The sequence below is a fragment of the Lithobates pipiens genome, unplaced genomic scaffold (genome assembly GCF_037356315.1).
Source record: "Lithobates pipiens isolate NorthernLeopardFrog02 unplaced genomic scaffold, aLitPip1_a1.2 Scaffold_28, whole genome shotgun sequence".
In the NCBI taxonomy this organism is placed as follows: domain Eukaryota; kingdom Metazoa; phylum Chordata; class Amphibia; order Anura; family Ranidae; genus Lithobates; species Lithobates pipiens.
The window spans coordinates 201,062,348-201,190,251 of NW_027507789.1; the positions used below are offsets into that span (position 1 = coordinate 201,062,348).

A 127,904-nucleotide genomic window follows, 5' to 3' on the forward strand; every position below is an offset into this window, starting at 1 on the left:
CCTGTCAGTGACAACGCTCAGGGATGAGAAGTTCCCTTTAATAAAACCATGTGATCCTCTCGGTGACCACGCTCAGGTATGACAGGTTCCCTTTAATAAAACCATGTGATCCTCTCGGTGACCACGCTCTGCGATGACAGGTCCTCGTTACACCCCAGGACAACTGAGACCCGCCCATCACACAGGCAGACTCTCCCACCTACAACATGGCCGCCGCCCCCTACACATGTCGTCACTCTGGAGCCAGCTGTGTCCTCGCGTCACTAGTTGCCGGGGCTCGCCTAGTCTGCCCGCCACGGCCAATCAGCGCATTCGACGTCACCCGCCCGGAGAGACCCGCACAGAAGAGTGCGCAGTAAAGAAACAAGAGGGGCGCCCCGCCCCCTCGGCGTGTGAATGGGCGGGCCCGGCTGCGCGGTTTATTAATGGAGGTAGTGGGCGGCGCCTCGCAGTCCGGGGGGGTTCCGCAGGTGGGAAGGTGTGTGGAGGGGCTGCCTGAGAAGACTGGAAGGATGAGCTCGGGAACGCCGTACATCGGGAGCAAGATCAGCCTGATCTCCAAGGCGCAGATCCGCTATGAGGGCATCCTCTACACCATCGACACCGAGAACTCCACTGTGGCCCTAGCCAAAGGTGCAGCCAGGGGCCCCGGGCCTGGGAGGAAGGGGGGTGCACTGCTTGTGCGTCACTGGGGAGGACACCAGCGTGTGCCCGATGGGGGAGCGGGTCTCCCTGCGGAGGGTGACGTCATTCCGGGCACGGTGCTGGAGCCCGCTAGGGGGCGGGGACAAAGCCCTGTCACCCCAGGAGAGCCCTGGAGGCCATGATGGTATGTAGGGCTATTAACCTGTGTGCTGGCACTCTGCAACCGGGGAACCACAGCTCACAGCGTGTCATGGGGCTCTGGGTGGGCAGGGAAGATGGAGGGCACCATGGTGCCTCAAGGCTTGACCCTCTTTTTATTTTTTAACAGAAGGAAAGGCTTGACCATTTTACTGACCAAGTTAAGTCTCTACTAGGTTGGGTTAGAGCCCCTTTAAGATGTTTGGTTGAAGGCCCCCCCCCCCCTTGATATGTTGGGTAGGAGATTCATTACCCCTCTGAATCTTGGGCTAGAGCCCCCTTGAGATCTTGGGACATGGTTTCTAATTGGTTTTGTGTTGCCCTGCAGCTCAAGTCTTGGGGTTGGGGACCTGTGTCAGATGTTAGGACGAAGGCCTGTTGGTGGAAGTGTTCTTAGGGGGTTTTGGGCTGGGGCCACCCAGGAGGTCCAAAGCACTCACACTTGGCATAAAGCCACCTTGGCTTGGTACAGGGCTCTTGATTGGCAGTGTTGCCCTGCAGATCTTGAGATGTTTGGTTCCCCCTCCTTCTCCTTGGGATGTTTGGTTCCCCCCTCCTCCTTGGGGTGTTGGGTTGGCTCCCCCCTCCTTCTCCTTGGGGTGTTGGGTTGGCTCCCCCCCTCCTTCTCCTTGGGGTGTTGGGTTGGCTCCCCCCCTCCTTCTCCTTGGGGTGTTGGGTTGGCTCCCCCCCTCCTTCTCCTTGGGGTGTTGGGTTGGCTCCCCCCCTCCTTCTCCTTGGGGTGTTGGGTTGGCTCCCCCCCTCCTTCTCCTTGGGGTGTTGGGTTGGCTCCCCCCCTCCTTCTCCTTGGGGTGTTGGGTTGGCTCCCCCCCTCCTTCTCCTTGGGGTGTTGGGTTGGCTCCCCCCCCTCCTTCTCCTTGGGGTGTTGGGTTGGCTCCCCCCCCCTCCTTCTCCTTGGGGTGTTGGGTTGGCTCCCCCCCCCTCCTTCTCCTTGGGGTGTTGGGTTGGCTCCCCCCCCCTCCTTCTCCTTGGGGTGTTGGGTTGGCTCCCCCCCCCTCCTTCTCCTTGGGGTGTTGGGTTGGCTCCCCCCCCCTCCTTCTCCTTGGGGTGTTGGGTTGGCTCCCCCCCCCTCCTTCTCCTTGGGGTGTTGGGTTGGCTCCCCCCCCCTCCTTCTCCTTGGGGTGTTGGGTTGGCTCCCCCCCCCTCCTTCTCCTTGGGGTGTTGGGTTGGCTCCCCCCCCCTCCTTCTCCTTGGGGTGTTGGGTTGGCTCCCCCCCCCTCCTTCTCCTTGGGGTGTTGGGTCGGCCCTCCTTCTCCTTGGGGTGTTGGGTCGGCCCTCCTTCTCCTTGGGGTGTTGGGTCGGCCCTCCTTCTCCTTGGGGTGTTGGGTCGGCCCTCCTTGTCCTTGGGGTGTTGGGTCGGCCCTCCTTGTCCTTGGGGTGTTGGGTCGGCCCTCCTTGTCCTTGGGGTGTTGGGTCGGCCCTCCTTGTCCTTGGGGTGTTGGGTCGGCCCTCCTTGTCCTTGGGGTGTTGGGTCGGCCCTCCTTGTCCTTGGGGTGTTGGGTCGGCCCTCCTTGTCCTTGGGGTGTTGGGTCGGCCCTCCTTGTCCTTGGGGTGTTGGGTCGGCCCTCCTTGTCCTTGGGGTGTTGGGTCGGCCCTCCTTGTCCTTGGGGTGTTGGGTCGGCCCTCCTTGTCCTTGGGGTGTTGGGTCGGCTCCCCCCCAGGAGATACTTACCCTTCTGAATCTTGGGATGGAGCTCCCTTGAAATCTTAGGACATGGTTTCTAATTAGTAACATGTTGCCCTGTAGATCAAGGATAGTGGGTTTGGAGACCCCTGTGATTTAGGGTGGAGGCCTGTTGGTTGAAGTCCTCTTTGGGTTTATGGGTTGGAGCCATCCAGGAGGTCCAGAACACTCAATCTTTGGCTGAAGCCATCTTGAGACCTGGGCTCTTAATTAGCATAGTGTTGCCCTATAGATCTTGAGATGTTGGAATGGATGCATGTTGTTTTAGAGGCCCCCTTTGGGATGTTGTGTTGGCACCCCCTGTAGATCCAGATCCCTGAGAATCTTGGGACAGGATTTCTAATTGGTGATGTATGCCCTACATATCTTGAGGCTGTTTAGGGTTCGAGCCCCCTCTGGGATGGGATGAGGGCTTGTTGGAGTCCTCTTTGGGGTTTTGGGTTTGGCGCCATCCAGGAGATCCATGGCGCTCAATCTTTGGACGAAGCCACTGTAAGATCTTGGGACAGGAATTGGTCAAGTGTTGCCCTGCAGATCTTGAGCTTTTGGAATGGTAGCCTGTTGGGTTGGAGCCCCCCAGGAGATTCTTATCCCTCTAAAATGTGGAACTTGGGCTGGCCCCACTTGAGAGATTGGTACATGGTTTCTAATTAGTAATGTTTTGCCCTGTAGCTCAAGGCTAGTGGGTATGGAGGCCTGTTGAAGTCCTTGTTGGGTTGGAGCCATCCAGGAGGTCCAGTACACTTAATACACTCAATCTTGAGACTGGGCTTTTAATTAGTAAAGTGTTGCCCTGCAGATCTTGAGATGTTGGAATGGATGCATGTTGGGTTAGAGGGTCCCCTTTGGAATGTTGGGTTGGAGGACCCCTTAGATCCATATCCCTGTGAATTTTGGGGCAGTGTTTCTAATTGGTAATGTGTTGCCCAACATATCTTGAGGCTGTTTAAGATTGGAGCCCCCCCCCCCCCCGGTGATATTGGTATGAAGGCCCGTTGTTTGGACTCCTCCTCTGGAGTTTTGGGTTGCAGGTCCATCCAGGAGATCCAGAGCACTCTTTGGACAAAGCGACCTTGAGATCTTGGGTCAGTGATCTTAATTGGTCAAGCGTTACCCTGCCGATCTTGATGTTGGGTTGGTACCCACCAGATCAGGGCGCCCTTGAGGTTCTGGGGGTTGGAGCCCCCCTGTGATGGGATGGAAGCCTTTTGGGTTGGCGCCCCCCCCAGGAGCACTCTGAAGCTTGATATCAAGCCCCCTTCTGAGCTTAGGAGACGGCTTTAATTGGTGATGTGTTGCCCTGCAGATCCTAAGATGTTGGGTCCTCCCAGATCCCTCTGAATCTTGCTACGCACCCCCTTGAGATTTAGGGACAGGTCTACTTAATGATGCATTGCCCTGCAGATCTTAAGCGATATGAGTCTTGTTGGGTTAGATCCTCCTTTGGGAGGTTGTGTTGGAACCCCCAAGGAAAACCTGAGCTTTCTGAATCTTTGTATAGAGCCCCCTTGAGACTTAATTGGTAATGTGTTGCCCTGCAGATCTTGAAGCTGTTGGAGGCTTAGCATCCTTTTAGCCCTCTTGTATGAATGAAACCCCCTCCCCCTTTCTAATTGCTAGTTTTGCAAAATAAGATCTAATACAGTTTTTCACTTAAACTGAACCTGCGGTCACAAGATCATCCCTCCCGATTTCCCTTCTGGTGCAGTCCTAGGTGTCCACGTCACTGCTTGCCTGATGAGGACAATTCCCATTGGCTGGCTAATGGAGGTGTCTTGTTAGTATCTGGAAGAGCTGACGTCAGAGCCATAGGCTTACAAACAATGGTCCTGCAGGAGGAAACTGCATTGGCATGTGACCTGGGAGGGAGGGGAGGAGACTCTAACCCAGGTAGAGAAAATGTAACTTTCAGAAGCATGGGTCAGAGGGGGAGGAATGGGAAATTAAAATTATTTTTGGGCGGAGCTAGGCTTTATATAGGCTTTATATGCAGTAAAGCATTCTAGTGGAAGTCTGAGAATGCGAAACCTGCTTGTGGCACATAAAATACAGGTCAGAAGATCAGCTGCACCTCAATGGATTTGGAGTGATCTTAAAAAAAAAAAAAAAAAAAATCTTAAAGGGAATGTAAAGCTTTGTTTTTTTTTTTTTTTTTTTTTACATGTCATGCGTGTCTCCACTGTGTAGTTCGTTCTGCACAGAATGGCCCTGGTCCTCCTCTTCTGGGGTCCCTCAGTGGTGCTCCCGGCTCCTCCCCACATCAAGTGTCTGTGCCTGAGAAGTGCTCTCCTAAGGTGTGCAGGCGTGCTCACGAGTCCTGCATATGTGTCCACACAGAATACAGGACTCGGCCCAGCCCCCCAAGGCCGTGTCATTGGATTTGATTGACAGCAGTGGGAGTGAATGGCTGTGCTGCTATCAATCCAATCAGTACACGAGACACCAGCTGTATGCTCATTCCTGGGCTAAGATTGATGGCGTTCAGGTAAGTAAAACTGGGGGGTTGCCGCATGAGGTTATTCATCTTAATGCATTTAAGGTGAAAAACCATGAGGGTTTCAACCCCTTTAAGCTGATCGCACTGATAAACTTTAAAGCCTGAAACCGGTCCCTAGTTGGGGCAGTGTCTGGTGCCCAAAATAGGAACCCTGATACTATGGTAGAATTTATGAAACCTCTCTTGTTGGAAAAGTTGATGATTAACTGTTGGGTAACAGCTTTCCTGCAGGATTTGAGAATGTGCAAACTCATTGTACATTTACTGACTCTGGTACTAATGCTACTTTAGAGCCGGAGTATTCAGAACCCCCGGATAAGGCAATGACCACATGGTTTGGAGCTAGAGATATTTAGTTTATGTAGATGGGGGCCCTAACCGTGTGGCTATGAGGAGCCCTTTGGGTCCTCATCTGAGGATGCATGCCTTGTGCTGCACAGTAGACTGACTTATAGACCACTCTGGAAGCTTGTCAGTTGGGTATAGGTGGGCTGCCCTTTTGATAAGCCATAAACATTCAACTAGTCCCTTGCAAGGGAACCCTGGTTATTACATGCATCCTATAAGCAGAACAAGTTGGCTTTCAGTGTGCACATTACTATACTCATAACCAATGAGGGATATGTCACTGATCTGGGTGCACGGCTGACATCTGATGACTATGTAATACTGCACAGCGCTAGACAATGAGTCTGGTGCATAGGTGTTCAAAAGCTGGTTAGTCTATAGTCACCCAGTCATCACTGTTGGTCTTGGCAAGAGCTGACTTTTTTTATATTGTGTACTTGGAGGACTAGTTTTTCCTGAACAATATTTTTGATTTATTTACAGTACGATCCTTTGGGACTGAAGACCGTCCGACTGATCGTCCAGCACCCCCTCGTGAAGAGGTTTATGAATATATCATCTTCAGGGGTAGTGACATCAAAGATATTACGGTGTGTGAGCCCCCTAAGGCCCAGCATGCCTTGCCCCAGGACCCAGCCATTGTCCAGGTATGTGGGGCAACTACACAAGGGGTTTACATGGAATGGTTTCCTGAACTGCATGCTAATTGTGTGGCTACCAGTTTTTAAGTGCTTGGAACTTGGCTGTGTTCCGTGTGCCAGAGCATGCCCATATTCCACATGAAAGCTTTGACTAAAGGAATGCTGTAACCTGCACAGGGCTCTGTAAGCTCTTCCTTGCTCCCCATGTGACATTGCATAGACCTGGTGATTTGGCAGTCAGGTTCTTAGCACTTCACTATGGGGGGAGGGAGAGTGTCCTACCATACCGTTAAGTATTAATATCTTATTACAGGATCAATGTCCTTGTAGTCATCCTTGACAAGGTTCTCCCCTGATGGTCTATTGAACACCTTGCTGTTGTAATTGGGACATGTCCCATAGTCTGGGGTTGTGTACAACAGTCCAGTCAAGGACTAGGCAGTGCTGACAACATGGCTTGGGATTTCAGTGCAGCGCAGACATTGTTGGCTCACTACGGGAAGCATAGGAAGCGTATAGTGCAGGGGTTTCAAACTCAATTTTATTGCTGTCTGCATTAGCTAGCAGTATGGTTCCCCACAAAGGGCCAGGTTTATCTAGGGTGCCCTATGTACTGAATGCAGGGTGTTGTGGCGTGTTTGTGCTGGGTGCAGGGACCTGCTATGCCCACCCCAACAACCCCTACAAAGCTTAATCACATCTCTACTCCTACCTGGCCTGGCTCTAGTACCTCCCTGTGTAAGTGGCTCTGACTTGTCTTGCAAGAAGTTCTCTGATTTTGGAGATCTCTGCCTGCTCCAGAGTACAAGCAGGGATCTGTTGGATCTAGGGCTGAAACAACTAATCAATTAATCGACAACTAATCGATTATGAAATTAATCGATTATTATTTTCATAATCGATTAATCGGCCAGTAACATAATGGGGTTAAAAAAAACTAAAATTAGCCCTTTATAGTACAAAAAGAGCAAATCGCTACTGTAAATATTACTTTCACTGTCTCATATTAAAAAATGAACCCCTTACAGTAGTAATTATTTGCTCTTTTTGTACTAATTTTCGTTTTTTTAACCCCATTATGTTACTAAACATTTCAGGCCTGAGTCACACCTCTGTGTTTTTGGTGCTATTTGCAGAAACACACTACAGTTCATTTACATTGTTTCCTATGGGACACGTTCATATCCATGATTTTTTTTCAGCTGCTTGGAAAAGACAAGTATTATTTTTTTTTTTAACACAAAACAGTGCTATTTTGCGTTTTTGGTTCAATATACTTCAATGGAGAAGCTGCAGAAAAGCATGTAATACGTTTTTGCGGCAATTTGTGTTTTTGAATCTGCCCAACAACAAATTGGCCAAAAAAATGTAAAAATACAAATCGCAGTAAAATTACTTTTTTCCCTTTTTTAAGGTTTTTAATCGATTAATCGAAACAATAATCGGCCAATTAATCGATTATGAAAATAATCATTAGTTGCAGCCCTAGTTGGATCCAGAGAAAAGCTGTCCCTTGTAAACACAGAAGTCTTCTGTTTACAAGTGACAGCAGGGAGTGGAGAGTGAATAATGGCGTTCCACCATGTTCGGCTGTGTATTAGTGTCGCGTGACTTGGTCTGGTGGGCCAAATTTCAGCCTTCGGGCTTTGTTTGACATGTGATATAGGGCATACAGTACATACTGGCACTTGGGCCTGAGTTCGTGTGAAGCTTGGACTCCTAACAGCTTCATAGTAAAAAAAAAAAAAAAAAAAAAAAAAATTCTTGTCCAATTAGATTTGGGTGGCTGATGGGTTAACTTTTTTATTTTATAAAATATAGAACTGGAGCAAGCAGCTGTTTAATCCCTCTGATGCCAGATCTAGTCCCTGTTTATGTAACTTGTCCTGGAATTCCCGACAGTAACAAGATAATTATAGGCTTCAGCAGCGAGACAAACGAAGCGCCGTCTAACAGAGTGAAGGTGGGACGTCATTGTCACCTGCAGGAGACGAGAATAGATCTCTGCCTTGTGAAATCTGCAGGGTCTGACATTGCCAAGCCATGAAGGCTGCAGGAGTCGGGTGGTCAGGCTGTGTTCTTGGGTACATTAGGAGGAGACTAAATATATAAAATTTGTCTTGGTTGACTTGGCAAGGATTTGCACTTGGCTGGAAGCTAGCTGTATGGTGATTAGGTGGTAAAAGGAGAACATGGGTGGCTATCGTACCCTATATAGGTGATAATTAGTGGGGTGATGTCCAGTTGTTGAATTTTGTTATGAAGAGTAGTTAACTTTTTTTACACCAACTACGTACCACTTTCATGGTTGAGATGGTGGGAAGCCTGCTGTGGGTTTCACTTCTTGGCTAATGTACATGGGCAGATGTATTTCCATCCACCAGCTTGTATGGTTAGTGCTTTGGCCTTGCAGTGCTGGGGTCCTTGGCTCAGTGGCCAGGGTTTTTCCTGCATGCATCTCTGCTTTCCCCTATGTTTTTCTTCCCTGCTACCTTAATTTGGCTTCTGATCAGATGACTTTTAAAGGGAGCATGAAATTCCACCTAGGGCAGGGGCTGGTGGCAGTGTTTCTTTACTGGAAGGAGCAGTCATATCGCTAAGAGAACCTGTCACCAGACCATTCATTTCAACAATCTTCCCATAAGACTGTAGTTGGTGTTGCTAAACCCACAGCAGTAAAATCAGTCTGCATATGCCGTAAAGCATGCTTGTAAGGGGTGATCCTCTATATTGTGTAAAAAGGCTGTTTGATCCGGTCTTCTCCTCTGATCATCCCTTTCTTTCACTGTCCCCAATCCACCTCCTGATAGAATTGTCTTGGGGGTTACTCTGAACATGCTTAGTTTGACGTGTTGCTTCTTTTTTTTTTTCTTGGGAGGGTGCATGTGATCAGCACAGGGCCAATCAATCAGCCCTGTCCAGAGGGTCAGGGGTCATACAGCCTCATAGGGAAGTCAGAATGAAAACTCTTCCTAAAAGCTTTAGCCACACACTGATGGAACAGTCACAAGACTGCTATATACTGCTGAGAAAAAGTATTTAGCGGTTTATATTTACTAAGGCTCCATTAAAACCAGAAAATCTATATGCTCAGGTGTGAAATTGTTTAGAAGCATATTACAAGTGTTTTACAGCTTCAGGTGTTTAGCCAATAAAAAGCACCAGGGGGAGGAGAGGAATTTTGGGAGTGTTTATTTTTTTTTTTACCAGTGTTTTTCTGCTCAAGTCAGACGTTTCTATTGGAAGTCTATTGGGCCAAAAACACTTCTAATCTGCCAAAAAGAAGCCCATGTACTTTTTTGCGCTTCAGACGTTTTGCTGCAGGTGACAACGCTCATATGTGCACGGGGGCCATTGAAATGAATGGGTTTTGCTTGTTGTGCGTTTTGGAGCTTCAGAGCTGAGTTTTAAAAGCTGAAAAACCCTCAGGTTCGAACAGGGTCTTAAATTCATTTCCATATTCTGAGTACTGTGGGATACTAGATATAGTGAATACATGGTCCTGGGTTTAGTATCGCTTTCATTTTTTGCATGTTGCCTATAAAAGCCTCCTTGTGGTGACAACTATTGGTGTACCGAAATTCCGGCTGAAACGTGTCTGCAGTCTCTGACCGTCTCCAGGGTCGCGTCTGCAGTCTCTGACCGTCTCCAGGGTCGCGTCTGCAGTCTCTGACCGTCTCCAGGGTCGCGTCTGCAGTCTCTGACCGTCTCCAGGGTCGCGTCTGCAGTCTCTGACCGTCTCCAGGGTCGCGTCTGCAGTCTCTGACCGTCTCCAGGGTCGCGTCTGCAGTCTCTGACCGTCTCCAGGGTCGCGTCTGCAGTCTCTGACCGTCTCCAGGGTCGCGTCTGCAGTCTCTGACCGTCTCCAGGGTCGCGTCTGCAGTCTCTGACCGTCTCCAGGGTCGCGTCTGCAGTCTCTGACCGTCTCCAGGGTCGCGTCTGCAGTCTCTGACCGTCTCCAGGGTCGCGTCTGCAGTCTCTGACCGTCTCCAGGGTCGCGTCTGCAGTCTCTGACCGTCTCCAGGGTCGCGTCTGCAGTCTCTGACCGTCTCCAGGGTCGCGTCTGCAGTCTCTGACCGTCTCCAGGGTCGCGTCTGCAGTCTCTGACCGTCTCCAGGGTCGCGTCTGCAGTCTCTGACCGTCTCCAGGGTCGCGTCTGCAGTCTCTGACCGTCTCCAGGGTCGCGTCTGCAGTCTCTGACCGTCTCCAGGGTCGCGTCTGCAGTCTCTGACCGTCTCCAGGGTCGCGTCTGCAGTCTCTGACCGTCTCCAGGGTCGCGTCTGCAGTCTCTGACCGTCTCCAGGGTCGCGTCTGCAGTCTCTGACCGTCTCCAGGGTCGCGTCTGCAGTCTCTGACCGTCTCCAGGGTCGCGTCTGCAGTCTCTGACCGTCTCCAGGGTCGCGTCTGCAGTCTCTGACCGTCTCCAGGGTCGCGTCTGCAGTCTCTGACCGTCTCCAGGGTCGCGTCTGCAGTCTCTGACCGTCTCCAGGGTCGCGTCTGCAGTCTCTGACCGTCTCCAGGGTCGCGTCTGCAGTCTCTGACCGTCTCCAGGGTCGCGTCTGCAGTCTCTGACCGTCTCCAGGGTCGCGTCTGCAGTCTCTGACCGTCTCCAGGGTCGCGTCTGCAGTCTCTGACCGTCTCCAGGGTCGCGTCTGCAGTCTCTGACCGTCTCCAGGGTCGCGTCTGCAGTCTCTGACCGTCTCCAGGGTCGCGTCTGCAGTCTCTGACCGTCTCCAGGGTCGCGTCTGCAGTCTCTGACCGTCTCCAGGGTCGCGTCTGCAGTCTCTGACCGTCTCCAGGGTCGCGTCTGCAGTCTCTGACCGTCTCCAGGGTCGCGTCTGCAGTCTCTGACCGTCTCCAGGGTCGCGTCTGCAGTCTCTGACCGTCTCCAGGGTCGCGTCTGCAGTCTCTGACCGTCTCCAGGGTCGCGTCTGCAGTCTCTGACCGTCTCCAGGGTCGCGTCTGCAGTCTCTGACCGTCTCCAGGGTCGCGTCTGCAGTCTCTGACCGTCTCCAGGGTCGCGTCTGCAGTCTCTGACCGTCTCCAGGGTCGCGTCTGCAGTCTCTGACCGTCTCCAGGGTCGCGTCTGCAGTCTCTGACCGTCTCCAGGGTCGCGTCTGCAGTCTCTGACCGTCTCCAGGGTCGCGTCTGCAGTCTCTGACCGTCTCCAGTATTTATATATATATATATATATATATATATATATATATATATATATAACTTTTTTTTTTTTTTTTTTTTTTACTGTCACTTTTGGTTTGCAGGCTCAGAACTCAGTCACTATAGTATTCTTCACTCCCCTCATGGCAGCTGCAGGCAATATAGGGGGGTGGAGGAGCTGGGTTAGCAAATGCAGTAATTTTAGAAGAGGGCTGTGGCAGAGGAGTGACTTGAAATAGTAATTTTTTTTTTTTCCAAGTTAAAAGGCATGTTGCAAGTGAATGCCATTTTATAAAGGACTGCAAGTAATCATTTTAAATAGATTTTTGAGCATTAACCATTTTTATTTATTTTTTTCTACTGTAGTGCTGTTGTGAGTTTTTGGGCTTTAATTGTCTTCCTTACCCTTTTCTTTAGTCATCATTGAGCTCTGCTTCAACATCGTCCTACCAGCAGTCCGTGCCTTACAGTCCGTTCCGTGGCATGCCATCGTATGGTCAGCTGGCGGCTTCCTCTCTCCTTAGCCAGCAGTATGCTGCATCCTTGGGCCTTGGTAAGTGCCTGTATTGCTGGGAGTCATTGATCTGAAATTGCCTGTCAATGTGGGCTTACAGGAGAGTAAAATATAAAAAAATAGATTTTTGGTCATAAAGTTCCATTAATGGAGTTTCCTGGAAAAATTGTCATCTCCTTCCCTGCAGGGGTACACAGGAGTCCTCGCTTCCCCATATGCCCTTTTATACATGGTGAGACCACCATCCTGCTGTTTGTGGTGTGTAGCTTCAAATGCGGCAGAGAAGGGTACTTGTTCTGTGGAAGCTGTGGCGCCTCCATAGAGGTCTGGCATGCCCCTAGAGTCAGAACCAGAGTTCTGTAATCAACAGGCAGCATTTGATTTGGTAACTGCAGAGGTGAAGCTTTGACTCGGGTTGGGTATTGGGCCTTGGCAGAGAGAATACTGCTTCTGCACACAGCATATTGGCAGGGGTCATATTGCACTCAAGCTATGGCTGCTTTAAAAACTGTGGGGGAAACGTGACCCCAGGCAACATGAAAAATGGTTGCAAATGTGGACTAAGTCTTTTAAATGGAGGGTAAACCCAATCTAGAAAGCATCCATTTAGTTAATAGGGGATCAGTTCCCTGGAACGCCTTTAAAGTGGCTGTAAAGTCATTTAACACTTGCCTATAATAAGGCTTACCTGTAGGTAAAAAGAATATCTCCTAAACCTGTACGGTTTAGGAGATATTCCCCTTGTGACGAGCTGCTGACTTCAGCTGCATATGCACTCCAGGGATTCTCTGCTGAAAGTTCGGCAGATGCTGGACCTTGACTGAAAGGAGTATTCCCACACGCAAGTGCATGAGTGACGACCTTGCAGCTCCAGCCACTCGGTGCCGGAGCAGCGATGCCCGGAAGACATGCCGAGGGAAAATGTCAGATCCGTTGGTGTGGACACTGGGAGATACCGACATCTTGTTCTAAGGTAAGTATTTCATAATGAGTTAGTATGCGGTGCATACTAGCTGATTATGCCTTTTCCCTTACAGGTGTAGAAAAGTCAGTGGGTTTACTACCACTTTAAAATAAAACCTGCAGGATATAAATTTGGAGGTTCCCTAGTTGGACCTGTTTTTGAAGGTGCAACTCTCCATAGGGTTGCACCGATACAAGTTTGAGTACCGATGCTTTTGATCAAGTAACATCCAATACTGAGTACCGATAATTTGCACAAAATATTGGCGCAAAGAATTGCATGCTATTTGAACAGGAATGCAGTGTGATTTTTCTGAATTGCATGCAATTTCCCCCACTGCTCCTGTGTAGAGAAAGGGAAAATCGCCATCTAGTTGGTAGTTTATTAAAATGTTAGAACTCAGATATCTGGCCAAATGCTAAATCTTTAAAGGTGTCCCACCAATGGCAAAGCAGCTGCTGGAGATGTTTTGGGACCCCGTGGGTATAGGGGGGGAAGTGATGTCAGCTTAGGGGTGGACCACCTCTATCTCCTCCAGTGAGCATCTTCAGTGGCTGTGATTTGCTATCATCGACGAGACACCGATAAATAGGCGAGTACTATGTACTGTGAGTTCTAACATTTTTAATTGCTCACTATATTACGCTTTTCCTTTTTTTTTTTTTTTTATATATATATACAGTCAGCAGAGCCGGGAAATCGCAACACATTCCTGTTCAAATCGCATGCAATTCTTTGCATTGAGATTTGCGCCCTTTCATTTTCTATTGGTGCATTCCTAGCTTTCATGGTGTCGCTACTTGGTGATTCCCTGACCTTGAACATGTTTTATGAAGTGTCTTGACCATTCTGTCTGCTTGTTCTGGGTCAGCTACAAAATAGATGACAGCAGTGAAAGCTGAAATTCTGTATTGATAGCAAATGGCAGCGGTGTCGCAGTGCAACCCTGCAGTAACTGAGGGGCCAAAATGATGGATTGGAAGGTCTCCAACCCTCCCATGGCCAGGGGTCTTTGACAACCCATTGCCCAGGTTATATTAAAAGCTCAGGCAAAAAGTTTAAAAGTTAGTTTTAAAAGCACAAATGTAACACATTGTGTATTATCAGTCCTTAGAAATTGTGGCTGCCTTGCCTAGTGCTAGTATAGGTTCAGCAAATACAGAAAAAATGTTAGCCTTCCCAACTACCTTAGATGAACTACAAAACTGCTCCCCCTATGTGGTGAAGGTGAGCAGAGCGGCGGGCGTGTTCTAACCTGTACCGGCGTGACAACACTGCTCCTTCATACGGTGAGTGAACATGGTCACCCTAGGACAGGAAGGTGTGCTTGATCCTGTAATCCTTACAATTTTCAGGTGTTGCTGCATTCCCTGATATGTCAGAGTACTTGGCTTGTAAGTCTGTGTAAAGTCAGATTCCGATTATTTAAAAAAAGTTGGAAATGATTGTTCTGCCAGTCTCATCTGTCTTGAATAGCTACAGTGGTTAAGGAATCTTTACGTCTGACACTTTGCTGAGTGGCTGGTCTCCAGCTGAGCACTGAGTCCTGGTGCCTCCTGTGTGGCTTTGCATGGGTCAGCAGATGGAGCCAAAGAGTACAATAGGAAGCTAGCATTCTGACACTCCTGGAAGTGTCAGATCCTGAAGACTTATTAGCCACTGTATTCAAATGGGAAAACTTGGTCACTTTAGGTATCTGAAGAATGCACAAAAAACCTACATGGAAAATGACTATTGTAAAATGCCTTCATTTTGAACCGTAATTGTCCCTGAATTTGTGTGCCCAATGCCTATTGTCATAGGTTGTATTTTTAGCTTGCTTTCACTTGTGTAAAGACCATGAAAGTGACAATGTTAAAGCCGACCTTGGTACTGTTTTTACAAGCATTTTAGCAGGCAAAGCTGAACCCCCACTAATGCTGGAAGAAGCTCCATTTTGATGAAACGAGCCATTGTTTGCCCTAAGAAAAGAGAATTGACATGGATCGGTCCCAGCATCCAGTGCCAAAGTTAATAGCCATTGCAGGAAACGTTCCTTTCACCCCCAGCTAGTCAGAACGCACCCAGAAACGTGATTGGAGCTTCTTGGCTTTTCTCGGCAGTGCAGCTCTTTAATTTCAAGTTGGATTCTTGCATATCACCCTGATATGCTAACAGCTGTCATAGTACATAGGTATTTGAGCCCAAAAGCTGTAGCCCCTTAAAGCATAAATTTTAAAGGCCTTCACTGGTAGGACATTTTAGTGCATGGTCAGCTTTAACATTAAAAAGCCTTTGCAGGGAACTTCATTCAGATGAATTGTGTTAATACATGTACATAAAACTGGCTTTGCGGCACAATGTACTGACGGCTGTTTAGTCAGAGGACAATTTGTTTTTCCTAAATGCCATCATATTTCCTGTATAAGCTTGAGAATTAAATGGACAATTCTGGCTGTCAACGTTCCTCATGTGATCTTGATACTTAAAGCCACTGCTGTTTTAATGACCTGTTGATTAATGTTTTGCCCTATCCATGCAGAGAAGCTGGTAAGTCCTTCGGCCTCAGCCGCGGAATCCAGCTCCTCCTCTTCCCCATCTCCACAGCCTGCTCTGGCGGATCCTGACATACTGGCGGAGCCTCCGCACCTCGCCTCAAAGGGTAACCTGGCCAATGTTTGTAATGCTGTGCATGCTGTTGTAATCTTCCCTGTAGCCCTTGCATGCATAGACTAGTTTGTGTATGTTGTCCAGTCGTACGTTGACATTTTTCTGTTTCCAATCAGTTGGGAAAGCTTGTGAAGTTGTCCTTGTGGACTAACCTTGTCTTTATGTAGTTTACCTTGTCTCTGTACTTCAAAGATTATTATCATTTTGCACAACTAGTCCATAGCCTTCTGCTGCACAAATGCACCACCCCAGCCACTTCGTTTTTTTTTTTTTTTGCTAGCCCTATAGTTTTTCCAACATCTGAGCCATCGGCATATGTAGTGTCAGCCACTGTCAGAGGAAAGCAGTTAAACTCCATGTGATAATGCTTGTAGTTAACTTATGGGCTTCCCAATACTCGGTGCACATTGGTGGTCATTGGAGTTGAAGGTAAGGGTTGGACAGGATGAGTCACAGCTGGCCTAAATGGGCAGGACGAGTCTTTTTAAAGAAGGCTATAGACTGTTGTAAAAAACCATGTTAGTCCACCTATCCTCAAATTCTAATCCTATGTTTGACCCACATTGTTTGCAATTACGTACAAGTCTTAAATTCATCTTCTGCTCACCGGTTGAAACAAATTTGACACTGGGAGTAGTCTAGCAGCTTCCTTTTTGTAGTGTTTTGTTAACCCACCTCCTGCTTAATCTGTGTCTAGTGCAAATATGTACAACTGTTTCGTCATTTCGTTTTGGAGCCAGATGTTTTGTCCTGGTCGTATTGAGTGGAGTTTCCAAAGGTAGAGCATGTTTGGGTACATAATTAACTAATTTCAGGGCCAGCCAAAACATTAGGTTTGCATAGTGGGTGAAGGATTAGAACCCCTATCAGGTTTACATATTGGGTTTTTACTCTCCTGAGTTTCGTTCAGGATTTCCCTTAACTTTGTCCTACAAATGGTTGACGGGAAGTCTTATCTCTTTAATCTCTTGGTGCAGAGTGCACACATCTGAGGCCAGGCCTTAGTGCAGAGCGGCTGCATATGTGCAGGCAATAGCGCCGATAGTTGTGCCAAAAGCATGGTCCCAATAGCTATCGGAAAGGTCCTGTTCACTGCTTACCATCAAGAGCTTTCCGATAATGTGACGGCCAATCGCAGTGGTCACATGACTATCGGCTCTCCCTCGCCTCCTGACATGCTAAAGCCCTTAAAGGGCCAGCAGGTGCCTGCTCTAAGGGGTTTAATAGCAGGCTGCTTTTTTAGGGGAATTCTACAACCCAGTCAGATTCTCGTTGGGTCCCAGTTTCAGATTTTCCCTTACATTGTCTGATAGGTGAAACCTCCACTCTCTCTCCCTAGTCTGCCTAGAAAACGCCCCAGAAAACTGGGCTTGTGCGTTTGAGTCCAGTATGGATAACACTGGTTTTAAATATTCTGCAGTATGTCACAATTGTTCAATAGGACGTGTTCAAAAGATTTGGTTGATTTTCCAAATGTCCGCCTGGTTCTTAGAGTTTTAGTAATTGAGGCATTCAGATGCCTGAGACCCCCACTGGGGTTGTTTTCATGCCTTAACAAATTAGGTTTACATTAGAGCTGCACGATTCCGGCCAAAATGAGAATCATGATTTTTTTCGCTTGGAATAAAAAGATCACGATTCTTTCATGATTCTTGCGATGTAAAATCTTTCACATACAGAAAAAAAGGGATAATTTTACTGGTTAAACTCATCACTTAGTCTATTCCATTGACAAATTGTAAATGTTTGGATTCTTGGCAGACTGCCTGGTTTTTCTCATTTTCTTGAGGGCTGTGGCTTCAGAAGAGCAGAGAGAATACTTTGCATAGAAAGAATTGTGAAACACTTCAATCAAGATTGTGATAACTATAATTAATTAATTGTGCAGCTCTAGTTTGCATTAAACAAAGGTACCATTTGTCAATGTGAGATTTTTTTTCAAGGCTAATGAACTTCAGCTTTATCGTTGTCACCTAAAAGATAGGGTTCCCACCACAAATCCAGTAGATGATTTAATGGTCTGGGGACTTGAATTTTGGCTTCCTAACCTCTAGAATACCCATCCTACCAGACATTAGTTGGAGATTCCAACCTAATGCATAACCACTCTACTGGAGACCTTTATTCCTAGATGCTGGCTGAGTTCTTTCAAGTCGGGTACCTTTAAATCAAACAGAATTTTTCTTATGAAGGGACCAAAGCTTTGTGAAATTTCAAAAAAATGTAAATGTAATTTTAGTATCAGTAACTTAAATCCATCTTGTGTTCTGCAGTGGAAAAACAAGGCACCAGACTTGCACACTACCTAAAAAAATATTTTTATTGAAGAAAAAAACCATGGCCACAAACTGCACATGGTATCCAAGCTCATCTATATCCAGTAACCCAGACTCTTCTCCACTGTGCTAATCTCAGCAGGTGGACAATTCCAATGGCTGACGAGGGTAGATATTGTCTTCAGAGCCAAAACATGACACTGAGCTTGATATGTGCTGCTTATGAGCGCATATTCATTAAAGCGCAAGGCTGGTGCGCTTATTTCTCCTTTCATTTTCAGTATGCCCTATGGGCTTCCTCAGTCAGGGGTCTGCAAAGTCTTAACGTAAAAATAAATGATCCTGCGCAAGGAATAAATACCAACAGAGAACAGTTTAAAGTCTTGCCTATCTTAAAGTTGTCAAAGACCCAATGCCCTCAACTGCTGGAACATTCATCTTGAGCGCAGGAGTTGGTTTGTATCTCATGTTCTGTCAACCAGTTCTTTGGGCTCTGTTCTGTCACCATGGTGTTTTTGGTTTTCCCATTCTTTGTCCATAATCTAAATTGAACAGGGACAGTAGGATGGGCCATAGTAGCCATGGCGGGTCAGGGTAATATTCCCAGATAGTGATTGGTAAAATAAAATTTTGATCTTTGTAGCTTGAGTGGCATTTGCTTTCCAGCAGATTCGGCCCTCCTGGGAAATACTTCTGGTACAGTAATTGCAAGAATTGGTGGTTTGGACTAAAAATGACGCTTAGAACTGGATTTGACCATAAATTTGTGCATAACAGTTTTTTGAAGCAAATGTATTGAAACATTAATCTATGGTTGTGTATGGTCAGCTTTATTTGACCAGTTCCTGAGATCTGCATAAGTGTCTGCAGGTTCACCTATCTCTACACCTCTACTGAAAAGCTTTGGATGCTGAAGAAATTCAGCTATAAAGGCAGTATTAGCTGTAGCATCGTTGTGATGTCTAAAGTAGCAATAGGCCTCATTGCAATTTTCATTAGCCTGCGACCTTCTAGTGTAGAATGAAGTCTGTACAAAGTATATAGCCAACCTCATGCTTGTAAAATTGTATGCTGGTCTTTGAATGGTACCACCTGTGATGGCCATTCCTTAGTGTATCTAAAGCTAAAACTTAGATTTTTGGATAGTGGGTTCAGTGGAGAAAGTCAGCATCTTTTGCCCTGGTAACCACTGTAGCCAGGACTGGAAATGAGGAAACATCCACATTTTTGAGATGCTGGAACAAAAAATTGGGAAGTCTTCTAATCTGGACACTTACTGAAGTGACGACAAAGACCATTTCCCTCCGAGGAGATTTTCCTGTTTTGGCACCAAAATTAAGCCCCCCAGTAGGACACTAAAACTTGATGGCTTTTAATACTTCCCTAGCCAGAACACTCACGTTTTTTGGCTTTAGATACTCATACGGCTCACATGGTCCTGCTAACAAGTTTGTCCTTCAGGTACTGGTTTCTTTGAGTAGCCTATCGGGAATTTTCCTGCCAGTCTAATTTTGCCATGTAGTTCAACTAACCTGTGGCTATGAGCGCATATCCCTTAGGTGGTTGCCCATGTGAATAAATGTGGTTTCAATGTGCATGAGCGCAAAGGGGACAAGGCAGGGTTAATTCTGAATACTGTGTGACCGATTGAAATTGCTAGTTTGTGGGGGGGGGGGGGGGGTACGGGGGGCTGTGTGTGCAAGTGTTAGGCTGTTTAGGCTAGACTAACATCATCTAATATTTGATGTCTTTAATCGTTCAGCTGTGCTTACAATATTCTGAAAACAGGAATTTGTGGTGATTGTGCAACCTTGTCAGTCTGGGGAGAAAAACCCTTAGCAGTTAAAGTGGTGTTGCCACCAAAAAAATAAAAGCTGCTTAAAATTCGTTAAAAAAAAAAAATGGCAAAAAAAAAATTTTTTACTCACCTCTAAATACCGGTTGCTAGGGGGTCCCTCGTAATCTGCCTTCTTCATTGCCTGGGCTGGTGACATCACTTCCCCTTGCGCCGCACATTCACCTGGGACCTGTCACGTGTCCCAGGTGACTGTACGGCGTATCACGGCGCCCTGCGCCGCTCGCGCATGCGCAGTGGGTGCCCGGGCTGTGAAGCCACAGCCGGGTGCCCACAGTATGCATGACGGCGCCGCGGGCGGAGCGGGGAGCGAGGGGGGGGGCTTCGTTCCCCCGCATCGCTGGACCCTGGGGCAGGTAAGTGTCCGATTATTAAAAGCCAGCAGCTGCAGTATTTGTAGCTGCTGACTTTTTTAATTTTTTTTTTTTAGGGGGTACCCCACTTTAACTCCAGATGACATGTACGTAGCCTCAGAAGCAAGTCTAATAAAGATTTAACACTGCTTTGACTTGCTTCTAAGGTACTTTTAAGATTATTTTGCTTCTACATAATATATATATATTTTTCTAAACTCCTATCGCCAACGAGGCTTGTGGTGCTGGGGCTCCTGATGCTGGCCTCTCCACCTCAAACCTACATGTACCATTGGATGGGGGCAACCTATCAGTGAGGCACATGCCATTTACATAAAAGTTGGTCTCAACCCAACCACCAAGATGGCATAAGCTTTAACAGGTCTTAATTTTTTATTTTTAAATATGTTACTTTTGTAGAAAAGAACTGGTCTGGCATGATGGTCCTTTGTTCAGGCACTTCCATTTATAGTTTAACTACACTGGTGCTCTTGTGTTGTCTTGTCAGATATGCTTCTGGTTAAGGCTACTTATTGCTGGGCTAACTTTGCACAAGCATTGTCTGCTTTTGTCATTGGGCAGCCTTTCCATATCAATGGTGTGCAGAAAACACTGAAGGCAAAAATTGCATTTGATAGAACAAGGGTCTAAACAAAAGGGCCAGTTTATTCAGACTTTAGGGGACCTGGACTGTGGCCAATTGGAGTGGAACTTTTCCTGGCATCAATGGCGGTAAACCACCATTTTGGTATAAAGAGGCACAGTGCCACATTAGCATCAATTGGGAGGCGTGGCGTCTCCTAAAAGTGGAAAAACGTGCCCCAAGGGCCGGAAAAAGGCACGCAAAGGGCCACAGTTTGTAGACCAGTGTGAGATGGACAATTACCCGGTGTTACCTAGTTAAAATTCTCCTTGTGCTACAGGCAACAAGTGATTACAAATTTCCTTAGGTGTCACCTGAACAAGTGTCCCCATTGGAGATTTTCTGCTCTCCTACCAGTGTTATGTTTCCGGTCCCTTCCTGTTCTGGTGACTGGTCCCTTCCTGTCCTTAGGTGTCACCTGAACAAGTGTCCCCATTGGAGATTTTCTGCTCTCCTACCAGTGTTAAGTTTCCGGTCCCTTCCTGTTCTGGTGACTGAACAGGGTAATTCGCCAATAAACCTGACATAGGTTCCAACCCCTCCATGTGCTATTCATGTGGCTTTAGATGTACTGTAAGTGGCAAATCTTTTAATGGTTTTTATTTTTATTTTTTTCCTCCCCACTGATTTCATTTAACCACTTCCATACAGGGCCTATTCTGGCATTTCTCTCCTACATGTTAACTTTTTTTTTTTTTTTGCTCAAATTATTCAGAACCCCCAAACATGTTTGTTTTAAAAGAACCTCTAGGGAATTGAAAGGCGATCGTTGCAACTTTTTACGTCGCACAGTATTTGCACAGGAATTTTTCAAATGTTTTTTTCGAAAAAGGTTTCATGAATTAAAGTAAAGTTAGCCCAATTTTTTTTTTGTATGTGAAAGATGTTACACCGAGTAAATGGATACCGAACATGTCACGCTTTAAAAATTGCGCACACTTGTGGAATGGCACCAAACTTTGGCAGTGAAAAATCTCCATAGGCGATGCTTACTTTTTTACAGGTTACCAGTTTAGCGTTACAGGAGGTCTAGTGTTAGATTTGTTGCTCTTGTTCTAACTCACGTGGTGATGCCTCACGTGTGATTTGAACACTGTTTACATATGTGGGTGTGGCGTTTGCTTCTGTGTGTGAGCATGCGGGGGCACTTTAACCACTTCTGGACTGCCACACGCCGATATACGTCTCAAGTTTGAAGAGGAATACGGTTTCTGATAAGTGGTCTCTGCAGTGGAGTCGCCGCAAGATCGCTTAACGCGGTGGGAGAGGGCCCCCCACCACTAGCCAATGCCCTCTGCCACTTACCAGAGCCATCAGCAGCGGCCAAGGCGATCGGATATTCTTGCACATGCTGGGTATGGAGATGAGTAAGCGAAGTTGGCCCCCAACCGTGTCCATACCATTGCAGGGCGGAAGCAATGTCTAATGCCCTAATGTATGGGGATGAGTGTTGGAGAGAGGTGGGAGGAATGTGTTGTTCCCCCCCCCCCCCCTTTTTTATTTATTTTTTTTAGAATGGAGAGGTTGTAATGGGAATAAGTGACACATTGTTCTTTAAAAAAAAAAAAGTGTAAAAATAACATTTCTTAAATGTCGCAAATGAAAATATGGATATTTTCAAGGATAAGTTTGTAGCCATTCCGCTAGCGGGCACAATTTTGAAGTATGACATGTCGGTATCCATTTACTCGGCGTAACATTATCTTTCACAATATAAAAAAAATTGAGTTAGTTTTACGGTTTTGTTTTTTTAAAGTGTATTTTTCCCCAAAAAAGTGCGCAAATACAGTGGGGCAGAAAGTATTGCAACTACCGCCATTTTATTCTCTAGGGTGTTAGGGAAAAAGTGTTTAAGGGTTCGAAGTAATTTTCTAGCAAGTTTTTTTAACTTCTAATCTAAACAACAAATCTCAGGCTCGGTCCTTAAAGTGGTGTTGCCACCAAAAAAAGCTTAAAATTCATAAAAATAAGAGAAAAAACATTTTTTTTTTACTCCCCTCTAAATGCCTGTTGCTAGGGGGTCCCTCGTAGTCTGCCTCCTTTAGTACCCGGGCTGGTGACATCACTTCCCCTCAGCGCCGCACAATCATCTGGGACCTGTCACATGTCCCAGATGACTGTGCGGCGTATCACGGCACGCTGTGCCGCTCGCTCATGTGCAGTGGGTGCCCGGCTGTGAAGCCACAGCTGGGTGCCCACAGTAAGAATGCAGGCGCCACGAGGGGGGGAGGGGGGGCTTCGTTCCCCTGCATCACTGGACCCTGGGACAGGTAAGTGTCTTAAGTCAGCAGCTGCAGTATTTGTAGCTGCTGACTTTTAAAAGTTTAGGGGGCACCCCACTTTAAGTGGTTACTTTTTTTTATTTTTATTCTTTTACTCTATCACTTTTATTCATTTTACAAAGAATGGAAAGATCCCTTGTAATAGGAATAGTGTGACAGGTCCTCTTTATATGGAGATGTGGGGTCTAGAAGACCCCACAACTCTCCTCCAGGCTAGAAAGACGGATCAAAAAATTAATTCTCAGCCTTTCCAGCCGAGTCCCCGCTGTTTTTACGTCCACCAGCCTGGACATGATGACATAACGTTGCACCCGGGCCTCCGAGGGTCAGATGACTGGGGGACCACCATCTGGTCACCGGAAATCTCTCAACTTCCAGCAGCGACTGATTAGTTCTCCGGCGAGCCTGAAGAAGCACCAGATGAGGGGGTGGTGACAGATGTCCCCTCCCACTGCCTGTAAGAACAATTAAGCGGCTGAACTGCCACTATGATTTTACGGTGCACGGAATCTCTGCCCAAAAAATATCTGAATGGGATATCTCCACTCGTAGTCCAGGATGTCATATGACGTCCTTGGGCTGGAAGTGCTCAAAGTAGACCCATTGACCACAACATTTTGTATAACCTGAGCCCACTGCAGATAATGGCGTGGCCCTAACTGCATGCTGTAGATGGATAGCTTCTACTCTACCTAAATGGCAAACAATTGTGTAAAACATAAAAATTGTGAGTAATTGTGGTCTATTTACTGATGGTGTGCACTGCAGATGTTTCCATTATGGACCCCTGCCTAATTGCAGCTTATTGTAATGGCTGTGGCTAGTGACCTTGAAAGCCAAGTGAGTGGGGTGCAAGTACCCCTTCCTCCTCCCCTTACTGGGAGCAGATTAAACATTGCTTTATCATAAACCTCCACTATACTCCTAACTCTGGGCACCATTATTTTATTCGTTTATATCTTTTGGTATGTTTACCTGGCTACATTTTAAAGTGTACTTCCAATGGCTTTCAGCTTGACTAGTATCAATCGCCTTTGTGAAAGGGGCCCCAAGACGTGCAGGTTGTTTGGGACTTCAGTTCTACTGTGATTTAGAAATCTGGTAAAACTGTAAAAACTAGATCCAAAGTTAGTTTTATTATGGGGGGACTTCAGAGAGCTTTAGTTTGGAGCAGGCTGTGGTTTTAAAACGGCAAGTCTTTTAGTCACCAAATGAAACAGCAGTAGGGTTTAATACCCCCCCCCCCCCTCAATTATGAGGATTTAATTTCCTGGTTGACATGTTAGTTTGCCATACCGGTCATTCTTTAAGATGTGCTGGTTAGAGTCCTTGGAAATCTGTAAGGGTTGCTTTCCTAAAACTGCAAAACCAGTTAGATGGCCATATTGGTATTTCTTTTTTTTTCTTTAATGGCAGGGTTTGTGGCGCTCGATGGGTTTGCTTTAAGACATTGCATTTAAGTGTACTTGGTGCTTCCATTTCAGTATCCTAAAGAACTACCTTTCTTGTTAGGTGGCTTCCCATCTGTCCCGGTACGGAGGAGTCCAATGGTAGAACAAGCAGTTCAGACTGGTCCAATGGAGAATCTGGCACAGAAGAAGGTGCAGCTGCCCAAAGGACCCCCTGTAAGCCAGCGAGGGAACAGACCGGGCCAGGCATTGGGCCAGGCACCACCACCACCACCACCTGCACAGATTAATGGTAATAGAAAAGGCTTTTCCACTGTTTGTAGGAGGGTGCAGTGATATATATTCCCACTGAAATGCTTTACCACATGTTGAGGTCTTTTAGCTAGTGAGAGAACATGGATACCTCTCCATTCCTCTTTTTAGACTGGATCTGAACTCAAAGCTCATGCATGCTTCAGAACGAAATGGCTTATCCTGGAGTCATGGTTGTCCCAGAGTGTAGAAACATACCTGTTCAGACTATGGTTGTGATCAGGCCCATGTGTGTTGGAACACTGTGCTGTTGTTCTGACATAGAGTCCGGCCATCTAAGTGTCTGCCCCTTACTGTGCAGGTGCAGCCCTTGCGCAGTATGGAGCAGAAGATGCACAGCGCCTGCGCCGTGAGTCGAGGTGCAAGCCCCACCATCCAAGTGGACATAGGGCTGCACATATTAGAGGGCCACGCTTCGGGCTCGGCTCTTTATTCTAACTATGTCCACTTGGATGGTGGGGCTGGAACTTGGACTTGCGGCGCAGGCACCGTTCATCTTTGGCTATTTTCGGAATGTGGTTGTCCTGTGTACTGTGCATGCGCAGTACACAGCGGTTACTATCCGATGGGGGATACTATCCGACAGGACACCGGCAGACTTTTTTCATTGAGTGACCCAGAGCACCATGGTGCCTTGTGTTAACTTTGAACCTGCCTTACTCATTTTCTGAAGCCAGCATAAGCTTGAATTGGGTCTACTGGAAAGGTTCTTAAATAACCATATTCTAGCTTAGTCAAGTCCCAGTTCATGCATATCCTTTGATCACATGCAAATTACATGACTATCTACCGTACTTTTGCAGTCAGTGGCCCGTTTCTTATCCAAGTTTTCTTCATTGAATATACTGCCACTAACACTTGCAACAAATGCCAGTTGTGTACAGCTCTCCGTTATATTTATGTTCCTTCTACCTCTTTCAGTACCAGCTCCTGCTACACAGGTACAGAATACAGTGAATGACGAGAACAGACGACCCCCCAGACGGAGATCAGGTAATTTTTTTTTTTTTAAAGGCAGTGAGGTTATGTAAAACTGGTGGGCTCACAAAGGTTCAGCTGTACTGGTGAACAGAGAAATAATAGAAGAGAACACTGAGTTAAACATTTGATCTTTAGGTTACATTTGTATGGTTATATATATATATATATATATATATATATATATATATATATATATATATATATATATATATATATATATATATATATATATATATATATATATATATATATATATATATATATATATATATATATATTTTTTTTTTAACTATTGCCATACTTGACCATACCTGTGCCAGTTGTGTAAAATCTGTTCAGAGTTTAGCGAAGTGATTTCATACATTGTTCAAGGAGAACTTCACACTAAAGGGGAAGTTGCTCTTTAGGGCCTCTTCTACATTCCTCACTTTTGAGGGGGTACCTAATCCCATTTCTGGTCAGGTTGCCTATGCCAGTGGTTCTCAGCCTCAAGTACCCCCAACGGGCCATGTTTTGGGAACTTCCCTTAGATAAAATGGCTCTTACCAATACCATGTCATTGATTTAAAGCAGCTGTGCAAAGTAAAGGGAAATATGAAAACATGGCATGTTGGGGGGACTTAGGTTGAGAAGCACTGGACTAGGCAATAACGCCTCCAATGTAGCGACTTCTTTTTTTTTTCTTTTTTTCAAACAAGGTGAAGAACTTTAAATTCTTCAAGACTTGGCATGTTATTCATAATGAAGTGTTTATGTAGCACTGCCCTAATTTAATTCAAACTTCGCTTTTATAGGTTGCGCTCCCCAAAGCAAACTTTTGCCCTGCCCATTAGCTGGAAGCATGCCCCCATAATTAGCTTGGTGAATGATTCTTATCACTTTCTGTAGTCAAAGTATGCTAAGTTTAGAGAACACTCCCCAATGTAATATAACATTCCCTATTTTATCCAGAAAAATCTTTATTCACTGTACTGTAAAGCTGACTCCAACTGAGGTCTTTATGACGTTGGGTATGCATTATAGAAGGTTGGGAGTGTTGGCCTAGGCATAAATGTGTCTCCTGAGAAATTTTACAGTCTTAAAGTGTTGCCACCAAAGAAAAAGTAAAATTCATAATTTTTTTTAAAAAATTTGAATTTTTTTTTTTTTTTTACTCCCCTCTAAATGCCTGTTGCTAGGGCGTCCCTCGTAGTCTGCCTCCTTCAGTGACTAAGCACTAACATCACTTCCCCTCAGCGCCGCACAGTCATCTGGGACCTGTCACATGTCCTAGATGACTGTGCGGCGTATCACGGCGCGAGGCACCGCTCGCGCATACAGTGGGTGCCCGGTGGTGCCCACAGTAAGAATGCCGGCACTGTGAGTGGAACTGGGGGGGGGGGGGGGCTTCATTCCCCCGCATCGCTGGACCCTGGGACATGTAAGTGTCCGATTATTAAGTCAGCATCTGCAGTATTTGTAGCTGCTGACTTTAAGTGATGTGGCCTAAAGTTGTGGGCTTAAAGGATGCATGCACCTTTTTGTACCATGTTTCACCCATATTCACAGTGTAACATGTTACAAATCAAGCGGTTCCCTGTTGTAACGAGGGATCTTCTGCCAATCGTGGGTGCAATGCTTTCCAGGTTCCAAAAAAATTGATTTTTTACACCTGCAAAAATGTGTATTATACAGTATAGTTAAAAAAAAAGTGAACTTGGCCTTTAATGTCGGTACTTTAAAGAGGAATATCGTTATGGTAGTAGCCAGCTGCCATAACCCCCAGTATCCTCTTAAGCAGGCAGTCCCCTTTCAGACAAAAGTGGTCTCTGCGGCGCATTCGCAACGAGATCCCTTTTATCTGCAGCGGGAGAAGGGTTCCTCGCGCCGCGCTCCGGTGCTCTCCACCGCTTACTGGAGCCATCGGTAGCGACGGATCCTTCTCCTGGCTTGGTATGGAGACGAGTGGGGGGAAGATGGCCCCCACCCATCTCCATATCATTGTAGGGCGGAAGCGACGTCAAAAACCCACTTCCGCCCATAGCGCTTTAAAGGGACACTTTACATTCCTTGTAATATGAATAAGTGACGCAACTTTTTTTTTTTTTTTTTTTTTAACATGCCTCATTTGCAGAATCTAACGCATACGTGAGTAGCGCCCGCATATGAAAACTGTGTTCAAACGACATGTATGAGGCATCGCCGCTATTGGTAGAGCGAGAACAATAATTGTAGCCCTAGACCCCTTCTAACTCAAAACGTGCATCCTTTAGAAGTTTTTAAACTTCGCCTATGGTGATTTTTAAGGGTAAAAGTTTGTTGCCATTCCACGAGCGGGCACTTTTGAAGTGACATGTTGTCTATCAATTTACTCGGCGTGACATGATCTTTCACAATATAAAAACAAAAATTGAGAACTTTATTGTTCAAAAAGGTATTGTTTACAAAAGTGTGCTCGTAAACTGCTGTGCAAATACAGTGTGACAAAGTATTGCAATGACCACAATTTTATTCTCTAGGGTTGGAAAAATGGTAGTTTTCTAGCAAAAGTTTTTAACTTGTAATCAAATCTGAGGCTTGGTGGTTAAGTCAGTGCTGAGGTCAGCAGTCTGCAAAGTGAATGAAGACCAGCTTCTGTGCCAGTGCAGATCTGCTATAATACTGGCCTCTTGGTTTTTTTGGAAGCTGAGCACAATGCCTAATGCAGATAGGTAAATGGTTTATTCCAACATCCTGCACACCCTCAATCATTGCAGTGGTTAATGCAGAGAAACTGAGCTAAGAGCAGTTGTAACAACCACTGTTGGGCTATTAACTCATGTCCAACAACTTGGGGTTCAGCCCAGCTAGTTTTTTAGCTTAAGTTGGCTGCTCTTAATATGGACAAATACAAAGCTGTACTAGAGCTTTAATCCTGTTCTACAATGCCTTTATATAGGTAACAGACGGACAAGGAACCGTTCTCGGGGTCAGAACCGCCCAACGACTATCAAGGAGAACACCATAAAATTTGATGGAGACTTTGATTTCGAGAGCGCCAATGCTCAATTTAATCGTGAGGAACTGGACAAAGAATTCAAAGATAAGCTCAACTTCAAAGGTAATTATCTAATCTTTTGAGCACCCTCTTTCCAGATAAGTCTATACATAACAAAACAATCTTTACAGATGACAAGCCGGAGAAGGAGGGGGACGAAAAGGGAGATTCTGGTGTGGAGACCCAAAATAGTGATGGGAACCCTGAGGAGGAATCTTTAGGGCCGAATATTTACTATGACCGGTCCAAGTCATTCTTCGATAACATTTCCTCGGAGATGAAATCCAGGTAAGGTTTAAAGTGCTGCCTTTTACCCTGGAAAACTGTTTCCCATGGCCACTTTTTAGGTTCTAGTGGAACTAAAATGGATTGGAGCACCTGAATGCCATGAGATCAGCCATTTTTGGTACATGACTTGACACTGTATATAGCCATTTTCCTTGATCTAAAGCTGAGGCTTGTACAGATACAAAGGTCTTGTGTCAACTAGCACTTGAAAATTAGGGAGTTTGTCACTGATGAATACATAACAAAAGTGGCATAACTGTGTATACAGAGCTGTGCGGGGGTAAATTGTGTATTATGTGGCAGTTATGTATGCAGGGCCTTTACTTGTGTAGTTTTTTTTGCTTGGTGTAGCAAAAGGGGACCAGTTGGAGGAGGGAGGGCATGAAGGACCAGTTGGAGGAGGGGGGGGGACATGGAGGACCAGTTGGGGGGGACCAGTTGGAGGAGGGGGGGGACATGGAGGACCAGTTGGAGGAGGGGGGGGACATGGAGGACCAGTTGGAGGAGGGGGGGGACATGGAGGACCAGTTGGTCTTTTAATGGCACACTTGCATGTGCAACTTTGTCAAGCATTTAGAAAAGTTAAACTTTAGCTTTTCAGAAAAGATGATTTATTTGCCAGTGATTTTCAATCTTTCTAGACGAACTACATGGGCAGAGGAGAAAAAACTCAACACTGAAACCTTTGGGGTCTCTGGAAGGTTCCGCCGAGGACGCAGCTACCGCGGTGGATTCAGAGGAGGTAGGGGTGGCGCAGCTCCTCGAAGAACCCAGGCAACGCAGAGGGCCGGCACTGGGAGAGTGTGAAGACCTCTGCAACCACCATGGACAGAAAAGGGGGTTCTCATGTCCCTAGACTGACCTGTCTTCCATAAGTTTTCTTCCCTGACGCATTGTAGCAGTCCTGTAACCCTGCGCCAGGCAGGCTTAAATCCTGCCATTGCTTTTCATCCATGTAACACTGTATAAGCCACAGAGCAGACTTGACACAAGAGCTTGTGCATATGAGGAATGATCAATGCTGAGACTATGGGGGATGGTATGTGGCACTTAAGTTAAGGTGAGCAATTATGTTTTGTGCCCCTAGCAAAAAGTAATCTCTTAATTTACTCTTTACAAATCACTTTTTTTGTTTTGGGAGGAATGCATTCCCCTTTGCAAGGGGGAGTTTTAATGCCCTTTGGTCTGCACTCAGAAGAGTGATATGCTCACCATTAAACACTACTTTTTTTTTTATTTTATTTTTTTTGTGGGGTACCATCCAAGCTTTTGACATGAGGAAACTAAATTGTATCAAAGCTTTAAGGGTGGCAGGCACTTAGTTTACCCCTCGTTTTTTGATTTCCAAAGCACTTAGTACTGAGGTTAGTGCAGCCAGGTAAAAGGGGTCCTGTATACAGAAATATCGCTCATTGCTCAGGATAGAAGTATGGCAGCTACCATTGTGAACTTGTTAAAGGTGCACTAGTTAGTCACTGAACCGGGGCGAGTATTTGCATATTGGGTGTACAAATGTGTGTATTGTGCAGTCAAGCAATGGAAGGACAGTGACTGCACCTTCAAAAAGTTGTCAATGGAAGCTCCCATGTTACCCAGAATTGTTCCTTACTGACTGCCATAAATTGTGGAACAGTCACATGCACAGTTCAGGCAAGTGTATTGCTAGTGCTCAATTCTGATTGGGTGATCATGGCTTACAAAACTGGCCAATACAGCTGCCAAGCTGTCATGTGACTTTATTCATATGAACCCAAAGTGTGGCTTTCCCAGCTAGAGCATGCCTAGTAAGCATTTCTCTAGAACCAAATGCCACATTAATTGCATGGGGTGGGTCTGCTTATTTTCTTTTTGTTGCATTAAACATTACCTAGTATTGTCAAGTTTCTCCGTAAATGACAATTTTTAAGTTATACGTTTCTGAAAAGTTTAAGTTAAAAAAAGTCTTTATTTTTGTAGAATCCTGGTGCTAAGAACCAGTAGCCCATGGGGATTTGATCTCAATTGTAATCTACAAATAAAAAGACTGCCATTTAAGTTGTGCTTTATTTTGTCATTTTACACAATTTTTTTGTAGGTAATGTATGGGATTGTAAAAAAAAGCAGTGGCTCAGTTGTGACATAAATAATGAACTGCAATCATTCTGTATCTAAAGCAAAAAACTTGTTTTGGATGGAATGGTGAGGGGGCAGGGCTGTCTTACCAAGTAGGCATCTCTAGGCACTGCCAAGTTGAGCATGGGACCCCATTAGGGCCAGCTCCAATGATCTAGGGCAGTGATGGTGACCCTTGACACCTCAGATGTTTTGAAACTACATTTTCTATGATGCTAAACTACACTGCAGAGTGCATGAGCATCATGGGAAATGTAGTTCCAAAACATCTCGGGTGCCAAAGTTTGCCATCACTGATCTAGAAGGGGGATGCTTACTGCAGTCTGCATACGGGGACTCGGGCTGAGCGGCCAGCAGTCTGGCGGGTGGCACTATGTTGTGTTCTGCCTGCTATCTCCAAACTCAGATGGGCTGTCACCCTGGCCTCTGATCATTACTGAATGTTGTCAGCTCCGCCTCCGCTGGGAGTAAGTGCACCGTGAACTTTTTTTTTTTTTTTTTTGTGCGCTTGGCTATGCCAACCCTGTCGCTCAATCTCGCAAAAATCCTATGAGATTGAGAGACTGAATTCAGAGTAAACAGTGCCAAGGTGCTAGAGTCCCATTGTTTTTGCACTGCCACCTTGTGATGTAGCCAATCCCTGCTGTGCTTGTGCTAGAAGCCCCCACCCCCTGATGTAAACATAGTGTGCTGCTGGAATTATGGAAGGTGTGTGTGCAGTGCAGCAGGCAGTAAAATCGAACGGAGGACACACTAGAGCAGCGATGGTGAACCTTGCCGCTCAAGATTTCCCATGATGCTCAACTATGCTGCAGCGTGGCTAAGCATCATGGGAAATGTAGCTCCCGAAACATCTGGGGTGCCAAGGTTTGCCATCACTGCATTAGAGGCTGCAATATCCAAACACCCCCCCCCCCCCCGACAACTGCATATGTCCCACGTTGGTGGAAATGGACAAATTGTTACTGATCTCTGGGTCGCACTACCTGGAGACCATAGAGGGAGGGTTGAGTGCTGCTTTCCATGTGGGGCAGGCTGGATCTCTGCATTTTTATAGGATGCCACGCATTTCAATGGTGTTAATTTTTAGACATGTACCAGTGGTCTTTGTACAGCACGACTGGTGACGCAATGGACCCATAGAAGTCCTGTTTTGGGCTAAGGGAGTGCTCTAGCCAAGAATGGAGTATAAGTGGTAAAAAAAAAACCTGAGGAAGACTTTTTTTTTTTTTTTTTTTTTTTTTTCATCCATATTTTGAAACGTGTTGGATACCCTCAACTCACGGATTACTATCCACCAATTTTACCATCTATGATGAAATCCACATAAGCAAGTAGCTAGGGAATACCACTTTAATTCTTCTACAATACACTTCATTTTAATGTATCCCAGTATACCTAATTTTTGAAAATACTTTGCTATATGCTGGAAAAAAAAATGAAACTTTATTTTTACAATTTGTCTAATGTGATGAAATATAATATAATATATCTTAATGTCTGAATTGCCTTAAAAATCCCCAAACATTAGGATACATGTTATGAAATGCATGTCACTTGCCTCTGCTGCTCTGTGTCTGAATGCAAGACTGCACACCTCTGAAAAGCAATCTGTGTTTGAGAGGTGGTGCCTCCTCACTACCTGTTGTAACCCCCTTAACTCAACCACTTTGCATATGTATTTTGAGTTAGGAGGTCTAGGGTTAGAATTATTGCTCTCGCTATACCGATTGTGGCAATACCTTGCGTGTGCTTTGAATGCCATTTTCACATGTGGGTGGGACTTGCGTATACGTTCACTTCTGCGTACGAGCACATGGGGACAGGAGTGCTTAAAAAAAAAAATAATGTATTAATTTTACACTTTAAAAAAAAAATTGATTACTTTTATTCTTATTAGAAGAAATGTAAACATCCCTTGTAATAGGAATATGACATGACCTCAATAAGTCAATAAGACCCCACATCTCACCACTAGGCTGGGAAGCCTTAAATAAAAATGATCATTGCTTCCCAGCTGAGTCGGCGCTGGTTTTTGAATGTAGAGGCCAGGCGTGACGTCATAACATCACGCTCGGCCTCCGATCATAGACTCCTGCGACCATCTGGTCCGCCGGAAATCTCTATGATCAACGGGGGCCGGTGGATCCTCTGTCCGACTCACCGATCGCTGCGGTAAGTCGGTAGAAGCACCGGAGGGTGGTACATCCCCTTTTGCCACCCGTCAGAACGATCAAGCGGTGGAACAGTTGCTATGACCATTTGTATGGTGTAGAGAATTGCCGGCTGAAAATGCCACTATCTGAATGATGTCTGTAGCCTCAGGCATCATTCAGATATACCACCGCAAAGACGAGGCCGTCATATGATGGTCTGTGGTTGAGTTATGTTAAACCTTGGCACCCCAGATGTGTTTGAACTACATTTCCCATGATGCTCCACTACACTGCAAAGTGCATGAGCATCATGGGGAAACATATTTCCCAAACATCTGGGGTGACGAGGTTCACCATCACTGCCCTAAATGCTGCATCACCCCCCAGCACAGCCACATGTACTGGTTGTGGGGAAGTTGCAGCATGCACCCTTTTTTTTTATTTGAATGGTTTGCATTTGAGCGGTAGTGCCTGCCAATTTTATGAATACTTTACATTTCTGAAAAAAAATAATCTTCATTGCTCAACAGTAGATGGAATTTTTGTTGTAGTGATACCAAGGCACTTCAACAAAAACCTTTATTCTGTAGAAAACACCATGATCAATTGTAGAGAATAGCAGTGACTGTAGCACGGCCAAAGATCATTAAAATTTTAGAAAGGTTACAACAATGAGCAATTGGTAAAGTGGGGGGGCCTGGCTTTGAATGACTTAAGCACATCTGGTTTGCACAGGACATCACTAGTCTCGCACTGATCTGGTGTGATTTTTGTTCCAGTCTCTTCCACTCTGCCTCCCTTCTCATCCGCCTCTCTTCCCTCTGCCTCCCTTCTCATCCGCCTCTCTTCCCTCTGCCTCCCTTCTCATCCGCCTCCCTTCTCATCCGCCTCTCTTCCCTCTGTCTCCCTTCTCATCCGCCTCTCTTCCCTCTGTCTCCCTTCTCATCCGCCTCTCTTCCCTCTGCCTCCCTTCTCATCCGCCTCTCTTCCCTCTGCCTCCCTTCTCATCCGCCTCTCTTCCCTCTGCCTCCCTTCTCATCCGCCTCTCTTCCCTCTGCCTCCCTTCTCATCCGCCTCTCTTCCCTCTGCCTCCCTTCTCATCCGCCTCTCTTCCCTCTGTCTCCCTTCTCATCCGCCTCTCTTCCCTCTGCCTCTCTTCCCTCTGTCTCCCTTCTCATCCGCCTCTCTTCCCTCTGCCTCCCTTCTCATCCGCCTCTCTTCCCTCTGCCTCCCTTCCCCTCCCCCTCTCCCCCCCCCGGGTCTTCTCTGCCTTCCCCTCCCCCTCTCCCCCCCCGGGTCTTCTCTGCCTTCCCCTCCCCCTCCCCCCCCGGGTCTTCTCTGCCTTCCCCTCCCCCCCCTGGGTCTGTCGGGGTATGCCCTAATTGTTGGTATCAGTGGATAACAATGCCCTAAGGGCCAGATAAAGGCAAGCAAGGTGCTGCAGTTTGCATACCACTGCTTTAGAGGAAAACTGTTGGCGAAAGAGGAGTGCTAAATTTTCTAAACTGCCTGGCTCCTGGTGTTTTGCTGTCTTTACATGAATTATGGATTTTGCAATATACCAAGTCAACGATTTAAGCGAAAGATGGTAATCTGCTGATGTTTTCAGTTGATAAAAACAAATGCCCCAACATGACTAGCATTGACAGAAAACACCCCTATTGCATTGAGCAATGGTTTTTGGTATGGGTACATTACTGCTGGGAAGGAAGGGCATAACTGGTACTTCAGCATATGGAAGGTGATGTGACCCCCCCCCAAAAAAATTCTTCACGAGCCACACGGTTGTAAGACTTAAAGTATATATGTGCTTTATCCAGTCACACTTTTCCTTTATGCCCCTTGTTTGTGAAGTAAAAAAAAATCTGAGTTTTTCATGTTGGACTGACTTATTAAAGTATGAAAAAAATAAAATTTGCAGTATTCCCCCAAATTATGGGGAAAAGAATAACAGGAGCACAGAACATTACTTGTTACCTTCTGAAATCAAATGTGTCATAATTACTGGTATATGCTTAGGTGCTAAATTCCCAATCAGTATTATAAAGCAAGTCATAGAATAGATGCCATTTTCTTTCATGCAACCCCAGGTTATTGATGGGGAAATCCCTCCTACAGCACTATTGTATCCTGCTGGGTGGGAGCCTTCAGTGATTATGATTAGCTTCTAAAGATGCTGGCAGTGATTGCAGGCAAAGAAAATCAAACAGGCTTGTTGTACTGAAGTCAGATCCATTAATCGACTTTAGTACAAACAGCCTGCCCGTAGATGGATCAAAATTTTGGAGGGGCTCTGCTGAACCAGCCGAGAGTCGATCTACCCGAGCGTTGATCCATCTATGACTAGCTTAAGCCTGCTGAGTCCTGCTGGATTACATACAAGCGCATCTCATTATTTCAGTAATTTAATTCAAAAAGTGAAACTTGTATTTTAAATAGAATTCATTACACACAGAGTGATATATTTAAAGCATTTCTTTGTTTTAATTTTGATAATTATTGCTTAAAACTAGTGGAAATCCAAGATTCAGTATCTCCGAAATCTAGAATATTAACTGCTTGTAAAATTTTCCCTGTGTGAATGGGGGAAAAAACAAAACAAACGTTCTCAGCCTAGATCTTCCCTGCAGATTGAATGTGTGACTGGGGAAAATAATGCATAATGGCCACTAGATGGCACTGGCTACTTTTAGAAAAAATTCTATATTGCTCCGTGCCATCTAGTGGCCACAATGAAATACTTTTTTCCATTGACACATTTGATCTGCACAGAATACAGGTCCATCTCATAAATTCAATTCAAAAAGTGAAACTCATATTTATATAGATGCGTTGCACAGAGTGATATATTATAAGCATTTTTTTTTTTTTTTGTTTTTTTTAACCACTTCCCACCCGGCCAATGCATATATACGGCCGGGTGGGAGCCGTCTACTCCTGATAGGCCGTTCAGGAACGTCCTTTAGAAGTAGCGGGCGCACGCGCGATCCTGATGTGCTCGTGTCACCCGGACACAGCACATCTCAGATCGGCAGGAGGGCTCTGTGATTGGCCCTCCTGATCACATGATGGCCGTGTCCAATCACGGCCGTCATGTGATGTAAACAAACAGCCGGTTGCTAGGCAATCGGCTCTCCTCTCCTCACACGGAAGTCATCGCAGAGGAGAGCAGATCGCTGCAGCCGGCTGATGATCAGTGAGTATGAGCTGTTTTTTTACAGCTTTTTACTCACTGATCATCAGTCTAGTGTCAACACACAACACACCACACAGTGTAAACACAGTCCCCACACATGTCCCCAAAACATACATGTCCCCAAATAATAACACATGTCCCCAATAATAAAAACATGTCCCCCACATATGTCCCACTAAAATCACATGTCCCAATGATTATACACTTAACGGAATTTTTTTTACCAAAAACATGTAGCAGAATACATTTTGGCTTAAATTAATGACAAAGTTTGATTTTATTGGATTTCTTTTCTAATAGAAAAAAGAAAATATTGTTTTTTTTTCCAAATTTCCGCTTTTTTTGCGCTTATATCGCAAAAAATAAAAAACGGAGTCGTGAATAAATAACACCAAAATAAAGCTCTATTTATGCGAACAAAATGATAACCATTTCATTTGGGTACAGTGTAGCATGACCGCGCAATTGTCATTGAAAGCGCTAGAGCGATGAAAGCTGAAAATTGGGCTGGGAAGGAAGGGGGTGAAAGTGCCCTGTATTGTAGTGGTTAAGATTATGGCTTACAGCTAGCGCAAACCCAAAATTGCATATTTTAGAAAAAGGATTTTCTCATGCAGAAATGTTGGCTTACTGAAAAGTATGTCCATGTACATAATAGTATGCACGCCATACTTGGTCGGGGCTCCTTTTGCATGAATTACTGCATCAATGTGGCATGGCGTGGAGGTGATCAGCCTGTGGCACTGCTGCAGTGTTATGGAAGCCCACGTTGCTTTGATAGATGCCTTCAGCTCGTCTGCATTGTTGGGTCTGGTGTCTCTCATCTTCCTCTTGACAATACCCCACAGATTCTCTATTCTCAGACGAGCTTTCTGGCCAACCAAGCACAGTATTACCATGATCAATAAAGGAGTTGTAAAGGCAGAAGGATTTTCTTCTTCATGCATTAAGATAAAAAAAAAAAAAACTTCTGTATGTAGCAGCACCCCCCCCCCCCCCCCCATATTACCTACGTGAGCCCCATCTCTCTGCATATCTCCCTCAGCTGTCCAGTACACGCCTCCTGATTGGCTGAGTCAGAGCAGCGATACCATTGGCTCCTGTGGATGTCAGTCAAAGCCAGTCAGCCAATCAGGGGAGAGGCACTTTGGGGCTCCGTGTCTGAATGGATACACGGAGCTCTGACTTGGCTTGGGTACCCCCTGTTGCAAACTGCTGGCTGAAAGGCACTCAAAGGAGGGAGGGGCTAGGAGCAGCAAAGAGGGGCCTGAGAAGAGGAGGATCCAGGCTGCTCTGTGCAAAACCAACGGCACAGAGGAGGCAAGTATAACACGTTTGTAAAGGCTTGTTTTTATTTTTTAAATAACAATCACTTTAAACCAGATATTGGTACTTTTGGCAGTGTGGGCAGGTGCCAAGCCCTGCTGGAAAATGAAATTGGCATCTCCATAAAGCTGGTCAGCAGAGGGAAGCATGAAGTGCTCTAAGAATTTCCTGGTAGAGGACTGTGCTGACTTTGGACCTGATAAAACACAATGGACCAACACCAGCAGATCACATGGATCTCCACAATGTAAAAGTTTGCATTTAATTTGGAAATCAAGGTCTCAGAGTCTGGAGGAAGAGACATCATTCAGATATCGGCATTTTCAGCCGGCGATTCCCTGCACCATAAGAACGATCATAGCGGCTGTTCCGCCGCTTAATCGTTCTTACGGGTGGCGGGACGGGGCCCCTCCCGCCGGTGCTTGTACCGACTCACCGCTTGCATCGTTGAGTCGATCACAGGATCCGCCGGCCCCCGGATGATACCATAGAGATTTCCGGCGGACCAGATCGCCCCCGGAGTCTCTATGATCGTTCAGAGGCTGGGGGCATGATGTTATGATGTCACGCCCAGCCTCTGCATTCAAATTAACGGCGCCGTTTTGGCTGGGAAGCCAGGATCGGTTTTTTGTTGTTTTTTTTTTATTTTAGGCTTCCCAGCCTAGAGGTGAGATATGGGGTCTTATTGACCCCATATCTCACTGTAAATAGGTCTGATCGTGCCATATTCCTATTACAAGGGATGTTTAGATTCCTTGTAATAGGAATAAAAGTAATCAAATTTTTTTTTTTTTAAGTGTCAAACTAAAAATCAAAAATAAAATTAACAATAAAAAAAAAATTTAAAGCGCCCCTGTTCCCGTGTGCTCAAAACGCAGAAGTGAAATGAACGCATACTTAAGTAAATATGAAAACGGTGTTCAAACCACACACGTGAGGTATCGCCGCGAGCGTTAGAGCAAGAGCAATAATTCTAGCCCTAGACCTCCTCTATAACCCAAAACATGTAACCAGTAAAAGGATTTAAAGCATCGCCTATGGGGATTTTTAAGTACCAACGTTTGGCGCCATTCCACGAATGCGTGCAATTTTGAAGTGTGACATGTTGGGTATCTATTTACTCTGCGTATCCTACTCTTTCACATTATGCAAAAAAATTGGGCTAACTTTACTGTTTTTTTTGTTTTGTTTTTTGTTTGTTTTTTAAAGCATGAAACAGTTTTTTTTTCTGAAAAAAACGTGTTTGAAAAATTGCTGCGCAAATACCGTGCAAGATAAAATATATGTATTCTCTAGGGTCTTTGCTAAAAAAAAAACATATATAATGTTTGGGGGTTCTATGTAATTTTCTAGCAAAAAAAAAAAACATTTATTTTACATGTAGGAGAGAAATGTAAGAATTGTCCTGGATGCAAAGTGTTTAATGATCGTGGTATCACTGTGATTGGCCAGCAAATTTGTGGGTTATTTTCAAGAGGAAGATGAGACACCAGACCCAATAATGCAGACGAGCTGAAGGTCGTTATAAAAGCAGCCTTGGTTTCCATAACCCCTCAGCAGTGCCACAGGCTGATCACCTCCATACCACACCCACATTGATGCAGTAAGCCAACATTTCTGTATTAAAAAATCATTTTTTTTTTTATTTATTGGTCTTATATAATATTCTAATTTTCTGAAATATAGAATTTGGGGTTTTCACTAGCTGTAAGCCATAATCATCAAAATTAAAAGAAAGAAATGCTTGAAATATATAACTTTTTGGGGTTCATTTACTAGAACTGTCCAAAATCTGGTAGCCAATCAGCTTCCATTTTTGTTGTCAAAGCTTACTCAAAGTTAGAAGCTGATTGGCTACCATGCACAGCTGCACCAGATTTTGCACACTCCAGATTTGCTAAACCAACCCCAGTTTTGTAAAGCATGTATATAAAATGAGTTTGACTTTTTGAATTGAATTACTGAAATAAATTAACTTTTTGATGATATTCTAATTTTATGAGATGCACCTGTATATAACACCTTGTGTTAAATTGGAAGTAAACCCTTCTATCGTTTTCAGTCAAGGAAGCTGCCATCTTGGCCTCTGAAAATTCTTCAACTGCCATAATGCTGCACATGTGATCAGTTATAACACCAGCCATTGGATGGTTTGAAAGTTTGGTTGAGAGCACAACCAATGTGAAAGTTAGCATTTCCGGCATGCCGGGAATGTAAGTGTTTTTTGAAACTGGGTTTACTCCCGCTTTAAGATGAGATTTCCAGTAGTTGAGTGCTGGTCATGGCTGACAACATTGCTTGATTTCAGTGCTGCAAAACAAAAAAATGGGCCAGCTGAAACGACGTTGGAGGTACACTGAATTACCAATAGGACCAACGGGGTACCTTTCTGTACCTGCTGTGTTTTTAGGGGGGAAATGTATTGCACAAGTAAATTGATATCCGTTCATCTTAATAACTCTTATTTATATAGCAACAAGTGTTTGCGTTACCACTGAAATCAGAACATACCAGTGGAAGTGATTTCTGTATCGAAGTTCTTGTACGTGGTTTAGTTAATAATCTTGTAATAAGGATAGGTACATATTCCCCAAATCAGCTGGTATATAAACATTCCTCATACAAAGTTCTTCACCACTTGTCATAAGGGGTGTTTAAACTTGGGGCTGCATCCAAATCCTTTAGTTTTAGCTGTTGGGTAAGAGTTAGAACATCTTTGCTTTCTCCTTAGGCCTCATGCACACGGACGTTTTTACAGCCGCTTTTTTGAGCTTTTTTTGCAGCTTAAAAACGGCTGTCCATGTTAGTCTATGGCTTCATGCCCACCTAGGCGTTTTTGAGCTGCAAATGGCATAGGCGTTTTTAAGCTGTAAAAAAAACCCAGGACCAGTGCGTTCCGTGGCGTGGGGCTCGAGCAGTAAAAAACGCGAATGTCGGAAAAATGCGCAAAAACGCGCAAAAACGCGGCCGCAGCGTTTTTAAACTTTTGTAAGCTCCAGATTTTTCCTGCTGCACAAAGTTGATTGGACAATGTAATTTATGCAAAAACAGGAACTGTCTATGCATAGATTACCCAAGAGTGCTTTGCACAGGCATGTGACTGTGGGTAGTTGATAGGAGAAGAAGAAGAAGAAGACATGGCAAGTTTGGTATCCCAGGCGGATCTTATTAATGCAATGCAGGCCCATCCTGAACTGTGGGATGTGTCCCATCCATTCCATGGAGACCACATACGCAAAGTTAAGTCATGGGAAGAAATTAGTGCGGCTATAACCCCCGGCTGGGAAGAAAAAAGACAAGGAGAAAGAAAGGAGATTAGTAAGTCTATTTTCCTTGAATGTACAATCTGTTTGTGTGTAGTGTAATGAAGATTGCATATTAAACCCTTTTTTCCCATGTTCTTTTAGGCAAAATTCTACAGCGCAGGTGGAAGTCACTACGTGACCGTGTCAGGAGGGACCTAACAGATGAGGAAAAGGCAGCACGCAGTGGAGCACCAGCACCTCCAAAAAGGCCCCATGTGTACCATGCTAATTTGGAATTTTTAAGGCAAAACATGCTAAACAACACCAGACCGTAAGTCTATTTTTTAATTGCAATTTTAATCGCATTGATCGCTTTAAATGACAACGGTCCCAAAAATGTGTCAAAATTGTCAGATGTGTCCGCCATAATGTTGCAGTCACGCAAAAAATCGCAGATCGCTGCCATTACTATTAAAAAATAAAATTGTTTAAAAAATGCCCCCAAAAAAATATATTTTGAAGACGCTATTACTTTTGCGCAAACCAATCAATATTGCAATTTTTTTGAACCAAAAACATGTAGAAGTATACGTATCGACCTGTACTGAGCAATTTATTTTTTGTTTTATATATTTTTGGTGGATATTCTAGCAAAAATTTAAAAATAATGCGTTTTTTTCAAAATTAGTGCTGTTTTTTTAGTAACCGCAGAGCTTATCAAATATCACAAAATGAAAGCTCTATTTGATGGCAAAAAAGGACATCAATATTGTTTGGAAGCCACGTCGCATGACCGCAAAATTGTCAGTAAAGCAACGCAGTGCAAAATCGCAAAAAATGCTCTGGTCTTTGACCAGCTAAATGATGCAGGGCTAAAGTGGTTAAGTTTACATTTTGTATTGTCTGCAGGACGACTTCAAACATCAGAACAAGGGAGGTGGCTGCAGAGGAGGAAGAACGTGAAGGTTCCAACAGTCCCTTAGTCAGCATTGGATCGGCTCATGCATTGAGTGAGGGTGGTGTTCAGTGCCCAGATGAGGTAACTGCTTATGTCTGCCTGTCTATCTCACTGTCTGTCTGTCCATGTACATGTCAATGTAAACATTTTTGTTCTTTTGCAGGAATCAGGGGCCTTGGAATTAGCGGTTTCCATAGAAGAAGCAGGAGAGCAGCGCGGTCGTGGTGTTGGTGTTCGTGGCCGTGGCCGTGGACGTCAAGCGAGGGGCGCCTTCAACTCGGAGGGAGATGACAGGGTGCTAGCACTGCTGCAGGAGGTGCGGCAGGAGAGGCGCAGCATGGATGTTTTTTTAGACAGCGGCAACTCACGCGCCTGCTTCTGCCGCTCACTATACTTCATCCTGGAGGACATTGGGGGAGACCAAGAGAGGATGTGTATGGATCGCTTATATGCCATTGCTACACAGTTCAGGCATGCCAAAATAACTGGTGGGGCAATGCCAAGCGATCCATATGCTTCTCATGATCCCCCAATGGCCCCTGGGACCTCAGCAGTGCTAGCACCCCCCTCTCAATATCATCCTCCGCCTCAACGCCAACCACCACCTATGCCATCCCAGATCCAATTCTACACCCCACACCCCTACAGTGATTTTCCACCTTCCACCTCCCATTGTCCTCCCTCATACCCTGTACCCCGCTACCAGCAGGATTTTGTGCAGCCACGCCAGCCCCAAGAATTACCCCGTTCCCAATCCCCACATGCCCGTGAGCAAGCATCCACCCCCACCTTTCAACAGTTGTGATCTAAAACCATTTTGCTAATAATCTTTGTTCTAATTAAATCTTTTTTTTGGTTGAAAATACATTAGTTAAATTTGTGTTTTCTTTGATGCACAACAGCACACCTTTGCACTCTCCTTGAAACGAAGGCAGAGTGCAAAAGACTCTTTGGCATTCTGCCAGTGGCGGCTCGTCCATAGGGGGTGCCCGGGCGCCGCCCCCCTCCAGGTAATCAGTCACAAAAAAAAAATGAAAAAATAAAAATAAAAAAATAAAAATGTATTTTTCTTCAAATGGCCCTTTAACCACTTGCTTACTGGGCACTTAAACACCCTTCCTGACCAGACCAATTTTCAGCTTTCGGTGCTCTCACACTTTGAATGACAATTACTCAGTCATGCAACACTGTACCCAAATATATAAGGAGATAATATATATAATATAAGGAGACCAGCCTTGTGTGACTGAAGATAAGACCACAGCCAGCGTATGGGGCAGAGGACCACAGCCAGCGTATGGGGCAGAGGAGGAGTCACAGCTGCCTATCACTAGCCATGGATTACTGCTCAGGACAGAGCCTCATTAACAGACATGTAAGTCCTCATCACTGATCTGTGTGTGTCCATCCATCCATCCCACTCACTCACTGACCATCCATCCATCCCGCTCACTCACTGTCCATCCATCCATCCCACTCACTCACTGTCCATCCATCCCACTCCCTGTCCATCCATCCATCCATCCATCCCACTCACTGTCCATCCATCCCACTCACTCACTGTCCATCCATCCATCCATCCCACTCACTCACTGTCCATCCATCCCACTCCCTGTCCATCCATCAATCCATCCCACTCACTGTCCATCCATCCCACTCACTCACTCACTGTCCATCCATCCATCCCACTCATCCATCCATCCCACTCACTCACTGTCCATCCATCCCACTCCCTGTCCATCCATCCATCCATCCCACTCACTGTCCATCCATCCCACTCACTCACTCACTGTCCATGCATCCCACTCACTGTCCATCCATCCCACTCACTCACTGTCCATCCATCTATCCATCCCACTCCCTGTCCATCCATCCATCCCACTCACTGTCCATCCATCCCACTCACTCACTATCCATCCATCCATCCATCCCACTCACTGTCCATCCATCCCACCCACTCACTGTCCATCCATCCATCCCACTCACTGTCCATCCATCCCACTCACTCACTGTCCGTCCATCCCACCCACTCACGGTCTATCCATCTATCTCACTCACTGTCCATCCATCCCACTCACTCAGTGTCCATCCATCCATCCCCTCCCACCCAGTATCTATCCATCCATCCCTCCCTCCAGTATCTATTTGTCTATCCATCCATCCCTCCCACCCAGTGTCTATCTATCCATCCATGTGTCCATTTATCTAATTTCTCTGTCTATTTATCAAACTATCTGTAGGCCCTATTGCGGGCGAGTGACCACGGGGGGCGCAAAGAATGCCCAAACCAGCCCCCCCCAAAAATGGAGCACCAGCCGCCACTGCATTCTGCCTTCTGACAAGTGTAAGCTAGCCCTTTTTGGGCTTAGCCTACGCTTGACACGAAGGCAGACTCTTATGGACTTGTTGAACCATCGTTGAAAAATGGACATAAACGAACTTCAATTTCAAAATTCTTTATTTACAAATCAAAAGGAAGCAAAACTAGATGTATTCAAATTTTTTCTTTACACATAATCATTCTGCCATGATACCTCTCCATCAGGGGATTCAAAAAATTCTGCAAATTGGTTTCGGATGCTCATGACACGTGCAGTTGAACGCAAGTCCATAAATTTAACCCTGTGAAGTTGGTTTGTGGGCTCCAGATCAACATTGCTCCTGTCATTGTCCCGCAGAAAATTATGCAGAACGCAACATGCTAGGACGACTTTAATGGCGTTTTCCACATCGAGTTGCATACTTGTAAGCAAAACTCGCCATTTGGCCGTGCACACCCCGAATGCACATTCTACAACACGGCGTGCACGGCTGAGCCTATAATTGAAGATCTTTTGGCGGTGGCTGAGACCATAGCCACTGTATGGCCTCATAACATTTTCTGCCAGTCCAAAAGCCTCATCTGCCACCATGACTAATGGCAAACTGGGTTCATCAGTGCAGGGTAGAGGCCTGCTTTCAGGAATATTGAGTCGTCCCTAAAAAGACGAAGGCTGACTCACGGAATATCCTGGCGTCTCCATGGCTTCCATATGCTCCCACATCAACACAAATAAATTTAAGGTGTGCATCGGACAATGCCAGGAGGACCACCGAAAAATATTTTTTGTAATTGAAATACGATGATCCAGAGTGGGGAGGTTTTTTCACCCTGATATGTTTCCCATCAAGGGCACCGATACAATTTGGGAACTGAGTTTTCTCCCAAAAAGTATCGGCAACTGATTCCCAGATGTCTTCTGTTGGCTCTGGCATTACAATGTCATGCAATTCCTCCCATATTGCCACACATGTTTCTTTTATTATTTTTGACACCGTTGTGAGGCCAAGAAGGAAGTAATGGTGTAACGTGGCATAACTCTGTCCTGTGGCAAGGAACCTAAGATAACATAAAAATTTGAGTTATTAAAGAGAAAAGCATACAAATAAGTACTAACCCTACCCTTAACCCTATCCCCTAGCCCTATCTCCTAACCATATCTCCTAACCCTATTAGACATGTGCGATTCGTTTCATACGAATCTCAAATTCATACGAATTTCCCAAAATTCGTAAGTTCGGGAGGATCCAAAATATGAATTGCCATGCGTCCGAATTTTGTACGCAATATGAAACTTTTGTTTACGAATTTCGGATCACTTGTCGTTGCATCGACGATCCCTGTGCTGTGCTGACTTCCTCCTGGGGCTGTACCTCTGCTGTGCTCATTATGAGGGGCTCCCACCATCCCTGTGCTGTGCTGACTTCCTCCTGGGGCTGTACCTCTGCTGTGCTCATTATGAGGGGCTCCCACCATCCCTGTGCTGACTTCCTCCTGGGGCTGCTTATTATGAGGGGCTCCCACCATCCCTGTGCTGACTTCCTCCTGGGGCTGCTTATTATGAGGGGCTCCCACCATCCCTGTGCTGTGCTGACTTCCTCCTGGGGCTGCTTATTATGAGGGGCTCCCACCATCCCTGTGCTGACTTCCTCCTGGGGCTGCTTATTATGAGGGGCTCCCACCATCCCTGTGCTGTGCTGACTTCCTCCTGGGGCTGTACCTCTGCTGTGCTCATTATGAGGGGCTCCCACCATCCCTGTGCTGACTTCCTCCTGGGGCTACTTATTATGAGGGGCTCCCACCATCCCTGTGCTGACTTCCTCCTGGGGCTGCTTATTATGAGGGGCTCCCACCATCCCTGTGCTGTGCTGACTTCCTCCTGGGGCTGCTTATTATGAGGGGCTCCCACCATCCCTGTGCTGACTTCCTCCTGGGGCTGCTTATTATGAGGGGCTCCCACCATCCCTGTGCTGACTTCCTCCTGGGGCTGCTTATTATGAGGGGCTCCCACCACCCCTGTGCTGACTTCCTCCTGGGGCTGCTTATTATGAGGGGCTCCCACCATCCCTGTGCTGACTTCCTCCTGGGGCTGTACCTCTGCTGTGCTCATTATGAGGGGCTCCCACCATCCCTGTGCTGACTTCCTCCTGGGGCTGCTTATTATGAGGGGCTCCCACCATCCCTGTGCTGTGCTGACTTCCTCCTGGGGCTGTACCTCTGCTGTGCTCATTATGAGGGGCTCCCACCATCCCTGTGCTGACTTCCTCCTGGGGCTGCTTATTATGAGGGGCTCCCCCCATCCCTGTGCTGTGCTGACTTCCTCCTGGGGCTGCTTATTATGAGGGGTTCCCACCATCCCTGTGCTGTGCTGACTTCCTCCTGGGGCTGTACCCCTGCTGTGTATGAAAGTGGTGTTGCGCTCCTTAAATAAATATAGCAATAAATATGTGAAGTACACAATGTACAAAATTAAAAGTGAATATTCCTACAAACTATAAACGCATGAAAAAAAGGTGCATTCAATAAAGTGCATACAAGTGCTCGGGTAGTTACATAATATATCCAAAGTGCACAGATTGCAATGATAATAGAATCTGCAACGTGATTAAAAAACACTCAATAATCTAATATCAAAGGTGCAACAAAGAAAAAATACATATATGACAATAAAATCAAAAAAATAAATAAATTATATAAAGTGTATTTCTCACAGTCCGCATTAGATCATGCACTGCAAAAAAATATATATTAATCCACTCTATGTGCAAATATCTGGTAATCCCGTGAGTGAGAAAAAAATATATATAAAAATAAAATTATAAACAGATTAATGTATTGTATAAAGTATATTCCACAGTCCGTATCGGATCATGCACTGAAAAAAGTCCACTCTGTGTGCAAATATCTGCTAATCCCGTGAGTGACTCTTTATTCCATAGGTGATAGCGTGCAAGGTGTCCACACACTGGTAGCAATGGCTACCTTACCTTACTGCTGTAAGGGAACAGCATATATCCTTTTGAGCAGGTGGTAGATGTAAACAACAATGGGTGCCCCCTTCTCTCGGTCCTCAGTCAAAGGTAGCATATACATCTGTCTGCATGTGTTCATTTCTAGAGAGGACCCCTGCTGTGCTCAGTATGTCAGTACAGCACAGGAATGGTGGAATCCCCTCATAATGAGCACAGCAGAGGTACAGCCACAGGAGGAAGTCAGCACAGCACAGGGATGGTGGGAGCCCCTCATAATATGCAGCCCCAGGAGGAGCAGGCGAAAACTGGACCAGCTAACCCCATCTCCTAACCCTATCCCCGACCCTATTCACTAACCCTAACCTATATGTGTATTCACTTACCTGAGTGTCACTAGCAGCCGTTCCTCCGGTGACACAGACCTACGCATCACAGTGTCCATCCTTATTAGCCTTGGCCTAAGCCTCTCCAACAGTTCCTCAAAGAGCAGCACTGACATCCTCGTAAAGTTAAAGAATTTTGCCGGATATGAGCGCAGTTGGTAATAAATATTGGCAAAGTATCCCGTAGACAATCGATTGGATACCATAGGATGCACCCAAAACTGACGTCTGCTTCTTCTCGCCTCCTCCTGTCTCCTTCTCCGCTGCCTCCGCAAGATAATCAGGAGGATTGCCTCATCAATTTTCTGGACAATAGGATCCATACTACTCAGGAAAATTAACTCCAAAAGACTCCGAAATGCTCTCTCCTCTCTCTCTCTCTCCTACCAAAATGGCACCGACACATGCTCTGCAACACATTTTCTTTGTTTTCTGTGGCATTGTGGGAAATTTGGAAGTGCTATAGCCATCTGGATGTGTTTATTTTTAAAAAACGCTACTTAACGCTGACGCGCAAAAACGCCAATGCAAAACGCGGTAAAAATCGAGTTTTTAATGCCGATTTTTCAAGGTGTAGGAGCTAGCTTTGCAGCCAGTTTTTTAAAACGTCTGTGTGCATGAGGACTTAGTGTGACACTTGCCCCCACTTCCTGTCATTGTGATGGTACTATCTCAGGGGTCACCAGAAAGCACTATAGGGGAAACCTTCCAACGGGGAAAAGTTGTGAGATTGCTCCTGACATTGGCGGAGTTCTGTTTAGTTGTTTCTAGAGCAAGAAATGCTGGGAAACTGCCCCAGGTCAGGTTCAAACACCAATCAAAAACCTCTCCAAAACAAATTGGCTGTCGTTACACAACCATGATAATATGGGGCTTCTCTTGTTTCCTGAAATTAAAGTGGTTGTATAGTCTTACTTTGAACTTTTACCTACAGGTAAGCCTAGAATAAGACTTACCTGTAGGTAAAAAAAAATAAAAAATTGCGCCGCTGACTACGGCGGCGCATGCGCACAGGGGATTCTCGGCTGGAAGCCTGGCAGACGCAGGACCCTGCCGGAAAGAAATCTCCCACGCACATGCGATATTGCTGCTCCAGCTACTAACAGCGCCGGAGCCGCGATATCCAGAAGACACGCCGAGGGAACATGTCAGGGGGCTCATTCTAAGGCAATTATTTTATAATGAACCAAAAATAAAGCTGCGCTAAAACTTATAAAATGAAAAAACTAAAGAAATGATATTGTGACATATTAAATCCTAGTATCACATACTAAACAGTGTATATAACCAAAAATTGTGCAAAAATTATTCAAAATTAAAACACATAGAAAGTCCAAGGGGAAGAGAAACGCAAAGAAATAAATAAATTCAGTCCATTGAAGTGACTCTTTAAAACACCTTCCAGATGTATAGCAGGTGCACCCAGAGAGAGAGTTCTATCCACCACCAAATTCAGTAAGGCTTACCAGCTGACAAGATCTCTTTTTAGGGAGATCATACAAGCTTGAAAACAAAACGATCGCTCCTGGTCTCTCCCATGGGTTCTGCTGGCGTCTCCAACTCTTATGACTCCTTGTTAGAGCGTCTCACATTCCACCATAAATTATTTGGTAAGAAAAAAAGAGAAAGGCTCCCATAGCATAATTCCGTATAAAATTTTAATCCGAACGTAATAAAACAATAACAAACCCACAGATTTCCAGCTGAGTACATGCGTGTGTATAACCACGAGCCGGCCGGCTCTCTCCTGTTTACACTGCCCGCCCTTCCTGGTCAACGGAGAATGGCAGTGACGTCAGCACGCCGCTCACCCTACGTCGTTTCGTCAAAAATGACTTCTTCCTGGGGTACCCCAGGAAAGAGCCGGCCGGCTCGTGGTTATACACACGCATGTACTCAGCTGGAAATCTGTGTTTGTTATTGTTTTATTACGTTCGGATTAAAATTTTATACGGAATTATGCTATGGCAGCCTTTCTCTTTTTTTCTTACCAAATAATTTATGGTGGAATGTGAGACGCTCTAACAAGGAGTCATAAGAGTTGGAGACGCCAGCAGAACCCATGGGAGAGACCAGGAGCGATCGTTTTTTATTTTCAAGCTTGTATGATCTCCCTAAAAAGAGATCTTGTCAGCTGGTAAGCCTTACTGAATTCGGTGGTGGATAGAACTCTCTCTCTGGGCGCACCTGCTATACATCTAAAGGGTGTTTTAAAGAGTCACTTCAATGGACTGAATTTATTTATTTCTTTGCGTTTCTCTTCCCCTTGGACTTTCTATGTGTTTTAATTTTGAATAATTTTTGCACAATTTTTGGTTATATACACTGTTTAGTATGCGATACTAGGATTTAATATGTCACAATATCATTTTAGTTTTTTCACTTTATAAGTTTTAGCGCAGCTTTATTTTAGGTTTGTGTATATTGTGGGTATCTCACATTGTGTTGCAACAAGAACTTATATTTAGTTTATTGTCAGTAATTAATTTATTATTTTTAGAGCTTGCCTCACCGGCTTAGGCCTTCGTTTGAATGACTGAGCAATTTTTTGGACAGCGCTGTTTTCCAAGGATTTTTTAAATTATTTTATAATGAGCTAGTATGCGGTGCATACTAGCTCATTATGCCTTTTGCCTTGCAGGTGTGAATAAAACAAAAACATGTCAGCGGGTTTACTACCGCTTTAAGGTCCAATCAAAACTTTAGTTTTAGATAGTGGGGAAGGATTGAAATCTAGTTTGTTCTTTTACTGGTGCTATTCAGAGCCCAGCTTTTTAATTTATCCTAGTAGATACAGTGGTTTGAAAAAAAAAAGTATTCATACCCCTTGAAAATTTTCCACATTTTGTAACGTTGCAACCAAAAACCTAAATGTAGTTGGGATTTTATGTGAAAGACCAACAAAGTGGCACATAATTGTGACGTGGAAGGAAAGTGATAAATGGTTTTCAAAGTTTTTACACATAAATATGTAAAAAGTGGGAGCGTGCATTTGGATTCGGCCCCCGAGTCAATACTTTGTAGTTCCATATTTTGCTGCAAGTCTTTTTGGGGATGTCTCTACCAGCTTTGCACATCAAGAGAGCCAAATATTTGCCCATTCTTTGCAAAATAGCGCAAGCTCTGTCAGATTGGATGGAGAGCGTCTGAACAGCAATCTAGGTCTTGCCATAGATTCTCAATTAGACTTAGAATGACCCAGTCAAACACATGAATATGCTTTGCTCTAAGTCTAAGCCATTCCATTGTAGCTCTGGCTGTATGTTTAGAGTCGTTGCCCTGCTGGAAGGTGAACCTCCACCCCAGTCTCAAGTCCCATACACACTATCAGATTTTCTGCTGACTTTTGTCTTCAGATTTACCAAAACCATATAACAGTGATGGTGAACCTCGGCACCCCAGATGTTTTGGAACATTTCCCACGCTGCTCAACTACACTGCAGAGTGCATGAGAATCATGGGAAATGTAGTTCCAAAACATCTGGGGTGCCAAGGTTCACCATCAAAGCCATATAATATGAGGTCAAACCTTAGGAGTTTCAATCTGTATGCAATCAGGCACTACATGATTTTGGTAAATATGAAGACAAAAATTTGCAGAAAATCTGTGTGTCTGGGGCTTTACGGGTTTTCTTCTAAGATTGCCCTGTATTTGGCTCCATCCATCAATTCTGACCAGCTTCCCTCTCCCTGCTGAAGAAAAGCATCCCCACAACATGATGCTGCCACCACCATGTTTCACAGTGGGGATAGTGCATTCAGGGTGATGTGAAGTGTTCGTTTTCAAAAATAACCACTTGACTGTCCAGAGAACAGAACTAGGGCACCCCCTGTCCTAGTTCTGTTCACTGGACAGAGTCAAGTGTTTATTTTGTTTGTAAATACTTTTAAAGTTATATCCTCAATTTTTACTTTACTAATAAAAATACGAATATATTTTCAAAAACATCTTGATTGTCAAGGAGTTTCTGCCTTCCAAAGTCCCATAGAGGAAATTGTTCTATTGGAGAAGGAGGTGCTGCCCACATCCCTAACGCCAATATAAAATAGATCTACAGCACAACCATAATATACATTGACAAAGATCCTAACCCAGTGATGGCGAACCTTGGCACCCCAGAGGTTTTGGAACTACATTTCCCATGATGCTCATGCACTCTGCAATGTAGTTGAGCATCATGGGAAACTTAGTTCCAAAACATCTGAGGTGCCAAGGTTTGCCATCACTGCTCTAAGGAAACCTAAAGATAAAGGAGGTTTATTTACTAAAGCTGGAGAGTGCAAAACCAGTCTCATTTCTGCAGAGAAACCAATCGGCTTCTAACCTCAGCTTGTTCAATTAAGCTTTGGCAATAAAACCTGGAAAGGGATTGGTTTCCATGCAGAAGTGAGGTGGATTTTGCACTCTCAAGCTTTAGTAAATAAACCCCAAAGTTGTTCCTCTAAATGCACCTCAACTACAAACTATATAGAATATGTTAAACTTGAATGTTTGTGGGCATGATCTATTGCACATGTGTTAGTGGAGAAAAGTGGAGGTCCTCCTCTTCATCTGGGAAGGAAAATCCTATGTTAGAACATTTTGATACCATTTTTAACTGAATTCATTTTAATCCCCTACAATACCATAGGCCAGGGATGCACAGCCCTTTGAAGAGTGGAGGCCACTTAAGTGATTTGGTAACTGGTCACGGGGCCACAATATAATGTAAACAAGCCCTTATGGTCCTGAGCCCCCTTTCACATGGGACAGAATCTGCTTGCTCCGCAGGTTATCTGTCCGCTGATCTCCCGTGGAGCGATCAGGCTCTGCATATGTGGATCGAACATGGACACAGCCCGCTCTGCTCTATGGGCCCTTCAATTCGCCCAGACAGAGGAGGGACGAATTTACTCCCCCCACAGTGGCTTGGATTGGGGGTAGGTGGGTGTAAATGGACACAAATCCGTTTATATCCGTCACTCTAGAGCAGTGATGGCGAACCTTGGCACCCCAGATGTTTTGGAACTACATTTCCCATGATGCTCATGCACTCTGCAGTGTAGTTAAGCATCATGGGAAATGTAGTTCCAAAACATCTGGGGTGCCAAGGTTCGCCATCACTGCTCTAGAGTGACGGATATAAACGGATTTGTGTCCATTTACACCCACCTACCCCCAATCCAAGCCACTGTGGGGGGAGTAAATTCGTCCCTCCTCTGTCTGGGCGGATTGAAGGGCCCATAGAGCAGAGCGGGCCGTGTCCATGTTCGATCCACATATGCAGAGCCTGATTGCTCCACGGGAGATCAGCGGACAGATAACCTGCGGAGGGTCAAAACAGGTCCACCTAATAAAATGCTTTCACTCTGATGCACTGCAGTTTACCTGCACAGTGGGTGTAGAGCTGTGCTTTGCCATAGACTTCGATTATATCTTGCAAGCGAGGATATAATAGAAGTCTACAGCTCAGTGCAGGCAAGCTGCAGGTGCCCTGTGTTGCACCTGAGGATGAGTGTAAAAGCAGCCCAATAAGTATTCGAAAACCTATGCCTATTGCTTTACATAACTATGCCAAGTGCTAAAACGGTTATTTTCATAAACCAACCTTTTATTATCCCTTGCTACAGCCATCGCTGGCTGTTGGATTCCTGTCCGAGGCGGAGTGATACTAAATGCACTTTGCCTGGGACAGGAGCCGGTGTTCTGTCGATATGTGCCTGCCGTCAAAGTGCCCACGCAGTCGCAGAATGGTAAGGTACTCCAGCTGATTTGTCGATCAGGTGGAGTGATAAAGCAAGCGCCTACGATGTGCGCATGCGCTTTTTTTTTTTTGACAGAGATACCATTTCTCTGCCACAATTTAATGCTATACAAACAGCGGAGGGGCACCGTATTTGCCATTTTGTGCCTCGCTGTTACGCAGTGGGTTTACAGTGAGGTACAATCTGCCATCTACGGTGTCCCTCCACTCTTTGCATAGCTTTCAATTGTGCCCGTGAAATGGAATCTCCCGTCGGAAAAACCCTCCTGCGATATGCACTACGGTGACGTCACGCCAGCCGATTTGCAAATTAGCTGGAGTGCCCTTCCGTCCTGCGCATGTGAGGGCACAAATCAATAGCACACCAACGCTATAGAGGAAGCAGCTTATGCGGCTCACGCTTCCTCCACTGGCTCCATCCATGACAGTGATGCTCTGGGATAGTGGGTCGGCATCTAGCAATCTGGGCTTGCCGACCCACCATCCCAGAGCAGGTGGTTGCAGGTCACCGGTTGGGCACCCCCACCATAGGCCGCTATACTATTGAAAACTTAGAGGTTTTCTGCATCCAAAAATCTGGAAACAAGTGCTGAGGTTTTAAAAAAGAAATTTCATTACAAGGCCGATACTTAAAGCAGATTGAATAGAACAGTGTTAAATTAAGTGGTCTTCTTTTGTTTTTTCTTTTCATTTTCTTCCTTCTCTTTTTCAATCTCTGCCACATACCGCTCAATCTCATCTGGGCTTAGGATCTGTAAGAAAATAGGTTTTGGTGAAAATGGGGGATCGGGAGAATGAATCCAGAGAATACAGCTGTGGGCAAAAGTTTTGAGAATGCCACAAATATTCAATTTTCACAAAGTCTTCAGCGTTTTTAGAGTTTTTTGTCAGATGCTACTATGGTATACTGAAGTATAATTACAAGTATTTCATAAGTGTCAAAGGCTTGTATTAAAAATGATATGAAGTTTATGCAAAGAGTCAATATTTGCAGTGCTGAGCCCCCTTTTTTTCCCTCAAGACCTCTGCAATTCTTCCTGGCATGGCAATCAACTTCTAGGCCTGATGGTAGCACCTTTTCTTCTCTGAAAAAGGTTTTTTCCGGATGCCCAGTTGTAAACCTCCCTGTAACATTTGTACCTATAGATAAGCCTTATTCTAGGCTTGCCTATAGGTACTGTAAATATCTCCAAAACATCCGCCGTTTAGGAGATATTCACCGTTTACTAGGGGTGCAACGGATCAAAAAACTCACGGATTGGATCGTTCCTCGGATAAGGGTCACGGATCGGATCATTTTTCGGATCAGCAAATAATAATTTAATTTGCAAAAACCTGTGAAAATTCCACCACCATATAGTCTCCACTGTAATATCCACAATCTCCCCCACTGTAATATTGGCCGAGTATGGCTGGGCGCGGCTGAGCATAGCCGAGTATGGCTGGGCGCGGCTGAGCATAGCCGAGTATGGCTGGGCGCGGCTGAGCATAGCCGAGTATGGCTGGGTGCGGCTGAGCATAGCCGAGTACGGCTGGGCGCGGCTGAGTACGGCTGGGCGCGGCTGAGTACGGCTGGGCGCGGCTGAGTACGGCTGGGCGCGGCTGAGTACGGCTGGGCGCGGCTGAGTACGGCTGGGCGCGGCTGAGTATGGCTGGGTACTGCTAGAGTATTGGCAGGGTACTGCAGAGTATTGCAGAGTATTGGCAGGGTACTGCAGAGTATTGGCAGGGTACTGCAGAGTATTGGCAGGGTACTGCAGAGTATTGGCAGGGTACTGCAGAGTATTGGCAGGGTACTGCAGAGTATTGGCAGGGTACTGCAGAGTATTGGCAGGGTACTGCAGAGTATTGGCAGGGTACTGCAGAGTATTGGCAGGGTACTGCAGAGTATTGGCAGGGTACTGCAGAGTACTGCAGGGTATGGAGGGATGGCTGCTTCTATCTCAGGATCTCTCTCCTCCACTGTACAGGTTAGTACAGAGAGGGGAGAGAGGAACCGGCGTCATGACATGACGCCGGTTTGTTTACAAGTGATCACTCCGTCGGAGTGATCAGTGTAAACAGCCTGGGTGTAGAAAGATGGCCGCCGCCTTTCCTAAGCCCGAGACCGCGCAGCGCTCCGCAGATCGCGGCATGTGCCGATCCGAGCGGGGTGACCCGTTCGGATCATGGATTGGCGACGATCCGTTGCACCCCTACCGCGCCGATGAGGTCATCTGTGCATGTGCTCTGAAGGAACGGCCACCCGTGCCATTCCTTCAGGAGCGTGTGTTGTGACCGGTGGCTCCGGCCAGTCACACAGCGGCCCTGGAAGGAACATGGCCGAAGGATGCGGCCTGCAGTGAAGATGGCACGGGCATCATTTGCAGGTGTCACATGCCTTTACTTTGCTGAGAAGAAAGGTTTACTTTCTTTTTAAATCTGAGTCAGCAGACTTTGTGAAAATTTATACTTGTGTCATTCTCAAAACTTTTGGCTGTATATCAAAGTAAAGTCTTATGGTCTCCAATTAAATAGTAATATTAGAGCTGCTGATTCTCTGAGGCTGTTTGCCTAAGATCCTGCGATGGGGAGAAGCATCTGATACACCCTGTGACTTGAAAACACAACTTGCCTGGCTGTTATGCTGACAAACATACTTTGCCTAAGCAGAACAAGTAGGCAGAGATAGGAAGAGGTCTGCAAAATTTGTTAGTAAATTAGAATACTGAAAAAAATATTAGCAAGCAGCTAGCACCTTGGTGCAACCCCATCTAGTTTTTAACTGCAAACGATAATCTATGCTCAACTCTTCAGTGACCCTTGTCTCCTACCTTCCCCTCTGTTCTCCATTCTCTTCAGTTTTCAACATTTCTTAAACTACAGGATGCCTGTCCCCCCTATAGAACTCAGCAGTCATGTAGGGGGTCAGAAGAAGGAATGCCCAAAAAGAGTTGAACGTTAAAGCGTTTGTTACCCCAACACTTCATATTCCTGATATGTGGCTGCTGTACCATGTACTTGTACGAGAGTCTCCAGTTCTCTTTGTATTGCTTCCCTTATGGGAAATCCCTGGGGTTCCTACCAGTTCCACCGTTTTCTTATTAAAAAACTGATCACACTAAGCAGGAGAGCACAGCTGGTCAGTGCTCTAGCTATGCTGGGAACTCTGTGTACTCTCCTCCAATGATCAGACTTGTCCTGACACACCCCCTCTGCACAGCCCTTCACTCAGTATACTGCTGCTTCTCCTCCCCCCAGCTCTTATGCAGCTCAGAACAGAGGGAATGTGACTACTAAAAAAAAAAAAAAAAAAAAAAAGGAAGAAGAAGAAGGGTATAATGTTTTGCCTTTCATTTCTTTTTACCTAGTAACAGACATTATCCCCAAGTATAGCATTATCTTTTCTAATCCCATCCTCCCCCCTTCCCATCCACCATGAATAAGATCTCCACTCCTCCCTACTAACGTTAACCTATCTCCTCAGACCTTCCGCATAACTCCATGTTTTTTTAAACTCTCCATGACTCCCATTTTTCTTTCAACCCCATACTCTTTTCTTCTATTTCGCATCTCAGACATTCCATCTTATATACTCCTTCGACTTCATCTATCCACTCCCATATTTGTGGGTTTTCAATTTCACCCCACTTTTTCGGTATAAGCCTCTTAGCCGCATTTAGCAGGTGTGGCATCAATGACTTCCTATACTGTTCTACTCCTTGTTCAGTTCCATGTCATAAAAGCACCCATGGATCTATCATATCTTCTCCAGTAATTTCTGTTATTAACTTTAGGATCTCTCACCAATACTTTTTGATTTTGGGGCAATTCGACCATATGTGTGCTGCTGTACAGAGTTCCTTACATCCTCTCCAACACTCTGGGGTTTTACCAGATTGAATTTTACTCATTTTATCTGGGGTGGCATACAATCTACTTAAACATTTGTAATTCATTTCCGCAGTCTTCACATCTACTGCTGAATTATGGGTTAATTTAAATATTTTTGCAATAATACTCTTATCTCCTGGTGCTCCCAATTCCCCTTCCCACTTCATAATATATGGCGGGATCTCCAATTCGTCCGCCTTCAGTACTAGTTTATATAACTTTGATATTGTGCCTTTTGTATCTTTGGCTATCATCACCCGTTCCAACTGGGTCAAATCTCCACTTGATCTTATTGGTTGTGGGAGATTTTTAACAAACTGGCTCAATTGGAGGTATCGCCATTCATTTATTGCCAATAGTTCCCTATTACATTTTAGCTCTTGTAGTGTCACGAAATTCCCCTCATTTGCCTTTCATTTCTATTTTAGGCTGGGTTCACACTGCAGCGGTTTATGAGAACGGATGTGATTCGCACCGCACTGCAGTGCAAATCACATCCGATCTCTGTGCGATGCGAGTTCAGCCATACAGATAGTATGGCTGAATTCGCATCGCACACGGCCCAAACTCGCACAGGACCCTTTTTTTTGGTCCGCAGCAGAAACGGATCGCATGGGTGTTCGCACCATGCGATCCGATTCCTGTCCGAGTTTGCAGATCGCACTGCAATATGCAAACTGATCTGGGGGTGTCATTAACGTTTCACTGACACTCCCAGCAGTCCGCATAGGGCAGTGTGAACTGCCGCCGGGAGGTATGCGATGCGGGAACCCGCAGCGGATTCGTGGCGTTCCCGCATCGCTGCAATGTGAACCCAGCCTTAAACTGAATGGGATGTTTTACAAGATGATCTTTCACAATCACTTTAAAAAGAGACTAACGGGCCTGAGCACTGGAACAGAGAGGAGGTAGGGAAGACATCGTAGGGGTGATCATACTATCTTTTCTACTGAAGGAAATTTTTGGCAGCACAGGATATTCACTTTAAGGCTAGGTTCACACCATAGCGATGCGGGAACGCCGCAAAGCCGCGGCGTTTTCCCGCATCGCATGCCTCCCGCCGGCAGTTCACACTGCCCTATGCGGACTGCTGGGAGTGTCAATGAAATCTTAATGACACCCCCAGACCAGTCCGCATATCGCAGTGCGATCTGCAAACTCGGACAGGAATCGGATCGCATGGTGTGAACACCCATGCGATCCGATTCTGCTGCGGACCAAAAAAAGGGTCCTGTGCGAGTTTGCGGCAGGTGCGATGCGAATTCAGCCATACTATCTGTATGGCTGAACTCGCATCGCACAGACAGATCGGATGTGATTTGCACTGCAGTGCGGTGCGAATCACATCCGGATCTCTCACCCGCAGCGGTGTGAACCCAGCCTAAGCTAGAAGACCAGCAAAAGCAGCTTCAATGTTTATCTATAGAGGTCCACCTTAAAGTGATACTGCAGGATTTTATTTTTATTAACTAACATACATAACATGTCATACTAAAATGGAACAGTTTCCTCAAGGGATTTTTTGGTAGAAAAATTACATAGAATTTAATTAAAAATCTTGTGTGTCAAAAAATGGGATTCAAATTCAGAGATTGGACAACAGGGTTGCACCGATTCCAGTATCTGTGGCGATACTAGACGTATCGTTACTCGTGAAAATGTACCGATACCTTCTGGCTCAGTTGTCAGCGTAATTTTCCCACTGACAACCAAAATGTAGACAAAAGAATGCAGCCATTATCAGTTGTTAAGGAGCGGGGCCGCCACATCCTTAACAACTAATGGCTAAGGAGTCAGCAAGGTTCCCGTTGACAGATGAATGTAAAACACAACCAGGGGCAGCTGCCACTAGCCATTAATGTGTGTGGAGGAGCTGAATCTGTGGAGTCTGCCATGCATGGAGGGAGGAACAGCCTGGAAGTACCACCGCAGGTGAGTGTGGGTATGCAGGACTGCTTCCTTCCTCAGCCTTTTCACTGCTCAGAACTCCAGGTGAAGATCTGACTGGGACCTGGGAGGTAGGTGAGCGGCTGGCCATGCCTTCTCTCTCGGCGCAAGCTCTCCTCCCCCTCAATCATCTCTCCTTTTAGCTAGAGCCTGGAGTCCATACACATGAGACGTCATTACTCCCTGTGCTGCCTGCTGGGAGAGGAGCCGCTGCTGACTGCTTAATGAAAGACTCAACTTTTAACTCTATGCTACCCTAAGAGCCGATAGATGATTGATGGTGGAGACCCCCTTCCTGCTTCTCCTCATCTTGCTCTTCCTAAATGCCAAAAATAGGTATTGGTAATTGGTATCGGGGAGTACTTTAATGTTAGTAACTTGTGTCGCTAATACAGCACTACATATTTATCAATTATCGGTTGCCTACTTACTGAGATTTTTGAACAAATCGCAGGTGCTTCGCCTCCCTTCTCCCTTTTAAGGTCCAAAAGAGTGTCTCTTTGCAAGCCCTTTGGAAATGGGGTCCGCCCCAGAGGAGGTGGAGGAAATACACTGAGACTTCGGGATCACCAAATTCAATCTTTTTTAATAACTCTGGTTTTAGGATATATTTTCACTTTTCCATCTTCTGAATGGTAAATATATACCACTAATTATATAGAGAGACATGCTTTGTATAAAATTAAACATTCAATGTTTCTCTAAATAAGAAATGTTCTCGTTGCATCTTTCCAGAATAAAAATCCCACTGAAGAAGACTGACTGTAGGGGTTGAAACACGTTGGAGTATTCATGTGGAAAGCCATGTTGTAGTGTATTGTAAACAACTGCGTCCATGGTGCAATTTTTGCCTGGATTAATGGTCAATTTTCCTGTTCCTATGTCACTAACTATAGCTCATATTTTAAACTCATTGTGAATTTTGATCCATTTTTTGATACAATAAAAGATTTTAATTAATTTTTTTCCTCTACATATATATTTTGCTGCCAAAAAAATCCTTGGGGAAACTGTTCAATTGTCATTCTTTTGGGGTGTGCAGCCCTGTTCACTCTCATATACGTGTTCTTCCACATAACTGTCATACTTACCTGCTCTGTATAATGGTTTTGCACAGAGCAGTCCTAAACCTCTTCTCGGGTTCCTTGCTGGCACTCTGGGCTCCTGCCCCTGTTAAACTCCCCCATAACAAGCCATTTGCTATTGGGCACTTGTGCAGCCTTGCTCGGTTATGTCCATTGTCACCCAGAGTGCAGCTCAGCCTCGCTACTTCCTCATTGCCTGTGATAGACAGCAACAGGAGCCAATGGCTCCTACTGCTGTGTCTGAGCCGAAAAGAAGGGAGAGTGCAGGGAGCAGCTGCTCTTGTGCACATCGTTGGATCAAGATCAGGCTCAGGTAAGTATAAGGGGTGGGGGTGGAGCTGCACACAGGTTTTTTTACCTTCATGCATAGAATGCAGAATATTGAAGAAAGAAGATAAAAAGCAACAGCCTTCAGAACCAGTTTAAAATTTGAACAAAAAGCTCAGACCTGTATGTTTGTTTCAAGTGCTAGAAGCTAGAAGACTCAACACTTGTCATAATTCACAAAATCACACAGCGTACCTTTAGTGGCTGGTCTCGCCTCATAACCGCTAGTTCAATGTTTTTACCTCCAGACTGAACAACCTGGGGGAGAAAAAAAAAAGTTATTTACAAAGAAAATTACTAATCACGATGTCTCCATACAACAACCATATCAGCCAAAAGGTATTATTTTGTAGGGGAAGCACATATAGGAAGGTTCAGCCTATAGAACAATATCTGCTCAATGCTACTGCAGAACTTTTTGTTGATTTCTCTTCTAAGGACTAAAAGGGCAGAAAGTTATCGGCATATGGCTAAAGATGAGATTATATATATATATATATATATATATATATATATATATATATATATATATATATATATAAAATCATCCGTTTTGGCGGATCGGTTGAGATCTGATGAAAAAGGAAACGCTGTCCGTTTTCGTCCAATCTCTCCATTAGGAATCGGCGATGCTCTGACAGGCCCCCCCCCCACTCAGTGAGCAGAGACGGACCGCCGGCTCAGCGAGGATAAATGAAAATAAAATAAAAGAGATCTCCTGCTGAGCTGGCGGACTCCGCTGAGTAGATCCTTCCTGTGTGAATGAGGCCTAAAAAAAGACAAAAACTGCTTTAGAATACCAATTAAGCCATTCATAGACATCAGATCGAGTTATTTAACTGCTTGCTATCCGCCCCATAGCAGTTTTACTGCTATAAGGCAACAGTTGCATGCTGGATCACATATTATATACACACGCGTGATTCTTGACTTCTGCCTGCAGGGGCGCAATAAATCACAGCAGAAGCCAATTTGCTGGTACCGGGCACTCGATAGCCTCCAGTACCTGACGATCATCAGCAATGCACAGAGAACTGAGATATGTCTATGTAAACCAGGCATATCTCAGATCTGACAAGGGGGAAGAAATGGATTCAGGGCCTAAACCCATTATTTCCCTTAGTAAAAGCAGCACACAGTTTAAATGATTGTAAAGTCTTGATTTTTTTTTTCTATAAAAACAACAAACATGTTATACTTACCTGCTCTGTTGCAGCAGATTTGCACAGAGCAGCCCAGATCCTCCTCTTATTGGGTCCCTCTTCTGTGCTTCTGGCCCCTCCCTCCTGTTGAGTGCCCCCACAGCAAGCAACTTGCTATGGGGGCACACAAGCCGAGTCACAGATCCGTGCCTCTAGTCAGACAAAGAGCCGCAGCCTAGTCCCACCCAGTCTTTCCCGATTGGCTAACTTTGAATGACAGCAGTGGGAGTCAATGGTGCTGCTGCTGTGTCTTCACCATCTGGAACTCTCCTTCCTGATTGGCTGAGGCACTCGTGGATATCGCTGGATCAAGATGGGACTCAGGTAAGTATTGGGGGGCTGCTGCACACAGAAGGCTTTTTATCTTGCATTCTGACTTTACAACCACTTTAAAACACACAAACACTGGCTAGGCAAACAGTTAACCCCTTGAACGCCCTAAATGCTAACTACTTCCCACCCATTGACATTAGTACAGTGACCGCATATATTTTCAGGACTAATCACTAATAGTGTCACTGCTTCCAGGCAGTGTAAGCTAGTGTCACAATGTCCACCATAATATATAAGTCGCTGGTCGCCGCCATTACGAGTATAAAAATAAAATAACAAATAATTCCATAAATATATCCCATAGTTTTCAGAAGCTATAACATTTGCATACACCAATTATATACACTTACCACAAATACGTAGCAGAATACATATTGGCCTAAATTGTTTATTGGATATGTTTTATAACAGAAAGGAAAATGTATTTTCTTTTTTCAAAATTGGTAGATTTTTTGTTTATAGAGCAAAAAAAAAAAAAAAAAATTGCAGAGGTGATCAAATACCACCAAAAGAAAGTTCTATTTGTGGAAAAAATTACATACATTTTATTTGGGTACAGTGTCCCACAAACACATGTCAGTTAAAGTAACGCAGTGCTGTATCGCCTGGTCATAAATGCGGGTAAATCTTCTGGAGGTCAAGTGGCTAATGATTGATATTGGTTCACTCAGACATCATTCACAGAACAAAAACTTCTTAGAAAGCATCGGCAGAAAAATCAAATATGTAGATGTGAAATCTTTCTAAAAATTTTCCATCGATCTTTTACTGCATTTCTTTCAAAATATCAAAAAGATTGTACCCATCATCAATTAGTGCCAAAAGGAAGCAACGATCGTATCAATGTGCTGCAACAGAGGTCCCACCACTTATTTACATCAGGGGTGGGTCCCATCAGGCATTGTAAGATTTGACTGTTACAAGAATGATTCTGAAAAGCAGGGACATGATGGGAGAATTGACAGTTACTCCCAGAGGTAGAGGTATGATGGGACTTGTAGTTTCACAACAGCTGGGGGCTGTAGTTGCCCATCCCTGTTTTACAGGGACAGTTTTCTTTGACGGAAGCAAACCTGCACTTTTGGACTATGTTTAAATTGTTTGTGGTGTTGGATAACATTTTGCCCTCAGCGGAAAGCAGGGGAAAGCATCCACGGCCAACTATCCTGGGCAATCACCCCACTCACCAGTGCGTTGTTACAGGGATGCTTGGCAAGGCTCATATTTGCATTTCTGTTATACTACAAGTAAAGCCCAATAAAAAATAAAAAGGACTGGCCAATAATATAGAACTGGAAATAAGTAGGAGGCTGGATTTTGTACTCACTTCCAGAAGTGCCTTAATGACCAGTTTAATGGTCAGGTCGTCTGTCTCGATCGCCTCTTCCGTGTAGTGCTTCTCCAGGAACTCCCGCACAGACTTGGCCCCTCTGCCGATAGCATTGGCCTGTAAGATGACAGCAGATTAGTCTTTATTGAACCTGCACAGGGCACTGAATGCCAAGAGATTGACGATAGACTTACTTTCCAAGCATGGTAAGTGCCAGAAGGATCTGTCTGGTAGAGACGAGGGGTGCCGTCGAAATCAAAGCCAACAATGAGAGCAGATATACCAAAAGGCCGGCGACCATTGCTCTGAGTGTAGCGCTGGCGAGATACAAAGTTATGGTTATAACATACCATTGTGCAAACCAACTCAGCTGATGAGTTTGCAGCAGTGAAGCACTGGAATACGGTTTAGTACACACAAACATTTTACAGAAGAAGCAGATTGCTGTAACCGTAAGCTTGTTCGAATAAAATTCTCCTGGATTGACACATCCTGACATCCTATAAAAAAATTATTGGGAGATCCTTTGCTGGATTCTATCGCAAAGAAGGCAGCGATATATATGACATATACTATATATCAGGAAATTTAAGGACAACTATATTGAACAATTTATGTAGACTGCTGTAGCTGAAAATGCCATCTGCATTCCTATGCAGCCAGTTCTCTATCTATCCCATACACAGCAGGTGCATACGGTCCTCTCTTTCACTGAGAAGCAAAGCCTCATCCAATCCACTTAGATCTCTGTACCTGTTTTAGACTGGCAATGTATCGTGTGATGTACTCCACAGTCACTGGGTCTTCTACTGTCAGTCTGTGGCTCTGACACTCTACCCGTGCCCGATTTATCACTATTCTGGCGTCGGCTGTGAGACCTGCAAAAGAAAGGAAGTTTGGTTGGTTGCTAGAAGAGACTGAAATTATCTAAACCCAAAGAGAAAAAAAATAAATAAATTTAATATGTTGCAGCTTATCAATTCAGCTCACTCAGCTGTCAAGAGAAAGCATCTGGGCAGTCTGCCAAGTCTTTGAAATGAAACATTGTAACTAACTTCCTTCTTAGATCAAAGGGGATTGTCTGTGTGTGTAAAGAAATAATCCAGGCAGACTGCCAAATCTTTAACTTGAAACATTGTAACTAAGCTTTCTTCTTAGATAAAAAGGGATAGAACTGTGTAAATAATCAGGGCAGACTGACAAATTTTCAGAAATGTGTAAATGCAGGAAGTTTAACCACTTAAAAAGTCTAAATCTTTTCCTGACACTTCTTTCTCAAGTTAAAATTCATATTTTTGCTAGAAAATTACTTTGAACCCAAACAGTAAAGTGAGCCCATTTTTTTTTGTTTTAAAGTGAAAGATGATGTTACACCGCAAGAATCGTGATCCATCTTCTAAGCAAAAAAATTGCGATTCTCATTTTAGCCAGAATCGTGGCTGCATTGGATTTCTTTTCACCTGTCAGTAACACATTCTTGTCCTAGGGTGATAACTAGGGTTGCACCGATTAGAGGTCGACCGATATATCGGCCGATATTTGCCGTTTTTTAAATAAATAATCGGCATCGGCCGATTTGTGCTGATAAAAAGCCGATTTAGAACTACAGCGGGACTTTGAAATGACTTCTGTATAGAATGGTCTAAGTTGTCATAGCAACACTTTCCTCCACTCTGGGCAGGCTGCCAAGAAAAGAACAGAAAGATACAATGTTTACACTTGAATGAATGAATGAAGTCATCTCTGTGTGTAGAAGTTCTCAGTTTAACCATTTAAAGACTAAATCTTTTCTGACACTTGTTGCTTACAAGTAAAAAATCCTGTATTTTCTGCCAGAAAATCACTTAGACCCCCCAAAAATTATATATATTTTTTTAGCAGAGATCCTAGGGAATAAAATAGCGGTTGTTGCAATATTTTATGTCACACGGCATTTGCACAGAGGTCTTTCAAATGCATTTTTTGGGGAAAAAAATACACCATTTAAAAAATAAAAATAAAATAAAAACAGTAAAGTTAGCCCATTTTTTTTTTTTTTGTCCAAAAGTTTTGACTACCTGTTTTTATTTTATATATATATATATATATATTATATATTTTTTTTTATCTAAATCATACATACAAATAAACTGATTGGAGGTTTGTTTTGTTTAATAAATGTTTAAGTGTAAGAAATTTTCTGTATCACGTATGAAGGCCGCTTTCACACTGGAGCGGGCAGGCGTTGATGGTAAAACGCAAGTTTTAGCGGCTCTTTACCATCATTTTAGCGGTGCTATTTGGCTGCTAGTGGGGCACATATAACCCAGCTAGCGGCCAAGGAAGAGGTTAAATGCGCCCATGAAGCACCGCTGCCAAAACGCATTGCATGCGCTTCGGCAGTGGTGCCCATTCATATCAATGGGCAGGAGTGGTGGATGAGCGGTATACACCACTCCAAACGTGCTGCTTGCAGGACTTTTTTTTAAGATCCTGCCAGAGCATCGCCTCAGTGTGAAAGCACTCTGTCTTTCACACAGACTGCAGGGGAGCCATTTTACAGGCACTTTACAGGCGCTATTTTTAGCCCAAAAGCGCCTTAAAACGCCCCAGTGGGAAAGGTGTGTTAGATCAAGGGGGATTAAAAATAAATAAAATAAAATCGGCCTAACATATCGGCCCAAAAAAAATCGGCATCATATATCGGCTATCGGCCGCCATGATTTCTAAATATCGGCATCGGCCAGAGAAAAACCCATATCGGTCGACCTCTAGCACCGATCCCACTTTTTTAAGACGGAGTACAAAGTAATGATACTTCTCCCCCCCACAAGTACTCGCCGATACCGATATTACCGATACTTACTTTTTTTTTTTTTACGTCATGCGACAGTGGACTGTGTCAGTAGTTTTTTTTCCCCCTCTATTTTTTTGAATTTTTTTACAAAATTATTATTTTTTACAATTTATATTTGTATGTTATTCTTTACAATGCTTTCTTTTTTGGAGGGAGGGAGGAGTGGACAGTTTCAGTGTTTTTTTTATTTTTTCACAACTTTACCTTTTAAATAATTTTTTATTTTATTATTATTTTTTATATCAGCCCTGTTGGGGGGCGGGGGGGGGGCTTTGGTGAGATATCAGGGGTCTTAAACAGACCCGACATCTCCCCTTTGAGACAGGGGATGGGACTGGGGACAGAGATTACCCAGTCCCTTTCTCAGCAGCACTGGAGATGAATGGACAGGAGACAGAGGCTCCTCTCCATTTATAAACTGAGACATTGTAAACACAGTTTACCCTGCTCAGATATAGACAGTCAGTGATCACTGACTCTGTGCATTCAAAAAAGGAAGGAGTGGGTAAATTACAGATTTACCCGCTCCTTCCTCTGCTCTCCATCCTGACAGATCTGGGACAGGGGGGACCAAAGGAGCACACATAGGAGGACAGGGGAAGGCTGTCAGCTGCTTTATTGAAATATATACAGGGACATTGATGCTTGTAACTCCCTCCACCGACACACCAATAATGCCTGACTGACCTTAAAGTGGAAGTAAACCCATGGATTTAAACAGTTAAAAAAAAGGCATGCCGGGAATGCTAACTGCACATTGGCTATGCTTTCAGCCCAACTATCAAACCATCCAATGGCTGGTGTCATAACGAATCAGATGTGCAGCACCATAGCAGTTAAAGATTAAAACAGAGGCAAAGATGGCAGCTTCCTTGGCCGAAAACGATAGGGGAGTTTACTTCCACTTTAAGTCTAAACATTGTAACAATTTGTCAATGGAATAGACTTTGGCCCCTTTCACACATGCGGACTGTATGTCCGTATTTCATCCATCCGTTTGCGGATGAAATACGGACATACTTGCATTCCTATGGGATAGCGGATGTCTGCGGTTGAACATCCGCTGACACCTGATATCGTCCGTCTCCGCTATGGTTCGATTCTGCAGACGGAGGAAAATCCTATTTTTCTATCTGTCTGCAGAGCGGATCGGATGAAAACGGACAGACTGTCCGTGTTCATCCAATCCCCTATAGAGAGGAGACCTGACAGGGCGGTCCCTGCACAGTGTGCTGGGACTGCCCTGTCATCCGCCGGCTCAGCGGGGATAAACGGAGCGATCTCCTCTGAGCAAGCGGATCATCACCGGGCGGAGCATTACGGATCCGTCCCGTGTGAAAGGGGCCTTGGTCACCCTAGAACAGGAAGTGTTGTAGGCCTACAGAACATCGCCCCCTTTCCATCTCTATAACAAAGAGCGGAGGTGTCTTGAAACTAATGGGGAACAGCACTGTAACCACAGAACAGTGATGGCAAACTTTAGCACCCCAGATGTTTTGGAACTACAATTCCCATGATGCTCACCTACACTGCAGAGTGCATAAAAATCATGGGAAATGTAGTTCCAAAACATCTGGGGTGCCAAGGTTTGCCATCACCACCGCCCTAGAACAGGAAGTGAAGCACTACAGAACTTCTCCCTCTTTCCATCTTTAGAGCAAAGTTCTGTAACTAATTGGGAGCAGCATTGTCATCCCCAGGACAGGAAGCGTTGTAGACCTACAGAACATCTCTCCCTTTCCATCTCCATAACAAACAAGGGGGTGTCCTGTAATTAATGGGGAGCAGCATTGTTACCCTAGAACAGGAAGTGTAATAGGACTACAGAATACCTCTCCCTTTCCATCTCTAACAATGGGGGGAGGTGTTGTGTAACAGAGAGCAGCACTGTCACCTCAGATTAGGAAGTGTTGTAGGCCTACAAAACATCTCCCTCTCTCTATGGGTGCAACGGATCAAAAAAAACTCACGTATCAGATCGTTCCCTCAGATCAATTATTATTTGCTGATCCGAAAAATGATCCGAATTTGCAAAAACCTGTGAAAATTCCACCACCATATAGTCCCCACCGTAATATCCACAATCTCCCCCACTGTAATATTGGCTGAGTATTGCAGAGTATGGCAGGGTATCGCAGAGTATTGGCTGGGTATGGAGGGATGGCTGTCAGAGAGCAGCGCTGTGGGCACTACAGATCCAGCCCACAGCGCTGCTTCCATCCGATCTCACCCCTCCACTGTACAGATCGGTACAGAGAGGGGAGACAGGAACCGGCGTCATGATGCCGGTTTGTTTACAAGTGATCGCTCCGTCATTTGATGGAGAAATCACATTGTAAATGGCCTGGGTGTAGAAAGATGGCCGCAGCTTCGGGGGTAGGCCGAAGCCACGGCCTTTCCTAAGGCCGAAACCGCAGAGTGGTCCGCGGATCGTGGCGTGTGCCGATCCGAGCGGGGTGACCCGTTGGATCATGGATCAGTGACGATACGTTGCACCCCTACCTCTCTCCATCACATAGGGTGGAGGAACATTGCAAACTGGTAAGATTGCAGCAGAGAGCATAGGGAGCCATCGACTCACAATATTTCTGGCAGGGTTGACAGGTATTTTTTTGTCTTCTTCTAACATATGGCAATTCAATAATTTAACAGGTAGTAAATAAGAGGAACTTGCGGTTTTAATTATCATTTCAAAATAATTGTAATAAACCTTAACTAATAAACAGAGCAGGTAAGGAAAAAAAAAAACTGCACAGCATGGTATAAAACCATCTCATGGTTATACGTTACTTCTTGGTAGCAAGGATCTAATAGATTTGCTTTTTTTAACCAATCAGTAACCTTCTTTCAATGTCAAAACTGAGCTAAATAAGCTTATTGTTTACCATTTTGCAGTTTTACTTCAAACACGCACCTCCCTCTCTCGGCAATCAGTTACACCATCTAAGCAATTGTTATATTTCATGCTCATACCAGCGAAGGCCATGAAGACGTTCTCATCCAGAGCGCAGATTTTCCGCACCGTCCTCTCATCCTGAAGTTTGGCCACAGATTTCTTCTCCACTCCGAGTACCACAATTTCCTTTCCTCGTACCCCGACCTGCAACACAGAACACATTATCAGACCCCAGTGCTAATAAAACTTCTGCTGTGTGCACAAACTGCAGTACAGGCCTTGTCCCGAAAGTTGTGATGTCCTAGACCAGTGATGGCGAACCTTGGCACCCCAGATGTTTTGGAACTACATTTCCCATGATGCTCCAGTACACTGCAGAGTGCCAGAGCATCATGGGAAATGTAGTTCCAAAACATCTGGGGTGCCAAGGTTCGCCATCACTGTCCTAGACGAAGTAGGTTGCGATGTCATCCGCCCACCTCCCCACCTCAGCCATTCAGGGGAAGACTTGCAATCATTGATAAAAATACAAGGCTTCCTGGTAATAGTTGAGCAGTGCTCAACCCAACTTCTGTTCCAGCCCCAGACGGGAAGTCCCTTTATCACTGCCGGAACACATCACTGTATATGGTATACAGCAGGTGCTACATGCATTATTCATTACTCACAGCAGCTGCAGCAATTAGTAAAAGCAAATAGTTAGGGCCAGCTTGGCCCAAACAAAACTATTTAAAGTGAAAGGAAAGGTGGAGTTGGGCTTTACATCTCGAGCCCCTGATCTTCTAGATCAGTGATGGCGAACCTTGGCACCCCAAAAGTTTTGGAACTACATTTCCCATGATGCCCATGCAGTGTAGATAAGCATCATGGGAAATGTAGCTCCAAAACATCTGGGGTGCCAAGGTTCACCATCCCTGTCCTAGGGCCTCTTTGCAGCCACTTCCTGTCCAGTGCTGGCTACATGACATTTCCCAGAAGGGGTTTCCTGGTGATATTTTGAAAAAGCCAATGGCAGCCTATATCTGAAACCCACGTGACAGGGTGCCAACTCGGGAGACCAATTATAATCGAGGGTAGAGTATTTTCTATACAAAACCTGGACCACTGGGTATTCTTTCAATAAAATATGCAAATTTAAAAGAGTAAAAATGACTTCTGAAAAGACAGTAACATGTTGAAGCTTCTATGTGATATTAGTGATGAAGGACAGTTCATGGAGAGAAACAGTTGTCCATAGAGGAGGAAGCAATACATCTACGCACTGCTGACTTCCTGCTCCCATGGAATGACACAGCAAAAAGAAGGTTTGATAACAAGCTATTATTTATAGTGGGGCTGGGTTAGATCATCTGTCTGATTTTTATTGCCCCCTTGTTAATTGATGGGAAGTAGGAAGAACGCCCCCCACACTGGTGGGAAGTAGGAAGAACGCCCCTCCACCACTGATGGGAAGTAGGAAGAACGCCCCCCACCACTGATGGGAAGTAGGAAGAACGCCCCCCACCACTGATGGGAAGTAGGACGAACGCCCCCCACCACTGATGGGAAGTAGGACGAACGCCCCCCCCCCCCCCACTGGTAGGAAGTAGGACGAACGCCCCCCCCCCCCCCCCCACACACACACTGGTGGGAAGTAGGACAAACGCCCCCCCCCCCCACACTGGTGGGAAGTAGGACGAACGCCCTACTAAGGGCAACAGTTGCCCACAGCAACGAAATGCCTAGTTCACCGAGATCTGATTGACTGCTACAGGCAGCAGTTTTCTCTCAGGGTACATTGCCATTTTCTGAGATCCGGTGGGTTGTTAAGGACAACAGTTTCACTTCTCACCCATCAGGCCCAAAAACCTGGAGGTGTTGCCCATAACAACCAGAAGCCCTGTATCCTGAGATCTGATTTGCCAAGAGATCTGGTGCTGTTACCCATAGCAACCAGCTGCCCTTGTTTCCTAGGATCTGATTGGCTGCCAGGGGGGCAACAATTCCACTTCTCACCCAAGAGACCTGAAGCTGTTACCCATAGAAACCACATGCTCTGTATTTGAGGTCTAAATGGTTATTAGGGTCAACAGGTTCAGAGCTGTTGCCTACAGCAACAAGATGCCCTGTTTTCTGAGATCTGATGGGTTGCTAGGGCCAACAGTTTCACTTCTCACCCACCAGGCCCAAAAACCTGGAGGTAGCGCCCATAACAAACCAGAAGCCCTGTATCCTGAGATCTGATGGGTTACCAATGGCAAATGTTTCACTCTTTAGGCCAAGAGACCTGGTGCTGTTACCCATAGCAACCTTAAGCGTTGTTTCCTAGGATGTGATTGGGTGCTAAGAGCAAAGGTTTCTCTTCTCGTCGATCAGACTAAGAGACCTGAAGCTGTTACCCATAGAAACCACATCTAAATGGTTGCTGAGAGCAACGGGCCTGGAGCTGTTGCCTATAGCAACCAGGTGACCTCTACCATGAGAGCTCAGGCCTGGTTGGCTGCCAATGGTCCGATATGTGTTCCCTTGTCCCCGGGAGGCCCCCATCCTCCCCAGGCGGGACACATGTCCCTCCACAGAGCACACAGAGCCGTCCTCACCGCCGTGGAGCCTTTCTTCACGGCCTCCTGAGCGTATTCCACCTGGAAGAGATGTCCATCCGGGGAAAAGACGGTGATAGCTCGGTCGTAGCTCATTCTCACAGCGCGGTCAGACTGATCACCAAACCGAAAGCTGCTCCTGAAAACAGCTCACTCATCCGCCTCCTATCCACTAAGCCGATTTACGCCTCCAGAGCAGCGTAGAGCCCTTGCCTTACCCACCGCTCTACGCTACGCAAATTGCGTAACCAAACCCCGCCCACGGGAACCTGCGCTACCCGGCGCTTACAGACAGGAAACCCGGCTCGTGGAGCGTACCAAAAGTAAGTAGGGGAGGACGGAAATCTTCACGTCGCCACTCCGCCAGTTTTATCACCTTTCCTCCAGACATGTATTATTATTACATCGTTTAAATTATTTATTTGTATAAATGGACCGCAATCTGGCCGGTGCAGCCCGTCTGGTGGGAAACGGATCATACCATTTGGCACCGTCTCCCCCCCTGTCTGCTGCGTAGAATAAGAATCCTCTGGCTAGTAATAAGGGTGCAGATATTAGGAATATCTGGAATAATTTATTCTGCTCAGACACACGCCGGGCCAGAGGGGGGCAACCATGTCTGTGGCCTTTGCATCAGCCAGACCCAGAGGAAAAGGAGAAGTCACCCAGCAAACTATACAGAAGGTACAAGATCTGTGATGGTGGAGGGGGTGATGGCACCAGCTTTATTCTAGGGGGAGGAGGGGATATGCAATACCCATGTGCCATGCATATTATACAGGAGACATAGCCATGTCATCTGCATGATGGATGCCTGACACACACAACCATTCATGGACACTTCACAATGGAAACATTTTTCATTCATTGATCATCATTTATAGCTAATTATATATGTATGTATGATCATTGCTATCTATTCATGTATGTATAATCATTGCTATCTATATGATCATTGCTATCTATTCATATATATATATATTTATAATCATTGATATCTAATTATATATGTATGTATAATCATTGCTATCTCTATTCATATATATAAATATATATATATATATATAGATATATACATATCTATATATATGATCATTGATTTCTATTATATATGTATGATCATTGATATCTATTCATATATATATATATATATATAAAATCATTGCACTATGTATTTCCTGGTCATTGGACTTTATATATATGTATTATTGGGAGATGAAATATATATACGTTTGCTCATTGAGCTATGTACTGTATATATATGATCATTGAACTATATACTGTATATGCATGATCACTGAGCTATATACTGTATATGTGATCATTGATCTATATACTGTACATATGATCGCTGAGCTATATATATATATATATATGTATATGCACAATCATTGAGATGTTTACTGTATATATGATCGTTGAACTATATACTGTCTATGCACAATCATTGATCTATATACTGTATATATGACCGTTGAACTGTATATATGAGCTATCCTTGAGCTATATGATGTATATATGTATATATATATATGTGTGTGTGTGTGTGTGTGTGTGTGTGTGATCATTGAACTATATACGTTATATGTATTATCATTGAGCTATATACTGTATATATGATCATTGATATATATATATGTGTATGTGTGTATGTATATGCCTGATCATTGAAGCCTGCATGGGTGCCCCAGTGAATGCAAATCATTTAAACGTCCTCTCTCAGATGTCATCTGCCTCCATGACAGTTGCAGCTATAGACAACACTTGAGTGTCTTCTTCATCCTTATCTGTGGATTAGGGGAGGAGGGTTCATGAATGACACTTAATATGTCAGCACTGACTATCGCCGTTGCATTTCCTCCCACCTCGTTCTCAGATGAGAGAAGCCGGAGTAGGGATCAGCGAGGGTGTACATTGTGAATGCTGCACAATTGTGGCGGATTTCTTTCTCCTTGAGATAAATCTTGATGGATTGTGTTGGTTTCATGCTGTTGCTTGTTCAGTGTCAGTGGGGCTGATTACAAGCAGAACAGTGGCGAATGGGACTGAGGTTCTGTCTGCAGCCAGTTGCTTGGGGGACACGTGTGGCTTTCAGTGCCTTTTAATGTGGCTCATGCAGCCTTGCAGGAAATGCTAATTTTCGCTTGGTGACCCACATGTCATATTTCTGCTAGTCATGATACAGAGGTTACTCATTCTTCCTATTTATCTTGATGGTATCTTTGTTGTTTTTTTCATACTGGGTAGGACCTGTGATGGATCAAAGTTTGCATGAGTTGGGGATCTTTGCTTAATGCTGAATTCCAGAGGCAAAAACTTCATAAATAGACACAAAGAGGTTGATTTACTAAAACTGGAGAGTTCAAAATCCTGGTCCAGCTGTGCACGGTAGCCAATCAGCTTCTAAAATCGGCTTGTCCAATTAGGCTTTGACAAAAAAAAATCCTGGAATATGATTGGTTCCAATGCTCATTTTGCACTTTCCAGTTTAAGTAAATCAACTCCAAAGGATAGAAATCTAGTCTGTGCGCACGTAATACATATGCAAACCCAGATATTACCTTGGAAAAGTAGAGGTGATCTCAACACTGCACTGTACATAGCCTGTGCAGAGAGCAGAGCTGTGGGAGGGGCCAAGCAGCTCCACCCACTACAGGCTGCCTGCAGGGGGCGGAGACAAGACCAGTTACCCTGTACAAGGAGAGGGAGCAGCAGTGACCGGTCTTTATTACAAGAAGCTCCCCCAAAGAAGCAAAGTGTAAAATTTTTGCATGCTGGATTCCTGCACAGGTCTGGAAGAAATATACAAAGCACACCAAGATTCTACACAGGGTTTTTGTATTTAGACAATATTTGCTTTGATTTTAGTTAATCTTTAAAGGAGATGTGTTCTAATGAAAATACAGGGCAGCCATTGACGAACTGGCTATAAAGATACTTAAATTCCTGGCTTCAGTACTGCCCTTCTATTGCTTCTAATCTGAAAACGTATTCCTGCTCAGTGACTCAGAAAGTACTGAAGCCATTGGATCAACATAACAGCCAGGGAGCAGGCATTCCAAAAAGGGGGAGGCCAACCAGGGCAGCCATCATACTTCACTTTCATTTATTTTTTATTTTTTTTAAAGTGGACCTTACATGAATATGCAAGGTCCGTTTACCCTGAATGCTGCCCCCCCTTGTAATAAAGCTCAGCCAATGAAAAAAAAGACATTGGGAGAAATAAGTAAAAATGACTTCCACTATGTACAGTGAGGGGGAAAAAAAGTATTTGATCCCCTGCTGCTTTTTGTACATTTGCTCACCGACAAAGAAATGAAATGATCAGTCTATAATTTTAATGGTAGGTTTATTTTAACAATGAGAGACAGAATAACAACAAAAATATCCAGAAAAAAACACATTTCAAAAAAGTTATAAATTGATTTTCATTTTAATAAGCGGAATAAGTATTTCATCCCCTATCAATCAGCAAGATTTCTGGCTTCCAGGTGTCTTCTATACAGGTAATGAGCTGAGATTAGGGGCACTCTCTTAAAGGGAGTGCTCCTAATCTCAGTTTGTTACCTGTATAAAAGACACCTGTCCACAGAAGCGATCAATCCGATTCCAATCTCTCCACCATGGCCAAGACCAAAGATCTGTCCGAGGATGTCAGGGGTAAGATTATAGACCCACACAAGGCTGGAATGGGCTACAAGATCATCTCCAAGCAGCTCGGTGAGAGGGTGACAAGAGTTGGTGCGATAATTCGCAAATGAAAGAAGCACAAAATAACTGTCATTCTCCATCGGTCTGGGGGGCTCAATGCAAGATCTCACCTTGTGGAATTTCAATGATCATGAGAACGGTGAGGAATCAGCCCAGAACTACACGGGAGAATCTTGTCAATGATCTCAAGGTAGCTGGGACGAAGAAAACAATTGGTAAGACACTACGTTGTGAAGGACTGAAATCCTGCAGGGCCCGCAAGGTCCCCCTGCTCAAGAAAGCACATGTACTGGTTCATCTGAAGTTTTCTAATGAACATCTGAATGATTCAGAGGAGAACTGGGTGAAAGTGTTGTGGTCAGATGAGACAAAAATCAACCTCTATGGCATCAACTCAACTCGCCGTGTTTGGAGGAGGAGGAATGTTGCCTATGACCCCAGGAACACCATCCCCACCGTCAAACATGGAGGTGGAAACATTATGCTTTTAGGGGTGTTTTTCTACTAAGGGGACAGGGCAACTTCACCGCATCAAAGGGACGATGGACGGGGCTATGTACCATCAAATCTTGGGTGAGAACCTCCTTCCCTCAGCCAGGACAATGAAAATAGGTAATGGATGGGTATTCCAGCATGACAATGACCCAAAACACACGGCCAAGGCAACAAAGAAGTGGCTCAAGAAGAAGCACATTAAGGTCCAGGAGTGGCCTAGCCAATCTCCAGACCTTAATCCCATAGAAAATCTGTGGAGGGAACTGAAGGTTCGAGTTAACAAACGTCAGCCTCAAAACATTAAAGAGAGGATCTGCAAAGAGGAGTGGGACACAATCCCTCCTGACATGTGTGCAAACCTGGCGGCCAACAACAAGGAATATCTGACCTCTGTGATTGCCAACAAAGGTTTTGCCACCAAGTCATGTTTTGCAAAGGGGTCAAATACTTATTTCACTCATTAAAATGCAAATCAATTTATACATTATTTTTTTTTAAATGCGTTTTTTCTGGATATTTTTGTTATTTTGTCTCTCACTGTTAAAATAAACCTACCATTATAATTATAGACTGATCGTTTGTCAGTGGGCAAATGTACGAAATCAGCAGGGGATCAAATACTTTTTTCCCTCACTGTATGGACACTGTTTTCTGCAACCAACTTCAGATTATAGAGGAACTTTATCACTGAACCCCCAAACCGGGATATGGCAGATTGAGATGGATTAGCATACTCCTCCTCTCCGTGAATCCAGGGATCTCCCACTATGATCTTCTAAGAGCCATCACCATGCGCCGCCATCTTCTTTGTGACATCATCAGGAGCTCGGCTGTCTCTTCCAAGTCCGAGCAGCCAGCCTCCTGATGACGCTTACTGCGCATGCGCAGTGGGTCCTGCACATCTCCAAAGCCTCCTGAGAGACGTGGGTATCCAAAGAGACTTCGGACGGGAGAGTCATTCTGTCCAAGGCCAAAGATGAGCTGTTCTCCACTAAAAAAGCTGAAAGAGGGGGAGGAGAGGAACTTTTTGAATTAAGTAAAAAAAAATAAAGTTGAACTTAAAGTAATTGTAAAAAAAACCATTCAGTTTAAAATAGAAATGGACGGCAAAACATTTTTGTATAGATACAAAAGAAAAAAAATTGTAAATACTCCCCCCCTTTTTAATAATGATCACATGTCTTCTCTTCTCAGCTGCATACTACACTGGGTTCGCCGGCATGACTAGAGAACTGACCACGCTGTGCTCTTCTTGCTTAGTGTGGTCAGTTTTTAATAGGAAAGCAATTGGACTGGCAGGAACACCAGGGATTGCACACAGAGGAAGCAATAAAATAAGAACAGGATACTTTCTCCGACAAGTACACGGTACAGCAGAGACATATCAGGAATATGAAGTGTTGGGGTAACAAACACTTAAAAGTCTCTCTCCCTTTGCCCCCCCCCCCCTGGCGCCGCCATTATTGCACGGGGCAGATGTGCTGAGGGTCTCTGTCCGGCTTTCAGGTCAGAGAAGAGTCCTGCGTGACATCTGCACAAGACAGCAAAGTTTAGGACTTTCACATGCACAGTGAGAACCCATGCATGTGCAGATTTCCAGGTGAACCTGTGCATCTACAGGGCTCACACGGGACCCAGAACATGTGTGGGGGGGGGGGGGGACCTTTCCAAGGACACCTTTCTGGCCTAGGTGAGAAATTAAGAAGTGCAAATAACTGTAAAAAATAAATAAATAAAATACTATTGATATCCATTTGTAAGAGAAGGAGGGGGGAGGAAGCAGGACACCATCACATATATTTAAGTGCTTTAAGTTTACTTTAAAGTGGTTGTAAACCTCAGACATGAAATATGAACAAAGCATATCCCTCTATAGTGTGTACTTGTCTCAATCCAGAGCACAAAGTGTCATTTTTGTTTGCTGCCTTGTTCTTCTGCTATCAGCATGCATCACTTTTTTTCCTGACACCAAGCGAAAAAAGGTGACAAGCACACAGAGCCTGTGATTGACCGCATCAGATCTGTTCCTGTGTTTTGTGTGAAGGGTATGTCCCTTTCCTCCAATCGGCTCTCAGCGTTCACCTCGCTGAGCTCTCCAGTGTGTAATTTCAGCTCTCATCCCATTTTTTTTTATGACAGCTCAGACAAGCTTTATAAATTCTGTATTTTCGTTTCAATCTTTTTTTATTCGTTTTTTTTATTTTATTTTTTATGTTATGATGCAACAAAAGAAATTGCATAATGACACTGTCATCAAAATCCATTGACAAGAAAGTAGTAACAATAACAGATTTAAAGGATAGGAAGTTTAGGCAAAGACTGCCTTGAACAGTCCATTATTGGAAATTGGGAACATCACCAATGTAGGTAACTGTAAAGAGTCCCATATAACAATACAGTATAAATTCTGTATTTTGAACAGATGTAGAGAAGATTTGTGCAGATAAACAGGTACAACTCAACTGAGGCTACTCCCTTCACCAGGTATATGTAAGGATTTACAATCACTTTAAAGTGATATTGAAGGCAATTTAAAAAAAAAAAAACATGTCATACTTACCCACTCTGTGTAATGGTTTTGCACAGAGCATCCGTGATCCTCCTCTTCTCCGGTCCCCAGTTGGCACTCCTGGCCCCTCCCTCCTGCCGAGTGCCCCCCAACTGCGGGTCCATTTACACACACAGCCGCGGCTTGGCCCCGTCCCCTCTCTCTCCTCACTGGCTGTGATTTTCTCAGCCAATGAGGAAGAAGAGTCCCGGAGAGCCAAGCCTCTCATGCCCATCGCTGGATAGAGATGGGGCTCAGGTAAGTATTAGGGTTATTTTTTTTACTTCATGCATAGAATTTTTTTTATGTTGTAACAATATTAGCGTTTTATCATGTGAAAATTTTCAGTAAAAAATACAATTAAGTTTTTTTTTTAGTGCACACAAACCCAATATATTACACAATTTTATGGTAAGATATAAAAGGAGAGGTTGCGCCGGGTAAACAGATACCCAACATGTCAAGCCAAATAAATGATGCATGCCCATGAAACGGCAACAAACTTTGGTACCCCAAATTTTCCAAAATCATTGGCGTAAAAAAGGTCATCAGTCTGCCACAGTTCTGATGGGCAGACTGGGTACTTGTTGCACTGGACGTTATATGCCCTGTACACACGGTCGGAAATTCCAACGGATAAGGTCCGATCGGATTATGTTGTCGGAAATTCTGATCAAGTGTGGGCTCTATCGGACTTTTTCCGTCGGAAATCCCGACAGAAAAAGTTTGAGAGCAGGATCTAAAATTTTCCGACAGCAGAATCCGATCAGACTTTTTCCGATCGTTTGTAGAGAATTCCGACGGACAAATTGCCATGCATGCTCAGTTTTAAATTTATGAGACCAAAGCTATTGTCTACTAGCCTCTACGTAGTCCCGTCGGACGAAACGAACCTCACCTCGTTCCGAACGATCAGATTTTCCGACAGCTTTGTCCGAACGTGTGTATGCAACACAAGTTTCGGACAAAATCCATTGGAAAAAATCAGACGGATTTTGTGGTCGGAATGTCCAACCGTGCGTATGGGGCATTACTCTGCATTCCTGTAAGTGAAATTTTTAGCTTCCATTTTTGGGTAACGCTTGAGCTGCTCCCTTGATTGGCTGATGATCGAGTCAAACTGGTCGCCCGGTGCCTAGCCCAAGACTCTTCTTACCAATATCTGTGAATTGTTATATCAACACTCCTCCGGACAGAGGCCCTGGCTGGGTTATAGCCGCAGGCTCATAAGAGCTTGTGGTCGGAATATCCGACCGTGTGTACAGGGCATTAAAAGCGCCAGTAGCTTTTCAGTGAGTCTTTAAAAGTTTTTTAATGTTTTTGCAATAGCGCTTTATTAGCGGTTTTTATTTATTTTTATTTTTTTATTTTTTTCAATGGGTTAAAAAACATTGGTGAACCACGTTTTTGCGCATTTATCGTCGTCTGGCGTTTTTTTTTGTGGTCAGAAAAATGACTCCAGAACACGCTTTTATGGCGTTCAGAAAACCAGCCCATAAACTCCACTGCTGATAAATGTTCATAAAAGTCCATGTGCTGCATGGACACATAGGATAACATAGAGTGGAGTTTAGGGGCTGTAAAATAAAAAAAACGCCCAAACTCCAAAAAACTTCTGTTTATGAGCTCCAGTGTGCACGGAGCCTTAAGACCCAGCTACTTTTTTTTTATTTTTTATTTTTTTTAATTCCAGGTATGAATATTTTTTTTTACAAAGGCCCCAATGGTCCAGCTTTGAGCAAGGTAAGTATTATGTTCCATATCTGCGGGATCACTACTTTGATTTCCAAGCTGGACCAAGGTAAATGCAAAAATGTCCATACCTGGAATTCAACTTTAAAGAAAATATCCCCCCCAAAAAATTCACAAAATAACATCTTTCTTTTGTTTTTGTTTTCTTGAACAGATGTTGGATGAGAACCACCACCTGATACAATGTATAATGGATTATCAAAGCAAGGGCAAGACTGCAGAGTGCACACAGTGAGTATCTGGGCAGCCATAGTAGGCATGCATCATGGCAATGAACTACATGAAACACACCTCCCAACTTTTTTATATGGGAATGAGGGACACCTATCAGCAAAAGTATGCAGGCATAGGACACACCCCGGGCCACACCCCCTTAAAGCAGAATTGTACAAAAAAGATTGGTTGAACCCACAAGTGCTTTTTTTTTACCACTACTATTGCTTTATATTGGGTCTTGCAATAAATTGCTTTCAATGAATGTATACTTTATGTTTATGTTTTGCATTTGACTAGATATCAGCAGATCCTGCACAGAAATCTGGTCTATCTCGCCACTATAGCAGACTCCAATCAGAACATGCAATCTCTGCTTCCTGCGGTGAGTAGAGAAGTCCACACGTACCTCTGCCTTCTTCCACCTATAGATAAGGAATTAGTGCCTTAAGGACCTCTATCATGAAAATATTGTATTCTGATTTTTGCACTTCATTTACCCATGTATTAATAGAATCCAGGGCCGCCGATAGGGGGGTACAGCCAGTCTTCCTGTACTGGGCCCAGGCCCCATCAGTTTAACAGGGAGGCCTGGGAACCTGAGCTGGAGGGCGAGCTGTACTACCTTTATCACTGGAACCAGTCCTCCTGTGGCTCCCCCTGTCAGCTTTCTTTACTCTCTCTCCCACCATGCCGCACTGCAGGGGGATAGTTTCCAGTATCTCCCCCCCCCCCCCCCCATCTCCCACCACTCTGATTCCGTCCCCTTTCCCTCTGCTGCTCTGGCCCTCCCACAGCACTCCCATCTTCTCCTCCTCTCCCTCCTGCCAGCTGCAACTTTTGCAGTTCCCAGAGGTGGATTGTTTCAGGATGGAGAGCAGGAGGGTATAAATATGTAGTATGAACACAGCGAGTGAATGAACACAGTACCGATCACTCCTGTGTTCATTATAACTTTTTTCATAATTTCTTTTTGTATATTGACATAGGGATGGAGGTGTATTTTTTCAATGTGTTTCATTTGAAGTGTTACTAAACCCTGTAATATGAAAATAGTTCATCTGCCCCCTGCAGCCCCCACAGCTTCTAAATCTTCTTTTTACATAAAAATATTGCCACTATATACCTTTTTGGCTGATCTGTATAGTACGGGCAGTGATAAACTGCACAGTTTCTCCAGTGCTGAGAGTTCAGATAGGAAGACATTTCCACTACAGCCTGAATACAAGCCCACATGTGTGATGTCAATGACCTGGCTATCTCTGAGAACAAGTAAATGTTCTCTCCAGCATAAAAGACACAACTGAGCATGTGCAGGTCGGCTACTCTGCCTGTGATTGCTGGCCTTCCCCAGAGTGCAGGAGGGGGAGGATCTGTGCATACTGGATAAAATAGCTTTTTACACATTGCAGAGGATTAACCCCTTCCACAGTGAGTATAACAAGCATGCTATGCTGTATATACAGAATGATTTTACTGTTGTGGGTTTAGTAACACTTTAAAGTCCCACTTCCCCTTCCCCCTCGTCTCCTTTAACTTATATACATGAAGCATAGTAAACTGTGTTTACTGTGCTTCAGTTTGTGAATGAACAGGAAGCCTCAGAGCACTTTCTATTTTTTCATCTGCGGTGCAAAGAAAGGGTCTCAGGAATATACAAGGACTAAGGAATATAGAGGGACTAAATACAGAGACTAAGGAATACAGAGGGACTAAGGAATATACAAGGAATAAGAAATATACAAAGACTAAGGGCCGGTTCACACGTGGTCTGTAAGGGCCGGTTCACACTGCAGGCGAGGTGAGGCGACTCCGACTTGCCTCGCCGCGACCTGCCGCGACCTCAGCGGCAACTTGCAGATGACTTCTGTATAGAAGTCAATGCAAGTCGCCCCCAGGTCGCCCAGAAGTAGTACAGGAACCTTTTTTCTGAGTCGGAGCGACTCGAGTCGCTCCTCTCAGAACGGTTCCATTGTACAGAACGGGGGCGACTTGCGAGAGCGCGGCGAGGCGAGTCGTGTCGCCTCGCATCACCCGCAGTGTGAACCGGCTCTAAGGAATATACAAAGACTAAGGAATATAGAGGGACTAAGGAATATAGAGGGACTAAGGAATATTCAGAGACTAAGGAATATTCAGAGACTAAGGAATATTCAAGGACTAAGGAATATTCAAGGACTAAGGAATATTCAAGGACTAAGGAATATTCAAGGACTAAGGAATATTCAAGGACTAAGGAATATACAAGGACTAAGGAATATACTGTATGTCCTCGTTCCCCTTTTCTGTCGCAAAAGAGAGACATATGGGGTATTTCCCCAGAGATCCCTTCCCCCAAACTGGGCAGTTAAAAAAATAGAAATAACCCCACACCACCACACCAAAACTGCATGCATTGCATGCAGTTGCGGAGCGCTTGCACAACAGCGCCATTCACTTGAATGGGTTAAATTAGACAGGGGGTAAAATTCCTTCACCGGATGAGAAGCAAAGCATCTCGTCCACTGCATGTGTACACTCACTAGATGCTGCCTCTGCATGCAAATGGGTTAGCGGTTGGGGGGTTAATAAAAGCGCAGGTCAACTGTGGGACTTTACCGACCTCTTTAGGGACACAGCGGCTGTATGAACACAGCTACAGGTCCTAATTTGGCAGGTGTGGGTGGGTGGCCCTAAATGCACGCTGTCTGTGTTTGGGGTCGTACACCTGCACCCACACATCTGTCAAATCACAACCTGTGGCTGTGTTCATACAGCTGCTGTGTCCGCATAACGTAACATAGGCTGCCTGCACACAGCCTCATAAACAAACCGCTGATTCACACTAGAGCTGCACAATTAATCGTTAAAAAATCGTGATCTCGATTCACCCCCTCTGAGATCTCTCCTGCAGTGGTTGCCGATTCTTTCATATAAACAAATGGAGAAACTATCTGCTCACTCAACTGTCAAAAGAAAACATTGGTGCAGTCTGCCAAGTTTTTTTAATTTGCAACATTGTAACTAAGCTTCCTTCTTAGATCAAAGGGATAGAACGTCTGTGTAAATAAATAATCTGGGCAGGTGTAAATGCAGAAAGTTTAACCACTTAGGCCCCTTTCACACGTGCGGACCGTATGTCCGTATTTCATCCATCCGTTTGCGGATGAAATACAGACATATATGCATCCCTATGGCATAGCGGGTGGCAGTGGATGAACATCTGCTGACACCCGATATCATCCGTCCCCGCTATGGTCCGATTCTGCAGACGGAGGAAAATCCTATTTTTCGGTCCGTCTGCAGAGCGGATCGGATGAACACGGGCAGACGGTCCATGTTCATCCGATCCCCCATAGAGGAGAATGGAGATCTGACGGGGCGGTCCCTGCACAGCGTGCAGGGGCCTCCCTGTCATCAACCGGCTTAGCGGGGATTAACGGAGCGATCCCCGATGAGCAAGCAGATATTCACAGGGTGGATCATCACGGATCCGTCCCACGTGAAAGGGGCCTTGAAGTCTAAATCTTAAGTTAAAATCAACATTTTTTGCTAGAAAATGATTTGGAACCCCCAAACATTATATATATATTAGCAGAGACCCTAGGGAATAAAATGGCAATTGCTGCAATATTTTATGTCTCACTGTATTTGCCCAGCGGTCTTTCAAATGCAATTGTTTGGGAAAAAATTTGCTTCAATGAATAAAAAAACAAACAAAAAAAAAACCAGTAAAGTTAGCCCAATTTTGTTTCAATGTGAAAGACGATGTTACTCCGCGAGAATCGTGAGAGAATCGTGATCTATCTTCTAAGTAAAAAATTGTGATTCTCATTTTAGCCAGAATGGGGCAGCTCTAATTCACACTATACAGGCAACAGGGCCCATGTGAAGGAGCCCCAAGGCCTCATTAGGTAGGCTGTAGGGGCTTACCTGATTTCTTATTGTGTACACACCATTATTTATATTTTCGTTTTTCTTTTTTTTTATATCATTACTTGTATTAACCAGATGCTACTAGATCAGGGATATGCAATTAGCGGACCTCCAGCTGTTGCAAAACTAAAAGTTCCATCATGCCTCTGGGTGTCACGCTTGTGGCTGTCAGTCTTGCTATGCCTCATGGGACTTGTAGTTCTGCAACAGCTGGAGGTCCGCTAATTGCATATCCCTGTACTAGATGATGATAATACAGAATACCGTTTGCGATAGTGGTCCTAATGGCCTCTACTTGCCTTCCATGTAGTGGCCATGGATGGATTAAAAAATAATTTGATTCCAGTTATACTAATTGCTTTATAGTAAATAAAGTGATTGAAATAGTTTTTCAAGAGTGATGTGTGCAAATGCTATCACCTACACAGCAACCAATCAGAATGCATCTCTCACTGAACTTTAGTAAACTGACATGTGATTGGTTGCCCTGGGTGACGCTATATTGCATGTATAATTAATCAGCTATAATAGAGGTGCACCGAATGGAAATTTTGGTGCCGAAAGCGAAAAACTGAAAATGCAGGATGCACTTGGCCAAAGATATCATCAATTGAAATGAATATGAATTGATCGTTGGCCATTAGTGGCACCTTTTAGCGCAAGAAAAGCTCAAGGAAAATGTATCCCTTTGAAATTCTATGTATGTCTTCACACTGGTCCGTTAAAAAAAAAAAAACACACCTCCTCCTAGTTCAAATGTATTGAAAACGCAGCAAGAACGCATCATTAACGCATCCGTGTTATTTTTTGATGCGCTTTTTGAGCCACATGGCCTAGGAAAAACCCCATAAGCGCAGCATAGTAAAATCTGCGTAAAATCGCCGCAAATTGGTGGTAAAATCGTGGTGCGTTTTCGGTACCGTTATCGACACCGTGCCCGAATGCCGATAACACAATTTTTGCCCGAAATTGCCAAAATGTTTCGGCGGCCGAAATTTCGGTGCATCTCTAATAATACTATATTTATTTCTTATAGGTATTTATACAGGGCTGTGAATTTACACAGACCTTTGCATATTGTACCATTACATCAGTCCCTGCCCTCAAGGAGGTTGCAATCTAATGACCCTATAATACCTTTTAATTATTTGATGAGGACTATCTCAGCTCATCATTTTGCTCCTCATTTTTATAAAAAAAATATTTATTCAGAAACATGTAAAAGCTTATGTACCTGACCAGACATTTTAGGAAAAATGAGTCTCAAAACGTATCTATAGTATCAATATATATTTATAAACCATCACCTAAATTGCATAACAGGTAGGCACCACTCTCTTCTCGAGCAAACCCATGGCTCTCTATTGTGAATGTCCTGGGTTTTGGCTTGCCTGCTTTCCCTTACCTCCCAGTAATCTTATCATTGGGACCAGCAGCCTGCCAGTCCAATAGGGAGCCAAGAAAGGGGGTGTCCACAGGAGCTGGTCTAAATTTGCATACAAAGGCATATATGACATCTGAGAAGCTAAGAGCTGACATGAAGATACCTGCTATGCAGTGCACGTAGCGGTACACTGATTAGCCATGACATTATGACCACTGATGGGTAAAGTTAATAACATTGATTATCTCATTACAATGGCATCTGAAAGCCTTGGAATCTGAAAGCCTAGGTGGGATATATTAGGTAGCAAGTGAACATGTTGTCTGTAAAGTGGATTTTTTGAAAGCTTGGGTAAGCGTAAGAATTTGAACGACTTTGGCGAGGGCCAAATTGTCATAGCTAGATGACTGGGTCAGAGCAACTCCAAAACTGAAGCTCTTGTTGGACGTTCCTGGCCTGCAGTGGTCCAGACTGACCAAAAGTAATCCAAAGAAGGAAAACCGGTGACAAGGTCATGGTCGGCCAAGGCTTACTGATGCACCTGGGGAGTGAAGGTTGGCCCATGTATTCTGATCCATATAGAAGAGTTACTTGTTGAAAAAGTTGATGCTGGTTCTGATAAAAAGGTCTCAGAACACACAGAAGATCATCGTTTGTTGTGTATGGGGCAGTGTAGACGCAGACTGTTCAGGGTGACATGCTGATCCGTGTCCACAGCCAAAAGTGCCTACGATGGGCATGTGAGCATCAGAACTGGACCACAGAGCAATGGAAGAAAGTTGCCTGGTCTGATAATGAATCATGTTTTCTTTTACAACGTGTGGGTGGCTGGGCGCGTGTGTGCCACTTACCTGGGGAAAAGACCAGGATACGCTATGGGAAGAAGGCAAGCTGGCAGAGGGAGTGTGATGCTTTGTCTAGAGGAGTCCATATTGGAAAAGGTCAGGGCTGTTTTTGGTGTCAAAAGGGTGACCCCTACACTCCAACTTAGCTTAATTGGCTTCTGTCTAAATTGGCTCTAGTATAGAAGATGTGTGGCCATTAGGTTCTTTCCTCACCGTTCTAGGGGGTTCCTCTTCGGGAGACCTCACCTAGTACTCAGCTTTAGCTGGTCACAAGGAGAAGGGTCCTCTAAGTCTTTTGACTAGGAGGACCAAAGTGCATTGTCCCTGTCAAGAGCCTTGGATCTTGGGGGTCAGGGAAGGGTTCAGTAACACACAATGCACTTTTTTGTGTGTTCACATGTTCCCTTGATGTTTTTGCTTTTTGCGCACCCATCACAATCTCAAAAAAAAAATGCGTATGTATATCCAGGTGAGATTGTAAGGTCCTTGAGGGCAGGGAGTGATGTGAATGTACAATATGTGAAGTTATACATAAAAATAAATAAATATGTTCTTACTACAAGATAGCTGTAGGCTTCACGGGGCGTACAGCGTGCACGGCCTACATAATCATTCTCCAGGGACCTGCCCATGCGGAGTATTGAGATAAATTAGAAGATGTGGCTGTACATGGTTATGTGCCAGGGTAGCATATAGCACCCTGATGTTTACTATGGATGCAGATAGTGTTCATACATCCATGCACGTGCTTTACACTACCCCAGTGCATAATCGTGTACATCTTCTAATTCATCTTAATGAACGGACGGACGTACATGGTGGTGGTGGGTCCCAAGAGAATGATTATGCAGGCTCTGTTCGCTATATGGCCATGTGCATGAAGCCTACGGCCTCGGTCACATGAGGCCTATAAATCTGTGCCCCCTGTGACGGCTATGTTTACCCACACAACCAGTTACAGTGCATCCCCATGCAGGCAGTTCCATTGCTGTCAATTGGGATGCAGCAGCTGCATGGACAGTCACTGCTCCCAACATGACTTAAATAGGTCTGTCCACACGGGGATGCATGGAACACCTGCACATCTCCATGTGGGTAAACATGGCCATCACATGGGGTACAGATGCATATGCCCCGTGTGAACAAGGCCTAACAGGAAATTAATATATGTATAGATCTTCATTACATCAATACACTCTAATGTTTTCTAAACCTTCTTTCTGTGTATAGTCCCAAGCGATAGCGCAGTAGATGGAGAATAGAGAAGCCTAGTTGTCTTTTGTGTTTGCATCCTTTGTCTCTGGCCCGGTGCTGTTTTTTTGCCTGTGAAATGACATAGCTTTATTTGCAGCCGCCAGCGCAGAACATAAACCTGGGCCCTGGAGGGATGAGCCAAACAGGCCCCAGCCAGACCCTCCACTCACAGGGCAACCTGAGCGATGCACTGGGTGCCAGCCTGCCGCCCTCCTCCCTCATGCAGAACCAGATCAGCAACGGTGAGGCCTGTCTCTGATGTGTTACAGTTGCCTAGCAACCGAGGTGCAAATGCTATGTGTATGTGAAAAACCTGTCTGTGTGGGGCCTTGTCAATAAGTCCCTTTGTGAGAAAGGAAAGGAGCAAATGCAGGATCTTCCCCCAATTTTCCAGCTTATGTAGCACCTTGACCTAGAAAAAAAAACTCTCATTGTAAACTACAAGATGGTAGAGGAGGCCTCCAGTTCCCATTTCTGTCAGATGTCAGGAAGCCTGTTTTGAGAGAAGTACCTTGGAAGGATAGCAATGGGGGCCCCTGGGTTATTTTAATGTCATATGTGTTGTAGTAGTATCTGGATTCTGGGCTGGCAGTATACTTGGTTTGTAATTTAATGTAATCTGAGACTGCAGGGCCACACCAGGATTAGGCCTCATGCACAAGGAGCATTTAGCCCATGTGCTTCAAATCCCAGCATTTTTGGGTGCCTAGGAGGCACAGGCATAGCATCCGGTCAGGGGGTGGGTACTGCCCTGCTGCTCTTGCTCAGATGAAGCATCATCATACCTGGTTCTTCGGGGCATGGTGGAGCTTGGGACCTTCTCCCAGGATGCAGTGCCCAGGCTTGAACATCCAAGATGACTATAAATGGGCCAGGCGGTGAACAATCAAGGAACTCTAATGCCGCGTACACACGATCGAATTGCCCGGCGTACTTAGTCCGGCAAACAATCCGGCGGATAGTCCGGCGGACTTTCTACCGAACGGACTTGGCCACACGGACACACAGAAAGTCCGGCGTTTGCTAGCGCGATGACGTACAGCACATATGACGGGACTAGAAAAAGGAAGTTCAATAGCCAGTAGCCAATAGCTTCCTTTTCGTACTTGCTCCTGAGCATGCATCATTCTTAGTCCTCCGGACTAGCATACTGACGAACATATTGTCCGCTGAAACCCAAGTCCGGTTGGACTGCAAAAATACTTTCTAAGTCCGCCGGACTTTACGCTGAGAAAGTCCGCTGAAGCCCACACACAATCGAATTGTCCGGTGAAATGCGTTTCGGCGGACTAAGTACGCCTGACAATTTGAACGTGTGTACGTGCCATTACACTTAGCTTACCCAGCCCACTTATACTCTCCTACTCTGCACTGCCCAGCTGCACCATTGCTCAATTGAAGCACCATCATAAGTGGTGCTTTTGGATATTGTGGAGCATGAAACCTTCTCCCAGGAGACAGTGGGGTATATTTACCCGTACTAAAACTGATGCACTCAGAATCTGATGCAGCTGTGCATGATATCCATCAGCTTCTAACTTCAGCTTGTTCAATTAAGTTTGGACAATAAAACCTGGAATCTGATTGGTTTCTATGCAGAGCTGCATCAGATTTTGCACTCTCCAGGTTTAGAAAATAACCCACCGTGTTTCGGCTTGCCAGAAAAAAACATGCATATATGGAAGGAGGTCCAGATCAAAAGATAAGAATCCAAATTCATTTCTTTATATTGTGCTAAAAGACAGCCAACACATTTCGAGGGTCAAAAGGAACTCCTCCTCCATCAGGTCTTCAGTTAAAAAGGAGAACCTTGAATGAAAACAAAAAAGGAAGAGGATGGGAGTTTATATGAGGCCATGACTGGTAAATTCATATACTTCCATCCCTGGTACATTGAAAAAAAGAGGAGGTAGTGGGACTTTATATGAAGCACACAGCTAAAATGAACAACCCAATTGTGACGAACGCTGGTGTCAGATCCCTGCCCTCCTCGCTAACTGGCGACAAAGGACCGGCCAACCTAACACCACGCTGTCGCTTACGTAACAATGCCACACTCAGCTGCACCCAGCACAAAGATTGTCCAGCTTGCGGGACCACAATCTAGGTGCAGGCAGCCTGAGAGTGATTGTCACTGGGCTAATTACACAATTAACCCTTTAACTGCCACCACCCCCGTTTAAAAGACAGAGCCGGGGGGACTCGTAATTTAAGCAATATCAATTATAAGTTTAGAATAAGCGCCTGCAACACACACTGCCACCACAGACAGGTCTGCTCAGTGCCTTACTCTACCACAGTAGCGCCCTTTTAAGAGACAGGTTCGTTTATAGTTTGCATCAAGAGCTTTAAAGACAAGGTTAACACTTTTCAACATAAGGATTTATTATGAAAAGGTCAAGGTTGGTGCGAATAAAACATTTACAGAAAAAGGATGTTCCAAAAAATAAAGACAATATACAGCCACAAAGAAATAAGGTAGAATTGGGAAGGAAGTATACTTGCAATTAATGTCCAAGAGTTGATCAGAGTTCAATCGATGAGCAAAGGTAATCGGTTCTCAAACTTGGCAGATGTTCCTGCTTGGATGGTAAAAGGAGAACTCCACATTGCCTTGGCCTCTCCTCTTTTCTGTCAAATCAAAGGGGGTGTTGACAGCGACCAGTGACCAATCGTCTGGTCATCTTGTTTAGGGGTTGGTTGCTGGGAGGTGTCTACACTCATGACCCTGTCCCAGGTACACTTTGTTATACATATTCATATCTCTGCCTCTCTATTGTTTATAGACTGCAGATATCCATTTTAGTGATCAGCATGATATTTGCTTCAAAACAAGTCCACACATGACAGGTTTCCCATTTCAGGGTTATCTAGGAGGAGTAAGGGGTCCCAGTGGCTTCCCATATGACCTGGCATAGGGGTGTTTGGACTTGAAATGTTAGAAATTATCCAAGGAAACTAAATATATCCATATTATGGCTGTGCTATGAGGGCTTTGAAAGTTATAAAAAATGTTAAAGTTTTCAACACTTTACTAATCTTTTTTCAGCCTGTGGTTGGAAGTATTTACGACGGGTATCTGTTGTTTCTCTGCCTGGAGAAAGTGACAGTTTTACGACAGGCCGGAATATCTTGCCAGGCCACTTGAGCCTTGTTTATTGTCCTATCCTGGTTGTGCTTTCTCCGCTAAGATAACCTTTCGTCCCTTTGAAGATTTTAAGAGCTTTTGGAATTCCTAAGACAAGGGAGGGGGGAGTTTTTACAGATGCAAGTTTATTCTACGGTCAGCCAAACTGTCATGGCTGCTTTCCACACAAAATGGCAACTAGTTATAATATATCCTGGCTCAGACGTGATATCGTTACACCTCCCTCCTTAGGTGGTTGCATGGGAGGGAACTACAATTTCCCTCCTGACGCAACCGACTCTTGCAGGCTCGGCTTGTCGCGACAGCCCATCAGCATTGCCATGGGTGCTGCCTTTCTTATGCTGGATGGTGAAATCGTATTGCTGAAGAATTAAGCTCCACCGAAGTAGTTTGCCATTCTCCCCAGCCACACGATTTAGCCAGCTCAAGGGATTGTGATCTGTGATCACAGTGAAGTGCCGTCCATAAAGGTACGTTTGTAACTTCTGGAGAGCCCACACGATCGCAGGACACTCCTTTTCAATCGTGGCGTATGCTACTTCCCTGGGAAGCAGCTTTCGGCTCAGGTAGAGGATGGGATGCTCCTCTCCGGCATCATCCACCTGGCTCCGGACTGCACCCAATCCATAGGCAGAGGCATCAGTCTGCACTAGGAAATGGCGGGTAAAGTCTGGAGCCTGTAGCACAGGAGCGCGGGCCAGCGCCTCCTTCAAGGCCTGAAATGCCTTCTCACATTCTGGTGTCCAAGACACCACCTTGGGCAGTTTCTTTTTGGTTAGGTCAGTCAGAGGTTTAGCCAGGCTACTATAGTTACATACAAACTTCCTATAATAGCCAGCGGTCCCCAAGAAAGACATAACCTGTTTTTTGGTTTGGGGGGTAGGCCATGCCCGGATGGCATCAACCTTCCCTGTCTCCGGGTTCAGGGTGCCCCCTCCTACCCGGTGTCCCAAGTACTGCACATCAGTTATGGCAATCTGACACTTACTGGGTTTGACGGTCAGATTGGCAGCTGTCAGTTGGTCCAGAACCTGTGACAGGTGCACCAGGTGTTCTTCCCGCACAATTTCCAGCAGCGTCTCCATTTTATCCCTGAACTTTAGGACGGAATCTACAACAGAGACCTCTGGGTCGGCAATCTTGCCCTCCCAGGTCTCACAGATTAGATTCAGGAGCTCTCTTACCCTCCGTCCGCACAGAAGTTCAAATGGCGAAAAGCCTGTGAACTCCGGAGGCACCTCTCCGTAAGCAAACAGCAGACGAGGCGGATATCGTTTCCAGTCCTTGCCCTGAGAGTGCACAAAGGTGCGCAACATTTGTTTTAAAGGGCCATTAAAGCTCTCGCACAAGCCGTTGGTTTGTGGGTGACTGGCCAAGATATGCGTCATCGGTATTTTCTGACAGAGAGCTTGCATCAAGTCAGACACAAACTGAGGGCCTTGATTGATAATGAGCTTGGCTGGGAATTCCACTCTTGTGAAGATTCCCAGCAGAGCAGCAGCGACCTTGTCCGTCCGGAGGCAGGAGAGAACCACCGCCTCTGGATAACGCGTGGCATAGTTGACAACTGTAAGGATATAACGTTTGCCTGAACTGCTAGGGATGGCCAAAGGCCCAACGATATCCACTGCCACCCTCTTAAAAGGTTCGTCACTCACAGGCAAAGGTTTTAGTGGAGCCCTGTGGACATCCCCTACCTTGCCAACTCGCTGGCAGGTGACACAGGACCGACAGTAGTCAGCTATGTCAGCAAGCATCCTGGGCCAATAAAAGTTATGTACCAACCGCCCTCGGGTCTTAGTGATCCCCAAGTGCCCTGCGAGGGGAATCTCATGGGCTACTTTTAGCAGTGGTCCCCTAAATTGACTGGGTACCACCAGCTGTCTGTCACCTATGTCAGCCTCATTCCCCTCTGCAGGCAAATTTTCTCTATACAGTTTCCCTTTGTCCCAGTAGACCTTTTGTTTGTCATTCTCTGCAGGGGGGCGATCAGCTAGACTTCTGAGCTGTGCTAGTGTTTGGTCTGTCTGCAGTGCTGTTTCAAAGGCGGGACCACAACTCTCAGCCAGCAGTCCTGTGGCAAACGAGGACGGCTGCTGAGGCTCAACAGAGGTGGAGTCCACTGGGTCAGAACAGGGAGAGGGCCCCGAGACCTCCTCCTGCTGTTCTGCGATCAGTGCCTGCACCTCGGCTGCCTTTGCAGCACTGCGAGTGACCACTAAGACTGGCAATACATCATCATCATCATCATCATCATCATCATCATCATTATCGTCATCATTATCATCATCACATTTAACCTTTATCAGTTCAGCAACATTGGAACATACATCAGGTACCTTCACTAGCAAGGGGATCTCCTCTCCTGTCTCTGAAGGAGGACCTTGCACTTCAACTCCACCCTCCCCCTCCCTCTGTCCATCCACAGGTTGCCCAGATATTACCCCAACATCTGTAAACAGTACCTTGATAGGTCCAGAAGGTTCCGTGGGAGCATCCTGGGTGCTCTTAGCAGGGGCATAGTAAGAAACAAGGGTACCTAAATCAGAACCCAACAACACAGCAGTGGGGATCTCCTCAGAGACACCCACCTCTCTCATCCCACTTCCGGCACCCCAATCCAGGAAAACATAGGCACGAGGTACATGGGAACAGGTTCCCCCAACTCCAGTCAGGGAAAGGTACTTCTCTGGGATGATGTCTGTTTCTTCTATCACCTCTGGTCTGACCAAAGTGACTTCGGCTCCAGTGTCACGAAAGCCTGTTACAGTTCGTTGGCCTACAATGACTGGCTGCAAGTTGACATTGGTTCCTGGAGGTTTTCCACCGACGAGCAGCACAGCAGAAGGGTTGCTGGCCGGATGGCCAGGGGTTGTCGTCTTCTTCTGCTCAGGGCACTGTGTCCGGAGATGTCCGCTTTTCCCACAGTTATAGCATTTGCGGTTGTCAGTCACAAAGGCTTTGGCCCCAGGAGCTGCAGGTTCCGGCCGCTGAGGAACTTGGTTGGTAGGTAGAGGAGGGGTTGCCATGTGTGATTTCCCTCCTTTCCAGCCATTTGGAGGAGCCTTGCGATGGTCAGATACCCGAGAGTGGATATAGGTATCTGCCAGTTCTGCTGCTGCTTTGGCAGAGGTTGGCTTTCGCTCCAGCACAAACTGTCTGACGTCTGTAGGACAGATGTGCAAAAGTTGATCTTCAATCATAAGATCTTCCAAGGACTCAAAAGAATCGGCTTTCAAGCCTTTAGTCCACTGCCGGAATGTGGTGCGTAAGCGACTTACCACATCCAGGTATGAGTCCCCAGGCCCCTTTTGCAAGGACCTAAAACGCTTCCGGTACACTTCCGGGGTTAGCTGAAACTTTTGGATGATTGCAGCCTTTAGGGCCTCATAATCACCGCCTTGCTCTTCTGACAGTTCAACATAAGCATCCAGGGCCTTGCCTCGTAGCCCTGGCGTCAGGTACCGGGCCCATTGTGCTGGGGGTAGATGGTACTGACGGCAAGTTTTTTCAAACGACAGTAGATACACGTCAATATCACTGTCCTTTTCCATAACTGGAAATTTGGCTGCCGGGGTCACTGGCAGAGAGTCATCCCTGTGCTCTAGGGATCCGAGGTTCTGAACCTGTCGCTGCTGCTGGAGCCTAGCCATCTCCAGTTCGTGCCGACGATCAGCCTCTCTCTCAGACCGGCGTTCCGCAGCCTCTCTCTCAGCCCTGCGTTCCTCTCTCTCAGCCTGGCGCTCGAGAAACTGCAGGTACGCCACAGGATCCGTCTCCCTGAGGTGTTGTAGTGTTTCCTGCATTTGAGGACAGTCTATTCTGGTTCCAGGCAATCTGATGCTGGCCTGCTCTGGCGATGACTTGGAGGTAACAATCCGTGGTAGTCCAGTGTCAGTCTCTGCATGCCCATCTGGTGAGGCCGCCTCTGAACCACTGGGCTCTGGAGTAGCGGAAACCCTTTCTGGTCCAGTTTCCCCCAGGTTCTGTTCTGCACGGATATCAAACTCATGTAGGGCATGTATCAAGCCATCACGGTTTTTGCCACCGACATCAATTCCTCTTTCTGTGCACTCAGCAGTCAGTTCATTTTTGCTCATCTTTTTATATGCTGATACCCCAGACATGTTGCAAGCAGAAAAGATAGAACAGAAAGCAGATATAGGAAGAAGGTGTAGAAAGGAGCTGTTGCTGTATATCTCTTTTTAAAAAAAAAGTAAACAAAAAAAATAATGTGCACCAGCTTGTCTCTAAGGACTGTTTCCACAAAGGTTACAATCCTTCAGTGCAGAGCTAATTCCTAACAATGCACTGAATGCTCTTAATGCGAAACTATCCCGCTACGCTGCCAGCCAATATGTGACGAACGCTGGTGTCAGATCCCTGCCCTCCTCGCTAACTGGCGACAAAGGACCGGCCAACCTAACACCACGCTGTCGCTTACGTAACAATGCCACACTCAGCTGCACCCAGCACAAAGATTGTCCAGCTTGCGGGACCACAATCTAGGTGCAGGCAGCCTGAGAGTGATTGTCACTGGGCTAATTACACAATTAACCCTTTAACTGCCACCACCCCCGTTTAAAAGACAGAGCCGGGGGGACTCGTAATTTAAGCAATATCAATTATAAGTTTAGAATAAGCGCCTGCAACACACACTGCCACCACAGACAGGTCTGCTCAGTGCCTTACTCTACCACAGTAGCGCCCTTTTAAGAGACAGGTTCGTTTATAGTTTGCATCAAGAGCTTTAAAGACAAGGTTAACACTTTTCAACATAAGGATTTATTATGAAAAGGTCAAGGTTGGTGCGAATAAAACATTTACAGAAAAAGGATGTTCCAAAAAATAAAGACAATATACAGCCACAAAGAAATAAGGTAGAATTGGGAAGGAAGTATACTTGCAATTAATGTCCAAGAGTTGATCAGAGTTCAATCGATGAGCAAAGGTAATCGGTTCTCAAACTTGGCAGATGTTCCTGCTTGGATGGTAAAAGGAGAACTCCACATTGCCTTGGCCTCTCCTCTTTTCTGTCAAATCAAAGGGGGTGTTGACAGCGACCAGTGACCAATCGTCTGGTCATCTTGTTTAGGGGTTGGTTGCTGGGAGGTGTCTACACTCATGACCCTGTCCCAGGTACACTTTGTTATACATATTCATATCTCTGCCTCTCTATTGTTTATAGACTGCAGATATCCATTTTAGTGATCAGCATGATATTTGCTTCAAAACAAGTCCACACATGACAGGTTTCCCATTTCAGGGTTATCTAGGAGGAGTAAGGGGTCCCAGTGGCTTCCCATATGACCTGGCATAGGGGTGTTTGGACTTGAAATGTTAGAAATTATCCAAGGAAACTAAATATATCCATATTATGGCTGTGCTATGAGGGCTTTGAAAGTTATAAAAAATGTTAAAGTTTTCAACACTTTACTAATCTTTTTTCAGCCTGTGGTTGGAAGTATTTACGACGGGTATCTGTTGTTTCTCTGCCTGGAGAAAGTGACAGTTTTACGACAGGCCGGAATATCTTGCCAGGCCACTTGAGCCTTGTTTATTGTCCTATCCTGGTTGTGCTTTCTCCGCTAAGATAACCTTTCGTCCCTTTGAAGATTTTAAGAGCTTTTGGAATTCCTAAGACAAGGGAGGGGGGAGTTTTTACAGATGCAAGTTTATTCTACGGTCAGCCAAACTGTCATGGCTGCTTTCCACACAAAATGGCAACTAGTTATAATATATCCTGGCTCAGACGTGATATCGTTACACCAATGAACATATAATAATAATTGTTTATTATATATGAGCACACATGCATATAAAACAGTAGAAAAAAAAAATGGTAAAGGCCAATTTGAATGCCTCCTATATTTACCTTTTACGAGATACGTTTAGGAGATTAAGCCACTGGGATTTCTTATCCCCGGACCGGTAAAGCGGTTATACGATGTGTTACAGCGGAAGATCGTGGAATTTAAGGTCCCCGGGACCGGGGGGCGGGGGGTGAGGAGAGGGTCTAGTGTAAGTTCACCTTACAGCCTTACAGATTTTCTGTAACGGTGAACTTGCCCTTTAAGGTCATCACAGAAGACTAGAGCTATGTAATTTTAAATGCTGTACATGCGTACAGGCTGGGAGTAAATACAGAGCTAGAGGAATGGAAGAATATTTTGGAGGTGAGCTTTGTGCAGATGTTTACACACCTAAACACATGTAAATGGAGGCACCTTATTGACCATTAAATGTGTTTGTTTTTTTATGCAGGATCTTGCTTCCAGCAAGATCCTGCAGTAATCATCCAGTAATTATCCTGGTAAAACAAACAATATAGGTTTGTATAGGAGACCTGAAAGGAGGACAATAGGAGAATATGAGCAAGACAGGTATAGGGGGAACCAAACTCCCCATACACCGAATATCCCGAGACACCACAACAGATACTCTCCTTTAAGGGAATACCCACAATACACCCCATTTAGAAACCGGAGATTTGAAAGAGATTTTTTTCCCAGGGGACAGGAACACAGACCACCAGGCCCGAGAGATACGAGACATGGACCCCAGAGAGAATGGAGACCTTTTCGATATCCAATAAGGAACCAACAGTACGGACACCCAAGAAGAAATGGTGGATGGAATCCGAGATGGACCAGAGAGGACAATACGAGGAGGAACTATGGGGGAAATGGCCATCATCGGAATCAAAGAGGGGAAGAAGCTCACTGGATACAAGACAGAAGAGCAGAAAACGCATACGAGGAAAGAGAGGAGGCCTCCAGAAAAAGAAGAAGGGAACAATAGGGGAGGGCATCTATAATTTAAGTAAGGTGGTTTTTACGGAGGAAGAACTCAGGGTGCTGGACATGGGCTTAAAGTTTGCCCCAGATAAGGGATTAGATAAATTTGAAACATATATAGACCTCCAAAGATTCGTGAGGAAACTCAACATCAAAAAATTTTTTGCAACCAAGAATCCCCACACGAAGGAAGATAATAACACATTCTACCAGCACTCGCAACTAAGAAACAACTCAACCTTCAATCCCAAAGTCCAGCAGGACGAAAACATTAAGGTTTTTAAGAAGATGGTCGAACATGACCTAAGGAACATAAAGGTGAGGAAAACCAAAGGAAAAGGAATATGGGACACTATTAAATCTATAGAAAAAAGAAAGGGAATCATCATCAGACCCGCAGACAAGGGAGGTGGTCTTGTCATTTTGGATAGACATGACTATGAGAAAGAAATGGAGAACTTGTTGAACATACCCAACACATATAAGAAGTTGAAGAAAAATCCGAAATCAGAATATGAAACTAAACTTAAGAAATATATCAAAAAAGGTAAAGATCTAGGCATTCTGAATAAAAAAGAGGCGAAATACCTAGTTCCAAAGGCGGCTAAGACCCCAGTTATTTACTACGTCCCTAAGATCCACAAAAATCAAACTCACCCACCTGGGAGACCCATAATAAGTGGAATTGATTCTTTGTTTTCCAGGCTAGGGGCATATGTGGACGGTTTCCTACAGCCCCTGGTAACAAAAGGAAGGTCATACCTAAGGGACAGCAAGCAATTACTAGAGGACTTGAATGGAATCCCTATCAGTGAAAGTGACATACTGGTGACGATAGACGTGGAATCGCTATACACAAACATAAAACAAGAGGATGGCATCAGCAGTGTGGAGTGGGCATTACAAGGACTATCGGATTTAAAACAGGAGCAAATAAAATATATCACTGAAGGCCTAAGGATGGCAATGACATCGAACTATTTCTGGTATAATGGAACTTTCTACACACAGACGAAAGGCGTGGCAATGGGGGCAAAGTACGCTCCAAGTGTGGCGAACTTGTTTTTGAACCGATGGGAGGAAGAACAAATTTATGGAGTGCATAGGCAAAATTTGAAATTTTACCGGCGATATATAGACGATATCGTATTGGTATGGGGAGGCACGGTAGAACAACTACAAGACTTTTTTGAAGAAATTAATGACAATATATACCATATCAAATTCACAGGAAAGTTTAACACCCAGACTGTAGATTATTTGGACCTCCAAATTTACAAACATGAAGGAAATCTTGGCACCCGAACCTTCTTCAAGACCACGGATCGCAATGGGTATATTCCCACAAATAGCTGCCACCATTCCAGGTGGCTAGGGAATATACCCAAAGGCCAGCTTCTACGGCTATATAGGAACTGTAGCAAAACAGATGATTTTGACGAGCAGGCGGAAATCGTCATCGAAAGGTTTAGAAAAAAAGGATATAAAGAAAAAAATCTCCGTAAATTAAAAAATGAAGTAAAACATATGGACAGGAAAAAATTAATTGAAGGCAAGAAAGTAAAACCAAAACAAAACCTCCATAACATTGCATTCCTCACAGGGTATAATAGACAACATAAAGATGTGGAACGTATTATTAAAAAACACTGGCCGATTCTACAAGCAGACAGCTCACTCCAGGCCATGTTGCCGAACAAACCACGGTTCATCTACAGGAGGGCTCCAACACTCCGAAACAAATTAGTAAAGAATGTGGTGGACCCACCAAAACAAATAAGAATCTCTGAGACCTTAAAAGGATTCTATAAATGCGGAAATTGCCTTCCATGTAGAAATAGTAAAAAAACTGAAAAAAAGAAAACGAGTTTTAAATCCACCTCTAATGGAAAAGAATATAAAATCAGGGAATTGATTACTTGTAGCAGCTCACACGTTACTTACGTCATTGAATGTCCTTGCCACAAGCAATATGTGGGAAGGACCACCAGGGAGTTAAAAGTCAGGATAAGGGAACACATTGCAAATATCAAAAAAGGCTTCCAGAAACACAGTGTTTCCAAACACTTTAGGGATTTCCATAATCGGGATCCTGGACAAATGACTTTCTACGGAATAGACAAAATAAGAGGCCACTGGAGAGGAGAAGACAAAACGATCAAAATATCCAGGAACGAAACTAAATGGATTTTTAATTTAGATACCCTCCAGCCAAGGGGAATGAACATAGAACTAGACCTCAATTGCTTCTTAACTAACTTTTAACAATTAACTGATCGCCCCAGCATTGGATAATGCTGGACGAATATTCCGCAGTCGAATGTTACCCATACACACACATATTATAGGATCCCGACAAGACCTAACCACATATATAGTAGCCTATTCTACACCTCATGGCCCAACCTTTCTTGGGTTCAGGTCGAATGTTATCCATTCAAAATACGTTAGAGATGTCTGAACTACAATAAGACCCCCTTCTTTTAAAATTATCCAAAAGTTCCCCTGAACGTAATATACAGTTACAATATCACAACCACCTATAGGACGATGCTAGTTAGATCTCCTTAGCACCTCCATATAGAGTTTTATTTTAAATTAATGTCTCCCCAAACAACTTTCCTCTGGAATAATTCCCTCTTTTATTAGTATGTACAAAAGATTTTTTAAATACATAAAAACCTTTTCATGTAATTTTTATAATTTTTATAATTTATATAATTTTTATAAATTCTCATGTGTTTTCTCTAATATTAATGTGTACCCCCCTGTTTACATATGAATTTTTTATATAAGTATTTTTTATATAAGTATTTTTTATATTTTTTGTATTTTTTATATATGCGAATTCTACATGTATTTATATGCATATATTTATTTATTTACTGTATTTTTAGTGTTATTCCCAGACAAGAAAAAACTAATTATAAACATCCGGTCAAATGGGAAATGACTAAGGAATGTCATCTAAATTGAGTGTGGCTCATAGGTAGGCTGCAGTGCTCCAAGACTAATTATGCCTATTACATCGGTTTTTCTTAAGGGCGCTAGGGGGCAAAATTGCTTTTATCCCTAGCAAAGAAAGGGCATCCCATATCCAAAATGGCGCTGTTAGTTCAGCGCAGGCGTAGTGGAGCACTACACCCTATTTAAGCAATAAGGTGCACCAATATGGCCGCTCCAGAGGACGTCGTAGTGACGAAACGCGTAGGGCGTGGCCACGTTGTGTGCACTCGTTTGAGACGAACAGAGTTTTTACTATACGCATATGCTTTTAATACAAAATGTGAGTAGATTTTAAATTTAATAAACGAACGATTTGATTAAGAACGTATTACACTATGGATATGTCTTTCCTTATACATTAACGTTGGATATTACACGGACGGAACAACGAAGCTTCACCCAGTGCACCTGCAGCAGCCAGAGAGCGACACAGTGGCTTACATTGTGAAGGTTCATCTAGCCCCACGAGGGCATTAACTCTGGTGAGAGCATTTATATACCATAGCACAGAGTGGCGCACCGGGGATGAAGTTTTCTAAGTGAAAGTCCACACTATTTGCACAAGTGAATCAAATACCCCCCATTGATTTTTCGTAATCATTACAACAATAATCCGAAGAGGCAGCACTATCAAGCCAAATATTAATTTTGGACTTATATTGGACTCAGAAGCGTCTTCATGCGATTATTGGTTGAAAACATTGTTGATCTGCACATTTAACGCCTTTATGCGGTTTTTTGGTTGAATGATTTCTGATCCTTGGTTGCTCTGATCTGTAGTTGTCTTTTTGCACAATTTTTTGCACATGTTTGCACAATCTGTTTTCAACTAATATATCATCGAATACTAATAACAATTTCACCTTTTTGCACATTTAATGAATGTTTTTAATAACCTGATACGCACAGGACAATTAACACTCATTTGTTGTTTTATTATAATGAAATGTGAATGTTGATTTCACATTATTTACACATTATCTACACATAGTTTGCTTTGGACAAAATTGCTTTAGGATATCTTTGCACGGTAGCACTAACAGTTTTTTCTTTTTCTTTTTTTCTTTTCTCTTCCCTTTTTTATATATAAAAAACAAACACTAGGGCTTGATAAGTTAATTTATTTTATCACTGATAGGGTTTAGCGCCATACCTTTTTTATTTCACATTTCATTTCCCTCTCCTCCCCAACAAGGAAGTGAGGGCTTCAGGCACAGGCAGCTCTAACCCAGCATATTTCTTTTCCTTCTTTTAATTTTACCACATATTCCTATCACAGCGGAGATTTGTTTGTCCATAGCGCGACTTTATTTATTCATTCATTAATATAGGTTTTACTTTCATGAAATTCTGATTGTTAGTGTACTTTTGCCTTCTAATTGTTTTAGGGCCCAATCATGTGTCTCTGCAGCAGTCTGGTCAAGCCACGATGCCCACAACCAGCATGAGTATGGCAGGGAGTTCGCATGGTACAGCTCCTGGATATAGCCATGCTGTGCCCAGCTCTCAGAATCTGCCGATGCAAAGCCAGGGCACCATAGCGAACTATGTGTCGAGGGCTAATATAAACTTGCCGACCAACCCAGGTAAGATGAATACTATACCTATAATCTCATTTGTTTTAGGTTTAGGCTATGCAAATGGTCACACATGTTACAATCTGACTGTACAATTTCTAGCACATATATGGTAAAGTAGGCGGGCTTTTCTGATCGGATTGAAATTGAATGGAGGATTTAGGTAGTCCTTTGTACTACACAGTTGTTGGCAAACCTAAAGGAGATTGCTCAAATGTTACAATCCGATTATAATGCATGTAACCAACTATAGACTGCCAATTGCCCTTCGTTAATTTCACTGCTTGTTCTTAACCAATCATATGGTTTATTTTCATCCTCAAACTATGATGCCAATTCTTCCTAATTACATTTTGTGTCTTTTTTTTATTGCTGTCTGTTGTCTTTGGTAGGAAGATTCATCCTCTCCTTTTTGTTCTGGACACCATTGCCACCAAGACAGAAAGTGATGGTAAATCCATGCATTTTCAGTTGGCCCAGAATCAGGAATAATGGAGAAATCTTCCAATGGGGACAGCTCTACTGTTCTATTCCCTTGGAGAGATTAATCTCACTTCCTGTTATATTTTTTGGGTTCCCAGAGATGCCAGCACGTACCTAAACTATATTACCAAACGTATTGGCACACCGGCCCTTTTCAAGCACCCATAGACAAACTTCTAAACCTTGTGGACGGCCTTCCCAGAAGAGTTGAAGCTGTTATAGCTGCAACGGGCGGGCCAACTCAATATTGAGCCCTACGAACTAAGACTGGAATGCCATAAAAGTTCATGTGCGTGTAAAGGCAGGCGTCCAAATACTTTTGGTAAAATAGTGTATCAATAGTATCAATAGGTTCAATTCACAAAGCTTTACCGCAAGGATAGGGACCTTTTCATTTTGGCCATATGACTGTCATTTTCAAATCTCGTAGCTAAAAGGGTTGTAAACCCTCAAGGTTTTTCACCTTTATGCATTAAGGTGAAAAACCTTCTGTAGTGCAGCAGCCCCTCAGAGCCCCCTTTTTACTTACCTGAATCCGATTGTTCCAGCGACGGGGATGAGCACAGTAGCTCCAGCCGCTGTCTCAGGTCCTAATTGATAGATTGATAACAGCAAGAGCCATTGGCTCCCGCTGCTGTCAATCAAATCCGGTGACATGGGAGCCAGGGACGAGGCCGAGTCCTGCTGTCTGTGTCATAGCGTCTGTGTGACGCAGCAGCAGGACTCGGGAGCGCACCCACACGAGTTCCCCCATGGAATGCGGGAACCTTTACAACCCCTTAATAACAGTCTTTTTTTTAATGTGTATGCTTAGTCTGGTGTGGTAGCTTTGTGAAATGTGTCCAGTGTCATTGAGAGCACCTAAACCCAGAAAACTCAACAATGCACTTCTGCCTCCTGCCTCACTATTGGCTCATCTATATGATGGGCAGCCTCATTGATCAATAGTGAGGTAGGAGAGCGTGAGCCACAAATAGTGAATCAACTCATGCAACTAATTCAGATTTATTTTTGTTTTAGCTGCACTTTTTGATACTATAATTCATAATTAAAGGAGAAGTGTGAGATTCTAAAAAAATAAATAAACACACAGACTCACCTCCGTGCTGCAGCCCTGGTCTGATGCTGCAACTGTCCCCCGCCAGCTCGAAGCCCAAGAGCTGAGCGATCACATGACCTCTGATCTCTCAGTTCTCGGTCTGCCCTGAGTAGAGAGTGGTGATTGTCAGTCACCGCTGTCTACTCTGCCCCTCCAACGCTCACTGGAGCATCAGGCTGGGAAGGGGGCGGGTGGAGCTGGCTCAGGCTCTTTGTGGCGCACTGAGAGGCTGAGCTAGCTGCCAGTCAGGCATTTGGGTGGATCCCAACATTATTGTCGAGATCCTTCCCGAGCCAGGAGTGACTCTGTTATTCTGGGTCACAGGAGAGCACAAGTAAGTCCACTCCTATGACCTATAAAAAAAGAAGTAAGGACAAAGCAGCTTTGGCCATACTGCTCTTTTCATTTGACCAATGTTGTCCACTGTAAAGTATGGCTTAGATCTGCTTCTGATATTTCTCATCATGTTGACAAATGGTATTTTTTGCTCCATAATATACCCACAGTTTCCATGATGCACCAGCAAGCTGCCAGCTCGCATTACACCACTGCACAAGGTGGAGGTCAGCACTACCAAGGGCAATCTTCCATCTCCATAATGAGCCAGAGTAACCAAGGAAGCAGCATGATGGGCCAGAGGCCTTTGGGACCATACAGACCATCACAGCAAGGTGAGGAGACCCAATTTGTTTGGGGTGTCAGCAAACCGCAGTAACAACTATAAATATTATCTTTTGCCAACTTTGCGATCACAATCGTTGTTTCAGGTGTTTTAAAGAGGACTCTAACCATGGAAGCTGTGCACCAAGCAGGCAATCAGAGCACAGCACCCAGAATACAGAAGGAGCGACAGACCAATTGGTAAAGGATTCTAAATCACTTTAATAGTTCAAAGATAAAAAAAACCAGCCAAAAACACTCCCCCTTCATCAGGGTTTGAGATATAATCAAAAACTTGAATGGTCATTCAAGCTTTCTTATGTCAATCTGCTTGCGAAAGGTGTTAATGAATCGGGGGAATCCGTGACCAGTGGTGCCAGTGTTATTAGCAGTAATGGTAAAGAATAAGATTTTTTTTTTTTCTTGAGACCATTCAAGACCTTGGTCTGATGAAGGGGGAGTGTTTTTGTGCCCTAATACACTTTGGCTATTTTTTTATCTGTGAACCAATCAAATGATTTTGACTCCTTTTACTAATCGGTCTGGCACTACTTCTATCTCTTCTTTACTGTGTGAAGGAAGCTGTATTGGTGGAAGCAGGGCTTTGTTTCCTCATTTCAGAGCTACCCCCCAGATGACTGGTTACCTAATGGCCAGTGGGTAATGTTCAAGAAGCAGTAGGAGAGGAGGAGGAAGCACTTATAGAATGAATGAAGCTCAAGCCATTAGGTCCTTGCACTACAGGTCGGTCCTCAGGTACAGCCTCCTCTTCAGCAAGGAGAACAGTTTGCAGCACAGAAAAGGCATTGCCAGATCTCATTAAATTAGCAGTCACAGGCTGCAGTGCCTTGGATGATCTCACAGCCAAGAAGCTCATGGAGAGTAGAACGAACCATGGATCTAAAGAGAGAATGAAGCTCAAGCAAGAAGATTCTTCCACTGTAGGTCCTCAGGTACAGCTTCTCCTTCGGCAAGGAGAACAGTGCTGCACAGAAGTGGCATCACCAAATCTTATTAGACTGGCAGTCAGAGGCAGCAGTGCCTTGGATGATCTCACGGCTTTGAAGCTAATGGAAAGGAGGAGGAAGCACCAAACTATATAATGAATGAAGCTCAAGCAAGGAGATTCTTGCACTGCATGTCTTCAGGTAGAGCTTCCCCTTCATCAAGGAAAACCGTGCAGCACAGAAGTGGCATCACTGAATCTCATTAAACTAACAGTGACAGGCTGCAGTACCTTTTTGTCAGGGGGAATTTAAGACAAAGGGTATATGTTTTTTTTAGGGTGCTGCGTAGGCACAGTTAAAACTTTTCAATGTTCCCTATAACATAGCAAATCTTAACTTTTTGAGTTCAGGTCCAATTTAAAGCACTTCTATAGGGTTTTTAATATATTGTCTGTGTATCTTTTAATTCTGCCTTGTTTTGCACAGTCCAGTAAATGGGAACCTCAGGGATAAAGGACATGGAGTAGTCCTCATTGCCTCAATGTTTCGTCTCGCATAGCTGAGACTGGTTGTATATGTGTAATGGCTGTTCTGTATACTTGCAGGCTCTGCACAGCAATACATTGGCCAGGAAGAGTATTATAGCGAGCAGTATGGACACAGCCAAAGTTCCTCTGAACCTATTAGCCAGCAATATTACACAGATGGTAAGTCTAGTATGTATATGAACATCACAGATTGTTCTGTTTCCAAATACTTCAACCTGATACAGTGATTTGTATATTCTTTTATTTGATACTTGATGGGCTTATTCTCTGTTTCAAGGACACAGTGAGTACGCTTACCAACAATCTTCCTATGGGGAGCAGAGCTACGACAGGACGTTCGATGACTCATCGCAACATTACTATGAAGGAGGTCAGGAAATTTTTTTTTTTATATCTGTAGCTTATCATCATTCTTTATAAAGTGGTAGAGAAAAAAGGAAAAGGGCAAACCCCATAGTGTAGCAAGTAGAATAAAGAATAATTTATTAAATGATAAAATTGCACTCACAAAATGAATGGTATATACTGAACGAGCCTCTGGAACATGTATGCTAGGAGAGTAGCCAGAAACCCCAGCCTTGGCCACTGGCATGGGGATGGAGCACACGGTGATGGGGAAGGAGCCACTTTCACTTCTCTACGGAAGAGCTATGGTAGGACCTGAAACCGGAAGCCACCCCATGCTACTGGTAAGCACGTGCGCAGGACAGGGACATGTTTCAAATCGATCTAGCTTCTGCCTCCACCTCAGGTTGGGGTTTCTGGCTACTCTCCTGTGTTTCTCGGATGGTCTACCTCAGTATATGCCATTCATTTTGTGAGTGCAATTTTATAATTTAATACATTTTTCTTTAATCTATATGCTACACTATGGGGTTTGCTCCTTTCCTTTTTTCTTTTATCTCTATACAGTTGTAAAGCGAGCACTCACTCAGTTTCTAAGGGCCCTTTCACACTGAATGCATTTGGCTGCATTTGGATGCATTTTGAACTGCACTCCAACTGCATAGACAGCCCAAAATCAAGGTAATCCTATGGGCAGAGTTCACATCATTGCAGCGCAGTTGAAGACAGTTGAAAAAAGTAGAGCATGCTTCATTTTTCTGCACTGCAAATGCAGGGAACACACTACATATGCACTGCACTGTGCCCCTTAAAGCCAAGCCCAAAAAAGGATAGAAAAACTCACTGCAAACACAGCGCAAAATGCACTCAAGCGCACTTCAAATGCATGTAAACATGCAGTCAAAAACGTGCAGTTATATGCAGTTTCTGGTGTGAATGGGTCTTAATGCATATTTACACTTAAAAAAAAAATTCCCCTTAAAGACTATTGGGCGGAAGTGACGTTTGACATCGCTTTCGTCATCCACTGGTATGGAGCCGAGTGCCATCTTTCCCTTACTTGACTCCATGCCTCAGAAAGGACCCCATCGTTTCCACCACTACAGATGGTTCCGGTGGAGACCACAGCACCTCTCCCGCCACCGATAAAAGTGATCTTACGGCGAATCCGCCGCAGAGACCACTTTTATCTGAAAAAGGACCGCCCGCCAGAAAATACCAGAGTTAAAGCAGCTATCTACTGCCATATTCCCGGTATTCAATGTCAAACAGCTGCCGTATAATGATGGTGGGTAGTCCGTAAGTGGTTACAATCTTCCCAATAGGGTCACAGATGGAAGTTTTAACTCTTTCCTACTATACCCAAAACAAATAAGTGCCTGGGGCTAGTCCCTTCAGTAAGCTCAAGTAGTAAACCATTTCCTGAAAGCAAAGAAGGGTATACAATAAATTAAGTTGTGAAAGTCCCGCACTCAGTAATAACTTATTTTCTGTGCAGGAGGAACCACCCAGTACAGCCAGCAGCAGAGCGGATATCAGCAGGGAGCCGGGCAGCAACAGGCATACTCCCAGCAGCAGCAGTATTCCAATCAGCAGAACTATGCGGGGCAGCAGCAGCAAGGATATGGTGAGAAGGACACCATTGTATAAAGCCGTGGCACAAAATGCTGTTTAGTATTCATAATTATGTAATGGGAAGCACAGTAACTAATTGATAAACAATGTTTCGTTACAGCACTTGGGTTTTGCGTGCATTTCCCACCAGGGACACTGTCTGCATAGAGCTTGTATGTGTTTCCAGAGTTTGCTTGGGGTTTTCACTTTTTTTTTTAAAGGTCCCTTATGCCTAGCAGAAATTCAAAATGTGGCACTTTTTTAGGGTGGGGATGTTTGGATCACGGATATAACCCTGTAAATGCCCCACTATCGCATGCATTGCACAAGGTGGTGGCGCAGCCCCATAGACTTGTATTAGTTGTGTTTGGTGGTGGCATCACCCATAAATTGTGGCACGCTGTTTAGTATTTACCATGGCCGTGGCATGTGTACATCCACGATTGGCTTGATGTTGGGTGGTCAGGGGGCGGTAAGACCCTGACTCAACTGGTTGGTTTTACCACTCCCTGCCCGCTCATGTGAGCGGCACCTTTAAACATGGAAGGTGAGAAAGGGTATTGGAATCAGCATAAATGCATCTGATCCCTAAAAGGGAGATTCTCTGGTGCTCCAGATCTGGATCACTGTAAAAGGGAGATTCTCTAGTGCTCCAGATCTAGATCACCTGCAGAGCATTTAGTCAATGTGAAGAAAAACACTTTAGCATTGGTGCTTAAAATCCAAAGCTGCTGGTAGCAAATATCTGGTTATGATACCACTTTACACTGTACCCTTTCTTTTCTTTTGCTTTCCCATTTGTTTATAGGGATCCTGAGCTTTAACATCTACTTGCATTGACAGTCCCCCCTTCTACTAAGTCCTAGGTTCACCTGACCCAATCCAGCAAGATATCGCCCACATAGCCATGGAGCCTGTCAAAATTTCCTGAGCTAAGCTCGCTAATGCGAAGTACACTCCATGCGCCTGCATTGCTGGATCAGGTACAGGTGAGAATAAGACTTATGAGAAAAAGGGAGTAAACAGTATACACTGTGCTGCACATTTTATATAAAATGCAACATATGTTCTTCTTCCCAGTTCCAGCACAAGGCTCTTCCTCACAGTATTCCACCTACCAGCAAGGCCAGAGCCAGCCATACTCCAGCTACCGGACACCCCAGACAGCATCCTCAGCCCAGCAACAGAGGCCATACGGCTACGGCGAGGTAAGACTAGAACCTATAAAAAAGAGACTGTCCTTTTGCCGCCCAAACCCACTGATACCCTCCTTCTCTGCACTGCTCCATTGCTCAACTGATGTACCATCATAAGTTGTGGAAATTGAGACCTTCTCCCAGGAGACAGTGTTTGGTCCTGACCAGCCAAGTTGAGTATATATGGGTCAGAGGGTGGGCTATCAAGAGACTTTGTCATTTTGCCTCTCCAACCCAATGGTTTTCTCCTTCTGCACACTGACCTACTGCTTCATTGCTCAGTTGAAGCACCATCATACCTGGTTCTTCTGGGCAAGGTGGAGCACGAGACCTTCTCCCAGGATGCAGTGCTCAGATTTAAGCAGCCAAGATGTGTATAAATGAGTCAACCCACTTATTCTCTCCATCGCACTGCCCTGATGCTTCATTTCTAAGTTGAAGCTCCATCATACCTGGTTGAAGACCATGGTGGAGCATGGAATCTTCTCCCCGGATGCAGTACCCAGACCAAAATAGCCAAGATTAATTTAAATTATTCAGGCGGTGGGCCATGGTGAGACTCTAACACTTTGTCTCCCAAACCCACTCTTACTCTCTTTCTCTGCACTGACCAACTGCTCCATTGCTCAACTGAAGCACCATCATAAGTTGTGGAGCATGAGACCTTCTCCCAGGAGACAATGTTATGGTCTGAGCAGCCAAAGTGTGTATAAATGGGTCAGGGGGTGGGCTATAAAGAGACTCTGTCATATTACCTCCCCAACCCACTTATTCTCTTCATCACAATGCCATTTTGCTCCATTGTTCAGTTGAAGCACCATCATCAAACAAATGATAGAGCCGGCAACTCAGAAAAAAAACTTGCAGATGCTTTATTAATTACATGACAGTGAGTTAAAACAGGGGCTGACACATTTTGGCACCATCATATCTGGTTCTTCTAGGCATGGTGAAGCATGTGGCCTTCTCCCAGGATGCAGTGCTCAGGCTTGAGCAGCCAAGACGTGTATAAATGGGTCAGGGGGTGGTCTATCAAGAGACTCTGTCATTATGCCTCCCCAACCCACTCTCCTTCATCACACTGATCTACTGCTTCATTGCTCCATTGAAGCTCCATCATACCTGGTTCTTCTAAGCATGGTGGAACATGGGACCTTCTCTTAGGATGCAGTGCCCAGGCCTGAACAGCCAAGTTGAGTATAAAAGAGTCAGACAGTGGGCCTTCAAGAAACTCTAACACTATGGGGTTGATTTACTAAAGGGAAAAAGACTGTGCACTTTGCAAAGTGGAGTTGCTCCCTTCAAGAGCAGTTACTCCAGAGTTTAGCAAATGAGCAGAAACGGTGGTGACATCCATCATCCAATCATGTGAATGAAAAACATAGTTTTTTTTTTTTTTTTCCTTGCAGGTGATTGGGTATTCTTTGCAAAGTGAATCCTTACCTCATTTACTAAGCTATGGAGCAACTGCAATTGCAAAGTGCTATTTGTCATTAGTAAATCAACCCCTTTGTCTCCCAAACCCACTTATACTCTCTTTCTCTGCTCTGCCCAACTGCTCCATTGCCCAACTGAAGCACCATCTTAAGTGGTGCTTTCAGGTATTGTGGAGAATGAGACCTTCTTCCAAGAGACAGTGTTTGGGCTTGAGAAGCCAAGATGAATATAGATGGGTCAGATGGTTGGCTGTCAAGGGACTCTAACAATTGTCCCATTCTGGGTAAGGCTGCATGTATATGAATGATTGGGCCTATCAGTATCAAATCCTGTTTTTCTTTTTGGATCTCCTGGGAGGCACAGCTACATCGGCCCGCTTTGCTGCCATCAGCCTGTCATATATTTATTACAGACTGAAATACACCCTGGCTGGACACTGTACCCGCACTCACATTTATGGCTTTCCCCGTGCTTACGACCCAGTACAGCATCCAGCCTCTGCATATTTATTGCAGCTTGTCATAGCGAGGCTGATTTGCTTTATATGTGCCTCCCATGCACCCAAAATGGTAAAATTTGACACTGAGGCCAAACCACCTGTGTCCATAAGACCCAAAGTCACAGAGTCTCTTTTATAGGCATTATATGCACATTAAGTCTCAACAACTAATCTGTATTTAATTGGTTTTTCTAGACTAGGCAGAAAAAAAAGATAATCTTTGATTGGCTGCTAATAAATATAGAATTCTGTTCTATGTTATGAAATAAATAATGTCCTTTCCTTACAGGGTCAGTATGGAAACTATCAGCAGTAAGCCAGAACTTTGGCCCTCAGGCGGTCAAGTCACGGGTCTGAGGCTAACAGGACTGCGAACAATGCCTATTAGCAACGCTTAGTGCACATACCATTTTCAAGATGGAGAAGAGTGGAATGTGGCGACTTCACCCCATGTTGGTGGATTATTCCCATTTATTAGATCCAGAATGATGTGCGATCTATCAGCATAGGCATATTTTTTTCCCAAATACAGGTGGAATATGGATGGTCGGTAGCAGGGCTTAAATGTATATTTTTGTATTACAAGGAGAACCTGTCATGTAATTTAAGTGGAATTTTAGGCAAACAGCTGAAGGCGTGTGAACTTGGTAGGTCAGAGGTAGGCAAACTTGGCACTGCAGCTGTGGTGAAACTACAAATCCCATCATGCCTCTGGGAGGCATGACCGAGTTTAGCAGTGTCTCATGGGACTTGTAGTTTCATTACAGCTAGAGTGCTGAGGTTGCCTACCCTTGCAATAAGTGACCTGTTTTACCTGCCCAAAGGTTAGTAATGTGCCTATTGGACCATGAATCTGCATTGCTTCAGTATTGATTCACAGTCCAGTAAGCAGATGTAAATCAGTAAATATTGACATCATCCTACTTGCTATGCTATGGTAGGGGTGTGAGAATTATAAAACTGGCTGAACAGAATACAAATCCTTTGACAGGTAAAATAATTCTTATATATGTATTCATTTTGTTTGCTTTCTTTTCCACTGTAAAAGCAGCAATATTACTCAGAATTTTGTTTTGCTGAATACTTAAAGTGTTACTAAACCCACAACAGTAAAATCGGTCTGTATATGCAGTAAAGCATGTGTATTATACTCACTGTGGAATCTAAGGGGTTCATCCTCTGCATTGTGTAAAAAGGCTGTTTGATCCTGTTTTCCCTAATCCTCCCCTTCTTATTTTTTTCACAATCCATCTCCTGATAGAACAGAAGCTAGGGGACAGGCTGCACATGCTCAGTTTAATGTGTATTGCTAGAGAGTTTTTTCTTTTTTTTCTTGAGAGGGTGCATGGGATCGGCACAAGGCCAATCAGCACTGTCCAGACAGAGGGGCAAGGGTCCTGCAGCCTCATAGCACAGTCAAAGTAGAATGAAAACTCCTCCTTCAAGCTTTAACCAGACACTGATAGAAGTCACAGAAGTGCTATATACTGCTGATAATAAAAGGCAATTCACAGTTTATATTTACTAAAACGATTGCATTTCCATGTTCTGTGTACTGTAGGAGACCAGATATAGTGAATGCAGGGTCCTGGGTTTAGTAACACGTTAAGCACATGGCTCTCCTCCCTCCTTGCATTAGTCAGCCATATTTACATACTGCGCACCAGGATAAAAAAAAAACCCGCACTGCGCAACGGAGGGCACAGAGAACCACAAAACTTCACTCAAGTGCTCAGTATAACGGTTATGTATTATCAAGCTGTTGGGCAAAAAAATGTGACCGGTCCTCTTTAAAATGTTGATAGGCAAGTTCAACATATGGCAATAGGTCTCTATGAAGTTGGAAAAATGAAAGGGAAACTCCGCGCAAACCAAGTATTTCTGTCTGGGTGTATGCTGGCCAGTTGCTAATTTGGTAAGGAGCATCATTTTTTTTGTAAAGCTGCAGTTTGCATCAGTTTAGTTTGCCGTCCCGTCTCCTGGAGCAAGCACGATCATTTATAAAATAAGTCACAAAAGCGTTCGCCGCTGTGTCCGGGTTGTTTGTACAGTTGGTGTTCCATGCCTAATTTAAAAAGCACTTTTTTGGAAAAGCAAAGTCTTTCTTTTCTTTTTTTTTTTCTCTGTCCAGTTGTATGTATCCTATGTAATATTGATTTAATGATTCAGATGTACAGTATGTGTGCTGATGTATTTTTGCTTTTAAGTGATTGTAGAGGGCAGATCTTATTGGACTGATTGATCCTTCAATGCCTCTGTGATTAAGAGGTGTCGGTATTTTAGTTTTTTATGTATATTTTAGTACATGTCATAAAAAAAGACGGTGCTGATTTTGCACCCCATACTTTTGGTTAAGCACTTTTGTATAGTTATTTAAATGCATCATACTGTGAGAAGGGGCCACACCCTATGAATTAAAGGGATTGTCTACTTAGTATCTTTTTATGTGTGTCTAGCTGCTACTGGCTTTATCTGTTTTCAAACCGATATGCTTTTTAATGTTGCTCTTCAGAATGACGCAGATCTCCACCTTGCATAGTACAACCTACACTATACCAAAAGTATTGGGACACCTTTACCTTTACACGCACGTTAACTTTAATGGCAATCCAGTCAGGGATTTATTTACTAAAGGCGAATCCACTTTGCACTACAGGTGCACTTGGCAGTGCAGTCGCTGTAGACCCGAGTGGGGCATGCAAGGAAAATAAAATGCAGCATTTTTGCTTGTACATGATTGGATGTACAACTCATTTCAGGTCTTCCCCTCAGATCTAAAGCGAGTGCACTTGCAGTCTGTAGGGTTCAATATTGCGTTGGCCCACCCTTTGCAGCTATAACAGCTTCAGCTCTTCTAGGAAGGCTGTCCACAAGGTTTAGGAGTGTGTCTATGGGAACATTTGACCATTTTTCCAGAAGTGCATTTGTGAGGTCAGGCACTGATGTTGGACAAAAAGGTCTGGCTCGCAGTCTCGGCTCTAATTCATCCCAAAGGTGTTCTATCGGGTTGAGGTGAGGACTTTGTGCAGGCCAGCCAAGTTCCTCCACCCCAGACTCGCTCATCCATGTCTTTATGGACCTTGCTTTGTGTACTGGTGTGCAGTCATGTTTGAACAGGAAGGGTCCATCCCCAAACTGTTCCCACAAAGTTGGGAGGATGAAATTGTCCAATATGTCTTGGTATGCTGATGCCTTAGAAGTTCCCTTCACTGGAACTAATAGGCCAAGCTCAACCCCTGAAAAGCAATCCCACGCCATAATACCCCCTCCACCAAATCATTTGGAGGGGTGGACAAATACGTTTGCCATTATAGTGTGGATGAGTGAGTTTGGGGTGGAGGAACTTGACTGTCCTGACCTAAACTTGATAGAACACCTTTGAGATGAATTAGAGCGGGGACTGTGAGCAAGGCCTTCTCTTCTTCATCATCAGTGCCTGACCTCACCAATGCACTTCTGGAAGACTGGTCAAACCAAATTCCCATAGACCAGTAATGGCAAACCTTGGCACCCCAGATGTTTTGGAACTACATTTCCCATGATGCTCAACTACACTGCAGAGTGTATGAGCATCATAGGAAATGTAGTTCCAAAACATTTGGGGTGCCAAGGTTCACCATCACTGCCATAGACACACTCCTAAACTTTGTGGACAGCCTTCCCAGAAGAGTTGAAATTGTTATAGCTGCAAAGGGTGGGCCAACTCAAGTTTAGACCCTACAGACTGGGATGCCATTAAAGTTCATGTGTGTATAAAGGCAGGCAATATCTAATGGAAAATATCTAATGTATATTACCAGTTGCTTTGGTACTATATTTGAGTACAAACATCTATTGTACATCTGAAATAATTGTTGACTTATGTTATTGTCCTTTTCAAATCAAAACTCTCCCTTCCAATGCTGGCTGATGCACAATAGGAACCAAAGGAACCTCGGGCCACAGGTTGGGCACTGGATTTCTAGACGTATTTGGTTCATTCTCTTTGCAATACAGTACTGAATAAAAGGGAAGCTCTGTGTCCTATTAAAGTACAAATATCTTCCTTCAAAGGAGAAGGCAGAATAAGGGGACGTCAGGGATGATTTTTTAAAAGGGGAGCCAAGGAAAATATGGCCCCTGCTTGTAGAAACCAAGTGGGCATTGGTTCTCCAACTCCAAACTGTAGTGAAGAAAAGCAAAACTTGTAACGGATTAGGTCATATCCACACTTTAGTAGTGGAATCTACCATGTTAGTAATATCACTACTGCCTGTAGCAAGCTGTTCTATTCTTCATTTATTTGTTCCATAATGCACTGGTAAAGAGATATTCTGATTGCCTGTTATAGGCTGCAAGGGCAGTTTTTACTTCGGACCCAAATAGAACAAGTCATCTTTTTCCTTAATTTATGTTTCGTGAGCACATGGGGCTAGTTTACACTTGCTTCGCCCTTAACACACATTAAAGTGCCTACTGCTTCAACATACATTTTTGTGTTTTTGATGCTTTTTTGAATCTTTAATGAAGCTTGGCAAATGCCCTGTGTGTGTTGATTATATATTGATACCCCGCTCCGTAGTACCCCCGGCATTGCTGATCACCCACGCAGTAGTAACCCCCAGCTCTGCTGATCCCCCACTCGGTAATAACTCCCAGCTCTGCTGATCCTCCTCTCTCTCCAGTCCCTGTTAACCTCCCATTATATTGCTCCAATACTGCGCACCACGTGTGACATCTGCTGGTTTCTCTTGCTCTGGTCCCCCAGATCTGCTGATCCCCCACCCAGTAGTAACTTCCAGCTCTGCTGATACTCCTGTTTTCTGATCCTCCTCTCTCTACAGTCCCTGTTAACCTCCCACTATATTGCTCCTATACTGCACACCACGTGTGACATTTGCTGTTTTCTCTTGCTCCGGTCCCCCAGCTCTGCTGATCCCCCACTCAGCAGAATCCCGTAGCTCTGCTGATCCTCTGGTTTGCTGATTCTCTTCTCTCTCCGATTCTTGCTCGCCTCCTGTTTTATAGTGCTCCCATGCTGCACATCACGCTTGACATCTGTTAGTTTCTCTTGCTCTGGTCCTCCAGCTCTGCTGATCCTCCACTGCTCAGTCCTCACTCCCCAGTCCCGTTCACCTTCTACTATAGCGTTCCCATGTGGCACACCACATCTGCTAGTTGCTTTGCTCCAGTCTGAATCCTGCTCGCCTTCCTGCTGGTCCACACTACACACCATATGTGACGTCTGCACCAGACACTCCCAGAATATATACATATGAACCGGAAGTGACTGCTGATTAAGTCTTTCTGGTTCGCTTGTTGTTTCCCAGTGCATCCTGGGATATCTCATACCTGAAATACCTCCGAAGCAAGGCAAAGCTAACTCTGAATAAAAGCCTCTCAAAAGCTGCAGGTGCTATTAGTAAACATTGTCATAGACTCCTATGGAGGCTGTGGAGACACTTTGTGGCACCAAGAAAGCAACATGGAGTATAATTTTTTGAAGCAAAGCAAACGCAACGTATGAACAGGACTGTAAGCTTACCATTTTATTTAGTGACGGGAGCTTTGATTGGCATTCAGAGTGCTTTAAAAAAAAAGCGTGTCCAATGCTACATTTTGAAGCAAGTGTGAACAAGCCCTTAATGTGAACCTGTGGCTACTTTAAAGTGATTGTAAAGGTTCAGTTAAAAAAAAAAATGTCATATTTACCTCCGCTGTGCAGTTGGTTTTGCACAGAGTGGCCCGGCTCCTCCTTTTCTGGGGTCCCTCAGCGGCGGTCATGGCTCCTCCTCTTCTCGAGTGTCCCGCTGGAGAAGAACTCTCCGACGGGGCACCTGTGCGGGCGCGCTCCCATGTCCTGCTGCTGCGTCTGTTGCAGACACAGACAGCAGGACTCGGCTCGGGACCCACGTCATTGGATTTGATTGACAGCAGCGGGAGCCAATGGCTGCACTGCTATCACTCTATCCAATCAGGACATGAGACACTGGAGCTGGTGTGCTCGTTCCCATCCCGAGAATTACGGGGCTCAGGTAAGTATAAGGGAACTCAGGGGCACAGTAAAGAAGGTTTTTCAACTTAATGCATAGAATACATTAAGTTGAAAAACGGCGAGGGTTTACAACCCCTTTAGGTTGAAGTAAAATATAAAGTATATTTTTTTTATTTATTTCAATCACTGATTACATATGAGAACCTAAAGTGTATGGAAACCCTAACAATTAGCTTATCTTGTTTGAGATCTAGTGAGCTTATAACGTTCTATGCTGTCTGCTCTTATGAGTATCAGTAAGCATTGTTTCCAATTTTTCGCTGTGGGCTACAGAACATCTACTTTTCTGTTATGGAGGGAAGGAGAGGGGGGTGATCTGTAGACCAAATCGGGAGCAACCAGTCTAGGGTGATAACCTGGCTTCTCCATATAGTAGTGTCAGTGTCAGTGAGTGTCAGTGAGAGTTGGCATCCTAGAACAGAAAGTGTTCCTGGCAGGATCTTCTGGTGGAATAAATATAGAGAACAGCTTTAACAGCTAGGAGTCTCATAGCAATGTCCTAGGAGTTTTCCAGTCAGGCATCAGGAGTTATGTAAATTGCAAACACCTATAGCAATTTGCATTTTGGTCAAAACTGCAGTTTTCTTTTATCTACAGTCACCCCTTATCTGCATAGGCAGCTTTTGTTAAAGGTGAACAAACCCTTTAAGAAGGCTGCTCTCTGTCAACTGGGGTGTTCCTGGGGTTACCCCAAGCAAACCAGAAAGTGTATATATATATATATATATATATATAAGGATGAGAGCACCGCAAATTGAGGATAAGTCCAGAAAAAGGTTATCAGCCATGATCGCAACAAGAGCTCAGTGTTTTGGAGCCTCACGTTTCCAGGATTTACAAATGCCCCTTCATCAGATTTAATTTGATGAAAGAAGATTTTTAAGTCTTGGAAACGCCATGCTGGCGTCTGCCAACCTTTTTTTATATGTTCCTCAGCCTGCTCCAAGGGTCACCAGGAACACGCCGGTTGACAGAGAGCAGCCTTCATAAATCGGGAAACGCATTCTCATATACACTATGTTGCCAAAAGTATTGGGATGCCTACCATTACACACACATGAATTTTAATGGCATCCCAGTCTTAGTCCATAGGTTTCAATATTGAGTTGGCCCACCCTTTGCAGCTATAACAGCTTCTTACTCTTCTCTTTTGGGAAGGCTGTCAACAAGGTTTAGGAGTGTGTCTATGGGAATCCTTGACCATTCACCCAGAAGCGCATTTGTAAGGTCAGGCACTGAGGTTGGACAATTAGTCCTGGCTTGCAGTCTCTGCTCTAATTCATCCCAAAGGAGTTTGATGGGGTTGAGGCCAGGACTTTGTACAGGTCAGTCAAGTTCCTCCATCCCAAATACACTTATCCATGTCTTTATAGACCTTGCTTTGTGCACCAGTCCAAATCATTTGGTGGATGGGGAATATGGTTTGGGGTTGTTATTTAGGGGTTGGGCTTGGCCCCTTAGTTCCAGTGAAGGGAACTCTTAAGGCGTCAGCATACCAAGACATTTTGGACAATTTTTTGCTCCCAACTTTGTGGAAACAGTTTGGGGATGGCCCCTTCCTCTTCCAACATGACTTGAGTCCTGACCTCAACCTGACAGAACACCTTTGGGATCAATTAGAGCGAAGACTGTGAGCCAGGCATTCTTGTCCACATCATTGCCTGACCTCACAAATGCGCATTCCCATAGACGCACTCCTGGGTGGGCCATCTCAATATTGAAACCTACGGACTAAGACTCGGGTGCCATTAAAGTTCATGTGCGTGTAAAGGCAGACATCCCAATACCTTTGACAACCTAATGTATGTCTGGAATGGAGTTGCACGACTTAAAGTATAGAGACCCAAAGCAAAGGCTTGCATTATTGCATACCACAATGTGCAGCAAATATTCTCTTTTGAACAGTGGTGTGTTAGAAAAAGCTAATTTCTGATCAGATATACTGTAGACCCCAGTAGAGCCAGGTCCCTCTTTACATCCTTTGAAGATTGAACCATGATGACAACCCTATGTGAGCACTTATTTTTATTTTCCAGTAACGATATATAGACAGAAGTGACCACATTGTATGTAATTATTCATGAGATTGTCTATAATTGATGCGTCATTTGTAAGTGCATTGAAGAATTGTTTCTTTTTTTTCATACTGAAGAATTTTCTGTACTGCTCTACATTTTGAACAACTGTTGCGACATTTGCATTGGAAAGTTTGCTTTTTATGAATAATATAAAAAAAAATAAAAAAAAATACCAAACGCCTGTTTGTCTCACTTCTTTTCAATAAAGGGGTATAAAAGAATGACCAATGACCTTCAATGATAGAAGGCCTTGCACCCTTGGTATTTATTTCTCTGCAGTGGCCAGGCTGAAGTTTACAAATCATTTCTAGTCATAGCATTTTCCTGATACAAACACGGCAACATACACACGGGTAACACCGCCATCTCCACTACTGTAGGACTGGCCATTTCATGGGCTCATGCCCATGGGCATACATTGTGCTGCATTCAGATCTTGTCGCTTTTTTCGGGATCCAAAAGCAGCAGTATTGCATGCTGTGGGCCCATGCACACTGCTCTGTTTTGGTTTGCAGCATTTATCAGCAAAAAACAAAAGAAGAAAACTCTGCGTCTGTGGTTTGATTTGGACCATATTTTACACTATAAATGTAGACTTTGTGCAAACGATTGCATGTGCGCCACGTAATTGGACCATATACACTGCCGCCACTGCCTTGTGAATTGACAGTTGAGATGTAGACATGAACAATGTGTAGGCATGCATTGCCAACACAACCTACACATTGTTAATGTTTACAACTCAAATTTGAATTCACTAGGCAGTGTATATGGTCCAATTATGTGGTACAACACCTCAATATGAAGAAAAGTGTGCAGGTTTTTTTTTTTAGATTTTCTTCTTCACCAAAAAATCCATTGGAACATTAGGGTGATGAGGAAAATCTGGGGTTTTATAGTGAGAGGGGTGAGGTGTTTCTCGGGTGTACAGTGTGAGGGGTAAGGTGTATTAGGGTGCACAGTGGGAAGGGTGAGGTACATTTGGTGTGTACAGTGAGAGGGATGAGGTATATTGGGGTTTACAGTGGGAAGGGTGAGGTACATTTGGTGTGTACAGTGAGAGGGATGAGGTATATAGGATTTTACAGTGAGAGGGGTGAGGTATATTGGGGTGTACAGTGAGAGGGGTGAGGTATATTGGGTTGTACAGTGAGAAGGCGGGTGAGGTAAATTTGGTGAACACAGTGAGACGGGTGGGATAAATCAGGGTGTACAGCGAGAGGGCTGAGGTATATTGGGGTGTACAGTGAGAAGGATGAGGTAAATTTGGTGTATACACTGAAAAGGGTGAGGTATATTGGTCTGTACAGTGAGAGGGGCGAGGTACATTAGAGTGTACAGTGGGAAGGGTGAGGTAAATCTGGGGTGTACAGAGAGAGCTGTAAGGTAAATCTGAGGTGTGCATTGAGGGAGCAGTGAGGTAATCTGGTGTGTACAATGAGAAGAGTGAGGTAAATTTGAAGTGCACAGTAAGGCCTCTTTCACACTTGTGTGACTTTTCCTGCGACTTTGGACATCAGAGTCGCATGACAAGTCATAACCCATGATTCCCAATCATATCTGTGACTTCAAAGTAGTACCTGTACTACTTTGGCTGAATTAAGGTCCATAGACCTCAAGTTTACACAGGCATTTCCTCAAACCATGGCCAAGTCATGTTAGTGTGAAAGGGGCCTAAAAGGGATGAGGTAAATCTGGGGTGTACAGTGAGAGGTGTGAGGTGTTTCTGAGGTATACAGTGAGAGGGGTGAGGTATATCTGCAGTGTACAAAGAGCTGAGGTAAATTTGGGGTGTACAGTGAGAGGTGTTTCTGGAGGTGTACAGTGAGAGGGGTGAGGTAAATCTGGGGTGCACAGTAAAAAGGGTGAGATAAATCTGCAGTGTACAAAGAGCTTTGAGGTAAATTTGGGTGTACAGTGAGAGGGGTGAGGTATAGCTGGGGTATGCAGTGAGAAGGGTAAAGTAAATTTGTGGTGTACAAAGAGCTTTAAGGCAAATTGCATAGCTCCCAGCTGTCCCTGATTTGGAGCAATGTCCCTCATTCCTCCTCATTTGTCCCTCATTTTGGTCTGATCTATATAGTTGTATATAAAATGCACTTTTTATCTTTCAAAAAGTGTTTTCCAGTGCTAAACCTTTCATCCAGTTTCTAAATTGCTACATTTGTACATTTTAAAAGCCAATATAAAGGAATAGTAGTGGTAAAAAAAAGCACTTGTGGATTTAATTAACCTTTTTTGGGGGGGTTATTTCTCCTTTAAGGGGGGGTGTGTCCTATGCCTACATACATTTTCTAGTAGGTGTCCCTCATTCCCATTTCAAAATGTTGGAACGTATGAAATTGGGGGTGTACAGTGAGAGGGGGGAGGTGTATTGGGGTGCACAGTGGGAAGGGTGAGGTACATTTGGTGTGTACAGTGAGAGGGATGAGGTATATTGGGGTTTACAGTGGGAAGGGTGAGGTATATAGGATTTTACAGAGAGAGGGATGAGGTATATAGGATTTTACAGTGAGAGGGGTGAGGTATATTGGGGTGTAAAGTGAGAGGGGTGAGGTATATTGGGGTGTACAGTGAGAAGGCGGGTGAGGTAAATTTGGTGAACACAGTGAGAAGGGTGGGATAAATCAGGGTGTACAGCGAGAGGGCTGAGGTATATTGGGGTGTACAGTGAGAAGGATGAGGTAAATTTGGTGTATACACTGAAAAGGGTGAGGTATATTGGTCTGTACAGTGAGAGGGGCGAGGTACATTAGAGTGTACAGTGGGAAGGATGAGGTAAATCTGGGGTGTACAGAGAGAGCTGTAAGGTAAATCTGAGGTGTGCATTGAGGGAGCAGTGAGGTAATCTGGTGTGTACAATGAGAAGAGTGAGGTAAATTTGAAGTGCACAGTAAGGCCTCTTTCACACTTGTGTGACTTTTCCTGCGACTTTGGACATCAGAGTCGCATGACAAGTCATAACCCATGATTCCCAATCATATCTGTGACTTCAAAGTAGTACCTGTACTACTTTGGCTGAATTAAGGTCCATAGACCTCAAGTTTACACAGGCATTTCCTCAAACCATGGCCAAGTCATGTTAGTGTGAAAGGGGCCTAAAAGGGATGAGGTAAATCTGGGGTGTACAGTGAGAGGTGTGAGGTGTTTCTGAGGTATACAGTGAGAGGGGTGAGGTATATCTGCAGTGTACAAAGAGCTGAGGTAAATTTGGGGTGTACAGTGAGAGGTGTTTCTGGAGGTGTACAGTGAGAGGGGATTGGTAAATCTGGGGTGTACAGTAAAAAGGGTGAGATAAATCTGCAGTGTACAAAGAGCTTTGAGGTAAATTTGGGTGTACAGTGAGAGGGGTGAGGTATAGCTGGGGTATGCAGTGAGAAGGGTAAAGTAAATTTGTGGTGTACAAAGAGCTTTAAGGCAAATTGCATAGCTCCCAGCTGTCCCTGATTTGGAGCAATGTCCCTCATTCCTCCTCATTTGTCCCTCATTTTGGTCTGATCTATATAGTTGTATATAAAATGCACTTTTTATCTTTCAAAAAGTGTTTTCCAGTGCTAAACCTTTCATCCAATTTCTAAATTGCTGCATTTGTACATTTTAAAAGCCAATATAAAGGAATAGTAGTGGTAAAAAAAAGCACTTGTGGATTTAATTAACCTTTTTTGGGGGGGTTATTTCTCCTTTAAGGGGGTGTGTGTCCTATGCCTACATACATTTTCTAGTAGGTGTCCCTCATTCCCATTTCAAAATGTTGGAAGGTATGAAATTGGGGGTGTACAGTGAGAGGGGGGAGGTGTATTGGGGTGCACAGTGGGAAGGGTGAGGTACATTTGGTGTGTACAGTGAGAGGGATGAGGTATATTGGGGTTTACAGTGGGAAGGGTGAGGTATATAGGATTTTACAGAGAGAGGGATGAGGTATATAGGATTTTACAGTGAGAGGGGTGAGGTATATTGGGGTGTAAAGTGAGAGGGGTGAGGTATATTGGGGTGTACAGTGAGAAGGCGGGTGAGGTAAATTTGGTGAACACAGTGAGAAGGGTGGGATAAATCAGGGTGTACAGCGAGAGGGCTGAGGTATATTGGGGTGTACAGTGAGAAGGATGAGGTAAATTTGGTGTATACACTGAAAAGGGTGAGGTATATTGGTCTGTACAGTGAGAGGGGCGAGGTACATTACAGTGTACAGTGGGAAGGATGAGGTAAATCTGGGGTGTACAGAGAGAGCTGTAAGGTAAATCTGAGGTGTGCATTGAGGGAGCAGTGAGGTAATCTGGTGTGTACAATGAGAAGAGTGAGGTAAAAAGTGCACAGTAAGGCCTCTTTCACCCTTGTGTGACTTTTCCTGCGACTTTGGACATCAGAGTCGCATGACAAGTCATAACCCATGATTCCCAATCATATCTGTGCGACTTCAAAGTAGTACCTGTACTACTTTGGCTGAATTAAGGTCCATAGACCTCAAGTTTACACAGGCATTTCCTCAAACCATGGCCAAGTCACGGTAGTGTGAAAGGGGCCTAAAAGGGATGAGGTAAATCTGGGGTGTACAGTGAGAGGGGTGAGGTATATCTGTGATGTACAAAGAGCTTTGAGGCAAATTTGGGGTGTACAGTGAGAGGTGTGAGGTGTTTTTCTGGGGTGTACAGTGAGAGGGGTGAGGCATATCTGCAGTGTACAAAGAGCTGAGGTAAATTTGGGGTGTACAATGAGAGGGGTGAGGTAAATAGGGTGAGAAAAATCTGCAGTGTACAAAGAGCTTTGAGGTAAATTTGGGTGTACAGTGAGAGGGGTGAGGTATATCTGGGGTATGCAGTGAGAAGGGTAAAGTAAATTTGTGGTGTACAAAGAGCTTTGAGGCAAATTGCATAGCTCCCAGCTGTCCCTGATTTGGAGCAATGTCCCTCATTACGCCTCATTTTGGTCTGATCTATATAGATGTATATAAAATGTACTTTTTATCTTTCAAAAAGTGTTTTCCAGTGCTAAACCTTTCATCCAATTTCTAAATTGCTGCATTTGTACATTTTAAAAGCCAATATAAAGGAATAGTAGTGGTAAAAAAAAGCACTTGTGGATTTAATTAACCTTTTTTGGGGGGTTATTTCTCCTTTAAGGGGGGTGTGTCCTATGCCTACATACATTTTCTAGTAGGTGTCCCTCATTCCCATTTCAAAATGTTGGAAGGTATGAAATTGGGAGTGTACAGTGAGAGGGGTGAGGTGTATTGGAGTGCACAGTGGGAAGGGTGAGGTACATTTGGTGTGTACAGTGAGAGGGATGAGGTATATAGGATTTTACAGTGAGAGGGGTGAGGTATATTGGGGTGTACAGTGAGAGGGGTGGGGTACATATGGTGTGTACAGTGAGAGGGTGAGGTATATTGGGGTGTACAGTGAGAAGGCGGGTGAGGTAAATTTGGTGAACACAGTGAGAAGGGTGGGATAAATCAGGGTGTACAGCGAGAGGGCTGAGGTATATTGGGGTGTACAGTGAAAAGGATGAGGTAAATTTGGTGTATACACTGAAAAGGGTGAGGTATATTGGTCTGTACAGTGAGAGGGGTGAGGTACATTAGAGTGTACAGTGGGAAGGGTGAGGTAAATCTGGGGTGTACAGAGAGCTGTAAGGTAAATCTGAGGTGTGCATTGAGGGAGCAGTGAGGTAATCTGGTGTGTACAATGAGAAGTGTGAGGTAAATTTGAAGTGCACAGTAAGGCCTCTTTCACACTTGTGTGACTTTTCCTGTGACTTTGGACATCAGAGTCGCAAGACAAGTCATAACCCATGATTCCCAATCATATCTGCGACTTCAAAGTAGTACCTGTACTACTTTGGCTGAATTAAGGTCCATAGACCTCAAGTTTACACAGTCATTCCCTCAAACCACGGCCAAGTCACGGTAGTGTGAAAGGGGCCTAAAAGGGATGAGGTAAATCTGGGGTGTACAGTGAGAAGGATGAGGTACATCTGTGATGTACAAAGAGCTTTGAGGCAAATTTGGGGTGTACAGTGAGAGGGGTGAGGTATATCTGCAGTGTACAAAGAGCTGAGGTAAATTTGGGGTGTACAGTGAGAGGTGTTTCTGGTGGTGTACAGTGAGAGGGGTGAGGTGTTTCTGGTGGTGTACAGTGAGAGGGGTGAGGTAAATCTGGGGTGTACAGTGAAAAGGGTGAGATAAATCTGCAGTGTACAAAGAGCTTTGAGGTAAATTTGGGTGTACAGTGAGAGGGGTGAGGTATAGCTGGGGTATGCAGTGAGAAGGGTAAAGTAAATTTGTGGTGTACAAAGAGCTTTGAGGCAAATTGCATAGCTCCCAGCTGTCCCTGATTTGGAGCAATGTCCCTCATTACTCCTCATTTGTCCCTTATTTTGGTCTGATCTATATAGTTGTATATAAAATGCACTTTTTATCTTTCAAAAAGTGTTTTCCAGTGCTAAACCTTTCATCCAATTTCTAAATTGCTGCATTTGTACATTTTAAAAGCCAATATAAAGGAATAGTAGTGGTAAAAAAAAGCACTTGTGGATTTAATTAACCTTTTTTGGGGGGTAATTTCTCCTTTAAGGGGGGTGTGTCCTATACCTACATACATTTTCTAGTAGGTGTCCCTCATTCCCATTTCAAAATGTTGGAAGGTATGAAATTGGGAGTGTACAGTGAGAGGGGTGAGGTGTTTCTGGGGTGTACAGTGATAGGGGTGAAGTGTACAGTAAAAAGGGTGAGATAAATCTGCAGTGTACAAAGAGCTTTGAGGTAAATTTGGGGTGTACAGTGAGATGGGTGTGGTAAATCTGGCGTGTACAGTGAGATGGGTGAGTTGTTTCTGGGGTGTACAGTGAGAGAGGTAAAGTAAATCTGGGGTGTACAATGAGAAGGGTGCGGTACATCTGTGGTGTACAAAGAGCTTTGAGGTCAATTTGGGGTGTACAGTGAGAGGGGTGAGGGGTTTCTGGGGTGTACAGTGAAGGGTGAGGTGTTTCTGGGGTGTACAGTGAGCGGGGTGAGGTGTTTCTGGGGTGCACAGTAAGAGGGGTAAAGTAAATCTGGGGTGTACAATGAGAAGGGTGCGGTACATCTATGGTGTACAAAGAGCTTTGAGGTCAATTTGGGGTGTACAGTGAGAGGGGTGAGGGGTTTCTGGGGTGTACAGTGAGGGGTTTCTGGGGTGTACAGTGAGAGGGGTGAAGTGTACAGTAAAAAGGGTGAGATAAATCAGCAGTGTACAAAGAGCTTTGAGGTAAACGTTGTACGGTGAGAGGGGTGAGGTATATCTGGGGAGTGCAGTAAGAAGAGTAAAGTAAATCTGTGGTGTACAATGAGAAGGGTGTGGTAAATCTGAGTGTACAAAAAGAGTTGGGAGGTAAATCTGGGGTGTACAGTGAGGGGTGTGAAGTAAATTTGGGGTGTACGGTGACACGATTGAGGTGAATCGTGTACAGCAAGAGGGGTGAGGTAAATTTGGGGTGTGATCAATCCGTGAGGTATAACTCAGGGGTGTGATTAGGGGCGTGAGGTGATGGGGGTGGCAGGCAGTAAATGGAATGAGGTAATTCTGTGAATGTATTTTAATCAATACATTCCCTTCACCTCACACAGCTGAACACTGTACAGGTCCCTTTCATAGCGGCATTTTGAGTCCAAGTCCACCTGTCCATTTTTCAGGCGGTCCTGACCGGAAGCTCATTACTATGGACAAGTGGATGTAAATGGTTCTGTGTATGTTTACGCACGCCTACCCCCGAGTCCGTCTGGGACCTAAATTTGACAGAGCAGAGGTAGCCTGATATAAAAGAACACAAATCCAATTACATCCGCCACCCACAGAGCCATCATGCATCTGCTTGTGTCCACTGTGTATGCGGACACAACCCGAATGGGCATGGATGTCAAAAAACTGACACTCTGTCCTGGTCAGGTGTGATATAGACCCCTTTCACACTGGGACACTTTGTAGCCGCTCCATCGCTACAAATAGTGCCTGCAAAGCGCCCTGAAAGAGCTGCTGCTGTGTCTCCAATGTGAAAGCCCCTAAGGCTTTTACACTGGAGCGGTGCGCTGGCAGGACGGTAAAAAAAAGCCCTGCTAGCAGCATCTTTGGAGCAGTGTATACACCGCTCCTGCCCAGCAGCGCTTTGCAGTAGATTTAACCCTTTCTCGGCCGCTAGCGGGGAGGGGTAAAAGCACCCCACTAGCGGCCGAATAGCGCAGCGAAATTGGCGGTAAAGCGCCGCTAAAAATAGAGGTGTTTTACCACCAACGCCACCCCCGCCCCAGTGTGTCTTAGGAAGAGATCCACTCGCCTCCTGACCGGAACAGAGCAGTTCTGTGTGGAAGAGTCCTGAGGCCTACTGTACACAGGTGCCTGAGCCTCTGCAACATACATTCCTGTGTATTCCTTCCACCTGGAAAGCCAAGGCGCTGTGTACAGTCACCCGCAGATACGAACAGCTGTGTGCGACTGTACTTAGTTACAGCAAGTGCTGTTATAAAGAGTATAGCAAACAGTGTATGCTTAAAAAAATAAATCCATTTTTTTTGCATGCACCCATACATTTTTTTTTCTTTTTGCATCAGTATATAGCACGCCGTGATCTCTCATCAACAAATTGTGGCAAGCTTTGCGCCCTTGTTGCTTTAGTTCCCTTCTACTTATCGCCACCATTTAGCCTGTTGGCAGTGCTACTTTCACATCACATGCAATCCTTTTTTTCAACATTTTCCTCTATTTTATTCTTTATTTATTTTGTTAAAGTTTCGAAAAG

General features: G+C 44.5%; 4 protein-coding genes across 6 annotated transcripts; 2 read left to right on the forward strand and 2 right to left on the reverse strand.

The window, feature by feature from the left end:
• The first annotated feature begins 410 nt into the window (after window positions 1-410).
• Window positions 411-30,767, forward strand: LSM14B (LSM family member 14B). 2 transcript variants are annotated; one of them, XM_077460273.1, is made up of 9 exons: window positions 411-633; window positions 5,874-6,037; window positions 11,609-11,744; window positions 15,191-15,310; window positions 24,240-24,428; window positions 25,370-25,441; window positions 28,347-28,508; window positions 28,577-28,733; window positions 29,375-30,767. In XM_077460273.1, the coding sequence occupies exons 1-9, from the start codon at window positions 426-428 to the stop codon at window positions 29,538-29,540; spliced, it is 1,374 nt and encodes a 457-aa protein (XP_077316399.1). In that variant the 5' UTR covers window positions 411-425; the 3' UTR covers window positions 29,541-30,767. The 2 variants fall into 2 exon arrangements, with proteins under 2 accessions (XP_077316399.1, XP_077316400.1); XM_077460274.1 differs by lacking the exon at window positions 15,191-15,310.
• A 22,968-nt stretch (window positions 30,768-53,735) lies between these two features.
• PSMA7 (proteasome 20S subunit alpha 7) lies at window positions 53,736-71,725 on the reverse strand. The gene is made up of 7 exons (XM_077460276.1): window positions 71,554-71,725; window positions 69,052-69,178; window positions 63,996-64,120; window positions 63,437-63,559; window positions 63,240-63,359; window positions 60,573-60,635; window positions 53,736-53,897 (listed from the first exon to the last, which is right to left on the reverse strand). Exons 1-7 carry the CDS (start codon window positions 71,647-71,649, stop codon window positions 53,805-53,807), a joined length of 747 nt encoding a protein of 248 aa, XP_077316402.1. The 5' UTR covers window positions 71,650-71,725; the 3' UTR covers window positions 53,736-53,804.
• A 347-nt stretch (window positions 71,726-72,072) lies between these two features.
• On the forward strand, window positions 72,073-113,461 carry SS18L1 (SS18L1 subunit of BAF chromatin remodeling complex). 2 transcript variants are annotated; one of them, XM_077460277.1, is made up of 11 exons: window positions 72,073-72,237; window positions 80,214-80,290; window positions 80,573-80,657; window positions 87,768-87,912; window positions 102,010-102,207; window positions 104,287-104,451; window positions 105,993-106,094; window positions 106,213-106,305; window positions 107,779-107,907; window positions 108,975-109,102; window positions 111,316-113,461. In XM_077460277.1, exons 1-11 carry the CDS (start codon window positions 72,169-72,171, stop codon window positions 111,340-111,342), a joined length of 1,218 nt encoding a protein of 405 aa, XP_077316403.1. In that variant the 5' UTR covers window positions 72,073-72,168; the 3' UTR covers window positions 111,343-113,461. The 2 variants fall into 2 exon arrangements, with proteins under 2 accessions (XP_077316403.1, XP_077316404.1); XM_077460278.1 differs by lacking the exon at window positions 72,073-72,237 and adding an exon at window positions 72,331-72,449.
• Window positions 89,462-95,268, reverse strand: LOC143934957 (uncharacterized). Its single transcript, XM_077458501.1, has 3 exons — window positions 93,284-95,268; window positions 91,760-92,455; window positions 89,462-89,479 (listed from the first exon to the last, which is right to left on the reverse strand). Exons 1-3 carry the CDS (start codon window positions 94,943-94,945, stop codon window positions 89,462-89,464), a joined length of 2,376 nt encoding a protein of 791 aa, XP_077314627.1. The 5' UTR covers window positions 94,946-95,268.
• Window positions 113,462-127,904: the final 14,443 nt, after the last annotated feature.

Bases quoted from the DNA above. Each gene is read 5' to 3' on its own strand.
- LSM14B (XM_077460273.1), top strand. From the start codon at position 426: ATGGAGGTAGTGGGCGGCGCCTCGCAGTCCGGGGGGGTTCCGCAGGTG. The intron at 24,429-25,369 runs GTAATAGAAAAG...TACCTCTTTCAG, and splicing joins ACCACCTGCACAGATTAATG to TACCAGCTCCTGCTACACAG. The intron at 25,442-28,346 runs GTAATTTTTTTT...GCCTTTATATAG, and splicing joins ACCCCCCAGACGGAGATCAG to GTAACAGACGGACAAGGAAC.
- PSMA7 (XM_077460276.1), bottom strand. From the start codon at position 71,649: ATGAGCTACGACCGAGCTATCACCGTCTTTTCCCCGGATGGACATCTC. The intron at 63,360-63,436 runs GTAAGTCTATCG...GTCATCTTACAG, and splicing joins GCACTTACCATGCTTGGAAA to GCCAATGCTATCGGCAGAGG. The intron at 60,636-63,239 runs GTGAGTACAAAA...TTTCTCCCCCAG, and splicing joins TCATTAAGGCACTTCTGGAA to GTTGTTCAGTCTGGAGGTAA.
- SS18L1 (XM_077460277.1), top strand. From the start codon at position 72,169: ATGTCTGTGGCCTTTGCATCAGCCAGACCCAGAGGAAAAGGAGAAGTC. The intron at 72,238-80,213 runs GTACAAGATCTG...TTTCTTGAACAG, and splicing joins CCCAGCAAACTATACAGAAG to ATGTTGGATGAGAACCACCA. The intron at 87,913-102,009 runs GTGAGGCCTGTC...TAATTGTTTTAG, and splicing joins GCAGAACCAGATCAGCAACG to GGCCCAATCATGTGTCTCTG.
- LOC143934957 (XM_077458501.1), bottom strand. From the start codon at position 94,945: ATGTCTGGGGTATCAGCATATAAAAAGATGAGCAAAAATGAACTGACT. The intron at 92,456-93,283 runs GTACTGTTTACA...GAACCTTTTAAG, and splicing joins AACCTTCTGGACCTATCAAG to AGGGTGGCAGTGGATATCGT.